Source organism: Perognathus longimembris, chromosome 6 (assembly GCF_023159225.1).
Source record: "Perognathus longimembris pacificus isolate PPM17 chromosome 6, ASM2315922v1, whole genome shotgun sequence".
Taxonomy (NCBI): Eukaryota; Metazoa; Chordata; class Mammalia; order Rodentia; family Heteromyidae; genus Perognathus; species Perognathus longimembris.
Genome location: NC_063166.1, coordinates 2,252,886 through 2,377,964, shown reverse-complemented (window position 1 = coordinate 2,377,964; position 125,079 = coordinate 2,252,886). Strand labels below are relative to the sequence as shown.

Genomic DNA, 125,079 nt, shown 5'->3' with positions numbered 1-125,079 from the left:
TTTGCTTAAGGCTGGTGCTCTACCACTTGTACCACAGCTCCACTTTTGGATTTGGGTGGTTAATTGGAGATAAAAGTCTCAGAGTTTCCTGTACAGGCTGGCTTTGAACAATGATCCTCAGGTTTCAGCCTCTGAGTAGCGAGCATTGTAAGTATGAGCCACCAGTGCTCAGTTTACATTGTTATTTGATTATACCATTTTAGAAGCAGAGATCAGACCTATCACCAAGAACTTGGGGCAAGTGAGAGGTGACAAAGAAATCAGGAGAGTGAAAGGTCTAATTGCTACTTAGTGTTTCTTGATAAAAACCACACCACATTTTCTCCCTTAGAGAAAAACTTTGAAGGAGCAATACTGTAGAAACAAAGAATTTATAAAGTAATAACAGCTAATGTTTAGTATGTGGTAATTGTACAGCAAGTACTTTCTACGTACCTTTTGTTTTATCCAGTCCCAGCTCTCAGCAAGCCTTGTGCCTCCAGGGCCTCCTCAAGCTGCTTGGTGCTGTGTCTAAAGTGACGCAGTCAGGAGGTAAGGGGCAGGATTTGACCCACAAGGTGCAGGAACGGTCCACCAAGCGAGGCACTAACTCACTAAGCTAGCCACTTTGAATAAGTGTGTTCTACAAATGGGTGAATGCTTTAAACATTTTCATTTAATGCAGCACACAAAGGGCTTCACCATTTCTTTCTGCAGGGATTGGAGAGTTGAGTTAAATGTGAATAGGAAACAAATACCAAGCAGACAAATAAACGACTAGAGTGATCCTGGCCTGAAAGTGCCCCAAGGCAAGGAAGGGGAGGGGGTAGAACAATTTGTTCTCTGAGCAATGTTATGTGGTTGGCTGGGAAGGAGGGGGGGCGGGAAGCAAGAGGGAGGAAAGGTTCATGACGATTCTGATTTTTTTGATGCTTCAGAGAGGCGTTGGGAGGCTGGAAGAATGCAAACCTAGGTGTTGATGGACATTGAAAAAGTCTCTCAGGTTGACTGCGAGTGTAAATTACAAGGGGGCTGCCTACTGATGGTGGGCACCCTCACCCATCCTTTCCAGAGATTTCCTGCCATCCAGCTCCCAAGGCCAAGGGAATAGCCGGTGAGGGGGTGGGAAGGGACAAGGCCCGCCGGGACCTCCTCTCACAATCAGAATGGGGTAAAAGGTACAGAACTCAGTGCAAATGGCTTTACAGGAATGTCTTCATGTCGAGGGGCAGGTGCTTGTACAAAACCCCAAACCCAGGAGAGACTTGCTCACCCCACAGTGCCTGGCTGAGCATTGATTCGCTGTGACTGGCTTTTCCCGTCCTTGTCAAGTCAGAGCCAGCGTCTTTGGCATTTTCTCTTTTAAAACCAGTTGAACCAGTTACAGCCGTGCAGTCCTATGCTAGATTTTTAAAGACATTTTCCCCATTTGCAAACAACAACCCCAAAAAGTGTTAGACGGCTAAGAATCAACTAAGAATATAGGCAGATGCTTGCTCAACCTCACTATTAGCAAAGAAACAATAATTAACATGAAATACGATTTCACAGCTATTGTATTGAGAAGGATTCAGAAGTCTGGCAGGAAAGCTATTGAATAAAGGAAACCTTTATGTTTTTCATGGAGCTGCAGCTTGAATTCAGGACTTTGTACTTGCTAGGCAGGCACTCTAGCACTTACTTGAGGTGTCCTCCAGAGAAACCATTCCTTTGGTGCTGGGGCTTGAACTCAGAGCTTCCTGCTTGCTAAGTAGGCACTCCATCACTTAAGCTGTACCACAGCACAACAGTGAAACCCTTCCATGCTGAGAGGTATTGAAAATCAATTTGAAATGGCATTTGCTAATCCTTTTTACAGCTAAACATGCACCTGTTTGCCAATCCAGACATTTTACTTTCAGGTAGAAGCCATGCAAACTCAAAGTATCTATCATGAAAAACCACCTTTTTTCCAATAAAAATTTGCAGTCTCCTAAGGACCAGTGTTTTTGCAAGACAGAACAAGAATGAACTAGTAAGACAAGGTTTCAAAAACAATGTCTAAAATACGATCCTGACGAGTACTCTTTATTGTTAGATCCAGTAGAAATGAAAGCACTCACTAGAAAGCTTCCTGATGCTTCTTTGTGACTTTTCTACTTCTGTAGTTATGAGTCTGGAGTCCAAAGGAATGCAGAGCTGCATTTAAGGAAAGAGGCTCACCGCAGTACTGTTTTAAGTACTGAAGGCTCACTGTTATCAGAAGAAAAACAGATGTCAGTGTAACACAGTGAAATTGAGAAGACTACACTATGTCTATGTGGATAAGCTTTGAAATTGAGACTCTTATTGAAAACTTGTTGGACGGATACTTTTTGTCATGATGCCATTTATATGTTTCAAAAATCTTCAAAATAACATTGGAGGGAGGTCTTTGGGATATAAATAAATGTATTAAAATTAAGGAATAGAAGATTATATACCATTTAAGGACAATAGTTTTCCTCTGGGAAATGTGATCAAGAACACGATCTGTAATCTCTTACGGATCTTTGATTTTTGCCTGTAATGTTTTCTTTCTATAAAAGTTTGAAAGAGATAGTGCAAATCTGGGTATTAGATTCATGAGTGTCCTGCCATTTCACATTTTAAACATTGCTCCCTATTGAATTACTGTGTAATTTTAATGTAAAGAGACAATGTTTTAGGGTGTGGCTCAGGGGTAGAACACTGGCCTAGAATACACATGGCCCTGGTTGGAGTTCCACCCTTTAAGAAGATAAACTCAGACAAGATCACTACAAGGAACCTCACGACATCTCTGAAACGCTGGGCACTTTTATCTTTGAGTGGCATGGCTCATTTGGCCAGAATCCATGTAGAGAGAGAGAGAGAGACTTAATAATTTACTTCTGGTTTCAAAGTTCAGTCTTCAAACAGGAACATGGCACACTTAGTAGGAATCAGGCCGGCCACTTCCCCCCGCCCTGCGCCCCCCTCCCCCCGGGCGCGGTGAGCCATGTCCCAGTCTGGTGCTTCACGTGTCCATTGCATCGCGGCCACCCGTCCAGCTTCTCACTATCCGCAAGCCTGTCTGTCAGTGGCCCACAGCCCATGCTGGCTGTCGCAGAACCAAGGCGAGCGTTGGAAAGACCAGCTTGAACTACAATCAGGCAAGTCACAAGTCACCGAGAAGCAAATGAACAGCCGAACAACGACGCTTGTGTGGCCTTGGGTGACGGTTCCTTGTTCTCACAGACCTGGGTTCCAGACACTCGAGCGCACCGCAGCCCACACCACGACTCCTTCCAGAACGCGTGGAGAGCTCTGCCTCCCCGGAGCAGGGGACAGCACTGCTCTGGAGACTGGCGCCGGGCTGGGACTGCCGGCCTTGTTTGGTGCTGGGAGCTTGGTGGCCTCGGGCTCCAGATTTCCCCTGTGAAGGTGGGAGAAGAAATTACACACCATGCCAAGGCCTGGCTGATACATGTTATTTTCTTTACCTCATTGAACCAGGCGGGCGCAAGCCATAAAATGACCTTATGTCTGCCTTACGGTGGTGAGACAGGCGGGGGCAAATCACCGCAGCATGGGGGTGGGGGGGCAAATCAGGGCAGCACAGCGGGGACAAATCACGGCAGCACAGCGGGGGCAAATCACCGCCGCACAGCGGGGGGGAAATCATGGCAGCACAGCGGGGGGCAAATCACGGCAGCACAGCGGGGGGCAAATCACGGCAGCACAGCGGGGCCTTGCAGTCACTGCACTGGGCGCAGGTTGTGTTGGGCAATGGGAAGGAACGTGGGCGGCCACCTCAGCACTCAGGAGGTGCCAGCGGGAAGGGGACTAGGGCCAGGGGAGCACGGCAGTTTCCTTTTGCCATCACAATGGACACTTTGGGTTCAAGTGGGCCATGCAAAGCCCGGTCGGGCATGGCAGCACAGGATTGCCCACGGGTCTCTCTGGCTGTGATCCGGCCATGTTCTCCTGTACACGCTGATGGCTGTGATCGGTTGTGTTCTCCTGTACATGCTCATGGCTGTGATCGGCCGAATTCTCCTGTGGATGCTGATGGCTGTGATCCGGCCGTGTTCTGTACACGCTGATGGCTGTGATCCGGTCGTGTTCTCCTGTACACGCTGATGGCTGTGATCCAGCCGTGTTCTCCTGTACACGCTGATGGCTGTGATCCAGCCGTGTTCTCCTGTACACGCTGATGGCTGTGATCCGGCCGTGTTCTCCTGTACGTGCTGATGGCTGTGATCCAGCCGTGTTCTCCTGTGGACGCTGATGGCTGTGATTGGCCATGTTCTCCTGTACACACTGATGGCTGTGAGCTGGCCGTGTTCTCCTGTACACACTGATGGCTGTGATCTGGCCGTGTTCTCCTGTACACGCTGATGGCTGTGATTGTTCGTGTTCTCCTGTACACACTGATGGCTGTGATCGGTTGTGTTCTCCTGTACACGCTGATGGCTGTGATCCGGTTGTGTTCTCCTGTACACGCTGATGGCTGTGATCCGGTTGTGTTCTCCTGTACACGCTGATGGCTGTGATCCGGCCGTGTTCTCCTGTACACGCTGATGGCTGTGATCGGTTGTGTTCTCCTGTACACGCTGATGGCTGTGATCTGGCCGTGTTCTCCTGTACACGCTGATGGCTGTGATCCGGCCGTGTTCTCCTGTACACGCTGATGGCTGTGATCCGGCCGTGTTCTCCTGTACACGCTGATGGCTGTGATCCGGCCGTGTTCTCCTGTACACACTGATGGCTGTGATCTGGCCGTGTTCTCCTGTACACACTGATGGCTGTGATCGGCCGAGTTCTCCTGTGGACGCTGATGGCTGTGATCCAGCCGTGTCCACCTGTACACGCTGATGGCTGTGATCACGCTGATGGCTGTAATCCGCCGTGTTCTCCTGTGGACACTGATGGCTCCTGTGATCCGGCCGTGTTCTCCTGTACACACTGACGGCTGTGATCGGCCGTGTTCTCCTGTGGATGCTGATGGCTCCTGTGATCGGCCGTGTTCTCCTGTACATGCTGATGGCTGTGATTGTTCGTGTTCTCCTGTACACACTGATGGCTGTGATCGGTTGTGTTCTCCTGTACACGCTGATGGCTGTGATCCGGTTGTGTTCTCCTGTACACGCTGATGGCTGTGATCCGGTTGTGTTCTCCTGTACACGCTGATGGCTGTGATCCGGCCGTGTTCTCCTGTACACGCTGATGGCTGTGATCCGGCCGTGTTCTCCTGTACACACTGATGGCTGTGATCTGGCCGTGTTCTCCTGTACACACTGATGGCTGTGATCGGCCGAGTTCTCCTGTGGACGCTGATGGCTGTGATCCAGCCGTGTCCACCTGTACACGCTGATGGCTGTGATCACGCTGATGGCTGTAATCCGCCGTGTTCTCCTGTGGACACTGATGGCTCCTGTGATCCGGCCGTGTTCTCCTGTACACACTGACGGCTGTGATCCAGCCGTGTTCTCCTGTACACGCTGATGGCTGTGATCCGGTCGTGTTCTCCTGTACACGCTGATGGCTGTGATCCGGCCGTGTTCTCCTGTGGATGCTGATGGCTGTGATCCGGTTGTGTTCTCCTGTACACGCTGATGGCTGTGATCTGGCCGTGTTCTCCTGTACACACTGATGGCTGTGATCGGCCGAGTTCTCCTGTGGACGCTGATGGCTGTGATCCGGCCGTGTTCTCCTGTACACGCTGATGGCTGTGATCGGTTGTGTTCTCCTGTACACGCTGATGGCTGTGATCCGGTCGTGTTCTCCTGTACACGCTGATGGCTGTGATCCGGCCGTGTTCTCCTGTGGATGCTGATGGCTGTGATCTGGCCATGTTCTCCTGTGGACGCAATGGCTGTGATCCGGTCATGTTCTCCTGTGGACGCTGATGGCTGTGGTTCATTTCATGGAAGAATTTTCAGAGAGGAACTTGCTTTTTGTTTGTTCTCCAGGGTGGCCTTGAACCATGACCTTCATCCACCTGTGACAGGCACGTGCTGCTGCCATGACTGAGCTTGTGAGGGACCTGGGGTCTCAAGAACATGTTGCCCAGACCGTCCTCCAGCCGTGTACCCCTGGACCTCCCCCACCTCAGCAGCTGGGACAGCAGGCGTCAGCCGCCTTGCCTGGCTTCCATTTACCAAACATTCACCAAACTGCTTCTCCAATATCTCTAAGTTATTGTAATGAGCAAACCCAGCTCACTTCAAAGCAATACTACATTTGTAGTTGCTGGCTGGCATGACCCATTTCCTTTAGTGAGTGAGGAGGAAAGAGCTTTGACGTTCTCAACAGGCCCAGATATTTCAAAACGTTGGGCAGTGCTGTGGCTGAGTGCTCCTTGTAGAGAGGCCCTGGGGCACTTGGTGCTGTGCTGAGTCCCCCTGCTTGCTCCTTCCCACTCTGTCCCTGCAGCGAGGCCTTGGGTGTCTCCCCAGCTTCTCTCTCCCGAGACTCCAGTCTCCCTGCACATCTCACCATTGGCAGAGCTGCCTTGGACTGGAAGACACCTCAGAGGAAATTACAAGCTTTCGTTCTTTCCACCCTTCCTATCTCAACAGCTGTCACATTGCTGCCTTGTCCAGCTCAGCCTCCTGTTGTAATTACAGTCCTTGCCTAAGAATTCTTCCCAAAGAGAGGGTTATTTAGTAGGAAAAAGCTCACATACACACAGAAAAGCACAGGAGTAAGGATTGAGCGCCAAGAGGGTGAAAGACAAACTCGTTAAACTACGAGCCTTCATGTCCTACGTGTTTATAACAGCAAAGATGGTGTGTGCAACTGCTCTAGCCTTTCCTTTCCTACAGATGTTTCCCCTTTTATTCTACTTCATTTAAAGCATGGCATCTCCACTTTAGCTGGAATACCAGCCAGAAATCCTTTAAAGCCATATGGGAAGGGGGAGGGGGTGGGGAGGAGGGAGACGCCGCAGACGGAGGGAGAAGCAACAGACCAATTCTCTGAGATTCATCAACAAATCACAGGTCACTTTCAGGAAGGCGTGGCAGGTTCTGGAAGGAAGGTTTTTCATCATATTTGAGGAGACACATGAGAATGAATGAGTAAACTAATGAATAATCATTCCAGCCGAACCCCAGATCATCTTGATTGAGCACCTGTCCTCCATGACAACGAATCACTTTCCACTCCCCAAACATGCTGTTGTTCCTGCTGTAGCTTCTAGATCCTTCCCTGCACCAGGTTCCTAGTCAACCTTCAAGTCACAGTTCCAGGGCCTGCGGCTCTGTGCGCTCCCATCGTTCTACACTGTCAGTGGCCCCGTCCATTTTTCTCAAACGCCAGGACCGTGCATTGTAATTATTCAACTCCAGCAACTGTCGCGGAGCCCGCCCCCCCCCCCCCCCCCAAGTGTTCAGGAAGCAGCCACCGCATGCGCGGTGCGGCCGTGTTCTCCCAATGCCTTAGAAAACAGACCGTGCTGGGGGCGAGCTCCTCCACAGGTCACACTCCACACCTCCTCTCTCCCTAGCACACGCACGTGCCTCACCCCGCCCCCAGAGCGCATCAGGCTGCAGGCCAGCAAGACACAATCTTAGGCGCTGTGTCTAGCAGGAGGAGGGGTTACTGACCGGAAGGATCTTAACTGAAGATGACATTATCATGTAACATCTTAGAAGACATTTCAAAGAGGACAAGAAGGCCCGAAAAAAAAACCACAACCAACTATTACTGATCTTAATTTTATATCAGTATATTGAGACTAGAGCTGGGATATATATTACTCTTTCAGAGTAAGCACAGAAATTTAATGGCTGGTTGACAATAATGCAGAGTGTAGAAGGGATCTAGAATGTTCTCAAAGACTGTGCCCATTGCTGTAGTAGTCTATCAGCCAGAGGGGAGGAGGGGGTAGTGGGACCCTGTGGATTACCTAGGAGACTACGGCACACTAGTAGACACTTGTACTGGTGCTCAGCAGAACAATCTAGAATTTGCATGCAGAATTTAGTGTCAGTGGCAAGCTAGTACAAGTTCAAGTGTGGGTGATGACTTCCTTTGCTCCAAGATATTATATGCAGTGTAAGCTTTCTGGAAATCTGGCTTAGGAAGGGGTCACATAGGAGTTCTGCCCCCCGCCTCCCCCCAACCCCAGCAGGGAGCTGACTGAGGCCAGCCAGTGCCTTCCGTTGCTACTAGGAGCAGCTCAGTGTTAAAGATGGGAGTAACAGGCACGTGTGGCGTGCCCTCTGCTTCGTGGGCTGGTCCTGATGCCACCTGGTACCTCCCATGGCAAGCGCGGCGAGCGCTCCTGATGGATGGATTCTGCACGCCTGGAAAGCAGGAGTTTTGTGTTGCTCAACTCCATAGCCTCAGCGCTGGGCACAGCATCCTTCAGCCATGAAGCTCGGAGGTTTGATGCGTGGAATGATCTCGGCCAGGAGGCCTTGTGGCTGCGTTCTCGTTCCTTTTCTTTCTTTCTTTTTGGTGGTAGTAGGGTTTGAATTTTAGGCCCCATGCTTGCTAAGTTGCTTTTCTGTCACCCGAGCCAAGCCCCCAGTCTTGTTTTTTGCTGGGCATTTTTCAGATGAGTACGTTTTGGGGGATAGGGGAGACCTGGACTGGCTTTGAACAATGACCCCCTCGAGCTCAGCCTCCTGAATAGCTAGGATTACAGATGCCACTGGTGCCCGGTTGGAAACCGAGGGCTGAACAGGCATGTTGCGTTAGGCATTCTCTTCCTCTGGCTTCCCAGTGGCATTGTCCCCTCCTCTCCTTGGCACTTCATGGTGTCTGTCCTTTGCCTATGACAGGAAATGGCAGTATTAATGAAATTTACTGGCTACTTTGTAATTATTTCATTTCAGTCTTTTTTTTTTTCTGTTTCACTAGTAGTAGTGGGCTTTGAACTTGGGACCTTGTACTTTTCGCAGGCTGGCTACCACCTGAGTCACACCCGTAGCCCTTCTTGACTCTTCAGATGCCATTCTTTTCAAGAGTGTCTCGTTTTATTGCACGAGGCCAGCCTTGACTGTGATGCTATTTATGCTTCCTGAACAGCTTGACTGACAAGGGCAGACTATAGCAAGCCCGGTATTCCAGTTCCCCCAGGCTCTGGCTTCAATCTTGTGTCAACCCTGTAAGATAAGCACTATTGTTTTCTCCGGGAAACTAGGACTTAGAAAGTGAAATATCTTGTTTAACTTCATGGAGCATAAAGAATACAGCAGAGAGTGAAGTCTCGCTCTGTCTAAATCCAAAGTCCATCCTCCAAAGACTCCCTGTTCTTGTGTGAGGCCCAAGTCATGCTCACACCTTTCCCATCATAGCGGGGAAAATGAGCTATGGCAAGGTTTCTTCATGCATTCATTAAGTTGAATTTGCCAATCTTCCCTTGAGGGTGTTGATTTTCATATGGATTTACATTTCCCATTTTGTTAGCACATATAATTGTACAAAGGGGTTTCCAACTAAAATGTCAGCAATAAACAAGAATAAACAGATAGGTGTGTCATAATCAGGTAATCAAGGAAGCGGTAACAAACATGTACTTTATGTGCCTAGCAACAGAGACACAAGAAATATTCATTAAAAAACAAACACAGCCTAGGAAGACGATAGGCAAATTCTAAATCATAATGGGAAGTGTTCATGCGTCTCCCCAGAAGCTGATAGAAATACTCCAGGACTCTTCCAGAACGTATAGTCCTATGAGGTTGTTAGATATTTCCTGGCTTGGGAGTGTACCACGTGGGATACTCCAGCCGGGGCTCCGCCCACCCAGTGGGCAGGAGTGCAGAGCAGTCCCAGGCCAGTCGATGGCTTTTCTGGCTTGCAGGGAAACGTGTGAGAAATAGCAAGGTTTTGGTGCACTGGGTGAGAGGGACGCAGAATGTCTGTGTCGAGGCGGAAGCTGGTCCTGCAAGGGTCAGGGCGGAGCCAGACCGTCGTGATCAGCTACAGACCGTCTGATGGCAGGGGGGAGAACTGAGTCGTGGATATATTCTATCCCTTCCTCCACACGTGTGTGCAGCGTCGCGATGTCCTGGTCCACGAAGCTCAGGCTCTGTGGGAGCCGAGGCTGGGTTTTCGGTTTTTCCACAAGGTCTTCTTTTTGACAGTGCACTTTCCTCTAGTCCGAATTACAGGGATAACTCTTGTTTTTATCTTAGGAAATGGTGGACACACTCGCCATTTGGATATAACAAAACTTAGTGTCTGCACTGATTGGCTCGCATAGCTCAGACGTGCAGAATTCATAGCATGCAGTTTTTAAACTTCTGTTTCATTTCACTTTCCATTTATTTTCCATATGGATATTTTATTTACACTTTTATTCTAAATTCAATTTTTATCTTTGGTGTGCTGATCCACAGAATCTACTTTGTATCTTCTGTGGAATAAAACAACGTAACAAATAAGGGAAATTCTTATTTCCTATATATTTGCTATTCAACAGATTATGACTCAAATTAGCCAAGACAGTGAAATTGCAAACATTTGTTGCAAGTCCCTATTAAAGTGAATCTATGTGCCAAATTCAATTTATAAGGCTTTCCCAATGGCACATGTTACTGTCAAGACATGTTTTCCTTTCTTTCTTGTTTTTTTTTTTTTATGTCAGTCATGTGTCTTGAACTCTGGGCCTGGGTGCTGTCCCTGAACTCTTCAGCTCAAGGCTAGCGCTCTACCACTTGAGCCACTTCTGGTTTTCTGGTGGTTCACTGGAGATAACAGTCTCATGGACTTTCCAGCCGGGGCTGGCTTTGAACCATGATCCTCAGATCTCAGCCCCTTGAGTAGCTAGGATGACAGGCGTGAGCCACCAGCACCTGGCTTCAAGACCTGTTTTCTTTTTCCCTCTTCCTGCTTCTGTCTCAGTAACCGAAAGCCCTGTCAGGGGTGGAGCTGGTATGCGTAGAACTTCCTGCTTCTTATCCCTACGTAGAGCATTTCCATTTGTAATGTGTTAGCGTAATGGTCCAAAGGAATCTGTAGTAGAAAGCGGCATAAATGAGGATCTCGTAAAGCAGGGTGGCACAGCTGAAATGAAGCATTGTGTGCTACAAACTGAACACGGTCCTGTCAGTATGCCGTCGAGTGGAGCTGTGATTCTTGTGTTGGGAAGTCTTGGTAACGTCTGGGTGCCTCTGGCCGCCCCAGTGTGGAGGGGTATTAGCTCCCGAGGGCGGAGGCAAGGGTGCTATTAACCCTCTTATAGTAACAGTGTTCCGCAGTCTAAAATTAGTGCTGCGGTTGGGAAGCCCCGACTCGGAGACTGACAGGGTGATCCAAGCCTTCTAGGGTTTGAACAACGGAGAGATCACCACTGGGCCCGTGGGTCTCGTGGGGACCGAGGGGGTGGCGTTTGGCTGGGGGTAATGTCCTCACGACTGCGGTCTTCACTTCCGAGTACACAGCCCGGTGACAGGTGACAGCACCCAGAGAGAAAAGAAGATTGTCCTGATGGTACAAGAAGACAAAAGCACCCTCGAAAAGCCTAAACATTTCAACAACAACACAGGTAGCCAGGGAGAGGCGAAGCGGAAGACTGCCGTGGGGTTCCAAACCCAGCCGAGCCCAGAGCTGATCATAGTCGCAATGCCTTCACGTGGGTAGCTCCATTTCCACGCGGCGCCGTCCTGCTTGGGTCGCTGGTCAGCGTGGCTCACGGTAGGAGCCGCCAGTGTTTGCTGCGTGGGAGAATGAGCGCGTTTGTTGACGGGTGGGGCCCTGCTGCTGTTCTCGACACTGCAGCTAGGGACGGGGGTGTGGGGGGGGGTCGGGTGTGCGGCCCGCCTGCTCTCCACGGAGCCCACGGCCCCCACCGCCCTGCCCGGCTGCCTGCAGCTCACCCAGCGCCTATCAAATGCGATTTGTATTCATTGTGGGATTGAGAAAGTTCAGATGAGCTTCGACAGTCACTGTGCTGTTCCCACGGCCCACTCTAGTCCAGAGCCAGGAGTGACAGGGCCATTGAATCCCAAGGGACCTCTCTCTCTCTCCAGCATTCCCTCGGTCCCTGATGCCCTGCCTCCCGCGCTTACACCACACCACGCACGACCTACAGTGTCAGGCTCCCCGCCAGCACCGGGAAGAAGCTGCTCTCACTTCCTCACGTCAACTGCGAGCGAGTAAGAGCGGAGTTCCAGGCCTGGCACCTGCTGCTGGCCGGCTGTCTCTGCAGTGCTGGGCGGGTTCCTGTGCCTCCGTGCAGCGCGGGGTCCCGGCGCCCAGCGGTCCCCGGCCTGGCTGCTCAGCAATCCCATGCGAGAAGGGACCAACCCAGATGGAGGTTGCAATCTTCATATAATCCAGCACTGGAACCTACAATGACATTTGCTGTACTAGAACCGCAGAAAACCACAGGGACCCCATTGGAATGTGTCTGTTAGGTAGCTGTATGGAACTATCCTGGCACTGTGATCCATCTTAATACTGTGACAGAAGCGTTCTCCTTCATAGAATAGACTGACACCTTGGGCACACTGGTGTTGATAAGCTGGATGATGGTCTGTGGCAGAGCTACTCAACTCAGTCCATTAAGCACACAAATAACAGCAGGGATGACAGCAGTGACATCTGCGTGGACTTTTGAGGTCGCACACCATGTCTGCCTTCCCACTGCCAGGTGGTGCGTGGCAATGCTTTTCTTTTTGGTTTGTTTCTTTGGTTGTCTCCCTGGTACATTGTACATGAACCACTTCCTTCTCTTTGGTCTGTTCTATAGACTCTCCCTCCCCAACCCCCCCTTTCTCTCTCTCTCTCTCTCTCTCTCTCTCTCTCTCACACACACACACACACACACACACACACACACACTGTTCTGGCTTCCTTGTCAGGGAGCACTAAAGAGCAGGTAGTCATGGTGAAGCAAAGTCATCCCCAGGGGCTGGGGGAGCAGTGGCCCCTGTGGCCCATCTTGACTCCTTCCCCCTCTCCTTCTGGCTGCTGTGGTTATGGCGTTGCCTTGTTGCATTAGCCTCCCAAGAGGACGGGAAATTAGCCACATTGGATATTTGTATCCATTGAGGTTTAAAATTAAGAATACATAAACCTTGAGTACATATTGTGAACATTAAATATTTATTGTATAAATACAAGACCTGGACTTCTATAAAATACTGTCTGCTTGGGAATTAGAAATGCACATTTAACTATGAAGGTGTGACATCCCATTTTCTTCCATCGTCATGAATTCTGTAACTGCTAACCCTTCAGATATTCTGCTTTGCATTTTTTATTTTCAAGGACGTTAGAAAGGACGAGCCAGACTTAAAAAGAAGGGAAGGAGCAGAGGGACTGATGATGACATCAGAGACTCCCTGACGGGATAATGTTCTTCGGGTGGACTTCCTGTCATGGGCGTTGGTTGAGAAGTGCTTGCAGTGGGGCGCACTGAGGCAGGACGGTCCCGCCAGTGTTACCCGGATTCGCACAGCCATCTGCTCTAGGCGGAGACCGACCGAGGCGGTGAATCCGTGAATATGGGGTTGAAAAACAAGCACTGAAATTCACAGAATTCTTATTGCAGTGGATTTTAAAATTTAATAATCGTACTTTATATTCTGTAAGAGGGCTGGTTTGTTTTTACTTATAAAAGTAAAGTTTTACTTTTTGTATTTAAGACATTTACAAACCTGAACGAGTTCAAATGATCTTTCCTGATATCCCATGTGTATTTTACCAAGTTGTGAACATCATTCATAATTTTCCCCAATTCTTGTTGCACTGTTTGTCTTAGAAAATGAAAATGGTTTGGTAAGGGGTTTGCATTCTGATAGTCTTAGAAGCTGGCAGGTGTTTGGGCTCAGTTATTCTCAAGCAACATGTTATATTCAAGATGACTACGGAGGTGACTGGGGCGCATTAGGTATGTAACTGTGAAACTGAATGCAACTTAACTTCCTGGTAAGTGAAACTCAGCTGCAGTTGTATTAAGATAATTATCCATGTACACCTTGCAGTAAATCCTAGGAGAGCAGGAATCACATTCCCACGGAAATTTAGTGGATGGCTGCTTTATCTTCTTTAAAGTGGGGCCTAGCTGCAGTATTGCTTTATTATCAATTGATGACACGTCTCCCAATGACAGGTTTATAATGAGACCAGATGTTGATGTTTCCATTTAAGCTCCCTATTTTTTTTTTTTTTCAGTGCTAGGGGTCAAACCCAGGGTCCGTTAGACAAGTTCTCTACCACTGAGCAGCAACCTCAGCACATCTTTAAGATGGGCTTGGAAAAAGTTTTACCAGCAACTTTGTAACACTTTAAGCGGATTGGACTTAAAAAGTCTCCAGGGAAGTTTGCAAAAATTTTACCTTAAGAAATACCAAACTTTCCAGGCTTGTTTTAGTTCAGTGATTATCATACTTTTATTTGTAATGAGCTTTGAATTATTTGAGTGACACTGTTGGAGCAGTTTTGTTTCTGGTTTTTATTTCTCTTATTATGACACAGATCTTTGCACCGAAGTACAAAGAAGTCCAAGACTTAACTTACGTTGTAGGAACCACATCTATAAAATCAGAGTCATGTAGCTTCTAGATACAGTCCCCAGGGATTCAAGGTTAGCCTACTGTAAGAAATGCCTGGGGCTGGGAATGTGGCTTAGTGGTGGAGTGCTCGCCTCACATACATGAAGCCCTGGGTTCCATTCCTCAGCACCACATATATAGAAAACGCCAGAAGTGGCGCTGTGGCTCAAGTGTTAGAGTGCTAGCCTTGAGCAAAAACGAATCCAGGGACAGTGCTCAGGCAATGAGTTCAAGGCCCAGGATTGGGAAAGAAAAGAAAAGAAATGCTTGCACATCCATGTTTATTATTGCATCATTCACAGCAGTCAACTTACAGAATCAGCTTAAGTTTAAGCCATGGACAGATGCGTGGAGACATAAAATGTGGCTTATATGCACAGGAGCTTTATTTGGTTATGGAAAGGATGCAAGGAAAGCATTTTCGGGAAAAAGGAGATCAGCATGTCCAGAGACAAGCAAGCATTGCGTGTTTTCTTCTCAGATGAACAGTCGAGGGGGACACAGGGAACAGAGCTAAAGGGATGTGGAAGGGAGAGGCAAAAGGGTGCAAGGGAAGGTAACAGAGAATGTGAATGTGACCAAAATATATTCATGCATAGGCAAGCCATCACGAAGCGACTTACGTGTACAATTAATGTATGTTAATCAAAGGAGAGAAAAGAAAACAGCAACTAATACCCACAGATATTTGTAGACTAGGAGCTTTTACAATCCGTGAACTTGATATAAAACAAAGCAAACTTGAATTACCTAAATTTTATGTCCTAGATTTGGTTCTTTATTGGCTCAAACAATGGCTTCCTTTACCAGTCATCACGAAAATAAACATAAAAAGTATACATGATATAAAAACAGGCTTATCTATATAATTTGTCTTAAACCTTCTATAAATGTAGGGGAAACAAGGATTAAAGTGCCTGTTAAATTAAAATGAGTAAAAATATGCTTGGTGAAGGGAGTCGATGTGTGCAATGTATGCTGAAAGCATGATATAAATGGAGCATCCCACCTCCTGAGGAGATGGCCCTTGAAGCGTCGCCCCAAGGTGCCTGTTGTACTGGAGAAGGGAACTGTGGAGTCGAGGCAGAGGCCTGGGCCGGCTTCGCTGGGGCCCTGAGGCCTGGGCCGGCTTCGCTGGGGCCCTGAGGCCTGGGCCCGCTTCGCTGGGGCCCTGAGGCCTGGGCCCGCTTCGCTGGGGCTCTTCACTGTCAGCACTCTGCCACTGACACACTGGAAGGTGTTTCATCCCTGCAGACCCCGCTGTTCATCTATGTGTTCAAAGCAAGCGCTCCTGAGGTAGGCCTTGGTTTGGGCAGTAACGGAGCCAGGATTAGTGCACACTACGGACCGCTCTGCCCTTTTCTGCTGCCTTCATTCTACAGCCTGACGACAGTGGTATTTTCATCATAAACGACGGCCCCAAGAGCTCACCCTTCGTACTGGCAGATGGGAAAACTCAGCACAAAATCGTGAGTTCTTTATAGCCCTCCCCCCACGAACCAGAGTCTTGGCTCATTTCCAGCAAGGCAAGACGTTATTCATGATTTTTCACGACTGGACTCCTCATTAGCACATTTGTTAAGACATGACACAAGAGAAGAGCAGAGCAGACTCAAGTGCTCATTCTGTAACTTCGCAGCGTGGAGGAAGAGGCCGGCAGCGCTGGCCGTGTGGAGAGCGCGTGTCACAGACGGTGGAGGAGGAAGAGGCCGGCGGCACTGGCCGTGTGGAGAGCGCGTGTCACAGACCGATTCCCACTGTCTTCGCGCTGCTGCCAGCTGGGAGGCCAACCGAGGGAAGGACGGTCATTGGGAAGCCTGGGGGTGGGGGGGGCTGGGCGCATGGACCCCGCTCAGGTGAGACCAGAAGACCCGTTCGCAGAAGACAGGCGGGGTGGAGGCCACCTGGGAGCGGGCCACCGGGGGCGTGGTGAGGGCCAGGGAGCGGGCCACCCGGGGCATGGTGAGGGCCGGGGAGCGGGCCACCCGGGGCGTGGGGAGGGCCGGGGAGCGGGCTGGGCAGGGTGTGGTGAGGGCCGGGGCCCAGCGGGCCGGGCAGGGCGGGGTGGAGGCCACCTGGGAGCGGGCCACCCGGGGCGTGGTGAGGGCCGGGGAGCGGGCCGGGCAGGGCGTGGGGAGGGCCGGGGAGCGGGCCGGGCAGGGCGTGGGGAGGGCCGGGGAGCGGGCCGGGCAGGGCGTGGGGAGGGCCGGGGAGCGGGCCGGGCAGGGCGTGGGGAGGGCCGGGGCCCAGCGGGCCACCCGGGGCGTGGCGAGGGGAGGCTGGGGCCTGGCTGCGAGGGCGCGGCCTGCCAGGCCTGCCCCGGAATCCTGACCAGAGAGGAGGAGAGGAGGCCGCGGCCCACCCCGTCCCAACCTGCCCGGCTGCCGGGGCTGCAGGGGTGGAGGTGAGGGGGGTGGGGGGAGAGTAGGGGGGGCTGCGGCGCTGGGAGCCCAGGACTCAGGCCCAGCGAGAGCCCCGCCCTGCGGCCCTCTGCCCTCCCTGTGGGGTGTCCGTCACCTCGGTTTGGGGGTCCTGTGTCCGTGTGGGGTGTACTCGCCTCGGTTTGGGGGTCCTGTGTCCGTGTGGGGTGTACTCGCCTCGGTTTGGGGGTCCTGTGTCCGTGTGGGGTGTACTCGCCTCGGTTTGGGGGTCCTGTGTCCGTGTGGGGTGTACTCGCCTCGGTTTGGGGGTCCTGTGTCCGTGTGGGGTGTACTCGCCTTGGTTTGGGGGTCCTGTGTCCGTGTGGGGTGTACTCGCCTCAGTTTGGGGGTCCTGTGTCTGTGTGGGGTGTCCGTCACCTCGGTTTGGGGGCCCCGTGTCCGTGTGGGGTGTCCGTCACCTCGGTTTGGGGGTCCTGTGTCTGTGTGGGGTGTACTCGCCTCGGTTTGGGGGTCCTGTGTCCATGTGGGGTGTACTCGCCTTGGTTTGGGGGTCCTGTGTCCGTGTGGGGTGTACGCGCCTCAGTTTGGGGGTCCTGTGTCCGTGTGGGGTGTCCGTCACCTCGGTTTGGGGGCCCCGTGTCCGTGTGGGGTGTCCGTCACCTCGGTTTGGGGGCCCGTGTCCGTGTGGGGTGTCTGTCACCTCGGTTTGGGGGCCCGTGTCCGTGTGGGGTGTCCGTCACCTCGGTTTGGGGGCCCCGTGTCCGTGTGGGGTGTCCGTCACCTCGGTTTGGGGGCCGTGTCCGTGTGGGGTGTCCGTCACCTCGGTTTGGGGGCCCGTGTCCGTGTGGGGTGTCCGTCACCTCGGTTTGGGGGCCCCGTGTCCGGTGTCCGTCGCCTCGGTTTGGGGGCCCCGTGTCCGTGTGGGGTGTCCGTCGCCTCGGTTTGGGGGTCCCGTGTCCGTGTGGGGTGTCCTCGCCTCGGTTTGGGGGCCCCGTGTCCGTGTGGGGTGTCCTCGCCTAGGTTTGGGGGCCCCATGTCCGTGTGGGGGGTGGATCACCTCGGTTTGGGGGCCCCGTGTCCGTGTGGGGTGTCTGTCGCCTCGGTTTGGGGGCCCCGTGTCCGTGTGGGGTGTCCGTCGCCTCAGTTTGGGGGTCCCGTGTCCGTGTGGGGGGTGGATCACCTCGGTTTGGGGGCCCCGTGTCCGTGTGGGGTGTCTGTCGCCTCGGTTTGGGGGCCCGTGTCCGTGTGGGGTGTCCGTCACCTCGGTTTGGGGGCCCCGTGTCCGTGTGGGGTGTCCGTCACCTCGGTTTGGGGGCCCCGTGTCCCCGCGGAGTCTCCCCAGGTCGTTCCTCCTCATCACGCTGGTCCCGGTTCTTGGAGGATCGCGGCGGGCCGCGGGGCGGGAGGAGTGGGGAGCGGGGTGGGGATCGGGTTCCATCCCCGACGGCCCCCGGCCCCGCCGCTGCTCAGACCCCGGACCGACGGGCGGGGCGGTCACAATCCGGCCGGGCCCCGCTGCTCAGCCCCCGGGTCACCCGGACCGACGGGCGGGGCGGTCACAATCCGGCCGGGCCCCGGCAGCCTCGCCCCCTCCGCGCGCGCCGAGTACGGTCTCGGGGAGGTGCGGCGGGGCTGGGGACGGCGGGCGGGGTCGCCGCGGGGAGGGCGTGGGGGTCGTGGGGGTCAGGGCGGGATCGCCGCGGGGACGCGGGGGGTCAGTGAGGGGGCGGCGAGGGGGGCTGGGTGTCTCCCTGGGGGAGTCTCCGTGAGGGGGGCGTGGGGGACCGTGGGCGTGACCTCCGTGGGGGTCGTGGGGTGAGGGAAGGCGGCGTGGACCCGAGGCGCCGGAGTGGGCACGCCCCGCCCCGGCCCCGCCCCGGCCCCGCCCCCGGCCCCGCCCCCGCCGTCCGCAGGTCTGAGGGAAACCCGGCGCGGAGCCGCCCGCCCGGAGCCGCCCAGGGGGCAGGGCGCGCATGCGCGGGGCGCGGGGCGCGCGGCGGCGGCGGCGGCGGCGGCGGCGGCGGCGGAGTCGGAAGCTCCGCGCGCCCGGCGGCGGCGGCGGGTGGGAGGGGCGCGGCCGGCCGGCTCCCGGCCGAGGGTGCGCGGGGCGTGGGGCGCCGCGGAGCCGGCGCGAGCGGGCCGGGGCGGACGCCGGGCGCGGGGCGGCGGCGCGGGCGGCGATGTTGCAGTGCATCCCCCTGTGGCGGTGCAACCGTCACGTGGAGACCATCGACCGGCGCCACAGCTCGCTGGCGCGCGTCCCCGACGAGGTGTACCGGCACGCGCGCAGCCTGGAGGAGCTGCTGCTGGACGCCAACCAGCTGCGCGAGCTGCCGGAGGTGAGCGCCGGCCGGGGGCTCCGGGGGCCGCGGGGGGGACGGGGGGGGACGGGGGGGGACGGGGGGGACGGGGCCCCGCTCGCCCACCCACCTCACACCAGCACCTCCGCCTCCCCCCGGCCTCCGCCGCCCCCTCTACCGCCGCGCTCTCCAGCTTCCACCTGTTCCTCGTCCCCCCCCCCCGCCCCCCGGTGTGCGCCGGACCCCGGCCGGGCGCCCCGCCCCGCCTCCCCCCCACGCCCGCCCCCCTCCTCCCGTGCGGCCCCCGGCGGGCGGCGGCGGCGAGCCGGGCGCCGTCCCCTCGCCCTGGGCTGTGCCGGGACGGAGGCTGACCCGAGGTGACCCCGGCCGGCTGGTCCCCAGGTGCCCCGGGGGTGCGGGGGGGTGCGGGGACCCCTCTCGTGCCCAGCCCGGTGGGGCCTCGAGTCTGTGGGTGTCGATCCGTCCCTGTGATCTGTGAGGGGGGGGTGTGGGGCCGCCACCAGGCCCCGAGGGCGCGCGCGGGGCGGGAGCTGCGGCGGGAGGAGCGGCCCCCAACCCAGATGTGCGGGGCAGCAGGGAGAGTGCGGGGGTGGGAGAGCCCTGCTCACCGGCGCCGAGCCTTGGTCACGGGGACCTGCTCAGGTGTGCGGGCCCCGTAGCTGGCCTGGTGTGCTCTCCAGGGCCCGCCGAGGGGTGGTGTTCCCCGCATTGCGAGCGCGTCATTCCCTTGGTCACTCTCCCGGCAGTGTCAGTGGATTGGCTGGCTTCCACGCGTCATCACCGACATGCACACTTGGGTCTTTGCAAAGCACCCAGGCCTAGTTTACTCCCAAGCAGAAAAAGTTCTACAGTTCCCTCAAGTATTTATTATTTTACAGCCACATTCTAATACATGGGTTTGTCTGGCCTTTAAATCCAGTGAAGTTTTGTAAGCTCACTGCGTTCAGTTGTATGATTTTAGATGTTGAAATACAGAGTCTGTAACGTGATCATTTCGGGGGGCTTCACAGTGAAGCTGTCAAAGATTGGGCGAGGAGCTGGTTATCTGGAAACGGTTCAGGCGCTCTGTGAGATTTGTTTTCTGTTGGTGGAACTGGAAGCTCTCCTTTGACTGGCTGGGTTCTCGGTCCTGCGTATAACATTTTGTGGGCTTTCCCGTAAGGCTGAAGAATTTAGCTTGGCTTAGGAAATGATGGGTTTTAGAGGTGTCAGGTATCTCTACGCAACATAAATGGGAACTTCCCAGAATCTGCAAGTATCGTCTAATGGCACTGTGAAAATGCAGTAGGTAAACATTACAAAGCCAGGAGGCAGACTTGTTTGTTGGTATTTTGCCCTAGCTGCTCTTTAATAGGTTTAAATTGTGTCCAATGGATTTCTCCCTGACTGACTTGGACCTGGCTGCCTGGGTGTGTCTGAACAAACACCTTGAAAGCACTGGTATTTGTTGCATTCACAGTCTTTCCTGGGGCTCTCTCTTGTCCTCTGGGATCTGACCCAGTCCTGGGGCTTGTTCAAGCTTCTGCTGTCCCTCTGAGATCTGACCCACTCCTGCGGCTTGTCCGAGCCCCTGCTGTCCCTCTGAGATCTGACCCACTCCTGTGGCTCGTCCAAGCCTCCGTTCTCTCCCCGACCCGTCTCCAGGTACCACTCCCTGCCAAGCCGCTCAAGTCCCGTGGCCCCACGGGAGCAGCTTCTGGGTAATGACTGACAGGTGCTGCCTCCGCCACTGGAAGGCCTGCCCCCTCTCACCTGTTCCAAATGCCGGTGAGATGGGGCCCTAGCTGTTTTCTTTATGGCTTTGGACACCTAGCAGGGATCTAGCCTCCTTTTGTCATTTAAACCGGGCCTTTCCCAGGGCTTTCTACTGTTATTTGCCAGCTGTTGGAAGATGGAGGTTAAATAATTAAGGACTGTGATCCACGCAGCTTTGTGGGGAGGCAGATGGCCTCAGGACAGGTGGGATGTGTGGGGGTTGAGAGGTCAGCACGGTTCGTCACTGGTGGACGCAACTGTTGCTTACCTAATTGTCCAACCTTTTGCTGACCTGTGCTCCCATCCTGTCGTGGCTCAGCTCTGTAGCCACCGCCTGAGTGCCCATCTTAAGAGAAAGCTTCAGAACTCGCCTCCTTAGCGCCGGCCCAGTCACTTCAGCCGCCACTCCGTCCTGCCAGTGCACAGTTTCCTATCTGCTGAGTATCAAAGTCTTCCTTCTCTGCCGCTTTCTGCCCTTAAGCATATCACCAATCCGGCATCTACCCTTTTCTAGACAGGTCGGATGTTTCTGGAGGCGACGTCAGAGGTGAAGGTCACCTGTCTGGTGAAGCGTTTGTCGTGTCTGTGAGGCTGGGTCCTCGGTGTGCCTGGTGTACCTCCTCAGTGTTTTGGATGACGTTCATCTTCTTCCCACAGCCCGCTGCGTCCTCCAGTACCTCCAAATGTGTGTGCACTCTAGTGCGAGCTCGGCCACATCCCCGCAGAGCTTCCCATGGTAGACAACAGTATTTTGAGTGAGTGTGCTTCGGTCTTCGTTGCTTTAAGAATAGAACTTCATCGTGTCTGGCGACTCCTCTTGGAGCTCTGTTGGTCTTTCGTTGATCGCTGGGTGGAGTAGTCAGATGCCGGCTTCTCCCATTGTTTTCCTTACACCTTGCTCTCTGGAGCACTTCTCATGACTGACTGTGCATTTGCTTACTTGTCCCTTGTGTTTGCCCATCTAGAACACAGGCTCCGCAAGGGAGGTGGGCTCTGGTCACTGTGGGCACCTTGTGGGCCCTCCAGCTCCTGTTACCCCCAGTGGGCTGTGCAGGCCCTCAGCTGGCCTTCTCCTTCCTGTAGTTGGACTTCTTAGCCGGTTGAAACTGAGAATGGCAACAGTCCTTAAGACCCCGTGGTTTTATATTGCGAAGTTTTCCATTTCTTATCTGCTGGATACCTTGGACCACCTCTGCAATAGTTTTTGTGCTCTGCAAGTGTGTGAGTTCAAGTTTAGCCCTCAGAAGAAGACACCTGTTCCAATGTGGTACAAGTCCATTTTGCTTTAATCCAACCCGGTTTCAGTTTTGGCCTTGTCGTTGGACCTGGCTTCTCTTCCCGTTCTGTTCCTGAGGGATGGGTGGCCATTCTTCCTGTCTCCAGCGTCCATGGATCCTTTGATCCTTCTTCTGTCAGTTCTGTCACTAAGATCTGTTATTTTTTTTTTCCTTCCAGATGCTATCTTTCTTTCCTTCTTTTTCCCTCACATCCACCCGGCTGTCTGCATCAGAGTCATACTGGCCATTGCGGGCAGTCTTTTGCCAAAGCTCCTTACAACTTGCGGCCTTGAAGAGGCCGAGTGCCCACGTGTTAACTTCAGACAGTTTCAAGACTATGTTCCATCTCTAGAATGCTCTATTCCAGCCTCTTTTCCACAACTGTTAGAGAGGTACTCACTTTACAGAATTGTTCAGGGATTAAGGAGATGTCACGTATAAGATGCTTCGAGTGTCAGCACAGACTTAGATCTAAAATCATTTTTTGATACTTGGGCAAGGACCCTGTATTATAAAGTAATTTTTAAAAAAAATTGAAGTATAAAGATTTTCTGGATAGGTACATAAGGTGTTTTTAAAACCAGAATTAAGTTTCTAATCTTCTTTCCAATCATAATGTTTAAAAATTCTGTCATTGAGGTGACCTTCTAGGTGAGTAATGCGACATGATCTTATGTTGCCTGTGTTTCTTGGGGTGCTCCTGTAGTTGTCTGTAGCTAACGAGGACATATTACAGAAGTGGGTGTCAGTCAGATGGTAGTGGGGAGTGCAGTGAGCAGAAGAGTTCATGGCATTTTGTTAGGGAGAAGTGCTGGAGGCTGGAAGGGGTCCCAGGCCCTGGTGAAGCATGAAGAATGCAGCGTAAGGGTCTGCACCTGGGTGGCATTGCGCCGATGAATGCACTGGCAGCGGGCGGATCGCGTGTGCAAGGCTGTATGATTGTTCACCTAGTTTAATTAGCGTTGCTGTTTCTTCTATTTTTGTTTTATCAGATTTTTAATAGTCAATTATTTAATAGAAAATTAAGAAATAAAAATAACTCAGTGCTTAGGGACAAGGGGACTCCAGGGACAGTTTTTCTGTCTGTCGTTCCTGCTTCACTCCTCAAGTTGTGACGGCTTTGGTTTCTTAGCTGTCCTGTTATTACTACGCAGCGGCACGCATGGCTGTCCAGGTGTTGCCCGTGCCGTCCCTGCTCTGTACCTTTTCCCAGCTCCCTGCACTTGGAGGTGGACGAATGGAGCCCGGGAGGCTGCCGTTCCCCCCGGTCAGTGGAGGTGAGGGTGTTTGATTGAGAGAACGGGCGATGTGTTGTCACATCTGGCATGTGGAGATTTCCTGAGCTCCAGACATGGGGTGAAGTGCTTTACGCAAACCACGTCTCCTACGCTGGGGGGTGACTTGGCATAGCCGTCACCAGCCCAGTCGTTCGGTCCCCGACATGGGGAGTCGAGAAGCTTCTGGAGGAGTTTGTTTCAGAGATTTGGCCCAAGTTGGTTTTGGTGGGGGGGGGGGGCGTTTGGTTTCCTCTCCACGCGTGCACTCCCTTTCTGCCCACCAGAGAGCCGGCCTGGGTAGGTCGGGGAGGCCCTTAAGGGAGCCTGGCAAGCTTTGCCTGGAAGCATGGGCTTGCTGGGAAGATAGAGAGCCAGGTGCACCATGGGAAAGAAGAGCCTGTTTGTCTTGATTCTGTGTAGATAAGTGCGGTCATTGAACTGGTAGAAGTGTCGCTGCAGTGACACTGGAGCTGAGTTTTCTGAGTGATACAGACCCACGATTGTGTGCCGTGACTCTGGGCGTTGCCCCTGCCGACGCCGGGAAGGATGGACGCCTGGGAAATATTTCTATTTCAGACTCCCCTGAAAGCAAGCGCATCGCTGGCAGGTCTTTTTAAAAGTACTTCCATTCTTTGGGGGAAATCACATTTGTCTGGTGAAACTCTGGAATTGAGAAAGGTTGAGTCAGTGTGGCAGGAGCGACGTCTGGGTCTCTTGTCCCAGCTCCCCGGCCCGGGGTGGGAGTCCTCCCTCGCCTGGGCCTTCCCGTGGGTGGGGGTACGTCCTGCTGCTCAGCATTCCCGGGGACTGCATGGCTGCACTATGATAAAGTAGGTGCTTGAGGCTTCAATTCTGAGGGTGGGACGTGGCTGGCGTGACAGGGGAGTGTCAGCGGTGGCGTGCGTGTCCTTGGTGGGGGTGACAGAGGTCAGGCGTGCGGTGGCCATGTCCTGGAGCAGTGGTCTCGTCACCTCCCCTCATGGGGACCAGTGCTCCCTGCAGGTTGCCGCCGCCTCCGCCACCCCCCCCCCCCCCACCCCCCCGTGCGGGACTAGAAACATCTGCCCTCAGCTTCATCAGATAATTACGCAGGGTGAGATCAGGGCCAGGCCTTGGTAAATGCACAGAAGAATTTCTGGACATCCATTAACTTTCTCTTAGGCGTTATTTAGTGGACGGGAATGGTAATTTACTATTGCAAGTGGTAATTTAGAAGATGTAATGGTGTGTGTGTGTGTGTGTGTGTGTGTGTGTGTGTAGTGAAAAAACACCTCAGACTCTTGCAGGTAAGAAGTAATACTTTAACTTTTTCTCCCTAGTTTTGAAGAGTTTACTTACATAGGCTATAGCTTTTATATTCCAAATAATTTGACTCAGTGGGAAGAAAACTGGTCATTTTGCATGCTAGAATCTGAAGGCCTGGGTCTGCGTGGGGGTGGGAGGCGTGGCGTGTAATTAGGCGCAGGGTGTTGTAGGCTGGCTTCCAGGGGCCGGGGTGGAAGGAGAGGACTAGGACTGCCTGTCTGCCCTCCGTCCTGACCTTGCTTTCCACACTCCTCCTCACCTCTTGGGGAAGGTAGTCAGCAGTCAGCCGCTCGCCCTGGTGAGGGCTCCGGGCTCCAGCTGGGCGCGCCTGGCCTGCGTTCCTGTGGGCTCCGCCCTCCTCGGTGTGGACAGCTATGCTGAACCAACACCTCCCTCCCAGGCCCCTGCGCTTCCTACCACTGGCCTCTCCTTGGCCTGGGTGTCACTTTGTTTTCCATAATGATGGAAGTAACGTGCCTGAGAAAAATGATATTTCATTAGGTTCTCTTGAAGTGATTCAAGCAGTTCACAGTTTTATTTCGCTTCAAAATGGTTCATGTTTTTAGGATTTCTACAGGTAGATTTTAATGGACGCATTCAGAACACAGCAATAAAAGACTGCTCCCCAAAGACCTTCAGGGTGACGGATGGTCCATTTTCATGCAGGATTTCACCATTTTTACAAAAAAGTTACTTTAAATGGATAAGTAATGAGAAGTTTTGGAAGTGCGTGCGGTATGTTGTTTTTGCGGATATTCATTGTGGAATGATGAAAAAGGCTAATATATCCATCACCTCGTGTAAAACAAACTTTTAAAAGAATATCTTCTTAGGCTGGAGGAGTAGCTCGAATAGTAGAGCACATGAGACTGATTTCATACTGCTAAATAATCTCTTCTTTCCTGGGCACGGTGGTGCATGCCTGTAATCCCAGCATTTGAGAGGCGAAGGCAGGAGGATTGGGAGTTCTAGATCAGGTTAGGCTAAATAGCAAGGCTGTCTTAACTCCTCCCCCCTCAGAAAAAGTCATGGAGTATTTTCTCTTTTTGCATTGCCAGGTATTTATTATTATTAAAACAAAAAAGGGGGCTCCTCTGTAAAGCCTTTGCTGCTCTTTTCCCCCTGTAGTAGCTCCTGGTGGTCTCCCCCCCAGGGCCTGCACTAGTGTGGCACATAGGAGGTGTGGCGAGCCTTCCCCTACCTGTAGGACGCAGCCCGGCCTCGGTCCCAGCCTGACATCCGCCGCATCCTCCTCTTCCTGGCCCACTGTTCCTCGTCCCCTTGTACAGAGCACGGGAGGCCACACTCCTCGGGGAAGCTGCCTGCTCCTGCTCTCCGTCTCTGGGGATACCAGTGGCATCACCCTTGTCTGTATCACCGCAAGTTCGTGAATGCTGCGCACGGCTCCCTCTTTGTGTTCCTGCCGAACAGTAGGGTGCTGGCGCCGAGCAGACGTTGCATTCGGGAATGGCATTCCCCGGGGTGTTTTTGGCTCTTCTGGGGACTGAGTACATCTCGGTGGAGTTGAACAGCGCTGGGCGAGGGGTCAGCCCTCGCTTCTTGGCCTGTGTGAATGATGAAGGGAGGGTGTCCTGGTGATGCACATCCCCGAGTGGCTTTCTCAGATGCTGATTCTGTGAGGACCTTAGGAGAGCTGAGGCCCGCCTGTGAACATGGTCAGTGAGGTTTCAGAGGAACCACAGTGTAGGCTTAATCATTATAATCAGGGATTTGATAATCAGGTGAAGCTGTTCCAAACACTTCCCCGCTATGGTCAGTTGTTGTTGATTCCCAGAACCCATGAAGGAAAAAAATGATCAGCAGATTTTCTTGGGTCAACCCATACATACACACACCACCCAACTGTTTTTGAATGCGGAATTTTTTCCTCCTCTGTCAATTGTGTTTTCCCAGCTTTTAAAAGAGTAATGGGCATTTGGGCTGGGACTTTCTGTGTCTTTTTTTAAAATGGACTCAGGCATTCAGAGGGGATTGCTTGAAACTTCCGTTTAGGGTGGCGTGATACTTGAGAGAGTCTATTTGGGGAGACATAGTTTGAGATCTGATCATGAAGAATAGCTGTAGGCTGGCTGGGTACCTATAATCCTATCTACTCAAGAAGCAGAGATCCTGAGGCTTGTGGTTCAAAGCCATCTTGGATAGAAAAGTTCCGAAGACTCCATCTCCAAAGTCAGCAAAAAGTGTGACCTGTGACTGGAGATATGGTTCGGGTGGTAGACTGCCAGCCAAGCATGCAGTCCTGAGTTCGGATCCTGGTACTGGAAAGAGAAAGAATATTTGTGTGTCCCTGGCAGGCTGAGGTGGCTTTGCAAGGACAATGTTGGGATCAAAGGCTACAATTATTTTGGCTCCTCTGCAGTATTTGGGCTTTCTAGTGGGATGTTGGTGTCAGGAATGGGAAGTAGGGGTAGGCCTCTTAGATCCTGCCAGACCCCCTGTCTCCCCCTGGCCCCGTCATTCTTGCATGCTGGCTGTGCGTTACGCATTGTCCTACCCAATAAGGCATGGAGAATCTCTGTCCTTCTGGAGCTTTCATCTAGAGAAGGTAGGCAGCAGTAACGGGAGAAGCAAGCACACATTTTAGACAGTGATGAAAGCTACAAAGCGAAGGAAGCGCATCCCAGTGATGCAGCAGGGGTGCCTGTTTCTGACAAGGTGTCTCAGAGAGGTGAGGTCCGCACCTCCGTGACATAGCTGTGTGACAATCTTGATGGTTTCCAGAAAGGACTGCGGATGAGCCGGGTGACTGATGGGTAGAAAAAGGCCCGAGTGGGAGTTCCTTGGGGGTGACGGAGTTGGTGAAAGATTGCTGGGGCTTGGAGCCCCTGGTGTGCATCTTGAAGGTTTTCATCCCCTGTGAGGTGTTCGGTGGGGGTCTGCTGTTGACTGCGGAGACATGGACCTCTTCTGGAAAGGCCTCCCAGAAGAGCCGTGGTGGCGTGGGCCTGGGTGATGGTAGTCACAGCGGTGGTGAAGCTGCTTGGTTTTTACCTGTCAGCAGAAGGCGGAACCGTTTAGTGATTTATGATTTAGGAAGGGTTGGGAAAGGGTAGGGGCGGGATAGGGGCTGGCAAGCTCCTGAGTCTTGGTGGAAGACTTAGGAGAACTAGAATTCAGGAGAAGGAGCCTGGCTACTTCTGAGTAATGTGCCTCTGTGGGTTCTAAACCCGCCCTGTGATCACATTTAGTCCTTACAGCATGAGAGTAGATGGATTTGTCTCACAGAGGAGGAGCTCGGAGACGCTGAATGAGCTCCAAGGCCACACCTTTACCAAGCAAGCGGTGAAGCAGGGCTTGAAGTGACGTGTGGTCTGGCTCTAGACCCGGCGCTCCTAATTATTGTCTCACTGTTCAAGGTTGAGCAGACAGGGGACACCTCCAGCCACCCAGCGAGCCAGAAGTTGACCCTGTTCTTTGCAGGGCAGTGGAGACAGATGCTGGTGGCCGGCCGTTTCTGCCTCCTTCAGGAACAGCACTGAGCTGAGAGACCATTTTCAGACCCAGGTCACCAAACTTAATGAGTTCACCGAGCTTCATCTTCAAAGAGGACTGCCGCCATTCCTCATTTTTTTGGTGCTGGATTTCTCACCTTCTTCAGGAAGTGGCTCATGGCTGAATCTGTACACATTTTCCAGTAAAAGCACGTCCACTCCGGAAAACGGCAGGAGTCACAGAACATAACACCCCCAGTTCTTAGAATGTTGTAGCATTGAGCTCTTTGTCCCTGTTCTCAAAGTGTGATGTCTAGGAGTTAGCATAGGACCCAAGTTTTAGTCTCGACCACAAGGGTCAGAATCACAGGCTTTCTGGAAGTATGCATATTTCAACACTAAATGGATGCTAATGAAAATTAATAGGACACAAGCATGTACTGTAGGCTGACTCAATCCACATCCCGTGATTTTCACAACTTCATTCGAAAATGGCAGGAGAAGGGAGGGGGGAAGTTTTGTTTGTGCCCTGTTTCTGTAACTTGTGAAACTGCCTGGCACACAGGCAAAGCTAAGCAGATCCCTGCCGTCCAACCCCCTTCCCATCCCTCCTTAGGGGTTCATGTTTGAAAAGAAAATCTGTATGGAGCAATTTTTTTCAAGGTCAGTGTCGCAGAGGGTATTTGCTTGTGAGATGTGCTTCATATAGTTCTCTAAAATTTAGATATTCCACAGTGTTTTGTTTTAATTTGCAGGTTAGGTGCAAGGGTAGCACCAAGAACCTTGCATGAACCACACAGGGTGCAGGTAACAAAATTCTCCACTGAAGGAGGCATTTGTTCTTCTCGAGTCAGGAAGCCCCGGGGGCTGTGTTGGCGTCCTGTCCGTGGCTTACAGTGCTGGCCCCTGGCCTCACTCCCTTGTGCCTGGCTCGGCCTTCTCTCCTGCTATGGTTTCTCTAATGGTGACACTCCTAGCAGAAGATTGTCACAGATAGTCACAGGCAGACTGCCATGGTTGGGGGCAGGTAGGCAGGGCCTAGGAATGAAGACGAAGAGCAAGGCAGGAGGTTGATGGAGGGAGGGAGAAAGGGAAGGAAGGCAGACGGGCAGACAAAAGCCTGCTTGGCTCTTGCAGACACTTCTCTTTCCCACCCAGGAGTGGTAGGTGATTGTATCTCATTGTTGTGGGGCTTGATGTCAGGGCCTGCATAGCAGCTTTACCATTTTGAGCCACAATTCCACTCTCTCAACCCTGTGTCTTCTGCCAACAACATGAGCTATCTGCTCAGGGAAAGTTTTCAGGAAGAGTGATGGTTGTTGGGAAGTATTCTTAAGAAAAGCCTAAGCCTGTATGTGTAGACATTTTCCCTTGATTTTATTATCACTAAATGTCTGAGGGGTTTTGTAATAGAGCCCTGTAAGAGCTAGAATGCTAACGCACTCTTCTGCAGTATAATGTTTCCGTCCTTGGTGGCAGTGCTCCAGCCTCTCCTGCCTTTGTAGGTGCTGTAGGTTCTGCGCAGGACACCTTTCTCCCATGGGCTGACCTCTCCTCCACGGAGCCCTGCCGCTCTGCTTCACCCATCTCCTCTCCCATGCCCCTCAAGGTTCTGTTTTCTTCTGACATTTATCAGGGTCCACATCGCTCCTGTTCATTTCCTGCCAGTCTGCTGTCAGGAGTGACTGTGTGTCTCTGTGGCAGACACTGGGAAATTCAGTGCCTTCATTACAGGAAGTGCTTTTAAATGGAAAGTTCCGTGGAAAATGTGTTTTGTTTTTCTGTGGAGTAGTTTGGGTGTGTAAACCCTGACACCTTCTCCCAGCCTGCCGGGTGTGCTGGACTACACGTGAAGGTTCCTTACCCTCCAGAACCAATGAGGCCTTTGTTGCTGGGCGCCCAGGCCTCTGGGAGGGTCTGTGTGTGGGCACTGATCAGCTCAGGGCACGTTAACATTTGTTGGCTGTCCACCTGAGTCAGCGAGTCCCAGGGCAGAAAGATAACACATCATTAGTCATGTTGACAGAGGACGGCTCCTCTCCTCCTGCCTGTTAGCAGAGGTGTTAATGAGGAATGAAATGGCCAAGAGGCAGGAAGTGTTTTGAGCCCAAGGTCTGTGCGGCCCACACACTAGGTAATCCGCCCTAGCTCAGGAGGTGAGTAAACCCAGTTAGAATCCCAGAGTACCAAGAGCTGCTCTTCAGCAGCTACCTGCATTATTCCAGGTGCAGACTGGCTCATTCCGCCCCATCCCAGCCTCTTACCAGCCTTAAAGTGGGAGGGAGGGCTTTTTTGGTGATGGTGTGAGAAGTCCGGGCAGGGGTTAAGTCCAGGCGTGCCAGACTCCATGGAGTACGCGAAGCTGGCAGACCCAGTCTGCCGGCAGCCTTGACATTGATCCCCCTGAGGTTCCTTGTCTCCACGGCACTCAGTGTGCTCCAGGCTCTCTGGCACTGCTGGTGCCAGAGGAAGGGCATGGTTCCCTGTCAGATCGAGGAGGCCTGGCCTGGGAGTTAGTGGCAGACTTCCTGGGGCTCTGGGGCGGCCTGCCCAGAGACCGGGGCCCAGCAGAGCCAGGGGGCTGTTGCTCTCTGCGTCTCCAGCAGGAATGACAGACCGGGATCCTGGAGGCAGGACCCAGTGGACCTGTGGAGGGCAGCACAGCCCGGGGGGAGGGGCAGCTCTCCCCCCCCCCCCCCAGCTCCCACCACACTCAGTTTTTGTGTAAACTGTGCTGATGCTTACGTATCTGACACTTGAGAACTGCACACTGTGTATAGGCCGCCTACGTGAGGTGTGTAGGTCGGGCTTTGCTGCCTGCTCTGCGGTTGGCACTGCGGTCTGGACACCTCCGCCCTAGGTGCTGAGTGGCAGGAGGCAAAGTTGGTGGGGCCGTGGAGCAGGTGCTGGACGCTGGGAGCGTCTTCCTACCTTTTGGTCATCCCATCTGGCCTGGAGGTGCTAAAGATAAGGTAGTAGGTAGCTAATTAGTTTTTCAGCGGGAGCTAATGGGCTACGATAGTAATCTGAAGCCTGTGGCTCAGAGGAACTTAGAGTTGGGGTGAAGGACTTGCCAGCTCCTCTCAGAGCCTCACGGACTTCTCTCCAGGCCACGCGCCCCCTCGCCCCTCGGTGCTGATCCAGCGGACTGCTTGAGTCCATTGCTTGTTACCTGTTCTTCCCTCCCCCCCACCCTGTCTTCATTTGTGCTCTATATTTTATTTATTTGTTTATAGGGCCAAAGTGATGTATAGGTAAATTTAAAAAATGATTTAGAAAAACTTTATATTTGATTGAAATTGTCAGTTGTGATTACACAGAGAACTATTTAGAAAACTAGCAGATAAGAAGGCACTAAATGCATATCCTGCTCTTCAAAGTAATCGCTTAGTTGGTTTTACCAAAATTTCAAAGCATTGAAACTCCCTGGGAATTATTCTCTAGCTATTTGCATGTCTGCCAATCTCTGGTGTTTGCATATCTTTGTTCCTTTGAAAGTGTATTTGAAGGTTGGAGCAGACTAAGAAATAATTCTAAGGCCCTCCCGTGGCTCATGCCTGTAATCCTAGCTACTCAGGAGGCTGAGATCTGAGGATTGCAGTTTGAAGCCAGCCTGGGCAGGAAAGTCTGTGAGACTCTTTATCTCCAATTAGGCACCGGAAAACTAGAAGTGGCAAGGTGGCTCAAAAATAGTAGAGCACAAATTAAAAAAAAAAATGGTAAAGCACTAGCCTTGAGCTGAAGAGCTCAGAGACAGTGTGCCCAGACCCTGAGTTCAAGCCCCACACAGAGTCTAAGAGCTAGTTGTGACTCGCACTGGGGAATATCATACTCCTGCATGGAAATGAGATTGGCCACAGAGAGTCCCCGCGGGCAGGGAGGTGGGGAGGTACCAGCCACTGGGGGGTGTGGCCTGCTTTGACACGTATGCTACTTGTTTTCTGTATTTTCCGCACAGCCTTAGTCATTTTGCTTCTCTTTATTCCGTATCTACTAAGGGACTGGCAATGAAACGTCTCCTTTCCCCAAACAGTTATCTCTTTCTGTTAACTTGAATATTTTTCTATTATTAAGTAATTGTATGAGGAGGTTACAGTTCTGTTAGTCAGGTTATGATTACAATACATCTTGATCCATGCTACTTCTACATGTTCTGTACCATTTCCCCTCCCATCCCTAGCCTCAAGCCACATCGTTCAGTTTTTACATTGTACATTGAACATATTGACTAGATTTGCCCACTTTTCCTTCTGTGCTCCTCTCTCCTCCATTGCCCCTCAAACATGCTTCCACTAACTGGTATTCATTTTGTCAGACAATTCATTAGCTGCTCAGAGGACTCCTCCCATTCCTCCCTTCCTTTAGTCTGTGTGAATATGTCATTTTCGGAGTAGTCAGTCTGTGGAACCTGCATTTCTCTCATGAGACCTGCGAGACTGTCTTCTGGGCCCACTGCGCTTTGTAGGCCGTGGAGGAGGAGTCACTGGGATATGAGCCCTTGTGCGCATGTGACCCTGGGAACGTGATGGTTGAACAGCATGAGCACGTGAAGCAGCCAGTACTCCTGTGTATCCGTTAAATCAAGAGCCAGGCTGCCTTTGTCATGCTGATCACTAGTAGAGACACCATAATCATTTGGACTTGGTTGTTTATCAGAAGGACCTGCCTGGGTTGTTTTTTTTTTTTTTTCCAGGGAGGGGGTTCGTGTCTTGAACTCAGGGCTTGGGCACTGCCCCTGAGCTTCTTTGTGCTCAAGGCTAGTGCTCTAGCACTTGAGCTATAGTGCCACTTCTGGTTTTTGAGTGGTTAATTGGAGATAAGAGTCTCGGGGTCTTTTCTGCCCAGGCTGGCTTCGAACCGTGATCCTCAGATTTCAGCCTCCTGAGTAGCTAGGATTATTATTACAGGCGTGAGACACTGGCGCCTGGCTGGGTGTTCTTTAAACAAAAAAGAAAAGGGCTGGGGATATAGCCTAGTGGCAAGAGTGCCTGCCTCGGATACACGAGGCCCTAGGTTCGATTCCCCAGCACCACATATACAGAAAACGGCCAGAAGCGGCGCTGTGGCTCAAGTGGCAGAGTGCTAGCCTTGAGCGGGAAGAAGCCAGGGACAGTGCTCAGGCCCTGAGTCCAAGGCCCAGGACTGGCCAAAAAAAAAAAACCACAAAAAAACAAAACAAAAAAAGAAAAAGTGAAGAAAAGAATTTGGGAGCCTGGTGTTGAGTGGATCCCGCCCATTCCAGTGGAGGTGTTGGTGGGGCCCAGTGGACCAGTGCCGTCTCCCGAGCCACACTGGAGAAACGCCGGTGGGGCGGTGGGGCTGGATGAGTGCAGGTTTGTGTCCGACCTTAGCCACCCAGTGGTTCTGCAGCCTGGTGATTTCCACACTGACCGCCTCATGAAGGGCAGCAGGGGAGCAAGTGAGGAGGCAGCCAGAGGCGGCCGGCTCTGCTTTCCTCATAGCGTGGGATGCCACCGATGGGAGGCTGGAGATGAAGGGTGCCCATCCCGTCCTGAACCAATGGCATTCTTGTCAGGGGGCGCGGGTGGCTCACCGCGGAGGGTACGGGTGGCACATCACGCTGTGCTGTGTTGCACAGGTCCCGGGTCAGGCGCCGGGATAATGGATCCATTTAGAACTGGTGGCTAAGGCGGCACGGCGTGTGTTTGCCGGCACGCGCCTGCCGTGGGCTCCATGGTCATCTGCTTTTGGGGATGTGCTGTGCTGTTGGCTGCGCTACCGTGGGGCCAGTTTTCTGCATGCGCATCCACGTGTGTGTGTGTGTGTGTGTGCGTGTGCGTGTGCACATGCTGGCGTGACTTCAGGGGCGAGAGCCTGCAGCCTCGCTCAGCCCCGTCCCCTCCGCTCAGTTAACTCAATCGTGGTGAGCCTGTCGACCGTCTTGGCGTAGGAGGCGCAGGGAGGCTGCAGTCTTGGCTTTGTTGTGTCTGCAGGGAAATGAAGGCACCACCGCATCAGTTTCCAGGGGACAAGCTTGCGCTTTCCTTCCCTGCAACCGCAGACTCGTGGAGATGGCTGTGTACCAGTAATTATCCTTGTGGCACTTCTTTGCTTTGGCCAATGATCTTGATCTTCCTGGAAGGCCAGCTGGCCAACCTTCTTCCTTTTTAAAAACTTTTATTTGTATTTGTTTCGAATGCTGGTGGTGAAAAGGAATACTTTGGTTTTGGCCTATGGTGCTGTCAAAACAGAATGCTTCCTGTATCTAGTACAGAAGCACCCCTGATAGTGAGCTGGCGTGTGCTGCTTTCTGTTTCCCTCTTGCCTTTGGGACTTAGGAAGTCGAGTGACCCTGCATTCTTTTCTGGCTAATCATTTAAAGTTTTAATTGAAAATTTTGCTTTGTATAACATGAGCTTGCTGGCAGATGCATGAATGTGTCTCCTGCAGTTCCAGTTTCAGAAGCAGTTTTTAAGTCTTTCATCTTCAATGCCTTTGACGCCTTTACTAGGTATTTTTAGCCTATTAATTGTGAGCATGTTGCCGAAGGGCATTTTTTTTCTTGCTTGGTATGCTTTTTCCTTCTTGGTTTGGCGATTGTGGTCAGGACAATTTAGTCTAGAATGTTACATGGTTATTCGGCCTATGTTCTGTACTTCTGTCTGGTGGTAAGCTGTGTTCATTGGCTCAAGGGTAGATAGGAACAGTTCAGGATGGCAGCACCCCCGGGTTTCCTAGCAGGCTCTTGAGAGAAAAAGCCGACAGAGAAGGGAAAATGACTGAGCTGTACTTGGGAAGTTTTGGGAACGGGAGAGACCATCAAGGGCCTTTTGTGACTCGTTTGGACCACCAGAATGAAAGCAGAGTTGAATTTGTCCCTGTGACTTTATTGCCATATATAAATGGCATGTTAATGCCTCTTATTCAAGATTTTGAGTTGTTTCTACCATACTTTATGTTAGTCAATGTTCTGTAACGAATGCCTGCTAATCAGCTTAGAAAGAGGAAAGCTGGATTTTGGCCTGCAGTTTCAGAGGGCTTAGTCCACAGTCAGTTGGCATGGTGCATTGTGGGTGGAGTGGGCGGTGGTGAGGAGAGGCGGGGGAGGAGAAGGGTTGATGGGGGGGGGCTCTCCTCTCCAGGTCCCCCACCGCCCACAGCGCCGTGCCGGGTCGCCAGCAGGTCGGCCTCTGTGGGAGCGCTCGATCCACGGTGCGGGTCTTTGTCAGCAAGAACCTGTGTGAACTGAAAGCTACCCTGGCCAGCCGGAGGGAAGGGTGATGAGCAGATGGCAAGACCACTGCTCCAACTTTCAAACCACAAGCATGCTTTCGGGTTGGTGTCTGAGAAGTATTTTTTGCCCCGATTATAGAAATTATAATTATGTCCATTTCAGTAATTGATACACTCAAGTCATCCTCAAGTCCTACCTTCAATTGCAGCCCCTGGCTCAGTCAGAGGCACCAACTGTGTAAAGCCTCACCTGCCTGCCGGCGGGCCGGGCGCCTGCCGGGCCAGAGGGCACCCTCTTCCCCGCGCACCTCACTGCCGGCACTGGACTGGGTGCCGGCCTTTTCTTCACTGGCTGGGCTTTTTGGGGAAGGGTTTAGTTTGTGTGTCCATGGGCTCTACCTATCTAAATATATGTATTCAAAAACAGTGACTAAGTATAAGCCAAGTTGTCTGTTTGGGTATCACTTAAGCAATTCTACAGACAAATCAAGGGCTGGTTTGCATGTGTCACCCGTAACACAGGCTCATGGTAGAACGTGAAGACATCAACACAGTATGTGTGTACAGGCCTGGGAAGGCCACTCTCTTACTCATTGTTTTTGCAGAGATAGTCTAGATATGCACAAGCATGGATTCCTTTTGTCTCTTAAAACGCCGCTTTGGGGTCCAGGGCAGTGGTGGGCACGTCAGTGATAGACGTAGCCCTTCTGGGACTCATTCTAGAGGAGCCAGCCTAGGAATTCCAGACCTGCTATTCTCCTTTAAACACAGAAGCACCGGTGTGGCAGATAGATGCAGATCCAAGAATCTTTTTTTTTTTTATTGTCAAGGTGATGTACAGAGGGGTCACAGTTACACACTTAAGGTAGTGAGTACACCTTCCCTCCCCCTCCCCCTCCCCCCTCGCTTTCATCATTTTTTTTTTTATCTTCCCAGTGATGGGCATCGCCATTCTAATCTACAGTGCTTATGAACTCTACCAACATTAACAATAAAACAATTTAAAACAATTTCTTTCAGGTCGGGTGATATGTACGTTTCTTTCCTTTTGCTTAGTATAATCTGTTCCCTCTTTCCTCTCATTTCCTCTCCCCCCCCCCCCGGCCCTGCCCTTGTGTTGCTTAGTTCGCTTTGATCAATGTGAGATTGAAGAATTTTTACCAATGCAATTTTGGTGGCAAAAAGCAGAAAGAAAAGGGCAGAAAGAAGGAAAAAAGTGAATGCCTGTCAGTGATATTGTTGACTAATTCGTGTTGTACTCATACTGTGATGGTGGTGTCAATGGCACGGTCCTTCAGAGATGAGACTGAACTTTACTACTCGGTTATCATTATTGGTTTAATATCTTATTTTTGTAAAATCACCATAAGCTCTCTCTGTGGCGCTTCATATGTATATATATGTGTATATATATGTGTGTTTATGTGTGTATACATATACATGCATGTATATATGTGTGTACATATATACACACACATATATATGAGATAGGAACAATGGAGAAACACAGGAGTGGGGGAGAAAGTTATGTGAAACTGCTCACTTTTTCCTCTCTGTAAATGTGCCCTTGATTCTTTCCCAGAATAGACATCAAGGTCATGGAAGTGATTTGCTAGTTTTTCTTCTCTTCGCTTCTAGGGAATGACAGTAGGTACTTAAGTCCCATTTCATTTCATACATGCTTTTTTTTTTTTTTTTGGCCAGTCCTGGGGCTTGGACTCAGGGCCTGAGCACTGTCCCTGGCTTCTTCCCGCTCAAGGCTAGCACTCTGCCACTTGAGCCACAGCGCCGCTTCTGTCCGTTTTCTGTATATGTGGTGCTGGGGAATCGAACCTAGGGCCTCATGTGTCCGAGGCAGGCACTCTTGCCACTAGGCTATATCCCCAGCCCTCATACATGCTTTTGTTTTGGGCATGAGTCATCCAAGACAGAGCAAACCGACTCAGGTAGGACGGCGGACTGCTTGGTGAGTTTGCCTTGAGTCGGACAGTCAGGCTGTCAGGAAGGCACCGAGCTCACAGTGGCTGAGATGCAGCACCACGGCGGCTGGACTCAGAGCCAAGTGCTCTGTGCACTGAGTGGTCAGACACTGCAGTGAACTCTGTAGGACCCGAAATGAGAAAGTCTCAGAACTACAGGAGAGAGGCGGTTGAGGGCTGGGTGATGACTAGCGCGTCTCGCCAGGAAGCTGAGTCAAGTGGCAGAGTGGTGCGGGATGTAGGTTAAAGATGGAGAAGTGATGTTTGTGCACCTCTCCTGGGTTTCCCCCTCCACACAGCCCTTTTTGGTATGCCACATTTATCTTACTACCCTTTTTGTATTTGTGCTCCTGGCAGGTAGACGAGGAAGGGGGCGGGGTCAAGGAAGATAGGAGATATCCTTGAAAAAGACGGGATTTCCCTACCTGCCCTTCACGGAAATGCCTGAGCACGTACTGGTGGAATAACGCCTGAGTGCTGTTAGCGGAGCCCTACGATGCTTGCTTGTGGGCAGAGGAGGCCCTTCGTGTGGCTGTAGTCCAGTAGGAGGTCTTCACTATGGACCAGAGATGGAAAGCCAAATGACAGGAAGGGGCGGAACGGGGCTCTGTGTGTGTGTGAGCCACGCCACCCCACGCTTTCCGGGGGGGGCTTGTCATGCATTTGTGTTGCTCGGCTCTGCTCTTGTAAAAGATTTTAGGTCTTACCTAGCTCCTCCTTGTGACACGGTATGGCAGGAGAAATCTGTCAGCCCTCACCTCCTCCTCTGGTATAATGCTTGTTGTGTGTTAGTTTTTTAGAGCAGAAGTTTCAACTGATAAATAATGCTTTTCTGAATGAAGTCTTAGAGCATCTATACCTGTCAATAACTATTGGACTTGTGTTCAGCATGTATAGTGTGGGCATGGAACTCTTGGACTCACTTTGAGCTTACAGTTAAATTCATCCTCAAGCCTGATTTGTTGGTTTTGCCTTTAGGCCAGGTTTCTATCGTTCTGTACTGAATGGTAGTTCTTTGGATCTGAGTGAGAGACTGCATTTCTTGAGCTACATCGAATCTCATTAGATTAGCACATTCTATTTACTGCAGCTGCCTTCGAAGAGCTCATTTTCTACCTGATTTTAATGTAATTGACTTGTGTGTTTCATAAACCCTAAGGATGAAGTAAATATATATCCTCAAAGGGAGAGGAAGTAGGAGCTGGAGACTGGCTGCCGGCGTCTGCTTTGTGATGTGATCTTCTGTTCTTGCTTGATTTTTCAGTCATGACTTCCCCTGTTGAGCTCCCATCCTTGTGTGTTTCCTGCCTCCCAGGCTTGCTGAATGGGCAGGTAGAGCAGCGAATGAAGCACCCGGTCTGGGGCCTTGCATGGCGGGCTTCCCATTGTCAGCGACTTAGAGGCAGGAGTGAGCTCGTGCGGTGATGAAGGGGACGGAGGGGGGACCTGCATTGTACTTCATCCTCGCAGTCTCCTAAGGATCAGCATTTCCAAAATGGACTTAGATTGTCCAACCAGCGTAGGACCCTCCCCATCTTATCCTGTTTTACCTGCCTTTTTTTTTCTTTTTTCTGGGATACCATAAAAAATCCTGCATACCTTTGTGAAAGGTGCTGTATTTAAGGAAGTAGACTATTTAATATGATGGTGCAATAAATGCTATAATTAAATAGGTAAGACACTAAAGTCAATTAGTAAAAATCAAAATTTGGTATATTAAAAAACTGAAGTAGATAAAGGAGAGGAGAGAGTCGGCCCTGAGGGGCTATGTGGAGTCCCGCTCTCCTAGCCCAGGGATGACTGCCTAGAGGGAACTTAACTTGTTGACTTATTTATCCCTTCAGGTGCCAGAGCTTGTTCTCTGTCTGCGGTTTCAGTCTGTTTAAGAATCTGTCACCTGTGTAAGATTTCTATGAACAATTGATAGCAAATGACTCTTTTCCTTTGCTTTGAGCCTGCCTGCTGCACTAGGCAGAGTTGATGGTTCAGCTTTCGGAGCAGAAAAGCATTTGTGACAACTCGGACTTGGTCTGAAAGCCCTGCAGCTTCCTCTGTGTCCTCCTGGGCCCGGGAGCAGCCTGCCTCGCTAGCCAGCCTCTGCTTTCCCTCTAAGCACAAAGCCGCTCATGTCTCTCCCAGGCCCGGGCAGGGGTATTTTGCCTTGAGCACCCACTTGTTCCATCAACATGGAGTTTTAAGTTATATGTTATGACTGACTGTACTAGGCAGATGTAATCCAGGCTGGATTCATGATTACAGATTTGTCGTTTCTCAGTTTTTTCCTTTCTTTCAAATGTAAAGGAATTAAGAGTCTTGAGGGTTCCTAAAAGGACTGTGGCCCATTGGTATTTTGTCTAGTGAGCCTCAGGCCCAGGGTTCAGCCGTGCCTGTCATCTACAGTGTGGATTTTCTTTTGTTTATGTCCTCATTTATTCTGAGACTATTGGGTGTGCTTGATAACTATCTGAGAAGCCACTCACTTGCCTTTTCTTCTTAGTGCATTCTCTCCGTACTCCAGGTCATTGTTGTGTGTAGATTCTCAGAGCTCATGCATTAAAGATGGCTGTAAGGGGACCTGTTTTCACTGTCTGCTCTGGTCCATGTTAGCCATGCTACATTGTGAATTGACTTGGGAGAGATGGATGGTTAGGGGGCTGGGAATGTGGCTTAGTGGTAGAGTGCTTGCCCAGCATGCATGAAGCCCTGGGTTTGATTCCTCAGTACCACATACACAGAAAAAGCCAGAAGAAGTAGCACTGTGACTCGAGTGGTAGAGTGCTAGCCTTGAGCAAAAAGCAGCTCTGGGACAAAAATGAAGCCTGAAGTTCAAGCCCCAGGACTGGCAAAAAAAGAAAAAGAAAAGGTGGAATTTTATTGCTTTGCTTCCTCATGATACAATTTTTTTTCTCTCTCTTTTCTTCTTCTTTTTTTTTTTTTTTTTGTGCTAGTCTCTTGAACTCAGGGTCTGGGCACTGTCCCTGAATTTTTTCACTCAGTATTGGTGCTCTACCATTTGAGCCACAGCCCCACTTTTTTTTTTTTGCTATTTAATTGGAGATAAGAGTCTCCTGGACTTTCCCGCCTAGGCTGGCTTTGTACTGAGATCTTTGGACCTCAGCCTCTCGAGTAGTTAGATACAAGCATGAGCCACTGGCACCTGGCCTATTTCTTTTCTTTTTTTTCCAATATAGAGAGATTAAGTTTCTTTTTGGATGGGGGCCAGTCGAAAGTATTTATGCTTCTTCAGTGCTGAGTTTGAAATAAATCTTGTTAAGGGAAATATAATTACCACCCTTGTCATGCATGGAGCGGCTGGTTTCACTTCGCCCTGACGCCAGCTGTGTATTCCAGGTCCTGTAAGAACAGCTCAGCACTGGGAAGGTGTCAGGTGACTGGCGAGGAGTCCAGATCCAGATAAGAACACGGCAATCCAGGGAGCTGGGGCGGCTCCAGGTCTAGCAAGACTCAGTGCCAGGCAGAGCCCAGGGGGCGTGGCTTCAGCCTGACTCCTCCATGTTTAAGCAGGTGGGCATGGCTACAGTAATGCCAGAGATGGGGCAGCACACCTTGAAGAGAGGGAGTTTGGGGAGAAATGAAGCTTGGCTGCTGTCTGAGGCTCTCAGGAGAGCCGAGGAGGTAGATGGTGGCCATCATCTGCACCGGCACGGTCTGGTTTGGAGCAGGGAAAGTGTCCCAGGTGCTGGCATGCTGGCTCCTTGTCCAGCAACAAGAGTGCTGGTTGCTAGGTGGGCAGGCTTCCAGCACTCCTGTTGTTGCTGGACAAGGAGCCAGCGAAGCCAGCCCCCGGGGGCTGTGACAAGAGCCCTGGCTCACGTTGTTTCGCTGTGGTCGCCCCAGGGTTGCTGGAGACACGGCCCCTCGCCCGTCAGTCACCAGCAGGGACTGGCAGGCTCATCGCGTGTACCTCCACTTTCTCTCACTGCACACTTCCCGCTTCTTCCTGCTGGCAAACGTTTCTTCAGAGAGTGGGGAGGAATGGAGGCACTGAGGACCCAGCCTCCGAGTTCTTGGAGGTGCTTAGCCCACAGGGGCGGTCTTGGGAGGCAGCTGCGCGTTCCCGTGGGGGAGGGCTGAGGACTGTGAGAGCCGGCGGTGCTGCGGCGCTGTCTCAGCCACGCAAGCCCTCCACACCCTCCTGCTGCGTGTGCGTCGGAGCCGCCCGCGAGAGCCACGTGCCCTCCTCATTCTCACTCGGTGCGCCAAGTTACTAGCATAAATTAGTTGTTGATACAGGGGTTTCCTTGTGATGCGTGTACACGCCCATCTCATGTACCTTGATCCAGTTCACCCTGACGGTGTGACTCTTTCTTAACCTTTCACCTCTCCATTTCTTCAAGATTTTTTTTTTTTTTGCCAGTCCTGGGGCTTGAACTCAGGGCCTGAGCACTGTCCCTGGCTTCTTTTTGCTCAAGGCTAGCACTCTGCCACTTGAGCCACAGCGCCGGGGAATCAAACCCAGGGCCTCCTGTATACGAGGCGAACACTTTGCCACTAGGCCATATTCCCAGCCCTCTTCAAGATTCTTTAGTGCTGTTTTCATACATATTCAATGTACTTTGCTCATATGCATCCCCATTCCTTAGTTTTGTTTTATGTCTCCAGTTGATCTGTGGGTGCCTTGCTGCTTCTCAAAAAGGCCGTACTTGTGCTGCTTAAAAATAGGACAGTACATTTCACGTGCACTTAAGAGCCTTGGCAAGCTTTGAGTCTGAGGAAAAGAACATATGCATGAAGCTACTTTCTAGACCAGCCATTCATCTGGTTCCCGTTTCCTTCATGAAGCCCTACTAGGTGGTCATCAGGCCGGCACCTGATTAGAGAGCTTACTGTATCCCCAGAGGGCCTGGCCACACCTTAGTCCATGTACTGGAGGATGTTTTTCTCTTTTGCTTCCTGCTTTGGGCACATGCCGTCAAGCCTAGTTCTTTTCCCATGACCGGCACTCAGGTGTTGACGAGCCGTTTGATGTTCCCTACAGACCTCTGACCTCTCCCTTCCTGGGGCACGGTCAGGATCATCACTAGCCTTGCTCTTCTGCTGGCCCTGTGCTGACCGAGTCCTAGTGTCCTGGTCCTGGGCTGTTGTTCCAGTGTCCTCTATATTTCTTGTTGGTGCCCAAACTTGGGAAAGGAGCATGGTTCTCATTTGGAATTAGGTGTTTGTGTTTCTTTCTGGTCCTGATTATGTAATGGTAGTTATAGGAAGATGTATAGGTCCATGCATGTAAAGGAAGGAATCTTTTGGCTGCTTTTCTTGAAAGTGTTTTTATTTTTTATTTTTTTTTAAGTCTAAAAAGGTCCCTCTTCTTGCCATCTCAGTTTGGTACATTTAGGACAGGGGCCCTTCAGTCCAAAGCAGCCCGCAATAAGAAGGGATGACTCCCCTCTGCTTTGGCTCAGAGACCAAGAAAGGAGAGTGAAGTATTCCCTGGAGTCACCTTGAAGAAGATTAGAATCTTCTGTTTGATTGACCACACAGCACTCAGGGGCTCATGTAGTAGACTCCTCACATTCAAGTTTATATCATGTTTTTCTGCCTCTGCAGATTTTCACCTTACATCTTTACTCAGCACAGAGCAACTGCAGGAGAGTAGGGATGAGGAGGAATCGCCCCTGTTTGGAAATGATCTCTTTAGTGTGGTCTTCTCAGCTTCTTTGTCCTAGCCTCGTTCTCCTCAGTCTCTGCACATGTTCTCAGCTGCCCTCTCCATCAGGAAAGAAAATAGCCTGGGGTCGACTGTAGTTTCACGCACACAACACAACCCTGGATGCACAGAAGCCATCGCAACGACTAAGTATTAAATGGCCGTTGACTCCTTCCCTAACCATCAGTTGTTCTTTCTTGGGGACGGAGTTGCCCCTGTCATACGTGTGTGCTTTCACTCTCCTGTCCACCCTGGTCATCTAGGGTTCGACCTGACCGCCCTTGATGACAGCAGTGATCTTCCCCAGTGTCCCACACTTCCTGGATGATAGCATTTAGCTGGGAGCACATCCTGCCATCCTTAACAGAGGGGCAGCTGCTCCAGTCATTTCTTTTTCTTTGTGTGCCAGTCCTTGGGCTTGAACTCAGCCTAGATGCTGCCCATGGGCTTCTTTTTACTCAAGGCTAGCATTCTATCACTTGACGGTTTTGTTTTTAATGGAAGTAAGAGTCTCACAGACTTTCTTGGCTGGCCTGGCTTGGAACCACGGTCCTCCGATCTCAGCCTCCTGACTAGCTGGGATGGCAGGCGCGAGCCGCCCCCACCGGCCTGTCATTTTTAAAGTCTGGCCGAGTAGGCTCTCACTCTTCTGACAAGAGCACTTCTCTGCGTCCCCATTTTTCTGGCTAGAATTGTGGAATGATGAGTTCACCCAGCAAAGGTGTGTTTTCAGTACCCTGAGCAGGCACCTCCCAGTGCATTTTAATAAAGAAGTCAGGTATCGGCATGCTGCTTCGTTGGACAGCCAGGTGTTGACTGTCTCTGGACTCCGGGGGGTATCCTGAGGGAAGTGTGGGATTCTGAGAACAGGTTCCTGTTACTCCCCCGGGCCCTCAGCCGCCTGTGGGGGCGGGGAGGCTAAAGGTGCTCTGGAAAAAGCCACTTCGGTTCTGCTCAGGTCGTTGGGTAGAAACTCGTGAGAGATTGAGAATGAGTAAGAAGCTGGTGGTGGAAGAAAGGTCAGCAGGAACGGTGATTCACCGGGGCGGGCGCGTGGGGCGCGCGGGCCTGTGGGGATGACGGGAAGTGATGTTTGACAAGCCCCGGGCGGGGCTGGGAAGGACATTGGACCTGAGGTGTGGCTCTGGTGCCTTGCACGTCCTGTTGCTTTCTGGAGTGCAGGGGCGTGATAGGGAAGGGAGCCCTTTTGAAGCTCCCTAGGACCTACAGAAATGAGGCTGGAGTGATTGGACCGTGATGCATGAGCTCAACGCCCTCCGGTGTGTGGCTAGTGGGCGTGTTTCTGTGGCAGCAGTGGGCAGGCCCACCTCCACAGGCCAATCAGAAGCCGGGGTCTTGCTTGGTCAGGCAGACGGAGATGTGTTCTGAGTTTCCAGCCCTGAGTCATGAGTGTTCGGAAAGTTGGGGACTCTTTAGTTCAAAGGCTAGAAGAAGTCTTCCCCGCTTTCTGGCGCCACGTTTAGAATCGGGAGCTCTTTGTGGGCACTAGCGTGGAGGCCGCAGGTCTGGGGCTTGGCTGCTCTTCTTTCTGGTGGAGGAGTCCTGTCACTGGTCTCCCTCTCCACACACGCAGGCCGTGCTCTCTGGCAGGTGCCTGGCCCCTCTCACCTGCCCTCCTTCTTTGGTGCCTCCTTGAAGGCTGTCCCCATTCAGCCTGGCCTGGCCTTGCCTGGGCTTCCTCAACATCTTTCCAGCCCTTTCTTACAGGCTTTACATAAAAAACAATTGGTTTTATTCGTATGCAGTATGTGTTTTGAGTGACTTGCTGTGTTTGGACGGTAACTGGAGTGCCAGGGAGCCCGTGGGGGACCGGACCCAGCCAGCATTGAAAGTCTCTTCTTGAGGCCATTTACACAGTTGGTCCCAGCAGACTGTCAGATTTCTGCGCATAATGTCTGTCTGTGTGTGGTCTCTCTCTCTGCGTCTGGAAATGAAAGGAGGCCTTAAAAGGCCTCAGCGTGATTCTTGTTCAGCACTCTGTCCCAGCTGGACACGGTGAAATCCAAGGGCAGCAAGATGCCGTCTCTCATTGCATCGACGCTTCCTGCCCCGCGGAAGTGTCCGGAGCTTGGGCGGGGGCGGGTGTGCCGCGTGGTGTTACAGGCCCGTACTGAGGGCCGTGGCATCTCTCGTGCCCGGCCTGTCCCCGCCCACTCGGAGCTGACCCCTGCGGTAGGGAGGGCTGCTTTTCTAGGGGGCGGCGACAGCCAGCGAGCCAGGGAGCACTGCAGGCCGAGTGCACGTGCGCCGCCTCCTGTCTCGGGGGAGTCTGGGTCCTGAGCTGATCCGCCCTCACGGCCTTCCCCCGTGTGCGAGCCCTCCCAGCCCTCCGTGAGCGCAGTCGCCGCCCGGTGCAGGCTGCTTTCAGGATTAAAGCAATGCTGGATTTGGGGTTCCTAGCTCACTGCAGCCGAGGAAGTCCCTATTATTTTAATGAGCTCCTTTTGTAATAATTAGTGTCATCAATTTTTTTTAAATTGGACGCTCAGAGGCTGTTCTGATAGTGAAACATTTCAGTTTTAAAGTACTTTAAACTTCTGCGTGAGCTGTTCTTTAAGAGAAGCCGGAGCCCGCCTTGCCAGGCTGTGCCTTTTTTCCCTTTTCCAGAGAGAAAAGGAGGTGGTGGTGGGGGGCGGTGGGGGCAGTGAGGCCGGGTGAGGCCCCGTCAGTGCTGGTGGTAGAGCTCCAGAGCCCAGATGCAAGTGTTCTGTGCCAATGTAGGTGAAGGTTAGGTTCCCAGCTGGGGGTAGGAGGCCGGGAGCAGCGCAGAGACCATGGAAGAAGCGGCCAGGGAGCTGGGGGAGAACGCACGCTTGCTTCTATCTGGGCAGCTGGTGTCCCGAAGGCCCAGAAGCTTGCTCACGCCCGACTGTGGGATTTGGGAGCACCACAGCATTCTTCCAGTCTCCTCTTAAACGGTCCTCCTGATGGTGTGCCACAAGGGAAGATGTGCTAGCGGGTACTTACTGACGGACGCAGGAGAGCCACGGGCAGCCAAGGCGCACCCAAGGCCAGCGTCAACGGAGAGCAGAGCACAGGGGCCGTCGGAGTGTGTGACCCCAGGCTCCGTTCTAGCACCTGTGCATTTTGTGTTGAAGGAACACTAAGGCTGTTCTCCTCTGACCGAAATAAAATGGAAATAAAATGGACATATTGTTGAAGAAACAGCTTTCTCATGAGCAGCCACAGACTTTCTAGACTTCTGTGCTTGCCCTGCCAGCTGCGGGACGGGGCAGCCGAGAGACCTGCTGGACACTGGTGGTGCTGTGCACAGTGCTTCCAGTGAGGCCTGTGTCCGCAGTCCTTCGTCTGGACTAATATTGGGCTACTTTGTTGGGTTTGTGAAGCTGGAGTGTGGTGCTGCGCAGGAGATCTGTTTTGGTTTTGCATCACTGTTTGGGGGTTGCTAGGGAATATCTTGTCAGTTCTTTCCATTTGGCTGTTTTTCTTAGCCATGTTGGTCAAATAGTAGGAAACTGTGAGAGACCAGAGTGAAGAGGCTTTATTCTGATGCTACTGGGCTGTCCGTTAGAGGAGCACTTGGGAACATGGAGAAATCCGCATGCTACAGCCACACAAGTTTAGTCCTAAATTGGCATTGTGGGAATGTGGTGATACCTGTGTACTGAAGCCTTTGTGTATTTTTAATATGTTAGAAAGTGTTCTGGAACAAATCTGGCCCTTCTCCACTTTTAAATTCTGCAGTGATTACAGTCAGCTCATTCTGTTTCTGAGTGCACGAACTTTGGGGCGGGCGGGGCCGGGCCGGGTCAGTGAAGCTGGTTTCCACGGCTTGTTACTGAGCGCAAGATCCCATTGGATGCATCTGCTGCCGGGCCTCTTCTTTCCTGCAGCCCTCGCTGTGTTCTATTCCCTCTGCGTCTGGAAAAGTACTTGAAGCAAGCTTTCCAAAGTAAGTGCGGCAACCCTGTGGCTACTCGTGCAAGGGCTTCATTGGTTTTGCAGCTTCTTAGGAGATGCGTCCTTGGCTGCAAAGACACAAAGCATTGACTGGTTAGTCAGGTCCCTTCCTCACCCCTCAAGGTCTCTTGACAGTGGTTGAAAACACCTACTGAGAGCAAAGTGCTTCAGTGGAGTTTGAAAGACTAAAAGTAAGTGTTACTCCGACTGATTCTGTTCCATGAAAGCACTGTGCAGTGGCACGGTCCTGCCCGTCTTGCTCCCTGTCAGGAAAGCTCCAGCGTGGCAGGCACGGAGCTCCCCGCGTAATGCTTCACAAGATGGAAAGCGCCGAGCCGCGGCAGTCTGCGCATGCGGTGGTGAGGCCTCACCTCTGCTGCCCGGCCCACTCAGCATCTGGTGTGCTTGCTGAGAAGCTCCTCTCAGCACGGCCTCTCATTGGACGCCTCCTGGGAACCTTCGGTTGTGTTGTGGTCGTGCTTACTACTAACTATAATAAACAGCTGTCCTGTGTCCTCCGAGGGGAGGGTACAGAGTGACAACCAGAGATGAGGTCTTCTCTGGCCTAGTGCTTCCCTGCTGTGCTGCTTCATTCCCGTGCTCTCTGATCGCCTGCCGTCTCCTGCATGTCCTTAGCAGTCAGGACTTGCTGCTTGACCGTCCTCGCTGTCTTCCAAACCCTGCGGGGAGTGGACACAGCACCCATGTGGTACTTGCTGTTGCTTTACCTTAGATACATGGTACTGAATGCATGAGGGATCTTCACAACAGAACCCTATTCCTTGTCAGTTCCTGGGTACAGTGAGCGAAACGTTAACTGCGTCAGAAAGTCCTGTGTCCAAGTGTAAGAACCCTTTAATAGACTTCACGGAATATCTGTTTGGCTTCTTGTTGGGGGGAGTCACCCCTCCCCCTGATTTCATCGTGCATTCCAGCTGGCCTGGAGTCAGGTGTGTGCTCCACAGCAGGACAGCATGCAGAACTTTGTGTTTTCCTGGATGGTACCGGGAGGTTGAATTTAGGGCCTCATGTTTGCTAGACAGGAGTTTCACCACTTAAGCCATTCCTCCACTTTTTTGTGGTAGTTATTTTCTAGGTAAGTCCTGTGTTTTTGCAGAACTGTTGTCCTTGCTAGCTTTTTGCCCAGACCAGCCTGGAACTGCAGTCCTTCCTATCTCTGCCTCCTGAATGGCTTGGATTACAGGCATAATCCAACCTGGCGCTCTTTTCCTTATATGAAAATTGGTATAGCTTTATCTTTTCGAAGTTTTCTTGGATGATATACAGGATTAAATAGGCTTTGTACAGATAAACATTTGGTTTCCTACAATACAAAACAATACGTTATAATCTTTATTCATTTGGTTTATATTCTTTTTTAAAATCCAGCACATTAATCCTTTGAAGGCTGTTTTTCCCTTGTAAAATTCTTATTACATTTTTAACAAAATAATGATTATATACATATGTATATATAAAGTTTAGTATTCTTTTCCCTTAATCCTAAAACTCATGTGTTTATTTTGTATCATGAAATATTCTCTGGGAACATGATTTTTTTTGCCAGTCCTGGGGCTTGAACTCAGGGCCTGAGCACTGTCCCTGGCTTCTTTTTGCTCTGTTGCTGTGTTTCAAGCTGATGCCCGTTTCCCTCTCATCTTCTGGATCGTTTCCCTGCTGCGCCCTGCCCGTCAGCTCTCTGTCTGCACTCGCTGCCCCTGCATTGGGGATTCCAGGACAGAGTGGCTGCCCTGTGTCTGCTGCTTGAATGTAAAATGGTCTTCTGTGTAAATGATCGCGCCACTAGCCCGGCCTTCTCCACTTATCTGATCATAACACACTAAACAAAGTACTCCTGCTTTCAGGATTTGCAAAGTGTTATTCCTCTGAGCTGTGTTCATTATGAAGGGGGGGTTATCTATAACAATTGTGGATCACTAGTGGTAAAGCTTGGTAATTCATGGAACAACATCAAAATATTTTAATGCTCCAGCAAATAAGAGGATAAAATTATTGGTGGAGGACACAATATAGAAAAATTAGAAAAGACTGATCTGAGCCAAATAAATGTAGACATCTTTGTTATAAATTCTCAAGCACACACATGGTAGCACTCAGTGGGAAATGAATTTGCTTCTTAGAAATTGGTTTCTCTGAGACTTTTTAGGGCCATATAAGGAAACTGGTCAACAATCATTTCTTTGTTGCATACAGAAAAGGGTTCCTGTGCCACTGTAACATGAACCTATTAAAATTATATTTTAGAACAGGAAAGTCTATTTTCTCATGGTCTGTTTAATTTATCTGTCCTTTGGGCAAATAAATTAGGAAGGGAAAAATAGAGGAAATGGTTTTACTGAGAGATTACGCCTTTTTTCATTTCGTATTTATGAATTGTTACCTATTTCAGTGACATAGGGGTATAAATTTTCTATTTTTGTGGATAGAAATGCCTTTATTGCAAATCAGCAGTTCATAATTGAACAAATTTATGTGCTACAAAGTAATATTATGATTTATGAATGCAATATAGAATTACTTAGTTTTCATATCCATCATCTCAAATATTTAACAAATTAAAAAATGCAAGCTAGCTGTGATATTTGTCCTTCATTTTATCGAGGTATATGCCTTATAGTTTGATGAAAAGAATTTTTTAGTTATCACATTTGACTCTAGCCAAATGCTTCTGGCTGTGATGAGATAATTATGGGTTTTGTCATTCATTTTGTTCATAATGTTCAACCATCCTCCTTGTCTCTCAGGGTAAGTCTGGCTTGATCATGGTGGATTGTTAATTTACATTTAACATGTTGTTGACTTTTACTTGCTGGTATTTTGTTAGGAATTTAGCATCTAGATTCATTAGGAATGTTGGCCTGTAACTGACTTTTTTCTGTAATATCCCTATCTGGCTTTGGTTTCTGGGTAGAGCTGTTCCTAAAACAGTGAAAATGTTTTTTTCTTTTCAGTTCGTTTGATAGGTTTGAGAAGGATTAGCATTGATTCTTTAAAACTATTGGGAGAATTCTGCTATAAAGAATTGGCAGATCCTATACCTCCCCCTGTTTTGTTGTTGTTACTGATCCTGTCTCTCTACTCATAATTGATCTGCTCAAATATTGTATTTCTTCAGGTCATGTGCACCTAGAAAGTGGTCTGTTTCTTCTAGTTTATCTAATTTGTTGGCATGTATGTGTTCCAGGCATTTTCTTATGGTCCTCCACATTTTTGTGGTATCAGTTGTGATGTGTCTTTCATTCCTGAGTTTGAGTGCTCTTTCTCCACCCCCCCCTCCCCATCCCTCTTTCAGACTAATTGAAGGACTGTTGATTTTGTTTTCAGGAAACCAACCCTTAGGTTCATTGACCTATTTATTCTATTGCTTTTCAGTCTGTACTTTATTTTGGCTCTTTATTCCTTCTTCCTTCTGCTAACTTGGGCTTGGTTTATTCTTTTACACTTTCTGGGTTTCACATTCGGTTACTGAAGGCTGCCTGCATTCCTTCCTTCCTTCTTTCCTCCCTTCCTCCCTTCCTCTCTTTCTTTACTTTCTCGCTTTCTCTCACTTAAATATATAGGTATTTGTTGCTATAAGTTTCTCTCTCAGAACTGCTTTTACTGTATTCTGTGACTTTCGGTTTGCTGTGCTTCCATGTTTGTGTCTTTCAGGTTTTTTTTTTTTTTTTTAGTGTTTCTTTTAATTTGCTTGTTGACCCAAATGTTGTTCAGAGCATGCGAATTCTCATGTACTTGTCAGTTTTCTAAAAGTCCCTACATTTTCTAATGTTGATTGCTGGTTTCAGCCTGTTGTGGTGGGAAGGTGCTAGATGTTATTTCATCACCCCTTTGAAGTCTTGGGTGGGTGGCGGTGGCTTCTGCCTTCCCTGGTGCTTTGCGCTGGAGAGCCTTCCAGGGGTGCCTGTTGCCCTTGGGTCGTGAGCAGCGCCTGTTCTGAAGTTGTGATCAAGTCTGCTGTTTCTTCATAATGTTCTGTCTGGATGTAAGTCCCTTATGCAGAGTGGGGTGGTAAAGTCCCTGCCGTTACTGCTTTGCAATCTGCCTCTCTTGAGATCTTTTAAGGCTTGTTTTGTGTGTTTAGATCTCCACATTGGAGATCTCCACATTTCTAATTGTTACATCCTCTTGGTTAATTTCCCTTTTTGTCATTATTTAACGTCCTTCTTGTCTCCTTTTACAGTTTTTTTTAACGTAAAGTTAATTTTGTCTGAAATGAGCATGACTATCCCTGCTCTCTTTTGGTCTCTGTCAGATTCCTCAATTTTGTGTTTTGAATTCTACTTTGCATCTTGGGAGACCGTCCAACATTACCAAAACATTCTAATTCCAGATTGACTAGGCAGTGTCATATCTCTGCAGTGTCACCAACACTGCTTTGTCTTCTTCTCTTTGCTACATCATACAATGACCTGCACTGGAGTCTGTCTGGTTCTTGCCTTGTCTTAGTCAGTCTTCCTCTTGCCAGGATCTTTTACCTGCGTGTTTGTGAGGGCCCCACACCCAGCCTCCTTTACAATTGGGTCCCTCAGACACCTGCATCCGTTTGCCTTATGTCTGTCGAGCTGCCTGGATTAGATGGACACTGCATCACGTCCATGCTGCCTGCCGGGACTGGACTGGCCCCGCCACCCCCTTTGCGGGCTGGCCTCCCTGGCATGCTCTTCCCCTTGGTTTGCCTGGTAGTGAGGTTTGGGTGCTGAGATGCTCCAGCATGGCTAGGCTTGGGCATGTTTCCTGATGAATGTCAGGAATGAGTGTCAGGAAAGTCACTAAATGTTAGTAGACCCCAGTTTCCTTCTCTCTTCAATTAAATATTAAAAATCCTTACCTCAGTGGTGACTGTATGGATTGTTAAATTAATAAGCATGTGTATCCTTGGGTTAGTCTTCTGTTACAGAAGTTTTCCTTTTTCGTTGATGTCTACTAATTCTGTATGTTTTTCTCTTTATGGAGATATAATTTACATACCCTATAATTCATTCATTTAAAACCACACAATCCAGTGGCGTTAAATATAGTCACAGTTATACAGGCATCACCACAACCAATTTTAGAACATTTCATTGCCCTTAGAAGAAACCCCATACATATTAGCAGTCATTTCACATCTCCTAGGCAACTACAAAGCTACTTTCTGTAATTTTATGCATTTTAAGTTCCATGAGTAATATAATGCCATGGGTTAATTGAGTTTTTATTTTTTTATGGTACATGAAAGGTATTTTTGAAATGCGGCCTTAACTATTTTAGAGCTAAAATCACCTTTTGAACATTTCATGTTAATTTGAAAAATTATATGTATTACACATTTTAAAAAATTTATTTAACATTTATTTTAAGATATGTATGTTTTATAGAACGTCACAGAAGATCAGAGCAGTCTTGTGGTTCACCTAGGGTTGTTGTTCTTCTGCACACCAGGAGGAAAAAGTGCTTTAACACTTAAAATTAGTTAATTCTTGAGAGTTTGCTATAACCCTTTCCAGCCCAGATTCCTGAGAGTAATTCTCTGCTTTAACCAAACTGGCTCTCTCACTGTCTGCTTACAACTCTTGGGCCTTCTCCCTTTTCTCTATTTTTAAGTCCTGGGGGGAAAAATAAAAATTATTCGTGGTCCAGATGTGATGCCTACCATCTCAGCTATACAGTGAGTATATAGTAAGAGGGTCATGGTATAAGCCAGGCCCCCAGAAAAAATTGAGACCATATCCCAAAAATTCTTAAAGCAAAGTGGACCGGAGGCCTTACTCAAACAGTAGAGCACTTAGTGTCTGGAAAGTGGAAGGCCCTGAGTTCTGACCTTACTACCACCCCCCAAAACAGAGAAAAATACACAGTTTACCCTGGATATTATTCAGGATATGTTCTCTTAATTTTTTTTATGGAAAAACAATCATTCTGGGATCAACCATAGGTTTTGTAGCACATTCTACCCAGGTTTTACATGTGTTCTTCCATGGCAAATCTTGTTTTCTGGTAGACCCTTAGAGTAGCAGATTGTTTCCATTCTAAGCTTCATCCGGATCTTTCCGGCTATTCTATCCATCTATAAATGGGGGCTATTTTTCTGCTCTCCTATGCTTGGGTGACTTTGAGACTTCATCAACAGAAGGTGGTAGGATTCATCTTGCAGATTTCAAGGTCTGAGCCTTGGAGCCTTTTCCTGTGCCCTTTTGAATGCTGGTCTGGAGCCTGATATGCAGCTCCTTGAGTTACAGGGAGGAGGACGGAAGCCTTGTGGAGAGTGGAGGAATTCAGGGAAGGGTGGCACTGATTGCCCCAAGTAACAGTCAGGCCCAGCCGCACAAGGCCAGCCACGTTATCGAAATGAATGTGGTTTCATGAGTAATAAAAAAAAAAGTGTTACTTTGAGCTTCAGAATTTGGAGATGCTTTGTTATCAGCACAATCTAACTGGTTTATATCGTATATCTTAGCATGGTTACACCTTTGAGATGATTAAGGAGTGTGGTCTGTGGATAGTCCTTAGCTTACCTGTAAGTGTAGAACACCCCTCACTAACCATTAACTATATTGGGTCTTTATTGTTGTACTCACATTACTGCTGTTGTATAATGGACATTTTACTCCTTCACCACTTCTTGAGATCTTTTTCTTTTTTGTTGGTCCTGGGGCTTGAACTCAGGGCCTGGGCTCTGTCCCTGAGCCGCTGTGTGCTCAAGGTTAGCACTCTATCACTTGAGCGCCACTTCCAGCTTTTCCTGAGTATTTTATTAGTGATAAGAGTTTCACAGACTTTCCTGCCCTGGCTAGTTTGAACCTGGATCCTCAGATCTCAGCCTCCTAAGTAGCTAGGATTATAAGTGTGAGCCACCAGTGCCTGGCCACCATTGATTTTCATTATCAGTAACTAATTAATAATTTTGGGTTCTTAGTACTGCTTAGTATTTAATCTTCCTAATAGTAAGTAATTAAAAACACTTAAAATCTTTATCTTTTACTGATGAGAGTCCAGTTCTTTACAGGTCAAGATGGCTGTTAGCCTGATTTTAGAATAGATACTTTGTAGCTCTTCTTTCTAGGTTTTTTTTTTTTAAAGACTCTATGAATCTGTAAATAAAATACCTTAGCTAATTTCTCAACAAACAACTATCCACTATCATTGTTATTGCCATATAGAATTTCAGTGAAAGATTATGAGATCTACTAGAAATCGGTGCTGGGGTTGTTTATGACTTGGGGGTACAATGAATAATTCTGCCAAACACATTCTGGGGAGATAGACATGAGAGATTTGTTTTTTAAAGTGTATACTTAGGGGTAACACTCTGCATAATCAGGTCACTATGACTTTTCATGAAATCTTACAGCCTGGGGAAGGCAAATGCGTAGCTGATTACGTGTTAGTTGGATGTTGAAGCTAGTTGGTTTGCACGTCTTCACGGGGAGCTGAGCACAGAAGTTTTAAGTTGCTGGGGACAGGAGTAGGGACGCAGTACACGTTATGCTGGCCAGGACGGGGTCGAGGTGTAGGTGAAGGGTAGGAGGGCCCCTGAGGGAAATGGCTGAGTGGATTTGGTGAAGTTGTGGTTCAGAGCCACAGCCTCCGGCATTTCTGGCATTCTTTGCGCTCCTGTCCCCATGTGAACCCGTGGCAATGGTTCTTTGCACGGTGGCAGGTTTGGCCACTTTGGGGACAGTTGCTGATCCTTGGCCACTGGCTGTACCAAAGGACACAGCTCTTTTAAGACCCAGATTTCCTTTGCTTCTTTCTGAAAAACAAAAGCAAGGTTGTCAACCCTGCCAAAAGAGGAGGAAGAACCCTGTCAGAAGTGGAGGTGATCTTGCTTAGCTAAATGAAAGACTTCCTGTCTACTGAAACAACAGTGGCTGTCTGAGGCATGGTGTGGAGTAGCGGCCTGGGGGGATTTGGGGTTCTCGGCACCTCGTTGCCCTGTGTGCTGTGTGGGTCAGGGAGGTCAGGCATGGGAGGCCCCAAGCCTGGAGTCTGAGTGCCCCATCACGTGACGGCCCTGCGTGGGGCACCCCGCCAGGACAGCAGCGCGGTGTCCAAAGCAAGGTGGGAGGGGGTGCAGCTGGTCGCGCTCTCGTTCTTGACTGGCTGTGGCTGGTGAAAACTTGAGCGCTGGATGTAGCTTTGGTGGCCCTGCAATGGCCCTGTAAGAAGGTGGGCAGTTTAACAAAGCAGCCAGACACCGTGTTAAGATCCACTAGGAAAATAAAGGAAGGGCTGAGGAATTACTGACATGATTTTATTTGGGTCCTGTCAGATTGGATCGTTTTCAATCCAGCAGGCACCTTTCCTAGGTTGACGGAAGTAGTATTTGTGACAAGCCCTAGTTGAGGATGCTTTTTAACATGCAACACGAAACCTTGAGTTTGCTTGCTGTTCAGACCCTTTGTAGATGTGGGGATTTGTGCTCTATAGTTTGCACAGATGCACAGCAAACTTAGTGCGGGTCTAAGTACCTTCTTGGCTTGATTTCTTGTGTTATCTCTGAATGGCCCCTGGCTCTATGGTATTGAGGCTGGGTTTTGTTCTTTTGCTATTATACCTTCCCTGGAAAATAATGTGAGCCTTTCATGCTTGAGTAAACACATGGGAATATATTATGAAACTGTCAAGACTGAACAATTGCACCAGCTCACATATTCACTTAGGTGACTCCTGTGAGTGCTTCAGTACAACTAGCAGAAAGAAATGTCAGTCCCTTTCCTCGAGAAATGAAATCTCAACTATGTGGTTAAAGAAATCCAAAGGTTGGGTGTGGTAGCTCACACCTGCGGCTCCAGCTCGCAGGAGACTGAGGTGGGAGGCTGGTGAATTTGAAGCCGCTTGGCCGCAGACCTAATTTCAGAACTAGAGGAAAAAGGAATCCTTTCATTGAACACTTTATTTTTAGGGTCACAGGCAGCTAACTGTAGCAATCACTTGTCAAGGTTCAGAGTTGATTTTATATTATCTTTAAATTGTTGGTATCTGAACACATGAAGCTGTTGTCCGGGCATTATTCTTGTACCTAATGTGAGCGTCCCCCTACACACTGTTTTTCCTTCCTGTCAGTCAAATGCACACGTGGGTATTTTTACACACTGTACTTGAAACCTCTTCTTTCTCAATTATATTTGTTTTGTAAATCCTTTTCAAGTTCGGTGGTCTTTAGAATAGTTTTGTTTGTATAGCATTGAATCCTTTAACAGCTAGCCAATGAGTTTCCTTATTTGAGATGATTTTTGTTTGTTTGGCAGCGCCTTGGGGTCTGGCTGGTTGTAGGGGAGAGGGTGTAGACCCGCTGACCACTGACCAAATGCCCTACTCTTCTGCTCCTTGCCCTTGGCTGTGTTTGGAGGTATTTCTCAAAAGGGAAGCTTCTAGTTTCTTGCCTGGCTGTGTACATAGAGAAGCGAATGAAAGGATGCAACCTTTTCATGTGGATTGTCCTCAGCTCTCCTGCCTGAGAGGTGTCCGTCCCTTCTCCCGTCCCTCCTCCCGTTTAGTGTGGATTGTCGTCAGCTCTCCTGCCTGAGAGGTGTCCCGTCTTTCCTCCCGTTTAGTGTGGATTGTCCTCAGCTCTCCCGCCTGAGGTGTCCGTTCCGCCTCCCGTTCCTCCTCCCGCCCCTCCTCCTGTTGGCTGCTTCTGTCTGGTAGCAGCCTTCCTCTTGCCCTGCTTCTCTGACTGGTTTCCATTTCATCACCAGTTTGCTAGCTTCAACAGTTTTGTTGCACATCTACTTTGCCTCGTTCCTATTCATTTTTAATGTCGTTGTGGGCTTATTTATGTTTAGGTTTATGTTCATTTCTACCTAAATTCCCTTAATGCCATTTTCAGTTTTAAAACTATAGGAAATCGCACATGCTGAGTCTGCTATGCTGGGTGGAAGTATCTTAAAACTCTGATTTAAAAAACAAACACATTTGCCTTGGCTTGACTATTATTGACACTAAGGTATATATTAGTTTTTTTTTTAAAGTTTTTTATTTTGAATAATTATAGGTCGATAGGAAGTTGCAAAAATAGTGCCGAGAAGTCCTTTGTGCCCAGTTTATGTCTAGATAACACAGACATGTGACTGCGGCACACCAGCCCAGCCTGGAAGTTTGTATTGCTACCATCTTCATGGATTCCAGGTGGTCTATTTCTACTTCAACTGAAAAGTTTATTCTGGAAAAATATTTGAAACTCATGGTAAAAACTCTTTTGTCTTTCAGCAATTTTTCCAGCTTGTCAAATTAAGAAAGCTTGGACTCAGTGACAATGAAATTCAGAGGCTCCCTCCGGAAATTGCTAACTTCATGCAGCTGGTGGAACTTGATGTGTCTCGAAATGGTGAGAAGATGCGCCTGCGTGGTCGCTTGGGGGCGGTAGGAGAAGGTGCACCTGCTTAGTCACTTGGGTCCCAGCCAGTGGATTGTAGCAGGGTCATAACCAGGGCCAGCTACGTTTGACAGGACCGTCTTTGGCGGCTTCAGTCCCTGACTTCTGAAAGGCAATGCTTTGCCATAGGAGGAGAGGAAAGCGTCAGTGTGACACGACTCCAGTTCCGTGGGTTGATGCTTGTGGAACTTGAGATGCAGTGGATTACCAAGAGTTTGTTACAATGCCAGTTCTGGTGGGGTAGGTCCGGAGATCCTGCCTGGCTTAGAAACTCTGACCCGGCTGCTCGGCTGACCACACACCTAGTAGCAGGGCCTTAGGAGTCACACTGGCAAGTCTGACGTTGCCTTGGCTGGAGTAGCTTCCTGTGGCTCTTGAGTTCAAGTTTGTTCTGTACCGTCCAGTCCAGTATGAAAGGGGAATATGAAAAGTGTTCCCTGGCTTGAAAGTAAGATGCTAGAGCTGACCTCAGCTCATTTGCTTTGGTTCCAGGAGCACAATTAGACCTTTCCTGATGTTTCCTTGCTTAGGTGAGGGGAAAAAAGGCCAGGTTTGTGTTTTCCCCCCCAAAATGAAGAGGAGTTCTCACAGGATTATTTCCTGGGTCGTGGAATGCTGTCCAAATCTCCAGAGCCTCTGGCCTCTGCGGCATTGTGCTGATGTTTCAGGCAGGCATTCCTGAATCATGTGTTGTGTGGAGAAGAGCACAGAGGGAGGAGAAGGGTCAGGACCAGGAGGAAGAGGGGGAGAGGGGTGCGGATGGGTTTCCTAGGCTAGGAGGGGCTTTTCTGAGGTAGGGAGAGAGGAGGTCTGCAGCAGTAGTTGAGGTTGGCAGAAAGGTTCCTGCTGGGAGTCCCGGCTTCCCCCGGTGCTGGGTCCGCTCTGGGCTGGCTCTCCATCCTCTGCGCTGGGCTTTGTGAAGGAAAGCTCTGCTTCTTGCATGAAATGAATATGTGCTGAGGAAAGTGACACCGTTTTTATGTCCTAACTTGGAGAGTTGCTATCTGTGTTTATTTATATTTCCGGCAGATAGATGGCCAAAGGAAATATGTCTGTGTGTTTTCTTCCCAATTCCTAGCTGCTCACGGAACATGGCCTCTAGTTGTGTAAGAGAAAGCATCACTCCACAGTAGGATCTTGCTCTCCAAGAATCTAGGGCAGACTTAATGCATCATGAATCCTGCCCAAGGGTTAGTAATTTGAATTTTATAGTCTGTGCTGTAATTTGACTTACATCATAGTACTGTATCATTATCCATTTAGTTTAGTTTTCCCCAAAGTATAAGGCATATCCCACTGGCACTGACAGAGATGACTTTTCATGGTTCTACAAAACTGTAATTTTTAATATTGAATCATAGTGAGAGTTACCCTGTTTCAATTTTATTCTTTGTTTGTGGGTTGCCTTCTGTAAAACTTTATAACACCATGTCACAGTTATGCTACATGTATATTCCAGTTCTGGTGGTGGCGTAGCTTTGTGTTGTTCCTGCTAGTGACTGAAGACAGTTTAAAAGAATGAGCCAAATGAGGAATCGAGAAAGCTCATCCAGTATGGAAAAATCATGGTGGTGGACCCGGACTGCTGGAGTTAAGGCAGGTGTTTAGTCAGACAGAGTTCAGGAGGTGTGGGGTAGTGTGTTGGCAGGCCTCACGGAGGAAGTGAAGGTCATCTCTCTTGTGGGAAAATAGTACTGCAGATGGAGAAACCATGGCAGAGACTGCATATACTGACTAGTTATTTTGCAAACTTGAGTGTACAAGGACTTCAAAGAAAGATAGTTTTGATACAAAAACAAATACTAACTGGACTGCAGGGCACAGAAAGCAGGCCACTACTCATGGGCATCTTCTGCTTTCTCCCTGAGCTTAGGTCTTGATGCAATAAATGGCGAGGGTAGCCATCTTCTGCCCAAGCAGGGGGCGGTGGTCAGTATCTGTGGGCTGTAGCTCTTGGCTTGCTTAACGTAATCTGAGACCAGGCTGACGGCTGCTGAAATGACCTTGTGTTTGCTTCTGCCTGTGCCTACAAGCATGAATCCAGAGTGCCTGGTGCCCTCCTTCGTTCTGCCTGGTCTGCCCTCCCCCATACCCACACAAGTGAAGCCGAGGCTGGCTTTTACCCATGCAGACCTCAGGCTGTCCTCAGGGAGGCCGTTCCCGCCCTGTCAGCTGCCTGACGGGGGCGGGGGTTTCACTGTGTATAGTACATTGCCCGCAGGGGCTGGACGTGGTCATTACTCCAGGAGACTTGAAGTGCTGAAGGAGGCAGTCACTGTACAGTGGGACATCTCGATAGCCCAGAGCTTGCTCTCTGGCCTTGCAAGACCTTCGGCTTTTCAGTTTGGGGGTTCTTCTCTGCCTGAGGTTAATACTGAACAGATGTAATTGCCACTTCTGATTGAGCACCGTCCACTCAGACTGGTCAGTGCTCCCTTAACTTCAGCATTCTTCCTTGCCCTTGAGCTCTGTAATTCTACTCTGCATTGCTTGTGAGTGGAGCTCAAAGATACTGAACTTCTTCAATGTTTTCTTGTTAACCCTCCATCTTACAAATGATGTTTTCTTGGGAGCATTGTTTAAATAATGTGTAGAAACCATTTCAGACCCTACAAAGGGGATACACTTAAGAATTAGATTCCTTTGGGTAAGCATATTTTATGCTTTTTTTTTTTTTTTTTTTTGGCCAGTCCTGGGCCTTGGACTCAGGGCCTGAGCACTGTCCCTGGCTTCTTTTTGCTCAAGGCTAGCACTCTGCCACTTGAGCCACAGCGCCGCTTCTGGCCGTTTTCTGTATATGTGGTGCTGGGGAATCGAACCTAGGGCCTCGTGTATCCGAGGCAGGCACTCTTGCCACTAGGCTATGTCCCCAGCCCTATTTTATGCTTTTTGCTTGTTATCTTTCTTGCCTTTCTTTTGTCCTTTTTGTTCCTGTCTGAAGGGTCTCCTGCACTGCTGGCCTCCTCTGTGTTATGCCAGAACCTAGGTGTGAGAGTGTAAATAAACTGTTGTTGCTCTTTATCCTGTCAAGATGGAAAATATTCCATTACCAGGAAAGTTGTGACTATACTGAATAAATTAGAGGCTTATATAACTTTCTCTCTTGTGCTTTTTCCTATTTTTTTTTTTTAAATCAGCATGTCTGTAGCAGAAAGATCTGAGTTTGAAAGCAACACCTCTGGATGTATTTTTTAGGTCAACAAGCTCTCCATTTAGTCATAGGATCTCAAAATGTTTTGTCTATTTTAAGTAGGGCCTTATCTTCCTTCCGCCCCCTTCTTTGACTCATTCATTCACCCAGTCTTTACGTGGTAGGTTCTTTTTTAGATCTTGGTTTTTCCAAAACAATGGTAGACTTAGATTCAACAGGCTATGTCACAGAAGTAAAAGTAATTGCATAAAATTAAATTAAAAAGGAATTGCATAAAATTGAACTCTGGTGTGTGGATGACACTTTGAGCAATAGCTGTGTATACTGGGGTGATTCAGGGCCTGGGGGGCTGGGAGCTGTGTGGCCCACAGCCGGAATTGGTAGTTCATCCCAGGTTTCTTGTGCTTTCAAATCACAATTCTGTTTCCCTAGAATAGAAATGCTTTAAATCATTTATGTAGAATTAGTCACCACTAACATTTCTGTTGTTTATTTTTTTTTTCCTTTTAGTTAGCTGCTTCACAAAATTGATGCCTTCTTCCATATAGCTGTTGGGGTCTTTCTCCCTATAGCTAGTTCTTTCCTGCCTTCATTTACTTAACATAGACAGGAAGCACTTGCTTTCCCCTCTTTGTACTTAGTGTGTTTTAAAGAAGCAGATTTGGACAGTAATTCCCGCCTTCCGATCTTTCTGGGGAAAAGACCAGGTAGGTGCTTGTCACCAACGGGAAGCTGTAGGTTCTAGAGGTAAGGTGGATGTAGACTAGACAGCCCACAAAATGCAGAATTTTCAGAAGCATGTGGTACACGCCAGCCAGCAGGCTGAAAAAGATCTAGAATGCTCTACCTAGTTTAGGATTCTTGTGTGGAAGTAAGTCAGGGAGGCACATTTACTCCCCAGGGCCATGTAGTTACAGCTGTATGCGGGGAAGGAATGTGGGCGGAAACAGCCAGGCTTAACCGTGGAACTTATTCTAAGGTTCTGTGAAGCAATCAGTGCTCTGTTTGCCTGACATATGTTTTATTTGTGCAAGTGCTTAGTGGAAGGGCCAGATAACTGAGAGATGGCCTAAAGTGTTTGACCTGGTTTAACCTTCTTTGGAGTGTGTTGGAAAACCCCTCCAGTGGGAGGCGAGGTCCTTCCATTGAGCAGGGCTGATGAGTGATGGTTAAGATGAACAAATGCATCTGAGAACAAGTGGACAACTCTGGGAGGACTGAGTGCCAGTACCCTAACCCTAGTTCCTCCAACATCAAAGGCCACTCTGAGTCCAGACGGGGTGCCAAGAGCTGAGGAGCCTGAAGCAGGGGGGGGGGGGGGGGCAGCACCGGAGGCTCTGGCTCCTGAGCAGATGCTGTGCTAGCAGCCCACCGTGCCACCCAGGCTGTCCTGGTGCGCACAGAGCTGGGGCCCTCCGAGGCCTGGGATTGCACCCAGGAGGTCCCTGGCTTCCTGACTTCTGGAGCCAGCACACACGGTGCTGCCTGCTTGCAGCCAGCAAGGAAGGACCTGGGCCAGTTTGCAGCAGCTGTAGAAATGGGCTTCAGTACAAGTCCCAGGAATGCTGGGTCCCCTCCCCCCATCTCCCTCTCCTTCCACCGACTGTTGGGGTTCATTCTGCACAGGTGTCCTTAGAGAGAGGAGGGCGCGTCTGCTCCTCTCTACCAGGCTCTTACCCGGGGTGATGCCCGCAGCAGGTGAGCGAGGCTTTCCTAACACCCTGCCCATCACCTGCATCGGTCTGGTCGGCGTGGGCTCGGGGAGCGAGCTCTGCAAGCTTGGCTGTGGCCGGTGAGGCGGCCCGGCGGCAGGTGGTGGGGCGCGTGGGCCTCCGTGTCCTCTCCCTGGTGCTGGTCGTGGGCCCGGCGGCTCCGTGTCGTCTCCCTGGTGCTGGTCGCGGGCCCGGCGGCTCCGTGTCGTCTCCCTGGTGCTGGTCGCGGGCCCGGCGGCTCCGTGTCGTCTCCCTGGTGCTGGTCGCGGGCCCGGCGGCTCTGTGTCGTCTCCCTGGTGCTGGTCGCGGGCCCGGCGGCTCCATGTCGTCTCCCTGGTGCTGGTCGCAGGCTACGGCTGGAATAAGGCCATGGTCATTTTAGGCTGCACAGATCATGCCCCCTCCTTTCAAGACCTGTTTATACTTACGTTTATCACCTCATGTTTCCATTATGTTCGTTTACCTATGGCTACTTTTGGAATTACAGAAGCAATGTTTGGTCATTCTAAAAAGCCAGCAGATGAGGCAGCCAAAGCAAACCTCAACCCCTTGCCCTCCCTACTGCCCGGGCCTCCCCACTTGCCCTCCCCACTGCCCGGGCCTCCCCACTTGCCCTCCCCACTGCCGGGGCCTTCCCACTTGCCCTCCCCACTGCCCGGGCCTCCCCACTTGCCCTTCCCACTGCCGGGGCCTCCCCACTTGCCCTTCCCACTGCCGGGGCCTCCCCACTTGCCCTTCCCACTGCGGGGCCAGCCTCTCTCCCCTTGGCAAAGGTTGCCAGTTCTGCCTGCCCCATCACGTTGGGCCTACATGTATTTGCTTGTTTTGCCTGTGTTGCCTCGGTTGGCCTTGAACTCATGGGGTCTAATCCTTCTGCCTCAGCGACTCAGGTGGCACAGCCAAGCCACATGCCAAGCTCTGTTGTCTTCTTTTTGTAACCTTTCCCTGACTGTCAGAGTGGGAAGAGACTGCCTTTTCCTACCCTGTCTCCTCACCTGACACCTCAGGGCCTCATGGAATGGTAGTTGCTTAAGGAACTGGGTGAGTGAGCGGATGGGGTGCTGGCTCTCTGTGCTCTCTTTCTCTCCCCCCTCCCTTTCTGCCTCCCTCCTCTTCCCTCATTTTTCCTTTGTTCCCATGATTCGCATCCTTTCAATGGTAATTTGAGCCAGAAATTGGGTATGAGGCAGAGACCTTCTTGTTAGTGTGGATTTGTATGAGGGTGCTGGTGGATAAGCCACAGAGATCGCAGCCCCTTCTCCTTCCTGTCACCTTCAGTTCAAATGGGGGAGGAGTGAGGACTGGTTAAGGACATGGAAATGGATCCAGTTTGCCATAGCATAGTATGCTTGAGGTGAAACAGCATATTTGCTTCTGATTCTGGCCTACATTTCCTATGAAGAGAAAGCATAGGTTGTATGAAATTTTCTCCTAATGCTAAGCTAGTAAGAAAGGGGTGTAAAGCCTGGGTCCACTGGCAATGCTGGAAGAAAACACTTGTGTCACTCATGATGGGTACTTGGAAGAGACGATGCCAATTTCCACACAGAAATCCTGAGATGGTTTTTAAGAAGTTTAAGTGCATTATGAGTATCTTACCTTTCTGCCTGTCAGTTGACAACTTATAATTTTTAAGCTCTTAAGCTTTTTATCTACAGCCTTCCTTCAGATAATGCAGATGTGTTTTTGAGTTCTTATTAGAACGCCTTTTAGCTTCTTTTTTCTAAGGGTTATTTTTTTAAATGTCTACTTATATAACACAGGGCTTTGAAAACATCGATTTTATTTAAAAATGAGGAGGAGGCATTATGAATGGGGCACAGAAGGATCTCTGTTCCCCTTTTCTCTCCCCGACTAAGCAGCAAGACAACTCTCGCTTCCTTGTTCTCGTGTCTCCTATTCAAGGCTGGGAACTAAGCCTTCATCACAGCCTTAAACATTGGATGTGCTTCAGTCTAAGAGTAGCTTTATTTATTATGAAGGTTAAAAAACAACAAAAAATCCAAACCCCCAAATGGTACCCCAATCCCACCTACACTGCCCTTCTAAAGCCCCAGGTGGCGTGGCCCTGGGGAATTCTGTGTGCCAGCTCCTGGAGCCTGTGCGGGGGAAGCCCGGCCCTTGCCCAGTTGTCCCCTCCCTGTCCCGAACAGTGTTCGGGGCTCCTCTGGAGCCTTTCAGGCTCCGGGATGAGTCCACGGGTCTTGCTTTGGGCCGCGCGCTGCAGTTTCGGATCCCTGTGGGATACCTGAAGTTCCTTTAGACCCAGGCGAGGGATGTGCTTTGGAGGAAACAGGTGGGTTGGTGGAGGGACACGTTTGTGTTTAGGCCCACTAACTTGTGGGGCAAGACAAGCTGGGATGTGGAGGTTATTTTGGTGGTCATGGCTGGAAGTAGGTGAAAAGCTTCTTGATTTGGGACATTTTTCTACCCCAACACAAATACCAGCACTTGTACAAGACTTGAACAAAACCATTTCACACAGGGTCCCCCTGCGCCCCGCCTCTGTCCCGCACGGCGTGGGGGCCTGGGAGAGGCAGCTTAGAATTAGAGCTGTGTCTTCAAGGCTGGCCACCTCCTGGGTGAGTCTGGTGTAATGAGATAAATGGATGCGTTTGGAAAACAATTCTCTCTTTAGCATTTTCCTCTGTGCGCTCAGAAGGACAGCTGTGGCAGCAGAAGTAGCTGGGGAACGTGTTTTGTATTTAGTCTTGTTTGACAGTCTGGGATATTTTTAAGCAGGATTGAGTCAGGCAGCCCACAGCAAACATTCAAGCTGTCTTAATCAGCCATCCTGTTTGGCACACAAGGACCTTATTTTATCCTAGTAGTAAATAATTCTAAATGAAGCAATATGCTGTGTGGAATGGGCCCGCATTTGCTGTCTTACTACAGCCTGTCAGCCTCTCTCTCTCTCTCTCTCTCTCTCTCTCTCTCTCTCTCTCTCTCTCTCTCTCTCTCTCTTTGCTTGTTCTGGTCGCTGCTGCTTGTTTAATTCCCTGTAGCTTTTGGTTTCTGTCCCTTTGCCCAGGGCTCCATTCATGGTTTTTAGGTGTCATAACCCCTTGCGTGATAGCCAGGGTGGCCCTTCCCTCTTCTGTGCAGTCATGGGGCTCTCCTTTGCCCATAAGTGTCTCATATCGTGAGCTCATTTCCTTTTCAGTCTTTCCTCCATTGTCATTGTCACCGTCAGGAGAGGTGGCAAGAGAGGCCGTGGTGTGGACTGCTAGCTGCTCTTCAGCTCTGCAGCTCTGTGGGGCAGCTCTCCTCTGACACCAGAACTGGTAGTTCCTTGTGGCCCGGCCCCTTAGAGCAGATCCTGCTCCTGTTCATTCCTCATAGATTTTGCCAAGTCTCTTAGATTCGTAACACCTCCCCCCAAAATCACCTGACTCTTATTCCACTACCCGAAGTTTGGTTGAATCTCGAATCCAGAAGTTTGTAGTGAGCTCACCAGATTTCAGCATGGTTCAGATCATAAGCTTCTGTGCTGCCACTGTCTGCATGGGTTCTGTCACCTCTCACCTGTCACCGTGTCTCTCTGTGTGTCCCTCTACGCTCGTGGCTCAGAGGGCAATGCCGGGGTGAAAGGGAAGGGAACTACCTATTTAACCCAAGTTGCCTTTTCCGACGTTATGCTGTTAGCCAAACAAATGAAGGTGGTGATAGGAATTCTCCTGTCGCCGGCAGCAACCTCTGGGACACATTGGTGCCTGCCGAACTGAGCAGTGTAATGCAAAATCACTAACTCTGTTTTGATAAGAAACATGGTCACTGTCATTTGGTAAAAGACAGAGTTCAGTCCACTCGTCATCTAGGTTAAATAATGATCCTGTTTAATAAATACCTTAGCACATTTCCCCGTTTACCTCATTTGATTTCTTTTCTTTTTTTGGGGGGGGGGGTCCAATCCTGGGCTTGGACTCAGGGCCTGAGCACTGTCCCTGGCTTCTTCCCGCTCAAGGCTAGCACTCTACCACCTGAGCCACAGCGCCCCTTCTGGCCATTTTCCATATATGTGGTGCTGGGGAATCAAACTGAGAGCTTCATGTGTAGGAGGCAAGCACTCTTGCCACTAGGCCATATTCCCAGCCCTCATTTGATTTCTTGTGTGGGGATTTGGCAGCTACTGTTTTACATGGACTCTATCTCCTGCTGTACCCCTGGCTTCTGTTGTGTGCAGCGCCCCACCCTCCCCCCCCCCCCCAGCCACCCCGCTTGCCTCCCAGTAGAGATGACAACCCAGCCCACATCCTTCCTGCCCGCTGCCCCTCGGTCATGGTCCACATGCAGGTGATGCTCCACGCTCTCCACTTCCTTGACGGCTCCTGTACTTTCTTCCCTTCCACCAACTGGATCTCCACTGAAGTCCGTGCCTTGCCCCTTGGTACCAGAAGGGCTCCTCTCCTGCTCTCCTTGCCCCTTGGTACCAGAAGGGCTCCTCTCCTGCGCTCTGGCTCCATCTCCCCATCCCCTGCCCATCCAGCCGCAGCTCCTTGTCGGATGACTGCCTGGGCTTTCCACCCACCGCTCTCTGTACATGGCTCTGGCTGTTGTGGCCCCTGCAGCCGTCTGGAGATGCTCTGCAGGTACTTTGCCATCTTCCTCTGCAGGACTGCTGAGAGCTTTGCTTTTCTACAGCCAGCGGAGGGAACATGGACAGTTTGACGTTTTCAATCTGCTTCAGTATCTGTGAAGAGGTCTGCTACTGTCCACTTCAGTACTTGTTGCAGGGATTAGAGATGGTGCGTATAAGACACAGACCTGCTACTTAACAGGTCCTCAGATGGGGCAGCTGTTCCTACTGGACGTCCAGTAGTCAGGTGGTCTTAGAGCAAAGCGTGTTTGTGTTTTTTGTCTTTCTTCTCAGACATACCTGTTACTTTACCTGACCCACGTCTGTCCCTGTGAGTCTCCCAGCGCCTCTATTTGAATGTAAGGGGACAGGTGTTGGGTGACTAATTTCCATGGAACTTTCTCTGGGCAAAAATAAGTAGTTGGCAGCAATTTCTAATTTTCCTCTAAAGTGTTATGCTAGAAATTAAGGAGTGTTGCTGTGGTTGAAAGGCAGTGATTGTGCACACCTTTATCCTGTGTGTGGCCTCTGGAGCATTCTTGCCGGCCAGCACACACTCCCACAACCCCACGTCTCTCAGCATGAAAGCCAGAGCCCCATTGCTGTCCTAGGTCCTTTCACAGAGGGGTGGGGGTGGCGGGGAGAATGTAGGCTCTGTCTTTGTGCTGTGCTTTGCCTTGTCCATAGCATTTAACGATGTAAGTGAAGGTGCTTGGTGCAGATGCCAACACGAGAAGCCAGGGCAGCTTTCAAGCACTAGAAACACACAGGTAACTAAACCCGAATGATTTCAAAGTTCTGGGTCTTGCATGAGGTCGTCTGGAGGTAAGTTTTGTAGAGGTGAGAGAGGGAGATGAAGTTTGGGTGTGCAGTCAGTGGTTCTCTAGCAGCGCACATGGCAGTGCCATGCTCTGCATGGAGACACCGGGAGCCGGGCCCGGAGGGATGGCCGCTCCCTGCGGGTCCCTGAGGCTCCGTCACCCTTAACAACGAGCGAGGAAATCAGGTAGTGTTGATGAAAGAAGCTGTGGCTGGGGTTGAACCTTAGGCCTGCACGTGTTAGTGAGTTTCCAAAAACCCACTCTGGACTCAACTGTAGAAAAGACGGTATCTCTCCATCTGTCCGTCTGTCCATCAATACCTCATGTCAGACTGTGCAAATAAGAGAATTGTGTGAGAAAAATGTTACCACACATTTAAGTATTTGGGGTTTTTAAACTCAAAGTGCTCAAGTAGCATCTGATTGCTTTGTGGCTGCTGAGGCAAAGAACCCCCCCCCCCCCCGCCCTTTTAGGAGCGCTGAGTATACTTGGGCTCAGATTGTGTTCTCCAAATGAATAAAAGAGACGGAGAGAACCATCGTTATTTTAGACTCCTCTATGCTAATATATCCAAAATATAGTGTGTTTGAAATTAAATGCTGTGAAGTAACCTTTTAAGACCCTCACAGCTATAATCTTTGACTTCGTACTAAGAGAAAGAGGAATTCAAACTAACAGTTGTAACTAGTTTAAAATCACAAATATTTCGTGGCCAGTAAACATACAGAAAACACATTCTTTATTATTAGTAATAACAAGAACAGAAAAAAAAGGTAGCTGAAGTATTTTAGCAACAGACTGACACCTTTAAGAATGAAAACAAAGAAAAGAGGAGGAGAGATATTGACTTTGGCCCTTTGTTTGGGCTGGTGGAGGTAAAAGGTGCAGCCTGCCTTCCTCTAAAGCAATTAAATTCACCTGACTTACCAAAATGCTCCAGAGATGCTAAGGCTTTCCATTGCAATAGTAATTTCACTTCTGGGAACTTAGTCCAAGAAATGGGTATAAATATAACATCAAGAACTTGGAATCAACTGAAGTGTTCAGCAACAGAGGATTGGATAAATCGAGTTTGAAAATACATGCAATGTACTCTTTCGCCAGTAAGAATGAGAAACTATTTGGAAAAACTGATAGGTTAAAAAGTTTGTAGAATAAATATATATTGAAAATGTCACAAATCCAGTATTCTGAATATGGCCTAGTGGCAAGAGTGCTCACCTCGTATACATGAAGCCCTAGGTTTGATTCCCCAGCACCACATATATAGAAAATGGCCAGAAGTGGTGCTGTGGCTCCAGTGGCCGAGTGCTAACCTTGAGCAAAAAAGAAGCCAGGGACAGTGCTCAGGCCCTGAGTTCAAGGCCCAGGACTGGCAAAACAAAACAAAACAAAAAACCTCTAGTATTCTGAAACACTTACACACAATGTGGGTATTGAAAATACTCCCGAGTAATACATTATCTCTGGGTAATCCTGGTTGTTTCTATTTGCTCCTTTAGGATTTTCACACTTTCCAAATTCTTATGTTTACAGTCAGAAGAAAACTCATAGTTTAGCAATATTCTTCTTTAGAATGCTTGTACCAATCCAGCCATAAGAAAGGATAAGGAAAAAAGAAAATAAAGCATAGAGAGAGTTCAGTGGAAATAAGATCTAAGTATGTTCAGTGACATTTCAGATGGTGGTGGATGTGCCTTGTGATGTTTATCTTGAATGTTCCTCTGCAAAGATGTGTCTTCCTCTAGGAAGGCAAGAACAAGTGTTCTCATCGTTGGTGGCGTGTGGGATTGGAAGTAGTACGCCTGGATATTCTCCTGTGACTGTGGTCTGTCGTAAATAATAAAGATGCTAACAGGGGTATGTTTCCTTTACTCTTTCAGATATTCCTGAAATTCCCGAGAGCATCTCATTCTGTAAAGCACTGCAGATAGCCGACTTCAGCGGAAACCCACTGACCAGGTGATGTTGCTACTTCAGTCCTGTTTCTAGTTCTAAGGGTTTCTTTTTCCAGAGGCAAGCCATGGATACAGCCATTTTTCCCATATCAGAGGCACCTAGATGGTCTTCTGGCTTTATCAAGAAGAACTGGCTTTCCCAGATATGTATTAATAAATAATGGATAATGAGAGGCACACTATTCTATTGATGGAAACTCTGAAAAGAGGTAGTAGGGATGGGAGGACCAGTCTGAATATTTGGGGTTGTTTATAAATCCCCATTGGATCCTTCTTGTCTTAAGGGACAGAACTGAGTTCTAAACTCACAGAAAGCTTACAGCATAATTATCCAAAGAGAACTCTTATTAGACTTGTAATCTCAACTTCCTTCTAACTCTCTTGAAGAAAGCAAAAACTGGCAGCACTATTGTTTCCTTACTTTTGCAATAGCTGTGGGGATTTTGCTTCTGGGGTTGTCTAGCTCGCTGCCTGGCCTGGCTGACAGCTCTGAGGGTCCTCGCAGGGCTCCTGGGGTTGCCTAGCCCTCTGCCTGGCCTGCTGACAGCTCTGAGGGTCCTCGCAGGGCTCCTGGGGTTGCCTAGCCCTCTGCCTGGCCTGGCTGACAGCTCTGAGGGTCCTCGCAGGGCTCCTGGGGTTGCCTAGCACGCTGCCTGGCCTGGCTGACAGCTCCGAGGTCCTCTGCAGGGCTCCGGGCTTAGTTCGGCGGAGTCTTGTGAAGTTCTGTGTTGTCGGGATGAGTGCACGATACCCAGGTGCAAATGCAGGGACAGCCCCTGGGAGCCGTGGCCTTTCGGGGCCAGCAGGTTCATTTCTAGGGTTTCTTGGGACTCCCTAAGTACAACTGCCGAAGCCAGAAGTCTCTCCTCTGTTGGGTGCACTAGATTTGTGGGTCTAAACTACATCTCATCATAGATGCAAGCGTCTTTTCACCTGCAGCCATGTGCCTGTCTCCCTACAAATACTGGTAGCCATAGGAAACTAAAATTTCTCTGTACATTTTTTTTTTTTTTTTTTTTTGGCCAGTCCTGGGCCTTGGACTCAGGGCCTGAGCACTGTCCCTGGCTTCTTCCCGCTCAAGGCTAGCACTCTGCCACTTGAGCCACAGCGCCGCTTCTGGCCATTTTCTGTATATGTGGTGCTGGGGAATTGAACCTAGGTCCTCGTGTATCCGAGGCAGGCACTCTTGCCACTAGGCTATATCCCCAGCCCTTCTCTGTACATTTTAAATAATCTTATTTTGAAGTTTTACTATTCTTAATGGCTTGGGCACATGTTAAAAGTATCTTTGTGTAGAATGTAGTAAAACCGTACAATTATACCCAATGGGTGACAGCTTGAATTGAAGAAACAAAGTAGCAGTTGGCGGTCAGCTGATCAGTTCTAAGTCATTCTTTGGGAATTAGAAACAATAGAAGAAAAAAATGATTGAGCAGCCGTCTTATGTTTTATGATCCCATGCACTGGTCACGTTTTCTCTTTATTTTCACCAGTCAGTGAAGCACTTTTGTGTTTGGCGCTTCAGCTACAGAATAGTTGGGGCTTTTCCTTCCCAGGGCTTTGTAATGCTTCTCCTGTATTCTGAGAACTTCTGTATTTACCCCTTTGATGATTAATTCTGCATCACCCTCTCCATGATGTGTATCATGCTCTGTTTTTCTATTAACTAGATGAAATCTTTGTGCTTTTTTTTCCTTGTAAGTATTGGTAATGTAAAAAAGACTAGGCGATTATGTCATCACAGGATGTAATTTTAGGATATTATTTCAACAAGCATCTTAGAATTGTTTTTGTGCTCTGTATACACTACTACTTCAGTTAACAAGCTCTTTTGTTCTAGGTTGCCAGAAAGCTTTCCTGAGTTACAGAATTTAACTTGTCTTTCTGTAAATGACATCTCCCTGCAGTCTCTGCCTGAAAATATTGGCAAGTAAGTTTTTTTTTTCCAAATATGTCCAGTACATGCGTTCCATGTGGGACTTTCCTTTCATGTTCTTATCCTCTATGTAGGAGACCATCTGCCCATCCTTCAGTTATCTCCAAGTTGGTTATAAAGTGTGCTTCTACATGGCACTAGTAATAAATGTAATTTGTTTGCAAGCTTTCTTTACATTGATGGATTCTAAAGAAGTAGCAAACTTAAGCAAAGCGGCCTGTTTATTTCCTAGTAGTAAATACTATTGGAGATGTCCACTCGGTCATTTGAATCCACGAGCAGAAGAGCCAGAAGTACCCTGCTGAAAGCTCACAGCAAGTGTCCTAAACATCTGCTCTATGGGATGGTAGCCCCTGAGAACAGGGGTGACCACGGTGTTTGGAGAGTACAGACGAGCTGGGAAGGGGCTGGGCGGGCTGGGTGGAGCAGGTTGGTGAATTTCCGCATTGCCGCCTGGCCTGCAGGGCTAGGGGGATGTAACCATGGTGAGGAACATAATGGTGAGAGGGAAACACACCGCCGTTGAGCACTGCCCCCAGCAGGCCGTCCTCTCACTGTTCTCTGGGATGCAGAGTGGGCCAGGTCAAGCAAGGCTCATGCACAAGCACTGAAATCTGCACCCAGCCCTGCTAGCTTCATCTGGTATAGTGCTCCGGGCATCCTAGTGGTTTCTCTGCTGTTGTATGTGTCTTGCAGAAATCTGCTCTTTGAGCATCACCTTGAGTGGCTGAGCCCAGTCATCTGACATGGCTGTTCTGAAAGGTCCACAGGAGTTGTTTTTTTTTAGTTGTTTGGTTTTAGTTACATAATGTAAAGTCGCTGACCCACACTTGTGGGAAATACCATTTGGCAAGAAGTTTTTTGTTTCGCAGACCTGGTCTCTACTGTCCCCCTCCCCCCACCTTAACAGTCATATATCAGGGAGATCATGCCCCTTTGTTTTCTGTGTTCTAGGCTTGTCTTGCTCAACATTATTTGTTCAAGTTCTGACCATTTCCCTGCGAATATCAATATTTTATCATTTCTAATCGCTGTGTAGTATTCCATTGTGTATAGGTACCACATTTTTTGGATCCATTCATCTGTAGAGGGGCATCTGGGTTGTTTCCATAATTTGGTTATTGTGAATTGTGCCGTGATAAACATGGAAGTACAAATGTCTTTTTGATATCTTGGGGTTTGCTGTTTAGGATAGATGCCTAGGAGTAGTATGGCTGGGTCATAGGGTGGGTCTATATTGAGCTTTTTGAGAAACCTCCATACTGTTCTCCAAAGTGGTTGTACTAATTTGCACTCCCACCAACAATGGAGGAGGGTTTCTCTTTCCCCACAGCCCCTCCAGCATTTGTTGTTGTCTGAGTTCAGAGTATAGGCCATTCTAACTGGAGTGAGGTGGTATCTCAGGGTTGTTTTTATTTGCATTTCCTTTACTGCCAGGGATGTTGAGCATTTCCTCCTATGTTTCTTTGCCATTTTTATCTCTTCTCCTGTGAAGTCTCTCTTTAGCTCCTTTGCCCATTTCCTAACTGGTTTACTGGGCTTGGAGGGGCTTAGTTTTTTTAGTTCTCTGTAGATGACAGATATTAGGCCACAGGAATTTTGAACCAACACCTTTCCTGCTCTTTTCCTTCCTGTGACCCGCTTCAGCTGGCAAGCCCATTTTTAAAAAATTAATTTTATTGTCAAGGTGATGTACAGAGGAGTTATAAGTTACATATGGAAGGTAGTGAGTACCTTTCTTGTCCTACTTGTTACCTCCTCCCTCGTTGTTCTCCCCCAGCCCTCCCCCCTCCCCGAAGCCCATGTTTTTATGTGGAGTACACTATGCTTTCACTTTTTGCCAGTATACTTGCCCTGTGAGCTCGCGAGTACGGTCATGGTCTCAGGAGCCCTTCCACAGGGCGGGGCCGCACAGAGCTGGAGGGTTCCAGTTTCCTGGCGCTCTGGGCACGAGGGTGAGGGTGATCAATCTCCAGGGGAGCTGAGGAGCACCTGAGGATGAGGGGGGCCCATGGACCTTCTGGGGATTTCGTCTTTGTCTCTGGGTAACTCTCTCTGTGAAAGTTCTTACTCATTGTTGCTAAAGAAGTGGGTACCATACCCTAGAAGTTAGGCTCGATGTCTGTGTTTCCCGCTTTGTTCCAGTCTCTGCTCAAAGCGTAGTGCTGTTGGAGAGTGAGCCAGCACCGTGCCAGGGCGGCCCAGGGCGCTCGGGGTTATCACTGAGTCGCTAAGGCGACGCTTTGCTGGTGGAAGGAGGACATGTGAACGCTCCTTAGGGTCTCTGGTGAGCCACGTGTGTGGGTCTGGTTCTGTGTCTGTGCCCTTGGGAATGGTGGCCTCAATTTCCACGGACTTGAACTAGTGAGCTGCGTGGCCCTTCGCCCTGCCCCATCCTGGCTGTCCTGGATGGTGGCCCAAGAGGAGACTTCCTTTCACACGCTGCTGTCACGTGGGCTGCTGAGTTCCGGAGACCTGGAATTACCAGAACCGACTTATTGTTGGTTTTTTTTTTTTTTTGCGCCAGTCCTGGGGCTTGGACTCAGGGCCTGAGCACTGTCCCTGGCTTCTTTTTGCTCAAGGCTAGCACTCTGCCACTTGAGCCACAGCGCCACTTCTGGCCATTTTTCTGTATATGTGGTGCTGGGGAATCGAACCCAGGGCCTCATGTATACGAGGCAAGCGCTCTAGCCACTAGGCCATATCCCCAGCCCCCTGACTTATTGTTTTAAGAACAAAGAGTTTTTGTTTTTCAGATTTGGGGTGGGTGTCATAGCTCAGTAGTAGCAGAGGGCAGCTCAGCTTGTGTGAGGCTCTGGGTTTAAACCCCCCCCCCCCCCCCAGCAGAGCTACCAGGAGGACATTTGTAAGCAGAGGCTTCTGCAAAGCTGACGTGGTGGTGGTGAGCAGTACTTGCGAGCAGCTCTGTGTTCTCCATCAAGGTTGTTACCCCCAATCTTGTTGTCATGTGTATACTTTTGCAGGGCACTCTTTTGTCCTAATTTCCTTTTCTATTTGTTTTCTTAAAGATTTTGGTCACTATATGGGAAAACAATCCAAATGGATGTAAATCTCTCTAAGTTCCCAGTCACGGTCCCTGAGAGAGAAGCCTAAAAACGTGATGGCCTATATTCTGCCTGTAGGGATAGGCCTCTTGTCCTGCTACGGAGGTCCCAAGAATGAGTGGCAGCACGTTGCGGGGGGGGGGGGGGGTAGAGCTTATGCACTGGTCTTGAGGGGCTGGTCCCCAAGAGGGCAGGGAGGACAGAAACCCTCGGATTTTCCTAGAGGAGGAAGAGACCATTGCATTCACGTTACATAGTAATTTACTGTGTCAGAAATTGAATGAGTGTCTGTTAATAAGGGAGTGGTTGAAAACACGAAGGAATGCACAGTCAATGAAGTACTGTGCAACTGTTCAAAATACTGGGTGTGTGGCTTAAGAGATGAGACGAGAATCTGTTAACTGAGGAGAACAGAGAAACGTGTGTGTGTGTGCGTGCGTGCATGCCTGCCTGTCTGTCTGTGACTGTGTGTCTGTATTTATGTATGTATTGACCAATCTACAAATCAGACTTACCTTCTCAGAGCGAGAGGGGACAGGCTTCAGCGGTTGACCTTGCAGGCTTCCTGGTGAATCTGGAGACCTTGTTCCAGCTCCCTGTCTGCTTTTTACTTTCCATATCCATGAGTCAATTCTTGAAGCAGTTATAAAAATTCTGTTGTCTAAACTGCAAACAGTATCATTTTTAGTAGCAGGACTATTAAAGACTAATGATTCACATCGCACATTTTGTGTCTAATTTGTGACCACATTTTGTGAAGGTTTTAGATGCGTTCTTAGTCTCTGTAATACTTGGCATTGGCTGAAATAAAGGGTGCGTGTATATTGAGTCCAGGGCTCCTTGTCCTTCTTGGCCTGGTGATTAAGAGCTTGGGGCTCGGAAGTCCTCAGAATGAGTTGAAGATCCCTCCCTCACTCTTAGCAGCTTCCTAGTGTCCTGTTGTTAGAGCCTGTAAGAGATGCAAAGATGTTTGGGCTGCGTAGATTTTCTCGATGCAGACAGATACTACCCTGGTGCTATATTCTGGAGGACTGCACAGGAGATCACTTACTTCTGAATCAGTGTCTGACCCCTCGTTGCATCCGTGCGTGGTCACTCCAGCTGTCTTTGGAGCCCTGGCGGGAGGGAGGGGGGCCGCTCTGGGGTTTAGGATTCACCCAGGCAAGCTGCTGCTGAGAACCAAACCCATGGTTTTGCTCTCCAGTCAGTGGTGTTAGAAATCAGCTTTTTAGTTCCCATGCTTCTGGCTTTTTTGTTAAAAAGCGGGAGAGTGGAGGATTACGCTGGATTAGGGAATTGGGGGTAATATCTGCTTCCTACCAGCCCAGAAATAAAGCCCTGCCAGCCTGAATATTTCTGCATGATATTAGCAAGCAGGAGCAGGTTGGTGTGAAGCCCAGGTGCCTAGAGGTAGCAGACGTGTCCCTTGTTCTCGGAGCCCGCAAGCGGCGCCATGCAGACGTAGCAGTGCTTGAGGGCTTCGCAGGCTGTCCCCTGGCCTCTGCCCGTCAGAGCTGATCCACGTACTCAGGGTGTGGAGAAAACACCCGCCGCTCAGCACCCTGCTCCCGTACCGGGCTACACACAAGGGGAAGAGTGTGCGCCAGGAGCAGGCTGCTGGGACGCGTGAGGCTAGGAACAGCAGATGGTGGCTTCCGCGTGTGAAGTCAGTGCACACAGTCACGTGCCCCGTGAACTGCACGTCAGCGGACGTCTGGGAGAGACGCCCACCGCTCTGTAAACAGGCCTGGTCTGCCGTCTCAGCTCCTCCCGGGGGAAGGTGGCGCTGTCTGCGGCAGCCTCCGAGATCCCGAGGCTGGCCTTTGCGCTTGCTCTGGAGAGCCAGTGAGTTATTTCCAAGCCAGATGGGCAAAGTCCTGCAGTGGGGTGCCTTGTGAGCATGATGCGTGCAGTCGGTTCACCGTACTCATACTTGTTAAGACTTGTGGATTTAATGGGGGCAGGGTGGTGACGACAACACGGTTGCCTGGGGAAGTGACGTGGGGTCTGACTGTTGATCGTACGTGGTGGTGGAGGAGGAGGAAGGACGCATCCGGGAATCTCCCTGACGTTCCTCTCTTTCTGTTTCTAGCCTTTATAACCTGGCTTCACTGGAACTGAGAGAGAATCTTCTTACGTATCTTCCTGAGTAAGTCACAGTAAATGAATTTTAAATATTTTTCAAAGGACTATAGCATTATGTTAAAGAAAAAAATCTGTCTTTTGCCACCCACCTTGAGACATGCTGCCATCTGGTAGTAGTCTTACCATCATAAAATCTGGACGAGTCCTAGTTTTGCGTAATAGTCCGGGCAAGGGATTCCATATTGCTCTGCATGTCTAAATCCTCACTGAACATTGTGTTTGTTTTAAATAGCTCTCTTACCCAACTGCGGAGACTAGAAGAACTTGATCTAGGAAATAATGAACTCTATAACTTGGTAAGTCTGTAACCAATGGAGGGGTGGAACTTACCTCTGCCCTTGATCATCACAGGTGATTTGAGGAGAGGTGTATGTGGAGTTGGGTCTCCACAGAACTTGGGGACATTGGCAAGGGCGCTCAGTTCACAGTGGTACAAACTATGACTTGATTGTGGGAGGGTTCATGATGGGAAATGATTGGCATTCTTTCTTTATGTTTTTGCTAGTCCCTGGGCCTGAACTCAGGGCCTGGGCACTGTCCCTGAGATTCTTTTGCTCAAGGCTAGTGTTCTACCACATGAGGCGCAATACCACTTCTGGCTTTTTCTGTGTATGTGGTGCTGAGGAATGGAACCCAGGGCTTCATGCATGCTAGGCAAGCCTCGACCACTAAGCCACATTCCCAGCTTACAATTGGCATTCTTAAGGATAGTTTGATATTAGAAAAGAAACCACAGACACCCACTACAGTCCCTATCTCTTGTTATTATTAATATTAGCATTCCGGACTTGAACGTGGGGCCTCGTGCTTGTTAGGCAGGCTCCCTACCATGGGAGCTATGTCCCCAGCCCTCTTTTTCTTTAGTTTTGTGTTTTGCCCAGCGTTGACCTCAGGCTGCGCTCCTCCTACCCATGTGTCTTGAGCTCTGGGATTGTGCAGTTGTATGCCATCACATCTGGCTTCTTACTGAGGTTGGGTCTCATTTTTTTTTTTTTCTTTTTGCCTCACAGTGATCTTGAGCCATAACCTTCCTGATCTCCATCTCATGAGTAACTAGGATCATCTCAAGTATTAGCTGATGCTTTATAATTCTTTCTTTCTTAATGGAAGTGTCAGACTTGGATCTTTGTTACCATGACATTGTTGCTTTTCGTTTTAGCCGGAATCCATCGGAGCTCTCTTTCATCTGAAGGACCTCTGGCTGGATGGGAACCAGTTGTCAGATTTACCTCAGGTAACCGAGAGCTTCATGGTGTTGCCCACACGCCCTGCACTAACAGTAGTAGCCTGTGCTCTCTGACCCTGCATCAGAGTTTTCAGAGCAGGATCTCAATGGTTGGGATCGTTGATTGAAAAGGCGCATTGAGCTTTTATAATTTTGCGTTTCCATGGAAAAATGGCAAAGCACAGAACACTGTCGTAAAGCTGGCCGGTGCATCGGGAGGGTAAGGAGAGAGGGCCTCCGAGGAAGTGGGGGTGGGAAAGCGAGGAGCACGTGCATCTGGTGCATTGGAGGTGAGGAAAGGTCAGTCAAGCCGCGTGACTGTGCCCATCCATGGGCTGTTTCGTGAAAAGCGGTGGTATGCTTTTCTTTCTTGCTGATGCCGAAGCTGTCAACAGATCTGTGTGTTCATGTTGCAGAGGAGCAGGTGGCTTGATGCTTGTGCTAACAGGCACTGCTTGTGATGGAAGGAAGGAGAAAGTAGATGGTTTCTTAGCAGAGAAGATCTCAGGGTTTCCCCGCTCCCCCATGTGAGCCCATTGCCTCCCAGGGCAGGCTGCTGATTAGTGGTGAATTCCAAACACGGAGAATTGGACTTGCTCTCCCCTCACTCCCTCCACACCTTATGTTCAGCTGTTAAGTGGGCAGGATTGCACACCTGAGGGAGGCAGAGCTCCGAGTCTTGTCGTTTACACTTCTCATTTCCATGGAAAGAGGGCCCAGAAATCTGTGCTGCCTTCCTACTTGAGTATATGCTAAAGAAACATTCTTACAACTTTAGGACCTCATTGGTAAAAATGACTAACAAATTCCTGTTCTGTGACAGGTTTGAGCATGAGTTTCTCTATGCCTTTGATGCAGGAAATAGGAAACCTGAAGAACCTGCTGTGCTTAGATGTCTCTGAGAACAGGTTGGAAAGACTTCCTGAAGAAATCAGCGGCCTGGCTTCTTTAACGGATTTAGTAATTTCTCAGAATTTACTGGAGACAATTCCAGATGGCATTGGTGAGTGTTGAAAGCACTGGCTGCTAAGGTACCACCGGAGGTCATCCTGATGAGGTCATGCTGATGAGGTCATCTTGATCAGTAGGAGCCGCTCCAATGCTCTGCCCACTCCTCTCACGTGCTGAGAATGTGGCTCTTTTGCTTGTTTTTAAAGAAGGAAAACCATAAATATAATAGATTTAAGTTTTTCTCCTTGCAAGTATTACGGTCATCTTGACGAGTCATGTTGACTCGTTATTTACTTCATCAACATCCTAGTGACTTCAGTAGGGGTCTGCTAGATCATAGGATGAGTTTAAGGCATATGAACAATCACCAGGACATTTCTGATTCAGCATCTTAAACAGTTTATGAGAAAGTAACTGCATGGCAGAGGGAAGATCCTCTCAAAGGGAGAAATGGTGTGATTGAATTGAGACTTTTATAGTAAGTTGGGAATTTTTTAACCACTGTATGTGTTTTATTTAAAAATAAGCCAAACATTTTCTTTACTATAAAGGAAGAGCCCAGTGTGAGAACTGCAACACAGAGAAGGCATAACAGAAGTGAGCTGTTAGCTTCACTAGAGCAAAGCCATATAGAAGTTATGAGGAACTATTTAGCCATAGTGTGGTTGTCATGGGGTTGCTCTCTTAATTTTTACTGCAAACATCAAAGGAAGAAGTTGTAAGATTTCCAGTAACTGGGGAAGCTATGTGACTGACTACTTTATGTCTGCTCTTTGGTCAAGATGGAATGGTAACTGTTAATAGTAACTGCACAGGAATATAGACATTGTGTTTGGTCAAAACTGGCTGGAAAACTGATGAGGATTTTGACTGTGTAGAAATGTTTAAGGAGATTCAAGTATGACATCTGGGGATGGTATAAAGCCCAGGCAGGTTTTGTTGCTTAGGAAAGGAAAAAGTAGCAGGCCCGAACTGCCTGTCAGGCCAGGCACTCAAAGGGCTGTCTATAGAGGGACATCATTTTTTAATGAAATAGAGGAAGCAATCCAGAAATTCATATGGAGCAATAAAAGACCCAGAATAGCAAAAACAATCCTAAGCAGAAAGAACAGTGCTGGAGGAATTACAATACCAAACTTCAAGCTGTATTATAAAGTTATATTAATAAAAACAGCTTGGTATTGGCACTGGAACAGTCCTGAAGACCAATGGAACAGAATTGAAGACTCAGAAATGAACCCACAGAACTATGCCTACTTAATCTTTGATAAAGAAGCTAAAAAAAATAGTCTGGAAGAAAGATAGCCTCTTTAACAATTGGTGCTGGCAAAACTGGTTCAACACATACAACAAACTAAAACTAGATCCTTATATATCACCCTGCACCAAAATCAATTCCAAATGGATCAAAGACCTCGAAATTAAAACAGATACCCTGAAAACACTAAAGGAAGGAGTAGGAGAAACACTTGGGCTCCTTGGCACAGGATGGAACTTCCTTAACAAAGACCCAGAAATGCAACAAATCAAAGAAAGGATGGACAAATGGGACTGCATCAAACTGCAGAGCTTCTGCAGGGCAAAGGACATAGCTTGCAAGATAATCAGAAAGCCCACAGACTGGGAGAAGATCTTTACCGGCCATTCAATAGACAAAGGCCTCATATCTAAAATATATGCAGAACTAAAAAAAATTACCTTCCTCCAAAACAAAACTGCAAAGAACCAATAACCCCCTCAACAAGTAGGCTAAAGACTTACAAAGAGACTTCTCTGATGAGGAAATGAGAATGGCCAAGAGACATATGAAAAAGTGTTCTACATCACTGGCCATAAAAGAAATGCAAATCAAAACATCATTGAGATTCCATCTCACCCCAGTAATAATGTCCTATATCAAGAAAACTAACAATAACAATTGTTGGAGGGGATGTGGCCAAAAGGGAACCCTATTACATTGTTGGTGGGAATGTAAACTGGTTCAGCCACTCTGAAAAGTGGTGTGGAGATTCCTCAGAAGGCTAAACATAAGAGCTCCCCTATGACTCAGGAGCCCCAGTTTTAGGCATCTACCCAAAAGACCACAAACAAGAACACACTAAAGCCACCAGCACAACAATGTTCATCGCAGCACAATTTGTCACAGCTAGAATATGGAACCAACCCAGATGCCCCTCAGTAGACGAATGGATCAGGAAAATGTGGTACATATACACAATGGAATTTTATGCCTCTATCAGAAAGAATGACATTGCCCCATTTGTAAGGAAATGGAAGGACTTGGAAAAAATTATACTAAGTGAAGTGAGCCAGACCTAAAGAAACATGGACTCTGTGGTCTCCCTCATAGGGAATAATTAGCACAGGTTTAGGCAAGTCAAAGCAGAGGCTCACAAGAGCCCAATAGCTATACCCTTATGGATACATAAGATGATGCTAAGTGAAATGAACACCATGTTATGGAAACGACTGTTATATCACTGTTGTAATTACTTTCAACATGCCATGTGAAACTGTAGCATCTATTATTGATGATCCTCTTGTATCCCCTTCCTGTGGTTGTACCTGCACTATCTCTGTATCTTATCTGAGTACATTGGAAACCATGTATATTGGTATTAGAACTAGGAAACTGAAAAGGAATACCAAAATCGAGAAACACAGGGTCAAAAGACAAATGACTACAAAAGCAATACTTGCAAAACTGTTTGGTGTAAATCAACTGAACAACTCATGGGGGGAAAGGAAAAGGGGGAGGGGGAGGGGGGAATGAGGGAGGAGGTACCAAACAGTATAAGAAATGTATCAATGCCTAAGGTATGAAAATGTATCCTCTCTGTACATCAGTTTGACAATAAAAATTAAAAAAAAGAATTTTAAAGAGCAAAGTTATTTGTTACAAATTACTTTGGGTGTCTCAGTGAAGAAACTGGTACGTGATTGCTGGGAGCTGGGAGAGGCCACAGACTTCTTGTGGGGCATAGCTAAGCCTTCTCGGTTGGGCACCATTGCAACCTAAGGAGCACTGAAGGATTCTTGGATCCCCTGGTAGTGAGGGCAGGTGCACAACCCCCAGGGATGCAGTAGCAGGATATTGATTGTGCTAAATAAGGAGCTTAACAATCGGTTCATTTTCCCATCATGCCCTGTGTCAGTGGGGACTCTGAGGACCCTGCAGGTAGACTCATTCTTCTTTCCCGTGGCCTGTCGGCATAGCTTGTGAGCAGCTCCCCTCTCAGAATGAGGCAGGCTCACTCCTCACTATGGCTTCTTAAGGGTGTGCTTTGTTCTGTGCATCTAGAAATGCACTCATAGGCGATTTAGTAACCCACACCTTATTATTTTTGGCTGGGATGACTCTTGGGGTAGAATGAAGGTCCCTTTAGTATACAAAACAACTCATGTTGAAGATGCATCAAAAGCCTGCTGTTGGCTCTTTAAATTTTCTGGCTCTGGCTCGGATAGAATATTTTTAGGTAGTGCCTTTTAAAATGATTTGTTTCTAATTACTGTTTTTGATGTTCTGAACAAATTAGTCTAACTCTCAGACTCCAGTGATTGAATGAGTGATGTAATTTCATAATGTGAAAAGCTGGCTGAGAGGAAAAAATCTCAGTAGCTGTTTAAGACAAAAAAATGTCAGCCATAGGAAATACCAAGTGGTGATCAGGAAAACAGTCATCACTAATGAGTTTAAATAATACTTTTGCAGGAAAGCTAAAGAAGCTGTCAATTCTGAAGGTGGATCAGAACAGACTTGCCCAGTTGCCTGAAGCAGTGGGGGACTGTGAAAGTCTCACCGAGTTAGTTCTTACAGAAAATCGACTCCTGGTGAGTGTGGCTTGACACTATAATGAAGACGTGCTGGGGTTCGATCCCGCGTACTTGCAGTTCCCATGGACTCGCTGGGAATGTCCTCATGTGGCCCCTCAGAACGGAACCTGGCGTGCCACGCATGGCACGGGGATCAACTTTTAGCCTGCTTAAGCAAAGCAGCATGTCAGCCCCCCTGTCCTGGTCCTGGGTGGGCTCCTAGTGTGGGACTTGGGGTCCAGGTGCTCAACTGCCGCCTCTGCATCTGAGTGAGGATTAAGTCACCGACGGACCTGTTGATGGCTCTGTCACAGAGCCTCCGTGGGATGTTGTTCAGGGACTGCTGGAACAAGTAAGAGGCGCAAAGACATGGTGGATTGTCAGGACAAGCCCTGGCAGCTTGGGGCTTAGGAGTGCCTTTTACCGGGAGAGCTAGCGAATGGTGTCTGATGCGTGTTCGCCAAGGCGGCTGCTGATTCCATCTCCGAGCTGGGGCGGAGGCAGCCGCAGGGCTGCACATGTGGCCCGGGCTTCCTCTCCCTGCCAAGGGAGCAGTCTTTAGGCGAAAGAGCAGAGACAGACAGCAAGGGAAGAGCGAGGACTCAGAGTGCGGAGAGCCCTGCCACGCCTCTCGCCAAGCTGTTTCAGCAGCCATGCCATCTGCAGGTGGGGTGGCAGTTCCCAGCGCTGCCTGTCTCCCTCTGTGGTGTTAGACAGTGTTGATAACAATCCTCACTGTTGTTCTCCTCCTGGCAGCCTTGGTTGCGCTGAAGAGCAGTCATTTCCTCTCAGCTAGGTATTGCTCTGTTGGTCTTTGATTTTACTTCTTTGAAACATCACATCAACTAAAATTCAGCATATTTTATTTGACTCTCTCCAAGGGATAGTTATGAGCTTCTTGTAGTCAGGAAAAAGCCTTTGTTTCTTTTGCTGGATAGTCTATGCAAATAGGATTTTCTCAGCTATGTTAGAAATATGTGCTACATCAATAATAAAAATGTTCTTTTTTTCAGACCTTACCTAAAAGCATTGGAAAACTTAAGAAGTTGAGCAACTTGAATGTGGACAGAAATAAATTAATGTCTTTACCAAAAGAGGTATGTGCTATTAGAGAATTAATGTGGTAGTAATTATGAAGAAGTGATATTTTCAATGTTTAAAAGACGAATGTGGCATTTTGTAAAGGAATGTGTATAAAGCAGGTTGGAGAAACTTTTTATCAAAGAATGGTCATCAGTAGTATGAAGAGGAGTTTGAAAAGGTGAATTGATAAAATTTTAAAGGAAGAAATAGGTTGACATTTAGGGCTTGGCAGAGAAAAAACGTTGATACATGGACATAAATGGATAATTTGGGAGTTTAAGCTGGGTTTAATGCTTGAATTTGGTGTGAAATTAAATTCCGCCCCATAGTCATTGTGATTAGAACAATGACTCTCCGTGGAGCCATGTTCCTGGGCAGAGATTTCCATGCCTTCCTGTCTGAGATGGGACTGAGTGAACTTTCAGCAGTCATGGTAGAGAGCAAGGCCAGTGGGAGCTACTACGAGCCAAAGCTCCTGGGACGCTGAGTTCTCTTGTCAGGGCTCCCAGCAGAGAGAAGAAACAATCACCTTCCATCATGGAGAGTGTGTGTGTGGACCTAGGAGATGAGCACCTGAATTCTGTCACAGGAGATGGAGGTGTTAACCATGAGGAAAATGCCCACAGTAGATCAAAGGAGCTTCTAGAAGGCTTGGTGAAGAGTTCTGCTGGGAACAAGAAGAGCTTGATTGGAAAAGGGTCAGACAAGGCTGGTTTCCCTCCCACCCTCCCTTTGTGCTCTCCCTCCCTTTGTATTTGTACAAAGGAATTGGCATTCAACAAAGCAGTTGATGAATAAAACATTCAGCAGTCTCATCCCTCCCTTCCACCCCACCCCTTTGCTCGCTTTTCTTAATTTGGTGGGATATACATTGAATTCCTGACAGCGTTCTTCTCCCTCTCCCCTTGACCTTACTCTACCCGCTTTCAAATAATAGAGCCTAAAACTAAGTTTGAGCTTCCCTCTTCCCCATCAGCTGAGCGTTGGTGAGGCTTCGTCTTTGCTGGGCCCTCCCTTAAAGAGGCTGTTTCCTGTGTGAACTGATCTCTGGCTCCAGACTGTTTTCCTCGTAGTTCTCTGTTTTGACTCATTCTAATATCGGTTTTAGGGTAATTTCATCCAGCCAGCCAGAGCTGAGGGCCACTAGTCAACGTGAATGAGCATGGCCTGTCATGTTGCCTTTCCTCCTGGGCTTTCTGCCTGCAGTGCCCAGTGTTTTCTGGGTATGAAGGCCAGCTTTTTCTGAGGGGAAACAAGTGTCTATTGGTTATAAGCTGGCATGCTTCTAACTCGAGATATGCTTAAATATGAGCCCTGGCTCAGCAGAATGACTTGTCTCTGTCTTAGACAAACTGGAACAACAACAAAAAAGATTCTGTCATCAAACACTTTGGTTCCAGTCTCTAAACAATAAAGCAAAACACTCAGCTGATATCATCTGAGCGCTAATGTTCCTCTTTCTGAAAGCACTTGTAGATGGCTTAGACACTTGTAGAGTGGCTTCGACGCACAAACACTGCCGAAGTGCTCAGTGCCGTGCCCTGCACTAGGTACTTTCAGTGTGCTGACTCACTGGCCCGGTGGTTGTGATGATTTATTTCCTCACCGCACACATGATGCAGAGGCCTGTGCCCGGGCTCACGGAGCGAGGAGGAGATGACACCAGGCTCCAGCAGCGAGCTTCCATCTCCAGTCCAGCGGGCCGTGACTGGCCATTGGGAACAGAGGACTCAGTCATTCCAGTTGAGCCTCGGTCCCCCTGTTGACTGGTGGGAGCTGGAGGAAGGGCGGCGCTTGCTTCAGGAAGGAAAGCTCAAACTTCCTCTAGTTAACCTAACTTAGTTATGTGTTCAGCACGCATGCTACATGCTAATGCCCACCCGAGCTTGTCTGGACCCCCGTGGATTCTCTTTCACAGGCACACGTTCCAGACAGGAACTTGAGAAACTCCTTATTATGAAGCTGAGCACAACTCCAACACAAGTCCTCTTTTTACTTTTAAGAAAGAAGTCTCATGTTCTCTGATAGGATGGTCGTACCTAATGCCTGCTGTGTGTCTGCTTAAGTTCACTAGGACATGTCGGATGATGTGTGAACCCTAAAAACGCTGCAACACCTTTCTAGCTTTCATACATTTCAGTTATCACACTCTGTGCATTTCCTGTGAATTTAGGATTTGCCTCCTGGCTTTAGAAATAGAAATGACAGGGAATGAAGTCTGTCCCTTTTCTTCCAGCTTCCTGATGAAGTAGAGAGTGGTTGGGTCTTCAGCAGTGGGATCTTTTCTAACACAGTGCTATCTGTGTTCACACACACACACACACACACACACACACACACACGGGGTGTAGGAATGCTACTGAGCGCCTGTCTCGAGTTCTGCTGTGGATCACAGTGTGGTACCCAGCAGAACTGGCTTGAGTGCTTGTCCCTGACAGTTGTGACTGAGCAGCTCAACCTCCGAATGCTCCTGTTCTCACACTGTGTTACGGTGGCCTAGCAGCACCATTGCGTTGTGTGTCTCTGTGTAGCAACGTGACAGGGTCTGTGTACACGTGCATTAGTGCATGTTTGCACACATGCGTGTGTGTCTGTACATGGATGCACACCAACTCGGCCTCCATACCCGATTTCATTTGGTCAATGTCTGCACTTTTCTGATTAGATTCTTTTGAAAGTTTATTATCTTTTCTCGGGACAATTAATTTGCAAAATGAGATAACTAAGTCAAAATGATGAGCAACTCGATTTATGCCCAGAACCCAAATTATATCAGTTGCCATTGGTTTGATATGCTAAATAGTTCTTTCTGTATTTTGCTTTTTATTTTTATTTTTGACCTTGATGTCATTGTATTTTGTCAGTTTTATGGCTTCTTTGTAGCAGCATTAACTTGTGTTTATTTTTCCCAGATGGTTGAAGGGAAAATGTTTGCACTGTGTTGGGTCACAGTAATATATTCTGTGTGTGTTTTGTGGTGTTATTTGTGGTAAACATTTGCAAATCAATGAATGTCTCTTGTTTTCTTAATTGTTAGCTGCTTGGAAATTTAGAAAAGTCAGGTAAATTTGTTATCTTGTAAGTATTGTTCAGACTACACTTGCGTTTCTAACTAATACTTTGCTTTTTAATTGCATGAAGGTTCAAATTGGCTGACTGCTTTGTGTCTCCTTCATTGTAAAATATTGGCATTAGCTCTAATTTTTGTTTAATGACTGCATGGCCTGGAACTTTATGTTGTTATGTGTCTTCCACATTTTTTGTTTTACATGATTCTCTCACAGAAGGATGCTTTTCTGTGCACTCCATTGTTAGGTTATTCCAAGTTCTGAAAGGCATTCCTGTGCACTTCTCCATCCTCCCTGAACCGCAGTCTGTTGGCACGATTCCACCTCCCATGGAAAAGCTGGATTCGCTTCATTTGCTACACAGGGCATGCTTCTGAGTTTTCAAGCCACTTACTTGTGTCTTTTGTTTTGCATTCTGTTGCTTAAGGATGTATACTTCTGAGAAGGAGAGTCCCTTCAACACGCCAAGTAAGGGGAAGAGATTGGGCAGAGTTTGACTCCTGACGGACAGAGAGGGGAGAGACGGGTCAGCCCCATGAGGCCATGGGAAGGATGGGTTGGAGCCATCCTCCCCTAGAGCAATCTGGAGATAATATAATATATGCTACGTATTATATATTATATTGAATAAATATAAACAAATAGGTAGATGGATATCTCCAACTTCCGAGTCTAGGTTTTTTTGCACTGTGTCAAAATGAAAGTAATCCTGTTCACAGTTAGGGAATCAGAAGAGATAACATAGAATTTGCAAATAAAGGCTTTTTAAAAAGAGAATTCAAGGCACCTGTAGATAGTAATTCCCCTTAAATCTTATTCAGATATTCAAACCTATCAGTGACAATAGACTTTATCTCTTGATGATCTTTCTGCCTTTCAACACACTTTTAAGTTATTGCAATTTGTTTCTAGTATATCCTAAAATGAATTGTGAATAAGAGACAATGCAAAGCCTAACAATAGTAGAATAAAATATATACAGTATTTCCTCATATTTCAAGACGGAGAAAGCATTTCTAAACTTGAAAGAGGAAATAAGTCGCAGGAATAACAACTGGTGAATTCGTCTACCTGAAAATTAGGTATGTGATCTACTAGAAAATAAAACAACCTGGAGCAAGAAGACATTTGCATTCTCTAATGAAGGAGATTTCTCCTTATCTCTGTTAGAAATCCCTTCACATCACAGAGAAAGAATGCATCACTATAGAAAGGTGGCCGGAACGGAAAAGAAATAAGTGACACAAACCATCAGATACTGGCACATATTCAGGGTTGTGAATGTGATGTATTCTGCAAGTTATTAGGGCCTCTCTGGAAGTTGGGGGTGGGTGGGATGGTTATGTTATTTAAAGCCTGTAAAACACACAGACCCTTTTGGCTGGAAAATGTGCATGGTTGTACACAAGAACAGTTCACGAGAGCACTTGTCACATTTTGTGCAGGAGCAGCTGACATGGCCAAGGCTCTATAGAGAGAGAGTATGTATGGCCCAGGGAGCATGGCCCGGGCACTATGCCAAGCACCTCCTTGCCCGTTCTTGTCTAATTTGCACCACTGTTCTGTGCAGGATGGGGAAATCACTACCCATAGCCATCGGATTATGAAACCGAGACTGAAAGAGGCCAGATAACTTGCCCCAAATCACACAGCCAAGAAGTGGCAGGACCAACTAGCAATGTCAAGCCTGGGGTTCGTGAAATAACCCGTTATAATCTGTGGAAGGAAATATGGATGCGATTGATAAAAGTAATGGCATGAGAACAAGTGCTTTGGCAGTGTCTGTATCGAATGAAGGTCATGGTGTCGGTCCCTCTTTCGTGTGTGTGTAGGTGCATAACCACAGGTACATGGCGATAACACGGGACGATTGTACCTGAAAATGGTAATGCCGATTATGTCTTTTAGGAGTTAGTGATTGTTTTTCATCATGCTTTCCTGTCAGTTAAAAAACTTTTTCAGCCAGCATAAGCTACTTGATAATAATCAGAAAAAAAAGAAGAAAAACAATACCATAGCTATTACCGAGTGTCAGTGGCCCCCGCCCAAGCCACACGATGTCCTCAGTATTTGTGGGAACATTTGAGTGCCCTTCCACGGACCATGCCGAGCTGGTGAAGTCACACAGTAGATACAAGTTCAGCTTGTACCGGGTCCAGGTTTTGCCTTTTGCATTTTGTGTTCGGAGTGCAGGGAGGAGGATGCTGAGAAGCGGTGAGCATTCTCCCCCACGGAGGGCTGCTATTCTGCACAGTAGGATGTAAGCAGACGAGGCTAACTCGAGCCTAACTCGTCTTGACAGACTTGGCCTTTGCGTCATGGGACCTGAGCATCTCCCCTGGGTTAGTGTTGCCTGCAGGCCCTGAGTCGTGTGTGCTTCCCAGAGCCGTCCTGGGTGCAGGCCCTGAGTCGTGTGTGCTTCCCAGAGCCGTCCTGGGTGCAGGCCCCGGGGTGGTCTGCAGGCCAGAGCTGTCCTGGGTGCAGGCCCTGAGTCGTGTGTGCTTCCCAGAGCCGTCCTGGGTGCAGGCCCCGGGTGAGTGCTGTGGATGAGTGGAAGCAATGGAGAGGATTGTGATTGAGCAGACCCCAAATAGCCAAGCAAGGATTTTCCGTACATTCTGTAATTCTCAGAGAATCCAGGCCCAGCCCCTTGCATTCTGGGAAGGTGCTATTATGTGGTTTAAGGGAAGTTTAAAAATATCAGCTTCCAGCATAACTGGTCGTAAGTTATTTCAACAGTGACTCTGCTTCCCAGAATTTGTAAGTGCTGAAGACATTTTATCCTGATGGCCGCCAGGGAGCCCTCAGATTCTTCCCGTGAACCCTAAAGAGAAAGTAAAAGCACACAGGTGTGCGAGAATTCTCCCATGGCAGGAGACCCTCACTAGTTTTGATACAGAATGGCGGGAGGGCGCGTTTGAGGGCGGTGAGCTGGGGAAAGCGGTGGCCAGCACCAGCCAGGTTCCGGGACACTGGGGTGCCGGGCATTGGCGGGGATTCGCTTCCTGGTCAGACGGTCACTGCGGCATTTGTTAGGCAGCAGCACCAGTGAGCCTTGCGGTCCGCACGCCGTGGTATGTGTGGTTTTATGTAACATCTTGTTGCATTTGGTTACAGTAGCAAATCCAAACCCACACAGCAGATGGTGGAGCCTGTGGCCCGCCCTCGTCTGTGCCGTCTCAAAGGCCGCCGCCCCACTGCCCGCCCGGCCCCCCGAAACCCACAGGGGGCTCTGTGTTTTCAGTTAGGGTTCTCAGGACTTGGTGACGCAGCCTCCTCGGAGGAGAGGAAGGCCGTGCTTGTGTGACTGCGCTGAGGACGGTGCGCTCTGGGAGCGCTTCAGGCATCGCAGGCCGCTCCCCCGAGACACACGCTCCGCACGCCGTGGACGGTGGAGGTCAGGAGGTCACTGCCGGCTTTGACAGCCGCGGTGAGAGGCGAGGAGCACAGCCGCTCGGCATGGGGAGGAGCGGAGACTCCGAACACCGCAGATGGCCGTCACGCCAGCGAAAGCCACACCGTCTGCCCCGCATGGTTAAGGGATAGTAACCTGTCTTGAACTTTTAGACCCCATTCTGGCCCACTTTAGTTAGTTAATTCATGTTTACTATTCAAGAATACAGATTGAAAATTGAAACTACACACAGTGCACATAGGGTGGCAGTAGGACACCAAACGCGTGTCGGGGCTGGCGACGGCCGGGGTCTCGGCAGCCCTGGCCCTGGGCCTCCCGGGCAGTCATGTGACGGGGCTGGCGACGGCCGGGGTCTCGGCAGCCTCGGCCCTGGGCCTCCCGGGCTGGCCGGGGTCTCGGCAGCCCCGGCCCTGGGCCTCCCGGGCAGTCATGTGACGGGGCTGGCGACGGCCGGGGTCTCGGCAGCCTCGGCCCTGGGCCTCCCGGGCTGGCCGGGGTCTCGGCAGCCCCGGCCCTGGGCCTCCCGGGCAGTCATGTGACGGGGCTGGCGACGGCCGGGGTCTCGGCAGGGCTGGCCGCGTGTCGGGCGCTGCCTTGCCTCCTCTGGGTACACGTAGAGCTAGGTGGGGAGTCTCCAGCCTTCGCTGAGTGCTACGGCCCGCAGGTCCACACCGGGCATCCTGCACCTCCCCGAGGCCCCTCTGCTGGCGGGGGGGGGGGGGGGCCACGGGAGCCTCGGGGGTCCTTCCTAACAGGAGAGCTTGGTCACGGCTGTCCAGGTTAGCAGAGAGGTTCTGGCCGGCCGTGCTCAGGAGGGGCCAGGGGCATGGGAAGTGAGGTGTCCGTCTGCTCTAGGCTGGTATTGGGGCTCCACATTCGTGGAACCCAAGGAGCCTACTGTTGTGGTTATGGCTGGAGCAAGGAGAATGACTTTGTCTCCATCGCTGTGTCTGCCACAAGTAAAGGAGCATTCGGCTCACCGAGAAGCTGGGCGGCGCGAGGCTGCCGTGGCTTGCAGAGACGGTGGGCCGCGGGCACTGGTGGGGGGCTGGGCTGCGCAGAGATGCCAGTAAGCGCCGTCGAGATTCCTAGAGCTGGGGAGGAGACATTCTCCCCTCTGGGGTGTGGGACCATAATTATGAAGGAAATAGAGTGCGGCTTATCATCCCAGCCTATCACGTAGGCTGATTTGTTACCTAGACCAGCCTATCACATGGCCAGTTTATCACGCAGGCCAGACAGTTCTAAGTTCTAGGAAGACTTTATGGAGGGCTTAGAGGACAGTTGGTTAATTTGGGTGACTGGCAAGATTTTGAAGGGCAGACTAGAAAGGCAAGATTAAAAATGGTAGAAAGTGTATTTTACAGTAGAGTGAGAAAACCAGTTTGACTGGGGTGTGAATACTGAGAAGAAAGGAGGATAGCCTCCGGCCTCCGCGTACCTGGGGGCCTTGGACAGGTCGCTGGAGACCAGCGCTCAGCTGTGTGCTCTCAGTGTGTGTTTTCTTGTTGTTATGGCTAAATGCAGTAGCTATGTGTTTCTGAAGTCTTCATATTCTCAGGGAAGACATGAGAAGATGGTGCCTGGAGCAGTTCGCGAATGTGCATTCTGGTTCTTGGTGCGTGGCAGCATGCCTGGGTTTGGGCACATGTGTCTGTAGAAAAGGGCAGGAGTTGTGCAGATCTCATGGAGGGCCTGAGCCTCCGGCTCTTCTGCACACACCAGGCCTGGAGCACTGCTTTCCCACGCATCAGAGGGTCCTCCCAGATGCCTTCCGGAGCCTTGCTGGTCACGGTGGCAGGGCCCACGAAGGCAGGGTGTTGTGGAGCGTGCAGCGTCCAGGGTCGAGCTGTTCTTCCACTCGCTGTTCAGCTCTCCTCCTTGAAACCCAGCAGCTGTGCTCAGGGGAATTATTGAATTCTCTTCAAACTCTGTTTTGCAGACCAGATGTACAAAGTTCAGTCACCTTTAAATTATTTGTTAAAAGAAGATAATAGAAGTTGATGTGGACATTGATGTGGATTTATATGCTTTAGCAAGTTATGACTGGGAGACTAACATATATTTGCCAATTTCACCTTTGTTTTCTAAAACACTGTTGCCTTTGCATTCATCAAGGGAAAGTGACTTTACTGAGTTGCTATGTGACTGACTAGCAGCTATTAAAAGGTTCATGGTAGCAGGCAGTGCCCTGTGTGGTCTTCCGGATGTCCTCCCCTGCCCCTGTGTAGCTGGAGCGTGAGGAGGGAGAGCGGGATTGAACGGGGCATGGGGTCAGTGCTGCCCTGGCCCGGCTCATGGGAGTGGACTGGCTGGACTCCCACGCCGGCATGTCTGCTCTGAGGGGTTCGTGTGGCCGGGGAACACAGCGACCAGATGCCAGCAGGGGACACAGATGTTCTTCTAGAATGATCCTTTTGAACTTCATTGCAGTTTCTCATTTTGTATGACTTGATCACATTGGGTCACTGTGAGACTTGAAATCAAGCGGTATAGTTGTCTTTTTTATGCTGTTTGGTAAACAGAATGCCTATCCCCTCAGTGTGGAACAAAGCTGTGTTTTCTCTCCCACTGTAGATCGGCGGGTGTTGCAGCCTAACTGTGTTCTGCGTGCGTGACAACAGGCTGACAAGAATACCTGCAGAGGTGTCGCAGGCCACAGAACTTCATGTGTTAGACGTGGCAGGAAACAGGTAAGTGCGTCCCCGTGGGATTTGCTTGAGAGACACAGATGTGCACCCCAGCCTGGCCTCGTCCTTACACCACACGACAGAACGGCCTGCTGGTTACGTCCAAGGCCCAGGCTCTAGAAGGTTCTTAGTGATTAAGCCAGGAGAGGGACAGGTTAGGGACAACTTGAGCACAGGACACTTGTCCAAGTGGAAACTCGTGTAGAGGCACTTTCTATTTATTTATTTATTTATTTGGCCAGTCCTGGGGCTTGGACTCAGGGCCTGAGCACTGTCCCTGGCTTCTTTCTTTTTGCTCAAGGCTAGCACTCTGCCACTTGAGCCACAGCGCCACTTCTGGCTGTTTTCTGTATATGTGGTGCTGGGGAATTGAACCCAGGGCCTCATGTATACAAGGCAAGCACTCTTGCCACTAGGCCATATCCCCAGTCCCCAGCACTTTCTAGATGCGAGGGGAAGAGCACTGGCTGGAGGGAAAGGACGCCAGGGTGACCTTAGCTTTCCTCATCCCGAGTGAGCGTGGGTCCTGGTTAGCTCCGTGCTGTTTTCTTCTGTTTGTTTTGAGATGGAGTCTCATGTCTGTTGCCCAGGTGGGTCTCCGATTCCTGGGGTCAAGCCACCCCAATCTGCCTGAGCCAAGTAGCCAAGACTATAGGCATATACTATTACACCTGGCTGGAGGATATTTTGCGGGGGAGAGGGGCTCAATCATGGGGCTTGAACTCGGGGCCTGGGATCTGTCCCTGAGCTCTTTTCCTCAAGGCTAGTGCTCTACCACTTTGAGCCACAGCTCCATTTCCAGTTTCCTGCTGGTTATTTGGAGAGAAGGGTCCAAGAAGGGTCTTGATGTCTGTGTTGGTGATTCTCAACTTCCTGAAGTTATCAGTGTACTTGTGTAGCTGGGACGTGCTTGTGATGAGAGCACGCGTGGAGGTGTGGAGAGGATCGGAGTCCAGGTGAGGGCAGGGCCATCAGATAGGCTCTCATGGTCAGGGCCCCTTGCTGCTTTCTGGAGTTGCCTTTCCTGTCCTTTGTAGCGTAGACCTTTATCATGGCCACACTGAGCTTCTTGCAGCACATGTCACCAGCACCATCTTCCTCGGGGCTGCCACACGCCGGTACTTGTCCTGGGGCCTTCCTCTCTGTTCCTCCTGTCTCTGCCCGGCGTCATCCAGGAAGCTTTCTTCCCTCTGAGCAGCCGCACCCAGCCCCGGGTGAGGACTGTCCGTTTGTCTGTTCCCAGGGACTGTGTAGGGGCTGTGTCACCATGTGTCACTCCTCTCATCACCGCCCGGACCTGACAGGTGCCGGCAGGTACTCGACTGAAGGAAAACGTTCACTGTACGTGGAGCAGTCCACAGGGGTCTTAGGTCACTGGCGTTGTCGGCAAAACAGTCTAAAGACTGCTTTCGAGGGGACGTGCCTAGGGAAGCCAGAGAACGTGTTGAGCGTGTTCTGCCAGGGAAAGCTGCCCGTGGTGGCGGGAGGAGAGCCTGGCTTGCGCCCAGTGCTGCCCAGCTGGGCGTGAGGCTGATCAGGGATCCCAGGCAGCAGGGCCACAGACACGGGGAGGCAGAGCTGCGCGGCGGCCGCGGAGAATGCTCACGACTGAGGGTGGGAGTTCCAGCTGAGCCAGCTGCACGGGCTTCTGGGGTAGCGGGGACTGTGCTTTTGTCACCTCTCACCCAGCAGAGGAAACTGGTGACCGCACATTGCCCGGCCCTTGCCACGCTGTTCTTAGTGGAAAGATGGTTCTGATGTGTGCAAACTATTCTTTACATGTTCAGAGAAGAAAGAAAGGGCACATTTTGGTTATGGTTGGGTTGGAGTGGAAAAGTCTCATTAAAAGTTGAGTTACCTAGCTGTCACCTGGGCGCGTCCTTGTATAAACGTAGCTCAGACCAGGCGAGGGCCTGGCCAAGTGTTTAATCACCACCTGTTTAAAAGCATTTCCACTGAAACTAGTAATAAGCAGGGTCACCCAGCCCGCCTTCCAGAGCCTGCAGAAGTGTCACGCCATGGGAAATCTCAGAAAATAGAGCAGATGTTCCTGTGTCTCCTCTCAAGCATATTAAAAATAGCATTTGCTAAGCGAGAAACTGCATGGTAGTGTGCAGAAACGTTGTGATAGAGCAGAGAGGATGCGTTAGAGTGGAGCCGGGACTCTGGAAAGGCCCGGGAGCTCAGTACGAGGCCCGTGCCCGTCGGTAGGGAAGGAGGTAAGGTGTGTCCTCAGCTCCCCGGAGCGCGGAACCTAGCTGCGCGAAGATGGGTGTTTGAGACTCTTTGTGCAATAAAAGTAATACCAAATAGCAGAATCCTTGTCAATGGGATCTAGTTTATAACTTGGAGTTTTGTGCTAATATTAACTAAAGTTAAAATTGAAAAGACAACCACACAGTATCGTCCCTAGCTGGAATCCAGAGCAGTCAGAAAGGAGACCCTCTCCTCCCCGAGGCGGCCTGAGCAGTGGTGGAATGCGTTCACTTCCGCCTTCTTGTTTGCTGAAGCGATCGCTTGTCCTGCAGGTGCACTGTGAGCACGAGTCTCCTAGACGTGGGCAGAGACTTGAGAGCGCACGGGCTTCCAGTTCAGAGATTTTGGCTCTGGTTTGCTTTATTTCCGTGATCATCTTCTAAATGACACATACTTTAAAACTTTTTAAATCTTTGCTTAAAATGGAAATATTCCAATAATGTGTAACAACAGATACAACTTTCAATGAGAAGTTGTATTCGGCCGTAGGGTTATCGTAACACACGTAGTTATTAATTAAGAAAGGAATTGCTGTGGTGGTTGTGAAGCAAGGAAGGTCTTGGAGCCCGGGGAGGAGAGGCGCGGTGTGGTTGCTCCTGCGCTCCCGTCCCTGTGCCGTGGTGTAGACAGTGGCCGCAGGCTTTTCCTGTCTGGGGCACTGTGGTCCCAAGTAGAATAGGTGTGTGCACGTGGGCGTGGTGGCTGATGATGTGTCTACCCGGGTACTGGGATAGACAGAGAGGCACGATGGCCCCCCGGGAAGCAGGCTGCTTCCTACCCATTTTCCTCCGGCTTGCAGCTGGGCAGGGCCACCTAAGAGGAAGAGGCCCTGTTGAGGCTCCGGGGGCTTTGGCCAGCCGGGGAATCTGTGGGCAGGTGGGGGCAGGGCCCTCTTTCCTTGTTGACCCTGCTGCCCGCGGAGGGCTAAGGACTTGGAGGTGCCGTGACCTTGTCCAGTAGCGTCCACACGGATGCCAGCACTTTATTGGAAGTTGAAAGCCTGTATTTTTGACAGTGTATTAATCTGAGTTGAAATATGATTATAAGATCTGCTGTTGCAGAGTCTGGTCATTTATTGTAGCTTTTCCTGTCCTGATTGTCATCTGCAGAGGCTGCTATTTATTTTTTAATGACGTTGAGCTGCTCTGTGTGCAGCCAGAAGCCAGTCATGATTGTGAATGGAGGCTGCTGACCTTGTTGGAGTCTGCTCTGTGCTGGTTTTCAGGTCCGCCTTCTCCTTGTGCTGTCAGGACTCAGGACGGAGCTGAGTCTCACGGTGTGCTTCTTGCGCAGCACGTGAAACTTTAAACATCTTCAAGTGTGTCAGCTTAGCATTCATGCCTAAACGGAAGTTTGTCAGAAGAAGCCATCTTCATGATCTGTAAAATGAACACTTTGAGTTACATGAGCTTTCAGAACATATCATGGAGTTGTGGATGGTTTTTTTTTTTTTTTTTTGGCCAGTCCTGGGCCTTGGACTCAGGGCCTGAGCACTGTCCCTGGCTTCTTCCCGCTCAAGGCTAGCACTCTGCCACTTGAGCCACAGCGCCCCTTCTGGCCATTTTCTGTATATGTGGTGCTGGGGAATCGAACCTAGGGCCTCGTGTATCCGAGGCAGGCACTCTTGCCACTAGGCTATATCCCCAGCCCTGTGGATGGTTTTTGATGGTCCTGAGTATCAACCTAGGACAAGCACTCTGCCACTTGAGCTATGTCCCTTGTGCCCTAACCCTTTTCACCTTTTGTTTTGGAGATGATCTGGATCCCTTTGCTTGGGCTGTCAAATTGGACACCCCGCTGCCATGCCTGCAGAGTGGCTGAGATTAAAGGCGTACACACGCCTCCCCACCTAGCTGGGCATTCTGGGAAAAAAAACCACACAAAACATTGGCAAATATTTGTTTTAACTTCCTTGCGTCTGAACACATGTGAGATGGGTTTTGGGTGGGGAGGGAGAACACCGCATGAGCCTGGGACCCAGTGGCACACACTGCGGGGGCAGAGCCCGAGCGGGGCTGGGCCAAGGCCCTGCCCCAGGGTTCTCCTGGGGGCTGCTGCTGCGCCGGGCGGGCCCTGGGGCTGCGCATGCGCCTCTCCACGCGCACGGTGCGCATGTGAGCCCCTGGGCCCCGGGCCTGGCACACCAGTGTGGATGACAGGCCCCCCGTGTTGCACCAGCCGCCACGGGAAAGCCGTGTCTCCTCATCTGTGTCTCCTCATCTCGGTGCCTGATACGTTGAGAATCTTCACAGATGTGGTTATTGTGGAAACGCTGATACAGCGCCATGAATACTTTCTGTGCACTTTGATGATCATTTCATTTGCTGAAGTAGCCTCCCCGCCTTTTGCCTGGGTCTTAGATGATCAGTTTTAGAGGTTGGAATGCAACTTTTCTTCCATGTATATACAATGCTAGTGCATTTCCACCAGTTGTGTCAGCTTGTGGACTATCTGATAATTCAGTATGACTATCTGGTGACTCGATATTAATCTGTTGAGTTCCCATGCATGCTGACTGGAGGTGGGTAGATCCTGTCTGATGAAGTCACTTCTCTGATTGTACATCTCCTGGTAGACCAGAGCCATCCTTAGCTGGAAATACTGGATGAAATAAATCCAGCATTAAGCCCCATGCACCTTGGAGGTGTCTCAGGGTTGTAGGCTAGAGTGATCGTTGTCTCCGTTCTTGCACTGTTGCATTCTGGACTGCCTCACTCCTTCGTGGGGCTGTGTTATGCCAAGTTGCAAAACCACCACCAAGACGACCACCGAGACTCAGACATTCCGAAATGCAATAGCAAGGCAAGACTTTATTCAAGCGGGGCCGCGGCCTGGGCCTTGTCCTACCCACCGACACAGCGGAGGTTAGGAGGGAGCCCCGAGCTGCGATTACACAGAGCTTATAAAGGCAAAAGACAAAGTTGCAGCAAGCAAGATTACGGGTACAAATCTGATTGGCTCAGGGCTCGAGGCATTCTGGGGGCAGTTAGAGTTAAGCATTCCTAGGCGGTTAGAGTTCTTGACCGGCTGGGCCCTAATAAGCTTGCCCTGGGTTTGCCCATAGTTTAAACAGACAACAAAACGGGGGCTGCCTGAAAATGGGGTTCACCCTAACCCCAGGATGTGGGCATTGTTCCCACCCCCACTTCCTGGAGGCCAGTCCACTCAGCCCTCCACCAAGTCAGGATAGCCAGACATGTCCCCAGATTCTGCCGAATGTGTCCTGGCCGAGAACTGATGCTCTGAAGTAATGTCTGCCGTACTCGACGTAGATGATTTTGGAAGATTTTCTTTACAAGGCAGAGTTGTGGTTAACCCGTGAATCCTCTTAGGTGCCACATTGCAATTTGTAAAGAGCTCCCTGGAGGTCTTGCTACTGTGGCTATTACTCACGGACTCAGAGCCAGAGCAGGGGGAATGCCAAGAACCCAGAAGATAATCATTGAAGGTGGGGTGTCCCATGAACCTCCCTAGCGCACACTTTTGCCCGAAGGCCTGGAAGTCCTGAAGAGAGAAGCCACACGCAGTGCCCTATAGAAGGGTTTACTAAGGAGCAAATCTCATATCTTCACGTAAATCACATCTTCTAGTAATTTTGTCTTATCCTAAATCCCATCTTCTAATAATATCTTGTTATAGACCTTACATCTTACCATAAATGACATCTTCTAATAATCTCATATCTTACCATACACAGCGTCTTCTTCCCCTTTGGAGCCCAGGCCGGGAGCTGGTTTGCTCCCTGTTCCTGTTGGTTCTTCCGGACAGGCGTTGATTTCCTGATGGCTTCTAAGGTTGTGGCATTTGTTTCCTGTCAGGTTGCTGCATCTGCCTTTGTCACTGACCACCTTGAAGCTGAAGGCTCTGTGGTTGTCTGACAACCAGTCCCAGCCTTTGCTCACGTTCCAGACGGACACGGACCACAGCACGGGGGAGAAGATCCTGACCTGCGTCTTGCTTCCACAGCTGCCCTCTGAGCCTGCTTGTCAGGGTGAGTAGAAGGACACAGAGCAAGCCGGGCTTCAGGTGCCTCCTCTGGCCCTCGTGGGCTTGCCGTCCCTGGAGCCAGCCGAGGGGAGGCCATGGGTGGGCACCTCTGGGAAGATGGCGCACAGTTCTTGCAGAAGAAGAACTTACTTATCGTGTCATAGCTTCTGTAGGCAGCTGCTTAGCTATGAATTATAGTTAAGGCAGAGCATGTAGTTCCCTGGCAAGGGCAGCGGTCCCTTGAAGTCCAGACAGAGTTGGAGGACCGGTGGTCAGTTCCCCCCAACCCTGTCTGGAAGCGTTGGGGTTGGTATGAGTTGTTGTATCATTGTTGCATTTAAAAAAGTTATCACACTAACATCAAAATGCTATTGTAAATGTGTTGCTGGGAGCTGGGTGGGTGTGATGGAAAGTACAGTGCTTTGGGGACGGGGATCCCCAAGTGTGGAGGGTCCCCCATCGCCCTGCCTCTCAGCTGTGCTACGTGAGCCGCTGAGATTCTAAAGGGAAGATGAGACAGAATGACATTGTTAAAAGTACCAGCATCTACCACCTGCAGCCACAACACAGTCAGAAAACGTCTGAAGTGATAGTGTGAAAAGGGATTACGAAGGCAAGTGAAACCCTACTTACGCGGGGGCAGAGGTCGGAGGAGCACGGCTCGAGGCCCGCGTGGGCCTAAAAGCCTGCAGTACTCCATCGCAGCCCCTCCCCCCATGACAACACAGCCGTCACCCCAGCCTGGGAGGACACGGTGGCTGCACGCAGGGACGGGCCAGCACAGGCAAGGCCCTAACCACTGCCCAGAGAGCGTGCGGCCGAGTTCAACCCCCACCGCTGCCAGAACGTGGCTGTGTACGGGTTCTTCCAGGGGCCGACTTCTGTCATGAAACACTACCCATACTAACTTAGAACATACTTTGTACGCGCTCAAGCACAGTAACATATACTAAGAAGAAGGGGCCGAGCCCGCGCAGGCCTTCTCTTTGATATTGGTGTGTGTATTTTTGCACACATTGAGCCTGTGGGTTGTGCTCCATCTCTGGGGTGCTACACTCCTGGCTCTCCGTCCATCACAGGGGCCAGCGGGCCCTGCTGACGGTCCTTGTCCCCACAGAGAACCTGCCGCGCTGTGGAGCGCTGGAGAACCTGGTGAGCAGCGTCTCGGACGAAGCCTGGAACGAGCGCACCGTCCACAGAGTCAGCGCCATCCGCTTTCTGGAAGAGGAGAAGGATGAAGAAGAAAACGAGACGGTAGGGAAGCGGGAACTCCTTCACCTTCCGGGACTGAGAAAGGAGTTTCCCCGTGTTCGCCCCGTGCATTGCACTTTGTTTTGTCCTTGCACATTTAAGAGTGAATATATAAAAACACATACACATACACACTTTCTCTCTCTATACATACATACACACTTTATATATGTATATATGCATATATCTACATCTCTAAATATTGGACTTATGAGTACTAAGTCATAAAATGTAAATAAGGCAAATGAAATTCTCTGGTCCTTTTCTTTTTTGTCATGTGAACAGCATGGTTCCTCTATTTCCTTGTGATCGGTTTCTCACCTGCCCCTTTCTGTGTCCTTGTAACTGCGACATTTCTCTTTTTTATGAATGGAATCTCTTCCCTTCCTTCCGCTTATGGCTGGACGCCTTGGGCCCCTTTCACGTGCTCAGGCAGGCCTAGGGCAATCCCAGCAGGACAACCTCCAGTTTCATTCCGATGTCAGGAGGAGCCAGGCACTGGCGGCTCCTGCCTAGAATCCTAGCTACTTAGTTGCTCAGGCAGCTGAGATCTGAGGATCACAACTCGAAGCCAGCCTGGGCAGGAAAGTCCCTGAGACTCTGATCTCCAATAAACTACTCAGAAAAAGCCTGAAGTGGCTCTGTGGTTCAAGTGGCAGAGCACAAAGAGACTCAGGGACTACACCCAGACCCTGAATTCAGCCCCAGGACTGGCCAAAAAAAAAAAAAAAATCAGGAATAGATTTCAAAGAACCACTCACCCTTTCTTTCATCAGCCTTGAAAATGTCCCAGAACCCAGCATCTCACATTCGATATCCTTGCACCATCGACACCTGATGAGCGGAGCGCTGCGGCCTAGGGAAAGGTTGACTAAGCTGTTGCCCTGTCTCTGATTCCAGTACCAGAAGATGGGGCTGGAGGAGTGGGAGTTGGGAGACAGTGTGACCTCCATGTCTCGTACTCGCTACCGCGTGTGTAATTTTCTTATGGAGACCTGTAGCCTGTCAGTCATGCGCTTCCATGTTTTGTTAACCTAGTGTGGTTCCTCCTGAAACTCCAGGGCAGGGCGTCTGGAAGCTGTAAATGCTGTTTTGGGAGCTAATGAGCATGTAGCCTGTTAAACAGTAGATGATCTTACAAATTGCCCACACTCGGTTACTTGGCTTCCAGCACTGTGGGCTTTCTTAGGAGAGTGTGAAATCCCACCAGTAGTCAGTGGTAGTCGTGCAAATAGCACACAGAGAACAATCAAAAGCAAAGCCTTCCAGACCCTTTTGGATAGAGTATTAGATTTAATTTGGGATTTCAGTTGAGTCTTTTGTTTTTTTCTTTCTATACCTTATAATTATACCCTAAAAGTGTAATTTTATTTATTTATAGAAATTTATTTCACGTGATATTAGCTTCCTATTTGAAAAGGTATTCATTTGCTCTAGTAAGACAAGTTAACTGGAACCTGGTCGTCTTCCCCTTGCTGGCGGGACGCCGTTGCCGAGGGCAACGTGGTCGCACCTGCCGCAACTCATAGTTGTAAGGTCGAGGTTGTAAGCTCTGCATTGAAAGCTGATCGCTAAGCAGCCTGCTTGGGGGAAACCCTGGGACGAAACCGAAGCGCTCTCTCTGTCTCTCCACTGTGTGTTTTCAGAGAACACTGCAGAGGCGAGCCACGCCCCACCCGGGAGAGCTGAAGAGCATGAAGAAGACCGTGGAGAACCTGCGGAACGACATGAACGCTGCCAAAGGACTGGACTCCAACAAGAACGAGGTCAATCACACCCCTGACCGGATGACCACCACGTCGGTGTAGATCCTGCCTCTGCCTGCCGCGTCCCAGGCTGCTCCTCCCCCGCCCTCCCCCGCTGTGGAGATGTCCCGCCCGCCCTCTCGGGGAAGTGCCTTACTCACCCCACCCAGAAGCCTGCCGTCACCCTGGTGTGCTCCTGGCCGGGCGCTCCTGGCTTGGGTTTCAGTTGCTTGTAATGAGTAGAATGCCCTACGGCCAACGTGGCTCTTCCTTTTGGGCGCAGGGGTGGGGGTGGGGTGGGGGAGTGGGGGAGAGCCGGAAGGGGCTATTCATGCCCCTCTACAGGGCCGGGACAATTTGAACCCCACTTCTCTCGGATCTACTGTTGCAAAGTAGTTTTATGTTGGGGGGGGGGAAATGGATACTTTTTTAACTTTTTGGCAGCTCAGATGGTGTAAATGAAAATTTTTGTATAGGTATTTTGTAACAAAAATATGTATTTCCTTTTGTTATTTTATCTTGAAGACGGTACATATTTTAGTATTTGTGCAGAGAAACAGACCCGTCTGGCAGTGTTTGTTTTATTGTACCTTCCACTCGTGCCTTACTGTATCCCGTGTCATGTCAAAGCGGCTGCCGCGGTGCCCCCACCCGTGAGCGGAGGGGGGCAGCGGAGAGGGGGCGCCATCCCCGGCAGCGCTGCATTTTACTCATCTACCTGGACGAATTGTTTTTAACCAAAAAAGAAAAAAAAAATGAACTTACCCCGTCCCGAGTCAGGCTGGTGGATGCATCTTTGGAGAGATGAACCAAAGGATGAGACTGCTGGTGTCATCCCCAACGCGGCGCTCGCCACCACGGGTGCCCGCCTGGGCTGCGGCCGCGCCCCCCCGTGAAGACAGCGCGGAGGAGGACGCGTGCCGGAGGCCAGAGCCTTCCTCGCCAGAGCGTTAAGACTTAAATAGCTCGCGTCAGACCCCAGCAGAGGAAAAGTGCCCTAAGAGGAACCTTGCTCTCCTTACAAGTGCAATTTAATTTGTAAATAGAATTTGAATCAAAGTATAACAAAAAACTGCTTCAAGATTTAATGTTAAATCTGCTAACTTAAGGGGTATGGGGTATGCTTTGGTATGTTTGTTGATTAATTTTGTATGCTGTGACAGAAGAGAATTGTGGTGTCTGGGGGACCGTGTGGGGCTGGGGGGGGGGCGGTTCTCCATTAATAAACTCACCCTCCACCTTGGCTGGCAGCGTCGAAGCTTCGAGGAGTGGTTCTTTGGTGTGTGGACGCAGGACCGGTGGCTGCGTCCCCGCCGCTGAGGGTGTCGGTGAGCGGCCTGCACCGGCAGGCCTCGGTGGGCCTTGACTCAGCCCGCAGTGGGGGTTCTGACGGCACACGGCCCCCCGGCACCCCTTTCCAGCCAAGCAAGCCCAGCGCCTTCTCTACAAATGGCCTCTGCATTCTCTTGGCCTACAGGCCACGCACGTCGGTATTTTAACACGTGAGTGAGACTTCAGTGCCTCGCAGCCTGTTACAGTTATGTGTTGCTTTGTGACCCACAGGGACTTGGTTTCTCTACTCAGAGATTTGGACATGCTCCTGTTTTGGGGCTGAGCCAATAAAGATGATGCTCCTGATGTGTGGACTGCTCCAGAAGACACACAACTGTTGTCCGTGGACGGTCACATTAATGGCGGAAAGACGGGCAGAATTTGCAGTGTGTTTTGTTCATTTTTGTCTATAAAGCTCACCCTTCTCCCCTGGTTTATCAGGGCTTCGGAGGGGTGCATGGAGGGTGGATGGACGAGTGTGAGGACGCTTAGGTTTTCTAGGAAATGGTACATGCCTACTTCGCTAAGGCTTTTGTAAAACTGACCAGTGACATCTCACCTCACCAATTAATACTGACTTGCTTCATCCAGTGTTCCAAAGAGCCAAGTGAAATGACTAGGGAAAAAGAACACCTCTTTTATCTGAGACAGGTCAAGCCACTGCAAAGTAGTCATAATCCACTTTTGTATCCTTACCACTCCCCTTCAACAAGAAGCAAAACAAGTCCCATGTGTTGCTTTCAAACCCGCAGCCACCTGCCACCCCAGCCGTTCGGAAGCTGGGAAGCCATTGAAAGAAAAGTCTGTCAGACCATTAGCCAGCAAAGCTGGGCTGGAAGTGGGGCAGGGCACCGGTGGGCAAGCAAGCTAGGTAAGCGCTTCAGGCCCTGAGTTCAGGCCTCTGCACCTCCGAGCAGCGGAGCATCCACCAGAACACGGCTACACTGGGGGGTGCTTTTGGAGAACAAAAAGTAAGTGTGCTTGCTCACAAAGTGCCCTGGGCTTACCGGTAGCGCTTTATGCTGCGAGCCTGCCCGTCACGCGGGTGGATCTGGAAAGCGTTGACCCTCTGGGCGCCTCCGCGCCGTGGTCTGCGGGCTCCGAGGGGGGACCATGGTGCACGGCACATGAGCCCCCCTGACGTGGGGGGGGTTCCCGCGGCGGGGCGGTGTCACCCGCACTCCGCAGCCGTGGGAGGCCAGGGCCGGGTGTCACCTTGGCATGCCCACGTGTGCTGCCTGCGTGCTGGGTGACAGGCGCGCGCCACGGCTTGGCTCTGACGAGGGCGTTTGCCCTGCAGGTGGGAGCCTCGCCTCCAGCCCATTTCCGCACCGGTGATTTGTGAGAAATAGCAAGCTGCAGTCTTGCTTCCTTCTCCAGGGCACCTGCACTGCAATCTGCCCACCTAGGTGGCAATTCCCACGCAGCGGGATGACAGGTGTGGGCCCTGTGATCCTAGCCGTGGGGTGAGATACGGGGTCTCGTGAACTTTTGCTGGGGCTGGCCCTGAACTTGCTCTCTTCCCCGTCCCCACCTCCCAAATAGCTGGGACCCCAGGCGGGAGCCACCGACCGGCTCTCAGGACGAGGGATTTCACGTATTCGTGGGGCTTGCTGAAGGGTCAGGAGAGCGATGGCGTCTCTGAAACACCGTCGTTTTGGCTAATAGCCTGCCACCCCCAAGCTAAAGCCAGTCCCTCCCAAGATCCCATTAAATACCTGAGCAAAGTCTCCTCCGCGGAATCCCCCTGGGCCATGATGTCCTCCGTTTCCTTGGTTTGGGTCTATGGTGCCCATTTCCTGTCTCATTTCTACTGCATGTCTCTCCAGGTTTTCTTCACGTCCTCCTTTCCTTGGTCCGGCGGTAGTGGTTCTCCTCTCCACCGGGGGCTATGAGACCCTCACCCGCGAGGAGGGACAGTAGCGTTGAAGCATCACCCCTCTACGGAGCAGCCCCTCCGGGAGGGCTGCCTGCCGGCTGACTTGGGGAGCGGAGCACACTTCCACGTCGTCGGGGTGCTTTCTCCTTGCAAAAGCCAGGCAGCTGGCGGGAAAGGGAAGCCAGCCAGCAGAACCTGACCGGGTGTCCAGAGGCTGTCTGCACACGTTGGCACATGGGTTCTGTGCCGCCATGGGAGTGGGTAGTCTGCGGCGGGCGTGGAGTTTGGCCCGGGGCTCCTGAGCGTGGACGGGGCCCCGCGGGATTGGGCTGACTCTCCAGCAGCGTCTGACTTGTAAACATAATGGACGGCCCGTGGGTGCGCTCAGGAAGTAGCGACATGCTGGGAGCTCGCAGGTGGACTGAACTTGGTCACGGTGCTGGGTGCTAGGCGAGCAGATGGAGCTGATGTAGGCATAGCTCACGGACACGAGGAGGGTGGAACAGTAAGATTAGGCCGAGGTGAGCCTCGTTTGCACCCTGGGCTGGGAATGCATGATCCTGCCCCTCCCCTCCCCATCGTGGTGCCACGCAGCCTGTGGATTCTTTGCCAGACCACCTCCCACGGTGCAAACCATACAGAATCACGGGGAATTGGCTTAGTGGGCGACGGTCAGCGCTGAGCTGGCTGACAGGGCTATAGCTGGGACTTAGCTTTAGAATGAGCTAATGGGTTAGGAGTGATTTTATTTTTTAACCCTAGCTACCTATAGTCGCTTACCCTTAGAGAGAAGATAGATTATGACGTAGAAACGTGAGGATGCACGCTAGCCTTCATCAGGTTGGGGTTGGTGGGGTAGAAGGAAGAAAGCTGACTCATCATCTTCTTAATGTACAATCCTTTTAGGAAGCATTGTTATGAAAGCGTTGGTAAGAAGGAGGAATGGGGCTGGGGATATAGCCTAGTGGCAAGAGTGCCTGCCTCGGATACACGAGGCCCTAGGTTCGATTCCCCAGCACCACATATACAGAAAACGGCCAGAAGCGGCGCTGTGGCTCAAGTGGCAGAGTGCTAGCCTTGAGCGGGAAGAAGCCAGGGACAGTGCTCAGGCCCTGAGTCCAAGGCCCAGGACTGGCCAAAAAAAAAAAAAAAAAAAAAAAAAAGAAGGAGGAATGATTGCTTGCATTTGGAAACGCGCTCGTAAAGAAGTAGGAAAGAGGAAGAATAGAAAGCCGAGGTGGCTAAGCACGCCGACTTGACTTGGCCCTGGCTCCCCGGCCTGGTGCTGGGAGGACACTCGTGCTGTCTTCCTAGGGCGAGAAACCAAGGCGGGACGGGCGCCATGGAGGGCGAGACTTCCACGCTGCGCAGAGCCACCGAGGCGGCTCCTAGCCGCGCCCGCGAGGTGGGTCACAGAGGAGGCTGTGTTGCTTTAAGAAGACTGGCAAAAGCCGCCCAGCAGCCAGCAGTCCAGCTCCGCACTGAGCCCCCAAAGACAGTTCTTGGGGAGTGCTGGCTCCTGCCCAGTCCCCCCCCCCCAGGGTCACACACCTGGCTGCCCCCCCTCCCAGGGTCACACACCTGGCTGCCCCCCCTCCCAGGGTCACACACCTGGCTGCCCCCCCCAGGGTCACACAGCTGGCTGCCCCCCCCCAGGGTCACACACCTGGCTGCTGCTCCCCCCCCCCAGGGTCACACACCTGGCTGCTGCCCAGTCCCCCCCCAGGGTCACACACCTGGCTACTGCCCAGTCCCCCCCCAGGGTCACACACCTGGCTGCCCCCCCCCCAGGGTCACACACCTGGCTGCCCCCCCCCCTAGGGTCACACACCTGGCTGCTGCCCAGTCCCCCCCCCCCCAGGGTCACACACCTGGCTGCCCCCCCCAGGGTCACACACCTGGCTGCCCCCCCCAGGGTCACACACCTGGCTGCTGCTTCCCCCCCCCCAGGGTCACACACCTGGCTTCCCCCCTCCACTTGTAGGTGTCAGGCTCGTTTGTGTGACCCTCGCTTGGCCCCACTAGGAGGAGGAAACGCCACGCTGGCTGGGCGGCACTGGAAGTTCTTCCTGCGCTCTGTCCCGCCCCCGGCCCCGAGGCGGTGGGTGGGGCGGGTGGGGCGAGTTTCGCGTGGGCCTGGGGAGTTTCGAGGGCAGCTGGGGCTGGGGCTGCTGGCGCGCGGCCCCGGGGAGCGAGCCGGCGCGGCGGGCGGCTTGTCACGTCTCGCTGGCCGAGGCTCCGGCAGGCGGGGCGCACCGTGGGCCCTGTGGGGCAGGCGGGCGGGCGGCACGGCCACCCCCGGCTCACCCCCCCCCCCCCCGCTGCCCTCCTACCTGCCCTCCTGAGAGGCGAGGCGGTCAGCAGGGGGCGCGGGGGGCTTCCCTAAGTCCTGGACAGTCGACTGCCCCGCCACTGACCGCTCGGCTGCCCGTCAGGACGGAGCCCCGCGCGCGCGGCCGCCCCATGCGGGTCGGAGCCCCGGGCAGTGGCCCCAGGCCGTCGGGGGGGGGGGCCGTCGTCCCTCTCTCTGGCCGCTCGTCCGGGTGAGGGTCTCCAGGCGGCAGGGCGTCCCTTGGGGCGATTCTGCTCCGCTCTCGGGACCCCGGGAGCGCGAGACGCCATCGCCATCCACAGCTGAGGACGCAGAGGGCCCCGCCCGGCCCCACCCCGCCCCGCCCGGCCCCGCCCGCTCCTGCCCCGCCCCGCCGGCTCCTGCCCCGCCCCGCCGGCTCCTGCCCCGCCCCGCCCGCTCCTGCCCCGCCCGACCCCGCCCGCCCGCTCCTGCCCCGCCCCGCCCGCTCCTGCCCCGCCCGACCCCGCCCCACCCGGCCCCGCCCCGCCCCGCCGACCCCGCCCCGCCCGCTCGCGTGCTTGAGGGCAATGGACCCACGCAGGGCCGTAGGCTACGCGAGCAATCGGCAGAGCTTGAGGAGGAAGGGACAGGATGGGAACCTCCCCGTCCGTGCCCCTCCCAGCCACACCCGCCGCATCCCACCCCGGCCACGCCCACCGTGCTCCACGCCCCGCCCGGCCCCGCCCACTGCACTCCAAACTCCGCCCACTGCGAGCCTCCCAGCCCCGCCCGCCGCGCCCACCACGCCTCATCCACCAAATCCCTCCCGGTCCCGCCCACCGCATCTCCCGGCCCCGCCCACCGCGCCCTCCAAGCCCCATCCACCAAATCCCTCCCGGCCCCGCCCACCGCATCTCCCGGCCCCGCCCACCGCATCTCCCGGCCCCGCCCTCCGCGCCCCTCCCGGCCCCGCCCTCTGTGCCCCTCCCGGCCCCGCGTGGGTCCAGCCGCCGTGGCCCGGTGGCCTGGGCTCCACCTGCCCCGCCGGAGGAGGCCCCTCCCCCCCGCCCCCGGCCCGGGATCCACGCGCCTCCTGCAGCAGCGGCGAGGGGGGTGCGTCGGTGTCCTGGCGTCTCCCGCGTGGAGTTGCAGCGCCTGGGCGGCCTGCCAGCCGCGGGGACGCACCGGGGCTCGACTTACCCCGGGGGGGGGGCGGGGGGGCATCCCGGGATGGGGCAGGTGTGCCGCGTCCCACTCGGGGAGCGCACGCGTCACCCGGCGTGGAAAGCAGCACAGTGGGCGGCCCGGGCCTGGCCGGCGGGCGGTGTGTAAAGGGGGCCGCAGCCCGGGCCTGCCGCCCCCCCCCCACACTTGTTTGGGTCGTGCACGGACGGTAAGGAAGGCCTGCAGCGGCTGGGTCATTCGGCCGCCGGCCGGCAGCTTGCCTTCTCTCCCCAGGCCGACCCTGCACTCGCCCGGCCCGGGTTCGAGTCCAGCCGGGCCAGCGGAGGGGAGAGAGTCCTTCACCGGTCACCCTCGCCCGGGTTCGGGTCCAGCCGGGCCAGCGGAGGGAGGGAGTCCTTCACCGCTCACCCTCGCCCGGGTTCGGGTCCAGCCGGGCCAGCGGAGGGGAGAGAGTCCTTCACCGCTCGCCCGGGCCTGGGTTCGGGTCCAGCCGGGCCAGCGGAGGGAGGGAGAGAGTCCTTCACCGGTCACCCTTGCCTGGGCCCGGGTTCGGGTCCAGCCGGGCCAGCGGAGGGAGGGAGAGAGTCCTTCACCGGTCACCCTCGCCTGGGTCCGGGTTCGGGTCCAGCCGGGCCAGCGGAGGGAGGGAGAGAGTCCTTCACTCTCAGACGCACATCCTCTCCCGCCCTGGCCTGCTGCCCTTGGACGGCCTTCCTAAGGAAGTAGGCGACTCGAGCTCTGCCTCGAGCCCGCCATACTTCACCCAATACACTTGCACACGCGTGCACACCACCCAAGGCATTACTTACACGCTTATAATGTAAATCCACCTCCCACGCCCACGGAAGGGATTGACGCGCCTCCTTTCTCTCCCTGGGAGGGCCTGGCTTCCTCCACTTAACAGTGTTTTCCACGTCTTCTCAGACGGCCGGGGAGCACTCTGCACACCGACACATCGGAGGTGAGTGCCAGAGCCGGAGGGAGGCGGAGAGCGCCGCTCCGCCATCGCCCTCCCATTGCCTTCCACGCCGCATCTGCTCAGCAAAGCGACGGACGCCTTCTCACCCGAGTTTCCCAGTTGTGAAGACAGCGTTGTGTTTACAGGGCACAGTTATTTATTTGCAAAAACGAAAGCAGTTTGGGAGGAGGAATGGCGCAGCTTTGGAACCTGAGTTTGTGCAGAGAAGAGGGTGCTGTTTGTTAAAAACGAGACATGAAAGGGGCGAGGACTGCAGAGCCAGAGAGCAGGTGAGCGCGCTCCCGGAAGCTCTGCGCTGCAGCCAGGGCCTCTTGCACACTGCGCGTGCATCCCAGGGCCTCTTCCACACTGCGCGTGCAGCCCAGGGCCTCTTGCACACTGCGCGTGCAGCCCAGGGCATCTTCCACACTGCACGTGCATCCCAGGGCCTCTTCCACACTGCGCGTGCATCCCAGGGCATCTTGCACACTGCATGTGCATCCCAGGGCCTCTTCCACACTGCGCTGCAGCCCAGGGCCTCTTGCACACTGCACGTGCATCCCAGGGCCTCTTCCACACTGCGCGTGCAGCCGAGGGCCTCTTGCACACTGCAGCCGTCTCGGGCGAGGCGCGCATGCGTGCTGTCTTCCTGCCACTTCCGCAGGTTTCTGGAGGGCAGAGCAAACGCAGTGCGTGTGTGTTCCGCCGCCGAGCGCCCGGGATTATCGGTGGGAGCCACCGGGGCCCAGCTTTTGTCACTCGTTTTTAATGACAGAAAAAGGAACCAGCAAGCAGTGCTGGGCAGGAAGAGCATAGCTCTGACTTGAGCTCAGGCCGGGGCCCCCGTGACGCCGCGGACGCGCATCGTTCTGCCGCCCTTGGCTCGGCCCCCGACTTCAGCGCCGGGCGTCGGTGCCCCGTCCCGCCCGCCTCGCTGCTAACATGACTCGTGTAAACCCCAAGCGTCTCCTTAGCTCCCCGCTGTCCAGTGCGTACAGGGGAGGGCCGCTCCCCCTGCCTGTCGCCTGCCCTGCCCCGGGCCGGAGGGGGGGCCCCCCATCCCGGAGGGGGCCCCCCCCATCCCGCTGGCTCAGCCGGGGGCAGGCACGAGGGCCCCCCACTTGTGCTCTCCCGGCCGCGCCCGGCTTATCTGAGACGTGATTGACTCACTGTCTGAGACTCGCTTGTTGTAAGCCACGCCCGCTTTCCTCTCAGGTGCCTGGCGTGTAGGAGAAGCCTCTGGAAACTTCCCCGAGGAGGCGGTGCCGCACCCCGGCAGGGGGATAGCCGGGCTGTAGTAGGTCTGGTTTTGGCGGTGAAGCCTCTTGGAGCGAGGTGGGGTTCCCCGGGCAGCAGGGGGCAGCCATGAAGCGGGGGGCCGACCCGCCCAGGCCTGGAGCTATTAGCACCTGCCGCCAGGTTCTCCACTCTGAGCCCAAGGGAAGCACTACCAAGAACTTTTGAGCTGAAAACAGCTCACCACTCTTTAGAACTACGAAGGAGTCTGCTCCGGCTCCGAGCTCTTCTTCGTGCAGCTCTAGGCCCTGCCCTCTCGTTTATTGGGGTCTCATGGACTTTCCTGCCCGCGCTGGCTTCGAACCGCGCTCCTCAGATCCCACCCTCCTGTGCAGCTAGAATGACAGGTATGAGCCACTGGGGCCTAAGGTAAAGCAAGGGAAGACCCCGACGTCTGGCGGTTCACCCAGGGGTCTGCCTTACCGGGCGGAGGCGGGCGGATTGTGGGGCAAGACCTGTCAAGTTGCAGGGAACGTTGGAAGTACCGTTTCCACGATTCCCCTTGGCTCAGCTCGAGCTCTGCACGGCTTCTTTTGCGCGTGTTCATTTGTCCCGCTGTCTGGCTGAAGGTCAAGAACATCTTACCCAAAGTGCTTAAAATCCTGCCTGCAGTACTGCGGCCGTCCACCAGAGGGCACTGCGCTCCATGATTGAAAAAACGGCAGGTAGGGTTTTGTTTTTTTTTAAATTAAAACAACAAAGGAATTTTGAGTAAACACGCCAATCTAAAACCACTTTTAATATGTGCAGGTATTAAAATATGGATCATAGTCTCACGCCAGGCAGTTTAAGTCAAGACAAAGTAAAGCAGGAATCAAACTTCCTTGTGATATTTGTGTGTTTCCCCTTTAAACTGGAGTTCGTGTAGTATATAAATAAGTTAAAGAGGCAGCCGAAGTCTTGATCTATTTTTCTCCTCTCTTTTAGGGCTTGTTGTTTAAAAACCAGAGAGACTCAATACTTAAGCAATAAAGAAACAACCCAAAGGATGGATGTCAATGGATGAGTGACTGTACCCATGAGAAATGTTGTAGAGCTGACTCCATCTTGATTATTAGGTCAACCTGACCCCAAAATTCTGCCTCTGTAAATGGCTTGCTTTGTTGTGTGCTCTGCGTCAACCCCCTACTTCTGTGCCACGCTTGCTTGTTAATGTTGCTTGCTCTACCCCCTGCGTCAAGCCCCTACATCTGTGCTACGCTTTTACCTTTATAAACCCACTCTGAGGACTGCTCGGGGTCACGGTGGCAGCTCCCGAGTCTGCACTGTGTTCCTGGCTGGACAGCCTGCTTTTCATTGTCACAGTGGCAGCTCCCGAGTCTGCGCCGCGTCCCTGGCCGGTCAGCCCGCTTTGCACTGTCGCGGTTTCGGCTCCCGAGTCTGCGCCGCGTCCCTGGCCGCTCAGTTGGCTTTTTGCTTCCCCAATAAATCCATCTTTTTGCTCGAGATTGTCTCTGAGTGGTAGACTCTTGGACGGGGGGGGATCCCCTCCCGAGAACCCCGTAACATTTCTAATCCCATAACAAGAAATAAATGGGTGGAAGTGAATTAAAATAAAACCCCAAACAAAGGAGGGCGCCTCCTGATGTTACCCGCAGAATGCAATCGTGTCTTCCCCTCTTCCATACGCCTGATGCTGCCTGATTTTCCTTTTTAATAATGCTGCACAAAAGTTTAGCTCTCAGAGCACGTGGCCGGGGTCCTGCGGATGGAGGCGATCGGCGCCCCGCAAACCCGGCGGGGGCTGCGGGCCCCCGGGAGGCCGTGGCGCGGCCGGCGACCGCGCGGGGCTCCTGTCGGAGGCCTGGCCGTTCGCTCGTGCGTGGATCGGGCCGGGGGGCGCTCGCGTCTGGAGTTCCTGGGTGGAGTGCTTTCCTGCCTGCTGTGGCACCGTGGGAAAGGGGGGGGCAGCCTGGCCATTTGCTCGCTTCACAGATCAACTCCTTCCAGAAGATTCTCTCCTCCCCATTTTAACCACTGAATCGGGAGGTCCCTCCCCCTCCCCTCTGTCCCTCGCTCCCCCCCTTCCCCCCCTTCCCTTCCTTGCTCTGTCGGTTGTCTTTGTCTCGACTCGGGTGAGGACGTCCGTACTGACCCCTAACAGGTTCACACTGGGGCGTAGGCTGGACGCGGTGTCCGTGAGCGGCGTGGGCTCCTCCTGTGTGTGTGTGTTGTGCACACAGCGCTGGTTCCCGGGAGTGTCACTGTGCGGCCCTGGGGTGCACACGGCCTGTCCTGTCTGGAGTGGGCTCCCGGCGGCTGCAGGGGCGCGGGTGGCCGGCAGGGGGCAGCCTCCGCCCACAGAAGGCGCCAGGGTGTCCCTGCTTGCCAAGCTGGCCTTCGTCCAGGGAACTTCTGAAGCCGCCGCGCTCGCGTCCCCCGTGTGTCAGGCGCACTGCGGGTTCGTCTGTTCCCCCGTGTGTCAGGAGCACTGCGGTTCGTCTGTTCCCCCGTGTGTCAGGCGCACTGCGGGGTCGTCTGTTCCCCCGTGTGTCAGGCGCACTGCGGTTCGTCTGTTCCCCCGTGTGTCAGGCGCACTGCGGTTCGTCTGTTCCGTGTGTCAGGCGCACTGCGGTTCGTCTGTTCCCCCGTGTGTCAGGCGCACTGCGGTTCGTCTGTTCCCCCGTGTGTCAGGCGCACTGCGGTTCGTCTGTTCCCCCGTGTGTCAGGCGCACTGCGGGGTCGTCTGTTCCCCCGTGTGTCAGGCGCACTGTGGGGTCGTCTGTTCCCCCGTGTGTCAGGCGCACTGCGGTTCGTCTGCTCCCCCGTGTGTCAGGCGCACTGCGGTTCGTCTGTTCCCCCGTGTGTCAGGCGCACTGCGGCTCGTCTGCTCCCCCGTGTGTCAGGCGCACTGCGGTTCGTCTGTTCCCCCGTGTGTCAGGCGCACTGCGGTTCGTCTGTTCCCCCGTGTGTCAGGCGCACTGCGGTTCGTCTGTTCCCCCGTGTGTCAGGCGCACTGCGGTTCGTCTGTTCCCCCGTGTGTCAGGCGCACTGCGGTTCGTCTGTTCCCCCGTGTGTCAGGCGCACTGCGGGGTCGTCTCTTCCGTGTGTCAGGCGCACTGTGGGGTCGTCTGTTCCCCCGTGTGTCAGGCGCACTGCGGGGTCATCTGTTCCCCTGTGTGTCAGGCGCACTGCGGTTCGTCTGTTCCCCCGTGTGTCAGGCGCACTGCGGTTCGTCTGTTCCCCCGTGTGTCAGGCGCACTGCGGTTCGTCTGTTCCCCCGTGTGTCAGGCGCACTGCGGTTCGTCTGTTCCCCCGTGTGTCAGGCGCACTGCGGCTCGTCTGCTCCCCCGTGTGTCAGGAGCACTGCGGTTCGTCTGTTCCCCCGTGTGTCAGGCGCACTGCGGTTCGTCTGTTCCCCCTGTGTCAGGCGCACTGCGGGGTCATCTGTTCCCCCGTGTGTCAGGCGCACTGCGGTTCGTCTGTTCCCCCGTGTGTCAGGCGCACTGCGGTTCGTCTGTTCCCCCGTGTGTCAGGAGCACTGCGGTTCGTCTGCTCCCCCGTGTGTCAGGCGCACTGCGGGGTCGTCTGTTCCCCCTGTGTCAGGCGCACTGTGGGGTCGTCTGTTCCCCCGTGTGTCAGGCGCACTGCGGTACGTCTGTTCCCCCGTGTGTCAGGCGCACTGTGGGGTCGTCTGTTCCCCCGTGTGTCAGGCGCACTGCGGTTCGTCTGTTCCCCCGTGTGTCAGGCGCACTGCGGGGTCATCTGTTCCCCCGTGTGTCAGGCGCACTGCGGTTCGTCTGTTCCCCCGTGTGTCAGGCGCACTGCGGTTCGTCTGTTCCCCCGTGTGTCAGGCGCACTGCGGTTCGTCTGTTCCCCCGTGTGTCAGGCGCACTGCGGTTCGTCTGTTCCGTGTGTCAGGCGCACTGCGGTTCGTCTGTTCCGTGTGTCAGGCGCACTGCGGTTCGTCTGTTCCCCCGTGTGTCAGGCGCACTGCGGTTCGTCTGCTCCCCCGTGTGTCAGGCGCACTGCGGTTCGTCTGTTCCCCCGTGTGTCAGGCGCACTGCGGGGTCGTCTGTTCCCCCGTGTGTCAGGCGCACTGCGGGTCGTCTGTTCCCCCGTGTGTCAGGCGCACTGCGGTTCGTCTGTTCCCCCGTGTGTCAGGCGCACTGCGGTTCGTCTGTTCCCCCGTGTGTCAGGAGCACTGCGGTTCGTCTGCTCCCCCGTGTGTCAGGCGCACTGCGGGGTCGTCTGTTCCCCCGTGTGTCAGGCGCACTGTGGGGTCGTCTGTTCCTCCGTGTGTCAGGCGCACTGCGGTTCGTCTGTTCCCCCGTGTGTCAGGCGCACTGCGGTTCGTGTGTTCCATGTGTCAGGCGCACTGCGGGGTCGTCTGTTCCCCCGTGTGTCAGGCGCACTGCGGCTCGTCTGCTCCCCCTTGTTTCAGGCGCACTGCGGGGTCGTCTGTTCCCCCGTGTGTCTGGCGCACTGCGGTTCGTCTGTTCCCCCGTGTGTCAGGCGCACTGCGGTTCGTCTGTTCCCCCGTGTGTCAGGCGCACTGCGGGGTCATCTGTTCCTCCGTGTGTCAGGCGCACTGCGGGGTCGTCTGTTCCCCCGTGTGTCAGGCGCACTGCGGTTCGTCTGTTCCCCCGTGTGTCAGGCGCACTGCGGGTCGTCTGTTCCCCCGTGTGTCAGGCGCACTGTGGGGTCGTCTGCTCCCCCGTGTGTCAGGCGCACTGCGGGTCGTCTGTTCCCCCGTGTGTCAGGCGCACTGCGGGGTCGTCTGTTCCCCCGTGTGTCAGGCGCACTGCGGGTCGTCTGTTCCCCCGTGTGTCAGGCGCACTGCGGGGTCGTTTGTTCCCCCGTGTGTCAGGTGCACTGCGGTTCGTCTGTTCCATGTGTCAGGCGCACTGCGGGGTCGTCTGTTCCCCCGTGTGTCAGGCGCACTGCGGTTCGTCTGTTCCCCCGTGTGTCAGGCGCACTGCGGGGTCGTCTGTTCCCCCGTGTGTCAGGTGCACTGCGGTTCGTCTGTTCCATGTGTCAGGCGCACTGCGGGGTCGTCTGTTCTCCCGTGTGTCAGGCGCACTGCTGTTCGTCTGTTCCCCCGTGTGTCAGGCGTACTGCGGGTCGTCTGTTCCCCCGTGTGTCAGGCGCACTGCGGCTCGTCTGTTCCCCCTGTGTCAGGCGCACTGCGGTTCGTCTGTTCCCCCGTTTGTCAGGCGCACTGCGGGGTCGTCTGTTCCCCCGTGTGTCAGGCGCACTGTGGGGTCGTCTGCTCCCCCGTGTGTCAGGCGCACTGAGGGTTCGTCTGCTCCCCCGTGTGTCAGGCGCACTGCGGGGTCGTCTGTTCCCCCGTGTGTCAGGCGCACTGTGGTTCGTCTGCTCCCCCGTGTGTCAGGCGCACTGCTTATCGTCTGTTCCATGTGTCAGGCGCACTGCGGTTCGTCTGTGTGTCGGCCGCACTGAGCGCCTGTGTGTCGGGTATGTCAGTTGCATTGAGCTTGGGTGTGTCAGCCGCACTGAGCGCCTGTGTGTTGGGTGTGTCAGCTGCGCTGATCACCTGTGCGGTTCGTCTGTTCCCCCGTGTGTCAGGCGCACTGTGGTTCGTCTGTTCCCCCGTGTGTCAGGCGCACTGCGGGGTCGTCTGTTCCCCCGTGTGTCAGGCGCACTGCGGTTCGTCTGTTCCCCCGTGTGTCAGGCGCACTGCGGGGTCGTCTGTTCCCCCGTGTGTCAGGTGCACTGCGGTTCGTCTGTTCCATGTGTCAGGCGCACTGCGGGGTCGTCTGTTCTCCCGTGTGTCAGGCGCACTGCTGTTCGTCTGTTCCCCCGTGTGTCAGGCGTACTGCGGGTCGTCTGTTCCCCCGTGTGTCAGGCGCACTGCGGCTCGTCTGTTCCCCCTGTGTCAGGCGCACTGCGGTTCGTCTGTTCCCCCGTTTGTCAGGCGCACTGCGGGGTCGTCTGTTCCCCCGTGTGTCAGGCGCACTGTGGGGTCGTCTGCTCCCCCGTGTGTCAGGCGCACTGAGGGTTCGTCTGCTCCCCCGTGTGTCAGGCGCACTGCGGGGTCGTCTGTTCCCCCGTGTGTCAGGCGCACTGTGGTTCGTCTGCTCCCCCGTGTGTCAGGCGCACTGCTTATCGTCTGTTCCATGTGTCAGGCGCACTGCGGTTCGTCTGTGTGTCGGCCGCACTGAGCGCCTGTGTGTCGGGTATGTCAGTTGCATTGAGCTTGGGTGTGTCAGCCGCACTGAGCGCCTGTGTGTTGGGTGTGTCAGCTGCGCTGATCACCTGTGCGGTTCGTCTGTTCCCCCGTGTGTCAGGAGCTCTGCGGTTCGTCTGCTCCCCCGTGTGTCAGGCGCACTGCGGGGTCGTCTGTTCCCCCGTGTGTCAGGCGCACTGTGGGGTCGTCTGTTCCTCCGTGTGTCAGGCGCACTGCGGTTCGTCTGTTCCCCCGTGTGTCAGGCGCACTGCGGTTCGTGTGTTCCATGTGTCAGGCGCACTGCGGGGTCGTCTGTTCCCCCGTGTGTCAGGCGCACTGTGGGGTCGTCTGTTCCCCCGTGTGTCAGGCGCACTGCGGGGTCGTCTGTTCCCCCGTGTGTCAGGCGCACTGCGGGGTCGTCTGTTCCCCCGTGTGTCTGGCGCACTGCGGTTCGTCTGTTCCCCCGTGTGTCAGGCGCACTGCGGTTCGTCTGTTCCCCCGTGTGTCAGGCGCACTGCGGGGTCGTCTGTTCCCCCGTGTGTCAGGCGCACTGCGGGTCGTCTGTTCCCCCGTGTGTCAGGCGCACTGCGGGGTCGTTTGTTCCCCCGTGTGTCAGGCGCACTGCGGTTCGTCTGTTCCCCCGTGTGTCAGGTGCACTGCGTTTCGTCTGTTCCATGTGTCAGGCGCACTGCGGGGTCGTCTGTTCCCCCGTGTGTCTGGCGCACTGCGGTTCGTCTGTTCCCCCGTGTGTCAGGCGCACTGCGGGGTCGTCTGTTCCCCCGTGTGTCAGGTGCACTGCGGTTCGTCTGTTCCATGTGTCAGGCGCACTGCGGGGTCGTCTGTTCTCCCGTGTGTCAGGCGCACTGCGGTTCGTCTGTTCCCCCGTGTGTCAGGCGTACTGCGGTTCGTCTGTTCCCCCGTGTGTCAGGCGCACTGCGGGGTCGTCTGTTCCCCCGTGTGTCAGGCGCACTGCGGTTCGTCTGTTCCCCCGTGTGTCAGGCGCACTGGGGTTCGTCTGTTCCCCCGTGTGTCAGGCGCACTGCGGTTCGTCTGTTCCCCCGTGTGTCAGGCGCACTGTGGTTCGTCTGTTCCCCCGTGTGTCAGGCGCACTGCGGGGTCGTCTGTTCCCCCGTGTGTCAGGCGCACTGCGGGGTCGTCTGTTCCCCCGTGTGTCAGGCGCACTGTGGGGTCGTCTGCTCCCCCGTGTGTCAGGCGCACTGAGGGTTCGTCTGCTCCCCCGTGTGTCAGGCGCACTGCGGGGTCGTCTGCTCCCCCGTGTGTCAGGCGCACTGCGGTTCGTCTGTTCCATGTGTCAGGCGCACTGCGGTTCGTCTGTGTGTCGGCCGCACTGAGCGCCTGTGTGTCGGGTATGTCAGTTGCATTGAGCTTGGGTGTGTCAGCCGCACTGAGCGCCTGTGTGTTGGGTGTGTCAGCTGCGCTGATCACCTGTGCGGTTCGTCTGTTCCCCCGTGTGTCAGGCGCACTGTGGTTCGTCTGTTCCCCCGTGTGTCAGGCGCACTGCGGGTCGTCTGTTCCCCCGTGTGTCAGGCGCACTGCGGTTCGTCTGTTCCCCCTGTGTCAGGCGCACTGCGGGGTCGTCTGTTCCCCCGTGTGTCAGGCGCACTGTGGGTCGTCTGTTCCCCCATGTGTCAGGCGTACTGCGGGGTCGTCTGTTCCCCCGTGTGTCAGGCGCACTGCGGTTCGTCTGTTCCCCCGTGTGTCAGGCACACTCTAGGTTGGCTTAGGCAGGCAGGTGTGGTGTGACCCATGTTCCGTGGGTGTAATTGATGGACACGCTCAGCACTGCCTGTGCTCGCGCTCCCGCTGCCGGTGCAGGTGTGTTTTCACGTGGTTCTTGGGGGTCCCGGTGGTTCGCGTGTGCGTCACGAACCCTCGCCCTCTGCACCGGCCCGGCCCCGTTGGTGCCGTTGCAACGCAAGGCAGGATTCGCTCAGAGACCCCGAGTTTGGAGCACCAAGTCCGAGTGAGGATCGCGGGCGGGAGCCGTGTGTTGGGGCTGTCGTGGGGCCTGGCGCTGCGGGAGCCTGGCACCTTCTGGAACGTCCGCTGTTCTCCGAGCCCGGGCTGGGGCCGGCCGTCCCCCTCGACGAGCTCACCGAGGGCCCAGGGCAGCGCCGCCCGTGCCGGCCGAGCTGCGATCCCAGTGACGGCGGCGGGGAAGGCGCCCACGACGGCTCCCGGCTCGCCGGCCATCACTGCTCCCTCCCCAGCTGGGCACCGAGCGAGTTGGGCTGACTCTGCGCCTGCAGGCACCGTGAGGAAGGGCGCCCCCCACCCGCCAGCTTCCGTGGACGCCATCCCCGCAGGCCGCGCTGCCTCCCAAAGGGAAACAGCGGTCAACGGCGGCTGAGGAAGCGACCGTGACCAGCAGACCAGGTCAGGACAAGCGTGGGGGCTCGGTGGGTGCTGACGACGTTAGCAGAGTGTGGACGGCTGGGACGGAGGCCGCTCGCCACTGGTGCCCGGGTGCCGTCCAGGGGAAGCAGAGCGCCGGGTGTGTTGGGTGTGTCGGCCGCACTGAGCGCCTGTGTCGGGTGTGTCAGGTGCACTGAGCACCTGTGTGTCGGGTGCACTGAGCGCCTGTGTGTCGGGTGCACTGAGCGCCTGTGTGTCGGGTGTGTCAGCCGCACTGAGCGCCTGTGTGTCGGCCGCATCCTCCTTGAGGCCAAGCCGCCGGCAGGCCATGGGGAGCGCGCTGAGCGGGCAGCCGGCCCTGTCCTGGCCCCTGTGGGCCTCGGCTGCAGAGCCACCTGCGCCCGCATCTCCCCACGGCCCAGGCCACGGCCCCCCTGGTCTTAGAAGAAGCTGGCGGAGGAGCACGCTCGAGGGAGCCCCAGAGCCCCAGGTGAAAGGCTGAGGGGCCAGCATGGCTCCCTGTTTCCTGTGCCACTGCTTCCTTCTCCCCTACCCCAAACCCATCTTGTCCTCCGCCTGCGAGAAACCCAGCCCGCGCCACAGCCCGCGCCACAGCCCGCGCCACAGCCAACGCCACAGCCCACGCCACAGCCCACACTACAGCCCACACCACAGCTGGCAGCCCACGCCACAGCCCACGCCACAGCCCACGCCACAGCCCACGCCACAGCCCACACCACAGCCCACACCACAGCTGGCAGCCCACGCCACAGCCCACGCCACAGCCCACGCCACAGCCCGCACCACAGCCCGCACCACAGCCCGCACCACAGCCCACAGCACAGCCCACAGCACAGCCGGCACCACAGCCCACACCACAGCTGGCAGCCCACGCCACAGCCCGTGCCACAGCCCACGCCACAGCTCACGCCACAGCCCACGCCACAGCCCGCACCACAGCCCGCACCACAGCCCGCGCCACAGCCCGCAGCACAGCCGGCACCACAGCCCACACCACAGCTGGCAGCCCACGCCACAGCCCGCGCCACAGCCCACGCCACAGCCCACGCCACAGCCCACACCACAGCCCACACCACAGCTGGCAGCCCACGCCACAGCCCACACCACAGCCCACACCACAGCCCACACCACAGCCCACACCACAGCCCACACCACAGCCGGCAGCCCACACCACAGCCGGCAGCCCACACCACAGCCGGCAGCCCACGCCACAGCCGGCAGCCCACACCACAGCCGGCAGCCCACGCCACAGCCCATGCCACAGCCCACGCCACAGCCCGCGCCACAGCCCGCGCCACAGCCCGCACCACAGCCCGCACCACAGCCCGCACCACAGCCCACAGCACAGCCCACAGCACAGCCGGCACCACAGCTGGCAGCCCACACCACAGCCCACGCCACAGCTGGCAGCCCACGCCACAGCCCACGCCACAGCTGGCAGCCCACGCCACAGCCCACGCCACAGCCACCAGCCCACGCCACAGCCACCAGCCCACGCCACAGCCCGCGCCACAGCCCGCGCCACAGCCCACGCCACAGCCCACGCCACAGCCCACACCACAGCCCACACCACAGCTGGCAGCCCACACCACAGCCCACACCACAGCCGGCAGCCCACGCCACAGCCCACGCCACAGCCCACGCCACAGCCACCAGCCCACGCCACAGCCCGCGCCACAGCCCACGCCACAGCCCACGCCACAGCCACCAGCCCACGCCACAGCCCACGCCACAGCCCACGCCACAGCCACCAGCCCACGCCACAGCCCGCGCCACAGCCCGCGCCACAGCCCACACCACAGCCAGCTCGTCTCCTCTAGTTGGGAGAACAACGAGGAAAAACTATTGGGCCCATAGAACCATCGTTTCAGAATCCTCCTGAACCACACGCCTCGTCATTTTACCCCAGCGAGGCAAAGGTAACTTTTCCAGGGTGTCAGGAACACGCCGGTGCGTGTTAAAACCAGCGACAGCCCGTCCGTCCCCACGCAGCTAGCCACGTTTCCCAGCGGGAGGACAAGCTCCTGAATGGTTGATCCGCTGAGCCCCGGGAATCCCTCCCTGCAGGGTTCCACGCGCAGCCACGTGGTCCCCGCCGTCTCCCCGTCTTCTCCTCCGCGCTCGTTCTCGGGGCGCTTCGTAGTGCCACCCACATTCCCACCCACTTTCCAAATGAAGCGCAGCCCGGGCGCGGGAGTGGGGGCCGCACCCCGCTCTGGGTGGGGGGCTTGGGAGGGGGGCGGGGAGGCTGTGGGAGGCCTACGCTGCCGTCTCGGCAACTTTCCTTCTAGAACTTTCCCTGCAGGGCTGCACTTGGCCTTCTCGTGATCCCATGGGCAGGTTGGGGGCAGGGTGGAGTTGCACGGCTTGGGCCGGAAGAGGAGGAAGCGTGACAGGCGGAATCTCCTCGCCCGGACAGCACAGGGACTGTGAGCGACGGACTTGGGCCCTTGCTGAGTTCTCTTGAGCACCGGAGTCGGCCCCGGGTGGGACTGAGCTGCCGAGCGGTGCGCGCGTCCGCCCCTCCCATCGGGCTACGCGAGGTCTGCAGAGTGTGTCATTAAAGGGCAGTGATTCCGCCTGGGTCGGATTGTGAACTCACTTTAATACGATCCTGAGGGCCAAGACGGGGGCTGGGATCGCGTCGCCCTCTTATCTGTGCTTCAGGAAGCCTTCTTATTAGAACCATCTCCTGGAAGAAAGGAAGGTTATATTAAAAAAGACTGGAACATGAGTCAGCGTCTAGAATGACGCGACACGAAGATGCGGGTCCCGGGACGCGGAGACGGCACGCGGCTCCTCCAGGGGCCGCGTCTGTGCTTCTGCGTCTGATCGCTCCTGAGGACACCAGGCGGCCATTGTTCAAAGCCAGGTTGCTCGGGGATATTCTGCCTTCTCCTAATAGGATTCTCTAAAATTTCATCTGATGAGAAGGAGGGAAAAGGGCGTTTTGAACACCTTACAGAATGAAAACGCTTTCTTTCCCCCTCCTCCTCTATGATGATTCCAACATTCAAACATTTTTTCTCACAATGCTGCCGAGGGAGTATTCTGAGAATTAGACATGTTCAGTTCTGGTAATTTTCCTTTTTGTTTACCACCCCGCCCCCCACCCCGGATGTCCTGGGCTTGAACAGTGTCATATTAGATACACGAATTCTCACACCAGCTCTTAAAATATATTAGCTTTAAGATTCCCAGCTCGGCGGCATGGAGTCTCTTTGTTAAGAGTCCCTGTTGTACAAAGCAGAGAACATCTTGGCGCCAGCTGGCTTGCTGTCTCTGTTCCTTTGTTCGTTCTATTTCCTCACCTTTCAGAAGGCTTTTCTTCTCCCCCCTCTTCTTTTCTCCTTTATTTCTTGCATGAGCATGGATGCTTCTCTCTGTTGGTCTTTCCCTCTTTTGTCCTATCATCTCAGGGACTTAGTTGCCTATTTGTTGTGTGATGTTCTTTTCAGTGTTTGTTTTTGGCTTTAGGGAACTGGGAAAGGATTGATTTTAGCCTGGTAGTCTCTCTGAAGTGCTAGTAGCCGCTGGGCGTGGTAGCTCACGCCTATAATCCTTGCTGGTCCCGTAGTTGAGATGGGGAAGGAGGAAATGTCCTGGGACCGCGTCAGGACTGATAAAAAGCTGATGTGGGAAGTGAAAGCAGGAGGTGGGGGTCCAGACTGACTCACGCGTAAGCGAGAGACCGTGTTTAAAACACGGAGCAAAGAGGAGCAGAGGCCTGGCTCGAGTGGTCCAGCACCTGCTTGGCAAGCCCGAGTACAAACCCTAGCAGCCACGAAACAAAATGTGCGGCTAGCACTTCACAGAGCTCTTGAGTTGACGCCCAACATCATATCTCAGCTAAATAAAGCCAGTGGAAGAGGGAGGAAAAGGACATTCCCTCCCTTCCTCCCTCCCTCCTTCCTTCCCTCCCTTCCTTCCTTACAGTAGGAAGTAACAGCAAACTACCTGGGGCTATCAAGACCTCGTGGGATTTCCCCTCTCACTGTTGTCCATTTCTCTGTGAGTGCTTCGTTTTAAATTCCCATCGAGGCCGTTCTCATTTTGTCATAAAACTTGGATGAAGCCTCTTCCTTTTCCCCTCACCTCTCTTGCCCTGGATTCTGGAGGAGTCCTTCGAAGGACTGTAGAGGACGCTGGCCCCCCTGGGGTCCTGGGGCATTTACACTCTTTTCAGAGCCCTGGGCACTGACATCCCCCCCCCTCCCCGCACCCCAGAGGCCACACATGGTTCTGGGCCCTGATTGGCAGCCGGTGAGCTGTGCCCCTCCTGGTGGGCGGGCCCCCGGCGTTGACGGACAGCCCTGACTGGGGCTGCAGGCCGGTAGGCTAGCTCCTGTCACTGGCTTTGGTTTCGCCACCTCGGATAATCTGATCCTGTTCTCATCGAAATGAACGTTCAAGAATCTTCTGTCTCTTCGTGGTATCTACCGTTCAAGGAGCCACCTCAACTAAGCGATTGGTGTTTACTTTGCTAAATGTTTTTTTATTTCCTCTTCATGTTTTAACCTTTAGTTGTGCAAAGGGTTTCAATCCAACGTGTCAGTTAACGAGCCCCCTGCGTCTGCACCTTGATCAAATAGCAAGCAGTCTGCCAGTTAGGCATCAAGCATTTCTAGCTATATTTTGACTTCTGAATCATAAAAATAAAACGTATGGAGTTACTTGAATGAGAACAGTATTAAGAACAACAGTTGCCTCTTTACCAGGATTCACGTTTTATTCGCATTTCCCAAACTTTCCAGTACTCTCCTTTTTGTCCCCCCCCCACGCCCCTGCCCCCCGCCATACGTACGTTCCCCGTGTGCTCTCCACATCAATACGTCCAAGGCAGATCCGCCTGCAGTAAACAGCGCTGACGCTTTCATTGCCGTCGCGGGCTGGGTTTCCCTGGTCCAGTCCTGGTCTCTGTAGCCCCCCCGCCATGCGGGGCCGGTGGAGAGAGGTCCTGGATGGGATTCTGGTCTCTCTAACTGCTGATCATGGCCGCAGCCCCTTGCTCTGTATTGTAGCACGGACGGTTGGGCGATCGAATCTGCGTGGCATCAGCCTCGTCTGGTGTTTGCTCCTGACTAGCTTCCGGCAACGCCTCCCCGGCGGGAGCGCAGCGTCTGTCGGAGCCGCGTGGGGCGTGGGGGTGATCCACGCGCGGGAGCTCCCTCGCTCACGCTTCCCCTCGCCGCGCGCGGGTTTGCTTCCGAGCTCCCGCGTCTTCCCGGTTCCCTGAACGTGCTCCCTGGCGATGCTTTCGTCTTACGATGAAGCCCCGTGGATCTCCCCGCAACAGAGGCTTCTGTGGCTCGGCCGGGCTAGAAGCCGAGCTGAAGAAACACCTGTGCAGCGGTGCTG

The 125,079-nt window shown here is 52.0% G+C and overlaps 2 protein-coding genes across 3 annotated transcripts; one reads left to right on the top strand and one right to left on the bottom strand.

Moving 5' to 3' along the window:
- Window positions 1–16,282: 16,282 nt before the first annotated feature.
- Window positions 16,283–18,215, bottom strand: LOC125352443 (extensin-like). Its single transcript, XM_048347534.1, has 5 exons — window positions 17,916–18,215; window positions 17,519–17,874; window positions 16,995–17,411; window positions 16,851–16,867; window positions 16,283–16,791 (listed from the first exon to the last, which is right to left on the bottom strand). Exons 1-5 carry the CDS (start codon window positions 18,213–18,215, stop codon window positions 16,283–16,285), a joined length of 1,599 nt encoding a protein of 532 aa, XP_048203491.1.
- A 744-nt stretch (window positions 18,216–18,959) lies between these two features.
- Window positions 18,960–102,342, top strand: Lrrc1 (leucine rich repeat containing 1). Of its 2 annotated transcripts, none has more exons than XM_048347604.1 (14): window positions 18,960–19,197; window positions 57,238–57,355; window positions 69,547–69,625; window positions 71,462–71,551; window positions 76,715–76,771; window positions 77,000–77,063; window positions 77,927–78,001; window positions 78,851–78,995; window positions 82,656–82,774; window positions 83,770–83,853; window positions 92,900–93,015; window positions 99,087–99,259; window positions 100,373–100,509; window positions 102,153–102,342. In XM_048347604.1, the coding sequence occupies exons 1-14, from the start codon at window positions 19,039–19,041 to the stop codon at window positions 102,312–102,314; spliced, it is 1,578 nt and encodes a 525-aa protein (XP_048203561.1). In that variant the 5' UTR covers window positions 18,960–19,038; the 3' UTR covers window positions 102,315–102,342. The 2 variants fall into 2 exon arrangements, with proteins under 2 accessions (XP_048203561.1, XP_048203562.1); XM_048347605.1 differs by lacking the exon at window positions 18,960–19,197 and adding an exon at window positions 20,115–20,619.
- The last annotated feature ends 22,737 nt before the right edge of the window (window positions 102,343–125,079 follow it).

What these genes read in the sequence shown, in the direction of transcription:
- Lrrc1 (XM_048347604.1), top strand. Translation starts at nt 19,039, where the DNA reads ATGTTGCAGTGCATCCCCCTGTGGCGGTGCAACCGTCACGTGGAGACC. An exon ending in GACAATTCCAGATGGCATTG is followed by an intron (nt 78,996 to 82,655) that starts GTGAGTGTTGAA and finishes ATACTTTTGCAG; the next exon opens with GAAAGCTAAAGAAGCTGTCA. An exon ending in TAATGTCTTTACCAAAAGAG is followed by an intron (nt 83,854 to 92,899) that starts GTATGTGCTATT and finishes CTCCCACTGTAG; the next exon opens with ATCGGCGGGTGTTGCAGCCT.
- LOC125352443 (XM_048347534.1), bottom strand. Translation starts at nt 18,215, where the DNA reads ATGAGGAGGAACGACCTGGGGAGACTCCGCGGGGACACGGGGCCCCCA. An exon ending in CACGGGGCCCCCAAACCGAG is followed by an intron (nt 17,875 to 17,915) that starts GTGATCCACCCC and finishes CCCCAAACCTAG; the next exon opens with GCGAGGACACCCCACACGGA. An exon ending in ACACGGGCCCCCAAACCGAG is followed by an intron (nt 17,412 to 17,518) that starts GTGACGGACACC and finishes ACACGGACACAG; the next exon opens with GACCCCCAAACCAAGGCGAG.